Below are 144,179 nucleotides of genomic sequence, written 5' to 3' on the forward strand. Positions count from 1 at the left end.
GAAAGTGGACAAATTTTTGGTATAAGAAAGTTATAATATATAAACTTGCCACACTGCGAAAAGAAAAGAAATCCGCGTGCCTAAAGTCGACACATAATACTAACGGAGTTATTCCCGAGACAACTAGGTGGTCGAGCGATCAAGAAGTTATATTTTTCAAGTTTAGGGTGAGGTCTGACAAGAAAGATGAAACATATCTGGATGTCTTCTTGTCATGTTAGCTATGTGTTTTTGTGTTTCCTTATAAGGCAGAGAACTTCATTCGTCCCGAGACTTTTAAGATGGCAAGCATGATGGCAAGCGGGCGAAAGATTAACCTTGCAGTCCCAGTTTTTGCAAGTATTTATCATGGTTTGAATAAGATTTTATGTTCTTCCCAACTTGATCAGGTCAAAGCATGTTTTCCCATCTATTATGTTTATGGTTGACTTGATATTATCTCAAACCCATTACCCACTTGCTAAGGGTCCATTTGTCCTTTTGATGGTCGCATTCTCAGGAGAGGGCGACGCGAGGTACTTTGACAAGAAAGATGCGAGAAAACGCATCCACAATGGAGAGAATATAGTTTGGACACCCATAATGTTAACTAATTCTCGTCCTTACTATTATATAGATAACGAGGCCCCTCAAGAGTTGGAGTCAAATTACTTCGTGATCTTACGCTTTAATTACCTCCCTTTGAGGTATGATAACTCGTTCATTATCGAGCCATACCACATCAGTTTGGTCGTCAATTTGAATTTTACGAGAACATCCCCAGTTTTTTTGGAGAATGAAATCCGTTGCGCCTCTCTAGATGAAGGACTCAAATTTTGGAGGATATGCACATTGTATCGGTCTATACTACATGAGGCTTTTCCCCCAACTAGAGATCCTGTGGAGAAGCTTTTCTCCACCAATTATATGTCTTGGTAGGAAAAGGCGCATGAGAGGTTTCTTGAGGATAATTTACAAGCTCTGGTAGACAATATTGGGCAAAACTTTACTACTCCTTTAGGAGGTGAAGATCAAGGTGTTGGAAAGACGCTCTCAAAAGTCAAAGAACCACCTACTCCAATCCCAAAAGTAGCTACACAACATACGTAAATGAAGCTTAAATCCTCAAAGACAGTTTTGAAAGAGGTGGTGTACACTTCAACAGATATAGAGAAACACCCTCCAGTTCTTCCATTTAGCACGTGAGTTCCTCAAGATACAAGCCAAAGTACCAATGAAGATCAAAATTGGAAAAGAAAAAGGCCTAACCTAGTAGAGGTCGTAGAGGTTCCAAGTGTTGATAGTCCCTCAAGAACGCATATAGCTTGTAAAAAAGAGTTAGAATACAATAACCTCGCCTTTTTTCCCTTTTTTTGTTTTTTTGAACTAATAGCTTCACTAAAAATTACTTACTTTCTTTGCCTTTTCCTTATGCAGCTAGTCATCCGATGGCATCCTCACATGACAAGCCGCAAGTTAGTGATGAATCTATTGCAGGGCCTACGTCTAAAGCGAAGTCATCTTCAAAGGCATCATCGCCTCCTCATGACAAAGCTCTAAAAAGACAAACTCTAAGTGAGATAACTCACGTTCTACCAACGACAAATGCAGCAGTATCCATTTTTGACGGAAAGAGCATTGTGTTTAATCGCAAAAAATAATTCATCTTGAAACTTTGGGAGGATATTTGCAATAGACTCTCCAAAATTCGTGTAGAATTGCACTCATCTTATAGGGAGAAAATTACTGAGATTTTTGAGGATATGAAAAAGGCGAATGATTTGGATCTTTCTCCATTAGAGGATTTACTGGATTCTCTTTTCGAGCTTGTCGCTTCATATGACCAAGAGCGATCAGATTTGGCTAATAAGATGAGTGAAGATGAGAAGCTAGAGCTGATTTCCAAAGCTAAGGAGCGTCTCAAATCATTCAAACTTGAAGCAAGTGAGAAAGTCAAGAAAGTTTTCTCTAGTGAAAAGAAATTGAAGAGAGTTGTGAAGAAGTCGCAGACATTACAACAAGAATGAGAGAATCTTGAAGGTGTTATAGAAGCAACTCAAAAGGAGGTTGAAGAGATTCAAACAAAAGTTTCAGCTGCCAAGACTGAGGTCTCTTCATATGACAACGTAAATTTGTTGATTGTTGATGATTCGGCTAATCCGGAGGATAAGAAGAAGATCGTGGAGACTAGCTGTCAAGAATTGATCAACTACAAGTTCTGTTTAGATTAGACTATTAGCATGACCTAGTAGACATTTATTTCATCATAAATAATATTGCTTCTCCTTTGATTTACATTGTTCGACTTTTATCTTAGTTGCATTTACCATTATCAACTTTACGTGCTTGTAACAAAAGATTCATATCTTGTTGTGGGAGAGTCCAAATAACAAGCCGTTTGATTTTTTTTTTTTTTTTACTAGACCTCAATACCTAAAACATATCCAAAACTTAGAATCGAACACCTTTAGAATCGCCCATATAATATTTTGAAACCAACTTTAGATTCCACCACGTTGAAAATTCAGATTTGCACAGTCTCACCAAAAAAATCATATCTTGGTATAGAAAAGTCAAAATCACGAAGCGTTTGATTTGAAAACTAAACTTCCAAATCTATAACATATCCAAAATGAAAAATTTAATGCCTTAAGGATAGTTAATAATAATATTTCGAAATTAATATTAAATTCTGACACGGCGATGATTTCAGATTTGCGCGACTTCACCAAAACTTTTGTATCTTGATGTAGGAACGTCGAAATTATGGACCGTTTGATTTATTGGAAACTAAACTTCAAAATATAAAATACATCTCAAATATAAAATTTAATGCCTTAAGGATAGTTAATAATAATAATTCGAAATCAATATTAAATTCTGACATGGCGATGATTTCAGATTTGCGCGACTTCACCAAAACTTTTGTATCTTGATGTAGGAACGTCAAAATCATGGACCGTTTTTATTTATTGGAAACTGAACTTCAAAATATAAAATATATCTAAACTTCAACATCTGACGCACTGCCTCGACAGTGTCGGCAGTGAGTCTGGATCCTCAAACTGGCCAGCTGGTGCTGTTGGTGCTGTAGGATCTGGGCTTGGATGGTGAGGATCAATCAGCATGTTAAATGAAATATCTCTGACTGCAGCAAGGTTGGTAACCTATCTCCGAAGCTTGTCCACTGACTTCTTGGAGGCCTGGGATTTTCTCATCTTCTTTACTTCTTTTCCTAGCTCTTCGATCACTGACCTATGTTGTACCAGTGTAGACATATGGTGTACTTGTTCTCCAGGAGCTTCTTCAATGTTTCTTCCACTGATGGGGGCATTTGAGGTGCCGGAATAGAAGACTGTGCTGCAACAGTACTAGATAAGTCAAAAAACTTTGCAGTGGCTGTCTGCATCCAATTGTTGAAGCTCGCCAATATCTTGGAGGCTCGCAGCGCAGAAAGTGGAGCAGTAGGCATGGGCACCGGCTTCAAAGCCGAGGTAGAACCTATGACAGGAACTGTTGTAGGAACTGAGAATGGTGGTGGTGGCATGGCTACGGCACTAGATGAAGGCTCGACCGAAGTGGATGGAACATCAACTGCCTCTGCAACTACCACCGGTGGCTTATCAGACTGGTCTGCGGTGGTAGACGGATGACCCTTTCTCTTAGGTTGTGTGCATTCATCAATGAGTACCATGAGAAAGACTTCTTCACCTTCACCTTTATATCAAAGTCCCTCGACACTACCCTCGCATCCGTGAGATACTCTGTAATGGTGTTGGGATATGGGTAGGATGTGCCAGCTTACCTGGCGACCACAGAGATGTTGGCCGACATCACCCACATTGATAGGGTACCCAGCCATGATGGAAGCAACTAGAACTTCCCGAGGGATCGGAAGATATGTCTCATTCTGGAATGGGTCTAGTCTGTTGCATACAAAGGTTTGCCACCCCTTTGCCTCAAAGCTCATAGTGCTCCTGTAAATAGAAACCCCTGTTGTGATGCATGGTGGTGGTGGCCCAGGAGCTGCTAGAATCTTTGCTAGCCAAGGATGAGCTGCATCTCCAAGTGCACATTTCTCTAAGTACTTTGTGGGCTCGACATCATCAAATCCCAAGAAGGTGTTCAATGTGTGCTGATCAAATCGCACCTTGAGGTTTCTCACTTTTGTCGCATTTGTCAATTTCTTGATATGCGCCACATTGGCATAGAATTCCCGGACAAGGTACTCCTTAGCATCCACCACGCTCTAGGTAAACCACATCCACCCTTTGCGTTCTCTAAACTACCTCAACATTGCCGGGTTATACCTCTCAAGATCTTTCAACTAAAACTGCCGCTCAAGAGTGAGCGACCTTACTGGCCACCACTCACAAAAGCTGGTGAAGGCGGCCAAACTAACAAAATGGTCCTCCAATATATATTTTTTCTTCGACCTCTCGAGGACGGTAACAGTAGCATCTCCCCCTCTACCATCATCAGGGATGTCCTGCACTAATATCTCAGGTGTAGATGATGGCTCAGAAGCCTGACTAGCACTATCTGAGACCTCGAAAGTGCTATGAGATGTGGATGACTCGTGCCTGAGCTAATACCTCTCTGGCGGCCTTGACTAGACAATCGGCTGCTCATGTCCAGAGGCTGAGTTGCCCTCTGATGCTTCCCTAGATGGGGCATAAGAACTGGTCTCAGAAAGGTCTGCACCTCTCCTTCTGCCGACTGCTGTTTTCTTTCTGATCTTATGTTGTTGGGTACTAGGTAAGGTCTCTTCCCTCGTCCCCGAGAAATGCCACCTCTTTTTTTCGAAGTGTCGCCTCTGCCTCTAGATCACACCATTTTCTGTACCAAGCAAAGGTGATTGTTAGTTGTAGCTCAATTTCAAACATGCGTGGAATGTAAGGACAGTTCAGAAGATACAGTGAGGAACACAGTTGAAAATGCTTGCAGGGTAGGGATTTGCGGTCCGCACATTCTTGATTGCAGCCGCAGAAAGGGCCTTGTGGACCGCAAAATTCTCTTTTGTTGTCGCAGCTGAGGATTGCTGTATGCACATTTTGTCTTGCGGTCGCAAAGACAAAACCTAAATTATGCCAACTCTCTGATGACAGAGAATTGGCTGATGTGCGGTCGCGACAAGTTTTCTGTAGATCGCACATTTTGGTCTTGCGACCGCACATTGAAGTACTAATATGCACACTCTCTGAAGATAGTAAAATAGCTCTTTTGTGGCCCCAATGGAAATTCTGCGGTCCGCACAATTTTCCTTGCGGCCGCAAACTCATGTTTGACTACAGGTTCTCTAGACCCAACTTCTGCAGACCACACAATTTCTTGTGCGGACGCAGATTTCAGACAATTACGAACATGCAGGCATTTTTATTTAGGGCTTGCAATTTTTGTACATATTTGACATGGAAACAGCGTACAAGCATAAAAATCTAGTTACCCAATCCCCAATTAGCAAGTACTAGTTGACCCATTACAGATTTACCCCTACAAGTATGTACAATTAGATTCAATAGACAAGTGGCCTAAAATTAATTAAAAAGCTATGAATCAAACTAAAAATTGAAAAATCTAACAAGTAATTGAAGCATACTAGATATGAGTGAGTGCAAGAAATGAGTGATCAACACTTAGGCGTGTAGGCAGTTGATTTAAGAAGAGATTTCAAATTGGTGCAAGTTTTTGTGCTCAGAGAGGGAAAAGAGGAACAGTGGCCCTAGCCCCTCTATTTATACCTATCGATTTTGCCAAGGGAAAGAGAAGCGAGTGCGGCCGCAGAATTCCAATTGCGGGCCGTACTCTGTTACCTGGGGGCTTAAATGCCCTTTTGTTTTGCGGACCACAAATTTTGGTGTGCGACCGCAGATCATTTGTTGCAAACCGCATATTTTTTGTTGCGGACCGTAGTTTTTTTGTTGCGGCCGCAAATCGGCTATTTTTCTGACAGGCCAACTTCAGAGAGCTGTCAATTTCCACCTTCAATTTTTGCTGTCTGAAATGTAATTGTGCGGCCGCAGAGCACCTTCTGCTGCAACAACCAAAATTGTGCGGTCCGCACAATGCAATTGCGGTCCGCAATTCTTTCCACACTTAACCATATTTCTAGGCACGATTCCTGTAAAGCACGCTCATCCCTGCAATACACTTCAAATCAAGTTAGCACAAAAATGACTCCTAACTACAAAAGAAATAAAGAAAAGAAAAAAAACATGGGTTGCCTCCCAAGAAGCGCCTGATTTAACGTCACGCCACGACGTGGATTACTATCATTTGAAATGAATCACCGCCACAATGTGGCCATCACCAACTTTTCCCAAATAGTACTTCACCCCATGACCATTGACTTAGAATACCTCATTATTTTTGTTCTTCAAGTCCAATGCACCAAAAGGCGTCATACCCACAATTTCAAAGGGACCACTCCATTTAGATTTTAGCTTTCCGGGAAACATCCTCAACCGTGAGTTGAACAACAATACGAGATCGCCCACCTTGAGCTCTTTATTCCAAATATATTTGTCATGAAGATATTTCATCTTTTCTTTGTACAAGGATGAACTTGCATAAGCATGATACCAGAACTCATCCAATTCATTCAAATGTGCAACCCTCAAATTAGCGGCTATATCTCAATCAAGATTCAACTTCTTTAGAGCCCATATAGCTTTGTGATCAAGTTCCATCGGAAGATGACAAGCTTTTTCGAACACCAACTAGTATGGAGACATTCCGATAGGTGTTTTGTAAGCCGTCCGATAAGCCCATAATGCATCATCGAGCTTCTTTGACCAATCCGTCCGGTTAGCATTCACTGTTTTGGACAAAATACTCTTTATCTCCCGGTTGGAGACTTGCACTTGACCGCTAGCTTATGGATGATAAGGAGTCTTGACTTTATGAGTAACACCATACTTGCTAAGTAAAGTGTCAAAAGCCTTGTTGCAAAAATGCGACCCCACATCGCTTATGATAGCCCGCAGAGTACTAACCTTGTGAAAATATTCTTCTTCAAGAACGCCACCACACTGATCGCTTCATTGTTGGGTAGAGCAATGGCCTCAACCTATTTAGACACATAATCAACCGCGACCAAGATGTAGGTGTTTCCACAAGAACTCACAAAAGGACCCATGAAGTCAATACCCCACACATCAAATATATCAATCTCCAAAATGGTAGTGAGAAATATTTCATTCTTCTTCGAGATTCCACCGGCCCTTTGACATTCATCACATCTTTTCACTAAATCACTTGCATCATTGTAAAGAGTGGGCCAATAGAAACCTCAACTTAGCACTTTGGCCGCAGTTCTTGCTCCACCATGGTGACCACCATATGGCGAAGAATAACAAGATTAAGAATTTTACCTTGCTCTTATTCCGGTACACATCTTCTAATTACCCCATCAGTACAAATCCGAAAAAGGTATGGCTCATCCCAATAATAATCTTGACAATCCCGTTTGAGCTTCTTCCTTTGGTTTGAAGAGAACTCATCCGGGATGATTCCACACACAAGGAAATTTGCTAGATCTACGAACCATGGCATATCCTTCATTGAAATAGCCAAGAGTTTTTTATCGGGGAAGAAGTCATTGATTTCAAGGCCATCATGCGACCTCCCCTCCTCCTCCAAATGAGACAAGTGGTCTGCCATTTGATTTTCACTCCCTCTTCTATCATGGATGTAAATATCAAACTCTTGCAACAAAATCACCCATATCATCAATCTAGATTTGGAATATTTCTTGCTCATAAGATAGTGAAGTTCTACATGATCTGTGTGGACAATAACTTTTGCACCCATTAAGTACGGGCGAAACTTCTCAATTGCAATGGTATAGTTGACTTGGGCACCATTCATGGTCTTACTATCATAGTAGACCGGATGAAATTTTTTGTTGATGCGTTGCCCCCAAACAGCCACAACCGCTACGTCACTAGCATCACACATGAGCTCAAAAGGACCTCCAATTAGGAGCGGTGATAATGGGAGTGGTTGTCAATTTGAACTTTAACAATTCGAAGGCTCTCATGCAATCATCATTGAAGTGAAACTTAGCATATTTATCTAAAAGCTTGCACAACGGGTTCACCACTTTAGAGAAATCCTTAATGAAGCGTCGGTAAAACCCCACGTGACCTAAGAAACTCCACACGCCTTTCACCGAAGTTGGAGATGGAAGTTTAGAAATCACCTCAATCTTTGCCTTGTCGACTTCAATGCCATTCTTTGAGATCTTGTGGCCAAGGACAATGCCTTCCTCGACTATGAAATGACACTTCTCCCAATTTAGCACCAAATTCGTTTATTCACATCTTGTTAATAATTTATCCAAATTTGTCAAGCAATCGTCAAATGAATCTCCAACCACCGATAAGTCATCCATGAAAACTTCAAGGTAGTCCTCCACCATGTCCGTGAATATAGCCATCATACACCTTTAAAAAGTCACCGGTGCATTACATAACCCAAATGGCATCTGCTTGAAGGCGAAAGTACCATAGAGACATGTAACGGTTGTTTTCTCTTGATCCTCCAGAGCAATAAAGATTTGGTTGTAGCCTGAATATCTATCTAAAAAGCAATAGAAAGCACGTGCGGCCAACCTATCAAGCATTTGGTCAAGGAAGGGAAGTGGAAAATGATCCTTCCTTGTGACTCTGTTGAGCTTGCGATAGTCCATACACACTCTCCACCTGGTCACCGTGCTTGTGAGAATCACTTATTATTATCATTGGTGACCACGGTCATGCCCCTTTCTTTGGGACACATTGCACCGGAGAAGTCCACAAACTATCGAAAATGAGGTAGACAACCCCAGCATCCAACCACTTGATAATCTCCTTCTTGACCACTTCTTGCATAGCCTCATTGATTCTACTTTGATGTTCAATAGATGGTTTGCCGTACTCCTCCAAGTTGATCTTGTGCATGAAAAATGCGGGGCTTATTCCCCGAATATCCACCAATGTCCATCCAATATCCTTCTTCCTCTTATGTAGCACCGCCAATGTAGAGTCTACCTGCACGTTAGTCAAACAAGAGGAAAGAATAACTGGTAAAGTAGAACAAGGGCCAAGAAATTCATACCGAAGATGTGAAGGCAATGGCTTCAACTCTAAAGTATGAGGCTCTTCAATGGAAGCCTTTGTAAGAGGAGTTTTCCTATTTTCAAGATCCAAGGATAATTTCCGGGATGCATAGTTATACGATCCCATTCCTTGCAAAGAGTTCACACATTCCATGAAGCCATCCATCTTGTCATCATAAAAGTTGAGCAAGGCGGCCTCCAACATATCACCCACATTGATCGTGGCACTTGTATCATCAACAATCACACCGGTCACCAATTCCACAAAAGAACACACGTCGTTGCTATTTGGTTGTCGCATGGTTTTGCACATGTGGAATACCACTTTTTTATCACCCACTCGAAAAGTGAGTTCTCCAGCTTACACATCACAAAGAGCCTTCCTCGTAGCAAGGAAAGCTCTTCCAAGAATAATCGGCACCTCATAATCCACTTCACAATCAAGGTGACAAAATACGCCGGAAGAATAAAATTATCAACACGAACCAATACATCTTCAATCACTCCCAACAGTCTCTTCATTGTACGATCGACTATTTGCAATCTCATAGAGGTGGGTCTTGGTTTCCCAATTCCCAAGGTTTTAAAAACCGAATAAGGCATCAAATTGATACTTGCCCCAAGATCTCAAAGATCTTTAGCAAACTCGGCACTTCCAATGGTACAAGGGATTGTGAAGCACTGGGATCTTCCAACTTAGTAGACATTGAATGCATAATTGCACTCACTTGATGAGTGACTTTGATAGTTTCAAAATTCATCGACCGCTTCTTTGTCACCAAATCCTTCATAAACTTTGCATAACCGAGCATTTGTTCTAAGGCTTCAACTAATGGCACATTGATCGAGAGACTCCTCATCATTTCAATGAACTTTTGAATTGATTCTCGCCATTTTGCTCGGCGAGCCTTTGAGAGTATAGAGGTGGAGGCTTAGGTAATGGTGCCTTAGACTTTTGAACTACCAGTTCCGGTATATCAATAACGTGATCCCTAGACGGGTTCACTTCCTCTTGAGTCTCTTCCACATTATCATTAATATCAATCTGAACCTCATCATTTGTTTGCACCACATCGTTCGGGACCTCTTCTTGTTGTACCATTTGCTCATCATTCACAAGTTGCCTTTGACTTGATGTGGGTGCATTCCCACCTCTTTAACTTCTTGTAGTAACGGCCATAGCATGCCCCGTGTTGTTCCCACCCTTTTGATTCACCACCGTGTCACTTGGTAGTACCCCCTTAGGACGGGAATTTAAGCTTGAGAGATTTGCCCCATTTGAACTTTTAAGTTGCGGATCGATGTGTTGTATGAGGCAAGTTGGGCATCGAAATCGGCATTTTTTTTCTATAATTTGCTTGAACATGTTCTCAATATGCCCCATTTCACTGTTGGAAGAACTAGGACCATGAAAAAGATAAGGAGGTGGGTTGTTCGGTTATTGATACATCAGGGGCCTTTGAAAATCCGACCCCCGGTTGCCTTGAGTATTGTTCCATCCACCTTGATTGTTACCTCCCCAATTACCTTGATTATTGACATTCCAATTTCCTTGATTGTAGTTGTTATGCCAATTCCATAGATTGTTTCCACTACTCTAATTACCTTGGTTGTTAGAATTCTAATTGCCTTGATTGTTTTGAGGTCACCATTGTTGTTGATTTGGGCCATGGAAATTGTTTCGTTGCCCTTGGAAGTTGTTCACATATTGCACCTCCTCTTCTTGGTCATTGTAAGAATCACTCATTGTAAGATTCACCTCCACTCGTTGTTGCACTTGTGAACCCTTGGTTTTCAGTTTGTTCACCATCATGTTTACTCCCTCCATGGCATTGACTTGCCTAGGATTTTGCACTTGTTGAAGTTGAGCCTTTGCTAGTTGATTCATGGTGGTAGTTAATTCGGCTATGGCTTGCCCATGGTCAAGCAACTCTCTATAGAGGTGAATCACATTGGGACCACCTTGTGGAATATTAGCCCGGGATTGCCATGCCGATGATGTGTCCGCCATTTCATATAAAATCTCACACGCCTCTACATAAGGCGTAGTCATGAAGTTCCCACCGGCAAGTTGATTCACTACACATTGGTTAGTTATGTTGATCCCACGATAGAAAGTTTGTTGAATCATGTTCTCCATCATATCATTGTTGGGATAATCTTTAACCATTGTTCTATATCTCTCCCATATATCGTGTAGTGGTTCATTGGTCTCTTTCTTAAATGCTAGAAACGCATCCCTAAGTGTAGCATGTTCCCCGGGGAGAAGTACTTAGAAATGAATTTTTCTGTCAATTCATCCCAAGTGCAAATGGAATGGTTCGGCAAACGTTCCAACCAATCTAAAGCTTTCCCCCATAGAGAGAAGGGAAAAAGTCTTCACCTCAAAGCATCCTCGAAGACATTTATTTGTTTACTCCCCCAACACGTGTCCATAAACCCCTTCAAATGTTTGTATGCATTTTGACCTGGAGCACCGGTGAAGAAGCCTCGTTGCTATAGCAAAGTGAGCATCACATTGGTTATCTGAAAGTTGCCCACCCTAATACTAGGAGGGACTATTGCACTTGCATATCCTTCATTGGGTAACACCCGGTGTAGAGCCGCTCGTGGTGGAGGTGGGGGTGGAACGGTCACATTGTCATGAGGCACTCGGCCTCTTCTATTGGCTTGAGGTTCAAGAGGAACCTCATCCACTTGATCATCCTCAATGTCCACATCCCCCAAAGCAATATTTTTCGAGCTCATTGTTTGCCATGGTTGTACCTACGATTTCTCAAACACGTTAGTAACACGGAAGGAAAAGAAGATATTCCAAAAACACACTCAAATATATAGCTAACACCGTTTTTAACTCCCCGACAACGACGCTAAAAATTGATCGCGTCCAAATGCACACCTCTAAATAAGGTATGAAACTGTCTATTGCAATTATAGTAACCCAACGAAGAGTCAAGGTCAAATCTACAGGGAGCTAGATGGGAGTTAGGGGTATATATTCTAATGCATGAAATTGAATTATCTTAATTTGCACTTCCACAAAAAGGGTTTTGTTTCTATTTGTAATTTTACACTAAAGTTTGCAGAATAAAGAAATAAGACTAGGATAGTTAATTTTAATGTTTTTCAAATTGGTAAAAGCCTAGGGTTGTGACCATTATCTAGGTGTTTGCCTAATGGGATAAAGACCTTAATGCTTGTTTTGTTGATCGGAGTGTGTTATAGCTATCAACTCTCAATTACCAACTCAATACCTCTCGGTCAGAGAGTGGTTTTGCCTAATTTGGCTTTCTCAAGACCAAATGGGTATCACACAAAACAGTTGATAAAGGCTCAAGTCGGGTTATTACTATCTCTAGGTTGAACCCTTTAATTGGGTTAATCAATCTCTTGATTGACCCAATTCCTTGTTAGCCAAGTTTTCCTAGACTAAGTCTCTCTTTCTCAAGTAGAGACTAAGTCAAATAGGCATGAACCAATATTTGCAACCATTAATTCCAAAAATTAAAGCATGAACTAGGCTAAATAACAAATACCCAATCATAATCAAGCAGTAATTTAATTACCCATAAGGTTAACAAACTAGGGTTGGGTCATAACCCTAGTAAACATCTAGCTACTCATGCTTGGGTTTGAAGAAGAAGAAGAAGAAGAAGAAAAACTAATTAAACTCATAATGTAAGCTTAAAATAATAAAATCTATTGTAAAATACACTAAAATATAGTAAACTTCCAAAAGAGGCAAAGAAAAACGGCTACAGAACTTGTTGATGTCAAAACTTAACCTAATTTCGTGAAACTCTTCTATTTATACAAGTCTGAAAATCTCGGATAAAAATGCCCCTCGAGAGGTTCTGTGGCCACACAATTCCATGTGCGGTCCGTAGATGTCTTCATATTGCAGGAACTAGATTCTACGGCCGCCAATTCTGAACTGCGGCAGCGAAGCAATATTTCTGTGGTCCGCAGATTTAGCATTACGGCCGCAAGGCACTCTTTTGCGGTCCGCAATAGTATGATTGCGGTCGCAAGATAATCTTTTGTGGCCGCACAAATCTTGTGCGGACCGCAATTCGAGGAAACTATGGACTTAGATTTTTGTCAACTCTTTGATCTTAGATCCTAACCCAGCTTTTGCAGCCGCACAATTCATGTGCGGTCCGCAATTTGCTCAGAAGTCTGCTGAGTTTTTATTCCTTGATTGCGGCCGCAGATGGAATTCTGCAGACCGCACAATATAAGCTTTTGTGCCTTTTATTGCCTTGTGTTTAGACTACTCCTTTTTGAGTCGGATTTTACCTCGGGAGTCCAACATCGAGCATTCCTGTAATTTTGCACATTTCATTAGTTTCGGGAACACAATTTCAATGCTTTTAGATTAAAACAAAAGCTAAAAGGCGCTAATAAGTAGTCAAAATTCCCACTTATCACCAGCATGATAACAAAAGGCCTTGCCATTTTCTTGGGAAATCTTCATGTGAAACCAACTTGCCAAGAACTCCCCTAAGGTCACTGGATGTCCTGGCTTTTGAAGGTGGTGCACTTCCACTTTTTCCTTCTTCAAATGCTTAACTGGATTCCGTTTCCTTGGTCTTTTTACCATAATTTTTCTTGTTGATTGTTCTATTGATTCTTTTCGTAGCTCCTTTTGTGACGCCTACGATGAGTCACCAACGTCCAACCTTCATCTTTATCATCATCAGGTTGAACGACTTCAAATTTGTTGTTCTCTAGTAATTCGTCATCTTTACTTTCTTTAAAACTACATAATTCATCTGGACTGAATGAGACAGAGGTGATAGAAACTTGGTTTGCGCTTGCTTTCTCATCTTCAAGCACGATCTTTTTTTCATGAGTCAAGTCCATAACATTGTCCTTGAAGACAAAGCACTTCTCCAAAGGGTGGCTCACGAGTCGATGGTAATTGCAGTAATTTGGGTCATTCGTTTTACCAGCTTCATTTGGCCGTTTCATCTCCGGAAGCTCAAGGATATTTAACTCGAGGAGTTATTCAAAAATTGCTGGCACATCAGAATCCAGAAATGGGTACTCCTTCTCTTGCATTTATTTTAGAGTTAACTTTTCACTTGGTTTATCTTGAAAAGAAGTGGATTTCGTACTCTGTTTCTTACTCACCTTAGTTGTGAACTTCACAAGTGATATGTTGACATTCATAACTTCTTTGTTTTCAGACTTGGGTACAAACTTGCTCTATTTCCTAACTTCTTGCTTGTCGTTCCCTTTGCGAGGCTCATAGATAGGCAGCCTTTCGTTTCCAGCGGAGGCCATGCTTAACTCCATGTCATGGGCACGAGTCGCAAGTTCTTCAAATGTGCTAGGCTTGATACCTTGCAAGATATAGCGCAGTTCCTAATGCATGCCTTGGATGAACATCTCTATGCCAGAAGCTTCACTAAGCCTCTCTTTGCAGTTGAGGCTTGCATTCCTCCAACAATTGATAAAGTTAATAGCTGGTTCACCCTTTCGTTGACGAGTATTTGTAAGTTCTATCATACTCACAGTACGTCTCGTATTATAAAAGTGATTAAGGAACACTTGCTCTAGTTGATCCCAGCTATCAATAGATCCAGCCTCGAGGTCTATGCACCAGTCAAAAGCATTTCCTTTTAGCGAGCGGATAAACTGCTTGACGAGGTAATCTCCATAAGTTCCAACATTGTTGCACGTCTCAACGAAGTGCTCCACATGTTGCTTTGGATTACTTTTACCATCAAACTGTTGAAACTTTGGAGGTTGATAGCCAGTCGGTATCTTCAATATATCAACCCTTGTAGTGTATAACTTTGCGTATGTAAAGGAGGACTTGGAAGTAACTTCATACTTGTTATTAATAGTTCCTTCAATGAACTCCTTCAGTTAATCGATTGGAATCATCCCTTCAGATGAGACAGGGATAGCCTTAGCGGATGCTACTTGTCTTGGGGGGTGAATCACTTTCTAGAACTTCTGGGAGCTTGCCAAGTGCATGGGTGGATTCTTCTTCCATCAAGATTCCCACCCTATCTGTTAGCTTGTCGATTCTAGCATCTTGATTTTGCATGCACTTGGTCAATCCACTGATTGCTTCCGTCAAGTTTGTCAACTGCTCCTCCATAGATGAAGTGTTTGTCACCATGGCTTGTATGATTGTTGTGGATGATGGAGAGTAGCATGGATTGTCACACAGATTGATCCTCGATTGGCTCACGCTATGCGGTATAAGTGAAGAGGATCCATCACTTGAAGCATCATCATCTTCCTTCATAACATAGTTCTTGGATCTGGAGAGGTCAAGCAGAGCAAGAGTTTTTTAAATTTTTTCAGCAACATTGCTTCCTCCTTCGGGTGCGTTTGTGGAAGATCTTGCTCCTTTTGAGTATGAAGATCCGAAAATAGGGGTTGATGCGGATGGCACTTGGAGTGCTTGTTGTCCTAAAGATCTTGCATTGCTCCTTATAGTTGGTCCAAAGCTTCCAAAGGTAACATCGAGGATGCTTTCTACATCAGCGTAGAACCTGGAATTAGTAGCCTTAGTGAAAGTTGATCTAGGGTTGATTTTCTTTGAAGCCATTTTGATGTTCTTAAACTTTGGTGATTGAAAAGTTGAGATGAGAGGTAGAGATTGTCCCACTGGGCATGCCAGAATTTGTAGACATTAAATTTGCGTCGAGAAAATATTATCAAGACCGAAAATATTACAACAATCGTAGTCTCTGATTTTAAATAATATGAGTGTACAATCTCTATGATTTCTCTGATTCTTCTTTCCAACAGTAAATAAATTTAAGGGCCTTTGAGCTTGAGCTTGGATATATATTTGTTGCCACGAAAGACGATCTTGAATTTAACTAGCACGAACTTTGATTTGAACTCGTACTCCTTGAATGTTGACTTGTTATTCGTTCTTGAGCTTGAACTTGAACTTGATTGCTTGAAGCTTGAAACATGCGGAGAAATTTGCAGCGTTTGATCCACGAGCTCTTTCTTGCTTCTTGTTATAACTTTTCTGGGTTATGAAGACCCATATTTATAGTTGTGAGAGGGAAGAGTTATGATAATAACAAACTCTTTCCGACCAATCAAATTGAAGTGTGACGAGGCCGCATTTGATTGGCCAGAACATGTCACTTGCACACGTGGCGCGGTTTCATTTGCCTTTTAATTTGGCTTGGCATGCCTTGTTATTTTGACACGTGGCACGATCCTATTAGCTCTTTCGTTTGACTTGGTGTGGCACGTCATTTGACATGTGGCACCAACTGGGCCTCTAGAAAAATGACATTTTGGGCTTAATGAAGTGGACTCATCACTTTAGCCCAATTAAATGGGCTAGCCCAGTGAATTTGGACTTATTTTTTTAATCCATATGTATTAGACTTATATAATTAATTCAATTATATTAGCCCGTAATATTTATTTGGACTACTATATTTAAAATATAGTCCAAATTATTTTGAATGTTGTTCTGATAAAACCGATATGCCTACAATGTGTATCAAGTGGTGGAGCTTTGGACTCAATAACTTGTTCGTAGTTTGTTTGAGTCATACATCGGGCTATTGTATCCTGGGGTGATAAGTCAAGAAGATTATTGTTGGACGAGTGAAGATTTTGTTGTGGTGACATTTTAACTTTCATTTGTAATTGTATTCTCACCAATAATTTTAAGGAGATTCAACTTTGTTACAATTTAAAAAATTATGGACATTAAAGTAGGAGATCCAAACAGCCATTCCAGTTCAACGTCACTCCCTTTAAGAGATGGAAGGATAAAGTACTTTTCTATTTACTTAACTCAAGCGGAGGAAAGGTAAAAAAATAATTACTTTACATTTTTCATGAATATGTGATTCTATTGTTTATGATTATGAATTTTCGTAACTCTAGAAATAGTGGTGATATAAGAAATGTAAGAAAAATATTCTTGCATGCAAAATTTGAATATTCTTGCATGATTGAAAGTTGATTAAACCAAAAGAGCGTGTTTAGTGCATCTATTATAAGTCTTAAAATAATTCACATATTATTATTTGCCTTTATGTTGATGATTTATTAATTTTTGGCACTAACAAGAATACTATTAGAGATATTAAAAGCATGCTTAGTAGTCATTTTGACATGGAAGATTTGGTGAGAAAAATTTTATTCTAAAAAAATACAATTATATTGATTGCAAACATATTACAATACCTTCTGATTCAAGTGTTCACTTATTGTTTATGCAAAATAACAATAATATTATAAATCAAAGAAATATGCTATCTTAATGGGAACTGAATTTGGCCCTGTGATGTCAAGCGAAAAGAAAAGATGCAAAGCCTTAGGTACTGGCGGAGAAGATGGAGAAAAGGTAGTATTTAAAAGACAGCTATCACTACTAACCGTCGTAGAAGCTATCATTGCATGGAAAAACTGATAGAGAACCACCAAAACTAAGCACTATTTGCAATTAAAGACGTAGCTAAAATTTAAATTTTAGGACAGTGACATTATGTATTAATATATTAAGTTTTGAATTTAATTTGTACATATTAAGTAATTTGAACTAAAATTTCTAGATTCACCGAACTCGTATCTCACTTTCTAGATCTGCCCCTGCCATGATCTGATGCCAATTTTTAACGTGACCTAATTACAATGGACACGAGGATGGGTCGAAGCAGAGAGAAGACAGTCTTCTTCATAATTGTTTATTTATTTTTTTAATTACCGAATTTGTTTCTCTTGTCTTTTCTGTCTGTCAGTAAAAGTAAAGTGAGTGGGGTACTTTACTGAGCTATCACCCGATTAACAGGACAAGTATTCAACCGATAATTCTTCTAAACTCAAGTCACTAATTAAACTTTGAGTGGGTGTATCAAATCTGATTAGACATGACCAGACCTTTTGTATCTAACTTTGAGCTAGACCCTAATTGGACAGATACATGCCGTGAGAAGGGTCCAACGTTAACGTTTGTGATTATTTGATGAAGAATTAAGTTGCGCACATGTGTCACCATCAACCAAAAGATTATTGGAACTGTTTCATGTATCTTTCTACTGCAGCAACAAAAACAACAACAACATACCCATTATTATCCCACACCGTGAGATCTGAAAAGAGTAGTGTGTATGCAAAACGTATTCCTATCTTGTGAGGATAGAGATATTGTTTTCAATAGACTCTCGGTTTAGAAAAGCATAAGCATCACATTAATGAAAATATAGACAAAAAAGGATAGTACCAAAAAATCATATAAAAGCAGAATAAAAACAACAAGACAGTAAGGTAATCAATAATGAAAGAAAATAATAGTTAGTCATAAAAATCTACTACCAACATAAAGCGAGACTGCGTGCCAATACTACTGTTATGAACACTCTAGACTACCTACTCTACTACCCTAATCCTCGATCTTCATACCTTCCTATCAAGAGTCATGTCTTCGGTCAGCTGAAGTTGCGCCATGTCTTGCCTAATCACCTTTCCCCACCTCTTCTTTGGCCTACAACTACCTCTCCGTAGGCCCTCCAATGTCAAACTCTCACGCTTTCTAACTCTGGCGTCTGTGCTCCTCCTCGTAACATGACCAAACCACCTAAGCCGCGCTTCCCGCATCTTGTCTTCAATAGGGGTCACACTCACCTTGTCACGAATAACCTTATTTCTGATCATATATAATCTGGTGTGCCCGCACATCCATCTGAACATCCTCATCTCTGCTACCTTCATCTTCTGGACATGAACGATCTTAACTGGCCAACACTCAGCTTTATACAATATCGTTGGTTTGACCACCACTCTGTAGAACTTACCCTAAAGCTTCGGCAGCCACCATAATTTCTAGTGATTTCCCAAAAAGGAATAAAGAGATTCAAACAACAAACGTTACATTTGAAGAAATTACAAAAGGTAAAAACAGGTCCACATGTAATATGTTCAAAAGATAAAGTCATAAAGTAATGGCCAGTGGGTCCAATATTTAGACAACAATGAAGAAATCTTAAAATTATCATTTTATAAAAGCCAACTACATGTAACTGTCAATAGTAAGCATGGATTTAATACCTAAAAATAATTGCAAGTAACCTGCTAACGGCACTAATTTATATACATAACTTACTGTAATTCATAAAGTACTTGCATCATGAGAGTTAATAAGAAAAGTAATAGATTGACAATATCCGTAAATTAAAGAAGCTAAGGTTAACTTCATAAAGCAGTTAATATATCTTGAAAGTAACTAGAAATATAAAGACGGTCTTTTCCTCCTATGTGCATGAGTTTTTTGTGGGTTTGGCAGAAGAAATACAAGTAGCAATGAAGAGATACCTCAGTGGCCAGAAGGAAAAAGATTGTGCAAATGAACAAGAAAATTGATCTTCCATTTCAAAGCCATTTTGTCTGTCCTAGTCTCACATCACCAGATTTGAGTGAAAGGTCCTACTTAATCCAGTGCTTATCTTCACTTGATAACGTGAGGACATAGAGAAACGGGCGCACTTAGCAAACATATCCCCCCAAAACGAAATCCACTAAGGCAACTTCCAATTATCTCTTCACTAACAAGTTTTTTTATTTTCTTTGATGTTACTTGAAAGACAGCTTTGAAGCAATAGTATTGTTGTTTTCGTATGACAAAGGTCACGGGTTCGATCCTTAGAATTAGCCACTGACACTAGTATTAGAATAGGCTGCCTACATTACACCCGTAGAAACATTAATGTCAGAATAGGCTGCCTACATTAACATTCATAGGAGTGCGGCCCTTTCTCGAATCCTGATTGAACGTGAGATGCCTAGTGTATCGGGTTGCTTTCTTAATTATTCTTTGGTGCTACCTGTTGGGGTTGGTTTAAGACTATAAGTCTAAGCCAGACAGCACTTTTGCCCCTTTTTTGTGCTTTCATTGACTATCATGGATTTTTTGTGACATGAACTGTAAATATTCATGCATGTTGCCCTAATAAATCACTTTACGAGGTTAGAACTCTGTCACATCTCCCAACTTCTTCAAGTGTATAGTAATGAAGAAGACAACTGCAAAATCCATTTTGATGGAGTAACATGCTACACCCAGCTTTATAGAATCATCTCAGTTGTCAATAAGCTAAAGCCATGATTTGACTAACAGAAAAGGAGAACATAGTGATAAATAGAAATGTTTAAGGATTCGTTGCAGTCTACATCCTACTCCTAAAGGCATCACTAGAGATGAATGCAAAGAAAGCAAAAGCAACTCGCATCAACAAGATAAGAACACTTCCACAAACAATCTCAATCAACCTTTACAGGGGAAAATGAAAGGACGAAACCAGAGTATATTCTAACAAAACCAGCATTTTGATTTGAACTTATCCTAACTAAGTTAATAAGAGAAAAAGGCACACGTGGTAGAAGTGCCATTATAGCTAAAAGGCACATGTGCATGCATGCATACAGAGATGCATTTCTAGCATAGTACTATGATTATAATGTCTCTCAGTTTTAGTGTGTATGGCAGATCACAGTATCACTATCTTTTCTTTGAGTATTGAAGTACACTAAGAAACTCAGCAGTTTAACTGCTGAAAAATAAAAAGTATACATTTGTACAACAATCTATAAACTACAACTGATACTGGGATCAAAATCTCGAGTACATACATAATTTCCGTCCTCCCTTTAAAACACTGGTTGTGATATTGACCTACTGTAACCAATTGATGCAAAAAAGGCCATTTCCTTCAGCTAAAACCTGAGACAACTAACACGTCACTAGCTACTAGTTGTAAAGCCAAGCAATGGCAAACTAATTTACATTTTCCTGTATTACATGTAAGCAGCTAATTGAGAAGCAACAAAACTTGGTCTGAGGTTGATTAAAGGGCTCCTCCTCGAACCCATCGAGCTGAACCTCCCTTTGCTGCACTAGAAAGATAGTCACCAACGTTAGCTACAAATAGAGGATCCCTCTCCTCAAATGTTATTTCATCAACATTATTTCCAGACAAGTTTTTCTGATCTGTATGTTCCAGTTCTTTCGTCAAATCTTCCATTGTCTTCTTCAAAGTGGCTTTGCTCACCTTCCCAGCCTCACCCATTGAGACACCAACCATAGTAATCTTTGGAAGCAAAGGTGACGGATGTAGTTCTCTGTATTCCCTGTCAGTATTAACAATTAAAATTTTAGTTTCTTTTCCACAAAGCGAATTAATCTTAAGATGGCATGTTATTTTCATGAAACCAATAAACTGAATGGGACCTTTTATCTTGTATTATCTGCTGCTTCTGTCCTTTACTCCATGCAGGACTCAACCAACCCCCAAAAGGGAGCCGCAAATCCAGCCCTAGTTGTTTTTTATTAGAGACATTATCTGCTTCCTCGACTGCTGAACTGCTGATGCACTGTAGTTGGTTATCATTAGCCTCCAACTGAGAATTATTAACAAAACTGGAAATCCTGCATGCTCTCTGGAAAGAAGCTGCGCTCCTGCAAAATTAAAGAAAATCTTGGGATTGAGATATTGCATCAAATGTTTTTACCATCCAAATATTTGCTTACAGCTTGGAGAATTCTAAGATACCCAGCTCTAGCTGCTGACAATGCCACATAAAATAGAAGACATATCATCAGTGTTGAAAGATTTTAAGCCATGAACCATGTGAAAAGAACACTTCTCCCTCCAAAGAAACTCTTGAAAATGGATTGCTTACCTCTTTTCAAATGAGTCAACCATGTAAGGAAACTTAGGTTGAATTCCTGTTGCTTTTCGCAACCACCTGTTCCCTAGAAGAACTTTATCGACAGCATGTAGAAGCTGAATTTCAGCAGCTTTTGATATTACACTTAAAGGTATCGCTGGTTGACCCACTTCATCGAGCACATCCTGAACCTGTCAATCATTTAACCAATGGGTTAGTTATATTTTGTATTTTCCACGGCACAACTAAACAAACGAACTGCTAAAACCAATCAAAGATTAACAAGTGGGAAAAGAGAAGAAACCAAAATTGCTGGTGTACTTTGATCATGGGCAAAAGGTGAACTGGAGAGTCCGCAATTAGAATTTTTTTTTTAAAATTAAAAAAAGGGTGGATTGGACAGTCAAAAATTCCATCCACAAACTCTGCCATATACTTCAAAACTGCTTATCTTAAGAAAAAAATTGGTGATTGACAGCTTTCCCTATCCTCATATCCATATATAAAAAAATTCAAAACATTTTATTGTCCAACTCTCTCCGCCTCCAACCCAAAGGCAAACCACCTTAGAAAATTTATCACTATCCTTGTTTGTTAAGTAAAATCATCACTATCTGTTTTGCCCCTAACACATACTTTCGAGCCTGACCAGTTTAGTACCTCAGGAGGCTCCCACATACTATCTCCCATCTCTTCAATTACTTCGGAAGCCAAACTATCATCAAAAACATCCCTTCGGCGTTGCATGTGTCTTGTTTGAATCAGCGAATGGAAATGTTGGTCAACAGATTCTTCAAGAATGTTATCTAACATGTTTTTGTCAAAGAAGTAAGGAGTATACCTGATAAGAAGATGAAGATGAACAAATACATATAAGATAACAGGGAGAAAAAGAAAGAAAAGTAAAGACTGAAGCAGACACAAATAGATTTTCAGAATAGTCAGTTGATACGGCAGTATGGGCAAAAGGTGAACTGGAGAGTCCGCAATTAGAATTTAAATAAAAAAATTAAAAAAGGGTGGATTGGACAGTCGAAAATTCCATCCACAAACTCTGCCATATACTTCAAAACTGCTTATCTTAAAACTGTTTCATTCACATTTCAGTTAGTCTGAAAATCTACAGAAATAATTGATGAAAAAGATGGTTTAATTTTGATAACGAAAGAAGATGGTTTATCTAAGAGTTTTTACACCTAAGATCAGTCAATCACCTCATCCTTGAAAGTGCGTTGAATTGATACTCTGCCATTGTTTACAAACGACTAGATAAAAGCGGTTAAACCGGCCCTTATCTACTTCGAGTTAGTTTATGGAACATCATTATACTTAACACTAAATTGAATATCTTGTATTAGACTCTACAATCTTCCATATTGGTCAATTCTTTTGATAAGAGATCAGATATTCCTATATTCTTATGAGGATATAGTCCCGATTAAGTTAATCGTTCTAAGTTAATCTGGGTTATAACTCATGCTCCTCCGATTCTCAGCATTCATTCCTGCTGGATCACAAAAGGTTACAAATTCAGATCCCCTGTTTGACACCTGGACTTTCGTCTTTCATTTCCGGCCTTTCTTTACAAAAGGGCTAAGGAAAGCACCTACATTTATAGGAATTTCATGATATACAAATTACCAAATAAGAGAATGAGTTCTTAGATATCAATAGCTCCCCCAATAAATTAGAATCCTTCTCTTCTCCTTTCCTTTAGGAAATAAGAGAGATGATGTAAGCTTTTGCTGAATATGATCATATTAAATGGTTTCATGAGGAACATTCAACCAAAGCATCTAGTGATGCTGTTATCTGCAGAAGTAGGACTCCTGAAAAGGAGAATAATTCTAAAAAGTGAACACCATGCAAATATCGTGTTTAGTCATAAAGCTGGCCAATATTTAGGTTTCCTTTTAATGACGATTTCTTCTATCTCATATTAATAAATAATCTCTCATTTTTAGGTTTCTCCCAAAATAAACTCCACCATCCCCAAAGGAAAGCTTTAGAGAAAGTTTTGCACAATAAAGGGTAACATGTAGAATCCACCTTTTATCTGTTCATTTTTCTTCAAAAGTCAAAAAGACACCATATGACGCCACATCTTCCATAAAGGATATTGAATAATTCACACATTAAAAGATCAGTCCAATAATACTGCTTACCAGTAAATAGCACAATACTTCTTCATGAATTTCCGATATTTGAACATAGAATATCATAACAACGAATAGGAGTGAAACGGCGATAGCTCCTATACGAATTACCAGTGAGATTATACCACCTACCTTTACCCTCCATTCATTTTAATAACCATACATATTAAATTGAATATTCGAGGTAGAGGGAGGCCAAAGAAGTATTGGGGAGAGGTGATTAGGTAGAACATGAAGCTTCTTCAGCTTACTGAGGACATGACCTAAGATAGGAAGTTATGGAGATCGGGAATTAGGGTGGAAGGTTAGTAGGTGATAGAGCTTTCTATTCGTCCTTACTTGGTAGTTTTAGTATTACTCTTATCTAGTCTTATTCTTGGTTGTCTATATCTATCTGATGTGCTTCTGCTTCGCTTATGTTACTATCTCCGTTACTATCTTAATGTTGTTACTACTTTTTCCATGTCTTTTCATTACTTTATTTCCTTTGCTTTGTTGCTGCGACTATGTTGAGCCGGGGGTTTATTGGAAACAGTCTCTACAAGGTAGGGGTAAGATTTCGTACACACTACCCTCCCCAGACCCCACTTGTAGTATTCCACTGGGTTTGTTGTTGTTGTTGATTTGGGCCAGAAAGAGTATGTTATATTGAAGTTTTCACAAAGCAAAGATGGGGAGTATTGAGCTACTTCACTGATCAGAAACAAATGAAAATGCATAAAGCAGATAAATATACCATATTATACCATCTGTAGTTGCTATAGCAATATCTAAGTTCTGAGCACTGAAAACAGGAACACCGTCCACCTTTTTCCTTCCACCAGATTGTGGCATAGCCTTAAGCAACTTGTTGGCTTCCTTGACCTGAATGTGCACCAAATATTTATAGAGATTTTAAGCTGACTAATAAATAAATAACTTTACCAGCTGATTTCCAGAATCAAATCAATATCTCAAAACAGGATCAAACCTGTTTCTCATTGGGAACAAATTGGAACAAGTGTGGTTTTTCCTGCACAAAATTAATATGGTGTTAAAATTGTTTCTCAAGATGAAAACATCATGAAGTTTCTGGTAAGAAGTGACAACAGAACCCCAGAACCTGGTAAATGTACTATCAATAGTTTTCAGGTGGAAGGGAATCCTTAACTCTAAGAGGTATCACTTTCCTCAAAAGTCAAAACTGTCTTAACCAGTCACAACTTGCAAGTTCACATCTCTCTTTCTACACAACCCACAAACTACTCTGCCATGATGAAAACTTCACTAATCTGGATATTGTAGGAGATGGGTTGGTCCTGTTTCCTCATCCTAACTCGGCGGAAAAAAAAATCCTACATCTTTAGGAATCAAATTTGATCAAATAATGGGGTAAATCTGGAAAGCAGTCCATATATATATTTTGTTCCTAAAATATTGTTCCTTCATACATAGATGATATCTTTTTTTTGAAATGGACATAGTTGATATCTTATCGCTTAACATACATGTTTTTGACCTATAAGAAAAAAATTCAAATTCCTCATCTTTAACCACTTAAGCTTTTAAATGAGTTTTCACACAGTTCAACTTGGTATTAAAGCAGGCAGAAATCCAGCATTTGACTATCATTATTGCATATCAATAAAATACGTCTCCGTGCTTGGTTCAAAAAAGTATCACACGTGAGGGGCGTGTTGCAGACCTATAATATAGAAATAAAATGTTCCCTTTTTAATAGTTTAAGCTACAATTCAATAATACAAAAAAAAACATATTTAAGTTAAACCAAAATATATATAGAACTAAGAACTTATATATAACTTATTTGGGTTGTTTGGAGAGAAAGAAATAGGAGAGCTTTTGATGGGGACCATGGGGTAGGGTTGAAGTTTGTACAATTTAGGAGTAGCCTCTTATCCTTTGTTTCTTTTTGGTGCACCCATGAAGTTCCTTTATGTATAGAAGATTGATGCACTCATGAAGTTCCTTTATGTATGCGGGAGTTCTTTTTTGCCCACTCAACTAAATAAAGTTAATTATCTTATCAACAACAACAACAACAATCCAGTGTAATCCCACAAGTTGGATCTGGGGAGGGTAGGATGTACGCAGTCTTACCCCTACCCTGGAAGGGCAGAGAAACTGTTTCTTATCAAAAAGAATATTTATAAATACCAACGCATATAACACTATACTTAGTTTGATACCGTAATCCCTATATAATATGTCGTCATGCAAGTTCTAGAAGAAAAAAAACCGGACGAATGAATTTGCCAAGTAAGAGATGATAAATCCTAAACGATATTCAATTAGTTTGATTAAAAGCAAAGTAGGTTAACTAAATCTACATCATTCCCAAACTAGCCATAAAGCAGGACTAGATCCAATTTGTTCCTAATCTTAGATTTCCCAAACAAAATTGGGATGCTTCTCTCCAGCTCCTTGTTCAAGATTAGTATGTTTCTTCTACAAGTTCTCGTTGTTGACTCAACCTATTTTTCCTAACTATGAGCTCGTGATAAAGAGTCCATCTTCCTTAATTCCTACATATAACACCCACCCACCCCACCCCACCCCACAAAACCAAACCCCCCACACAAAACCAAAACTCCTTTCTCTTTGTTTTTTATCTTTATTTTCATTTAAATGCAGTTTGATGATAAATATCTGCTTTCTTTGTGGTTTGACATTTGCTGGCCTGTGCTGTAAAATTATCTCATCATCAGATATTGATTGAGATATGATCAGAAACATAAAAGTTGAAAAATATCCTATTAGAATTGGGCAGTCAAGTAAGCACCAACTATCCATTCAACCAGTCCGTGCACCTTTTAGTACAAACAGGGGGCAATTAAACTCTCTAAAGTTGTCGACTCCGATTTCAAAACAGAAGAAGACATCATATTCACAGTTTTCACCAAGAAAGTACCTTAAAATGCTCATATGCTAAATCAAGACGGCATGCACCCACCACTCCACTAGGAATATTCAGCTTTTTAACATAAGAAACTGGAACAACAAAAAATCCAGCATGTGAGAGATCTATAAAACCCTATCAAGCAAGATATAAGGGACTTCCCCATCAAGGAGTCATTCAGTTTGAGGGGAAAAATAAATGAAAGGACTCCAGTTACGTAAACTTATTCAGATCCCTTTTTCTATAAACAAAAGAAAGAGTTCTAGTTACAAGAATCAAGGTTTAAAATGATATTTTCCGTGTGAACATGAACCATTAGTGCATTGTCACTCAACAGTCCAACCAACAATAACAAAAGAAAAAAGGGAAGTGAGGGAGGGTGTAGGCTAAGGTCCCAAAATTCAAAGATCCCAATGTTAATAGTAATTGATCTCTTATTACTTTATTGGAAAAAACATAGTAATGGGTCTCTAATTCTCTATCCATTTCCTGGGAGAGTGATGGCATCATATAATTAACAGAAACAAATATCTAAGTGGTTCAAATAAGACCTGCATCACCGAGATCCATGAAGAATCGGAATACAGGACCATTTCTTTCGCTCTTAGTAACTGCTGCAAACATTTTCTTAAGCCATTCAGGTGTCCTGGATATCACAAAATTGATCTTATGAATGACACGGAATACTCAAAAACTTCTCGAACTACTGACTAGTATGAAAAGATATGATGAAGATAAGATAGTAATTTAAAAAATCACATACTTCATGTAAATATTATAAATATACTGGCTAGTGGCAAGCTAAGGAATTTGCTTGCCAATGACAACCATTCCATTAAAGCTTCAGCACACACCAAATAAGATATGTTTTCCAGCTGCACATTTGGGTCTTAGGATCAAAGAGCAAAAGTAGCTTACTCAACAGTCAAACCAGAACTGAAAGATCAAAATGAGCAAAAGTAGTTTACTCAACCTAAAACTGAAAGATCAAAAACAAAGATAAGACACCTCTTCCTTCATGTTTTTATATTTATCTTTCATGGAGCAGCATATTGGAGAGAAAACCCGTAATAGTTTCTAAGGCACAGCTGCAGATCAAAGGGGAATTGCCATACAGGATTATCAATGAAACATATGTGACAATACTAAAAACCCTATCAATCATTAGACTCCTAGTTTTATGCAAGATGCTTGCAAAAGCAAAAGAGAAACTATTTTACTTTTTATAAGGCTGTAATTTACACATAAAATAAAAAAATTTAAACATGTAACTTTGTACTTCCTGGTGAAATTTTTCCTAAGATATTTCACTGGTGTGTATTTAATTGCTATTTTTTCCACTAAACATGTTTTAAATTGAGATGGTAAACATTCTTCCTCTCTTGATGACGAACATAAACTGATACTAGGAACCTATTCGGAGAAAATCTAGTAAGGAGAGGCACGGACAAGCAACAATGGCTTTTCAGCCTTACTAGTTCTTACCCATAATCTTGGCGACCTCTATGAAATGCAATAGTTTTGTGGCCTTTCAGTGCTATGAGGGATGCTACTTTCATTCCTCTACACTCGATTATGCTATGAGTAATTTAAAGTTTACTGGGCAAGCAAAGTAGAGTTTGTGTATATAACTCCACTAGTTTTACTAATCCTTTTGAAGTTGTAGCTGCTTTACTGACTAGCAATGCCCCTATTATTCAGTCATTTCCTCAATAATAAATAGTAAAGGAAAAAAAAAATCTAGACTTATTTATGCAATCTTCCAGACCACTGAAGAATTCGGAACTCAACCTAGTGACTTCTTCTGAATAAGCTGATTATTGAGCTTCAACGAATGTACGCTCATACTAGAGCTTCTAAAGCTTTATTCTTATTTCACTACGCTCATACATCTGTTTCATTTTGTTTTCCGTGTCCTTTCTGATTGCTAGCATTCAATATGTCACACTTATGCTGTTTGCAGTATACAATTTTGCTTTAAAAACAGTAATTAGCTACCTCCTATCTGGCCATACTGGATTACATCACTAAAACTGTCCAAATTTAAACATGTTACATGCTTCAAGTATTTAGTACTCCCACAATTAATCATGCCACCTAATACTAAAACTTTCTCAGTTCCTACTTGTGCCAAAAGAGTGCAATAGCAGCAAATGAGTCAACAGAAGAAAAAAAACCACAATTTGTCTGTATCCATATCAATTTTAATAGCTAAACATAACCTGACATGCTAAGTAGAAGGAGAGCTCCATTGAAATAGGAAAAGAGAATATAAAAGATTACCTTTTAGAGAGAAAGGGTATGTCAAAGTGAGTAGAAACAGCCATTAGACCGGTCCCAGAAAGGTCACACATACTGAAAACCTGACCAACAAACGCTGGCCCGCCCTTTCCGGTGGAGTTGAGGCCAGAGATTCTCACCGTTGAGGGAAAACCCGACCCGGAATCCGAACGCATGTTGTTGACAGCCGAAGACTCTATGTTTGTTCCCCTTAATACGATGACGAATTCGACAAAAGGAGAGAAGGGAGAAGATTAGATGAAGCGATGAGGTTCGTTACTAGCGCAGATGGATGTAGGGGGAGGACATTTTGTGAAATTTGGGTGTGCGCTAAATACCAGAAATCCAGATAATTTCATTTGGATATTAAAATATGCATATCATATTCCATATTTAAAAAATAAGTATCGAAATATCAATATTGTATGGAAATTCTTAATTACATATTGTTATATAAATAATAATTTTAATTAATTTGATATAAGTTAATAAAAAGACTTGGAATACTAAATTTAATGATTAAATTATATAAAAGACTTAGAATATAATTATAGATTTTATTATTAAAAGTTGAGATTTCTTTTTTGGTTAGTTACATGAATAGCTTGTTGATACAATTGAAAAGGTTGCCTGTCGTAGTTTGAAATATGCCCTTTATGTGATAAGCAACTAACGAAGAAGGAATTACTTTTGATTTCTTTGGATATTTTTGTATGTGTATGTAAGGTGTTAATTTGATATAATGGACATTTTTTTAAAGTGCGTTTAATTCAAATATGTGAATTTAGATAGTTGGTAACCATTGCCATCTTAAGTAGTAGTTGTTTATGATATTGTGAAATAAAGTTTTTAAGTTTTTTAATATTTAACTCTTTTATTTAGCATTTCTTTGCGACATAAATCTCTATGGCATGGACCAAAAAAACATAGTTATCGATATCGTACCGCATTATCAAAACCAAACTTAAAAATATGGAACCAAATAAAATTAATTAGGAATGACAGTAGTACAATATTATTAAAAAGTAAAAATCGAAACTATTGAATCAAAACTTTTAAATCGTATTGTATCATACTATGAACACCTCTATTTCTAATTGCGCTGGATGGTCAAGGACAAATTAGTCTTTTAACTCAATAAAGAGGCAGTTCACCACAGGGAGGAAATATGAAAGGAGATGCGGAAAAATTGAGGTCCCTTTGGGGGCACCCAATAGAAAAAAGAGATAATAGCACTTCTGGTCCTTAAGTTATTGGTAAAATCTGATTGTAATTCTTCAGGATATTAATTGAGCACATTTCATTTAATTAATTGAAATGTGCACTTTTGATCCTTTTGTTTGTGAATATTCACAAATTCATCTTAGTTATTAAATATTTCACCACTTACTTATTCATGTGTTATGTCAAGTTTGTATTGTTACTTTATATTCTACAATAATATAGTTCCAAGAATTCCCAATGTAACATATTTCTCATATAAAAGGACCAAAAATATATATTGTATTTATTCATCACTCTTGAATAGGATACATGTTACAAGACCAAACTGATATTTGTTTCCATGTTTCCTTTGCACTTAAAAGGTCTTTCTTTTGGGGGAGAATCCAACTTTCTTCGTAACAATATTTATGCACGGTAATATATTATTTTACTCGTTAATTTAAATCTCACCCATCAACTATATTATTTTGTTCATTATGAATGCGACTTGATCGATCTTGCAATATCGTATCAAGCTGGTAAAATGCATGTTCCCTAAATAACCATAATTAGATATGTTCATATAAGTACATGGAAGGACGTATTAGTTCTACTTAATTACTACATTTCATAGGGTTTCTATGAAAAAAGCATTATCTCAAGAGATTAGTTGTCGTATGTGAGAGAGCTAGCAAAACGAAAATGAATGTATAACATGTTTTTTTTTTTACATATATGACTCTCATTTAAGCATACTTTGAGGGCCTTAAGCAAGCAAAAGTTGATCATTGCTATAAAGTCAGACCTCTATAATAATTGTTTACCCGTAAAATGGTACAGTTGAATTTATACGTGATTTCTAGACAAGTAAATTAATTCGATCCTGAAATAACAAGATAATTGACGAAATGACAGAAATAAAGACTCTAGTAGTGAAGCCTCCGGGCGCAACAGTAATAAGAACAAGAACAGAAAATAAGAAGGTAAAATTGATTAGAGCTTTGAGTAGATTGTAATATTAGTTTGCCAGAAAATTCGTGTCCTTACAATGATAACATAGCTCACTATTTATAACTGCATCTAGGAAAGGAGGTCCTAGGATCGTGCCCTTCTTTAATGTCAATTATGAGGGCCATTGATGAAGATGTGACGGTGAGCATAAATGCCAAACTCCTTGTAACGGGCAACGTACTTAATGTTGTGGAATATTCTCCATTAAATGCTACTTGGCGAAGAGTATTTATTGCATCCTTATGAGCGTTATTCTTTCCTATGACAGATGGGACTGTTACCTTCGATTTTGGCTATCCCCGGTCTTAGGTTTTACGTGTCCCTCTTTTGGGCGACCACGTAGCATAACATACTTTACCCTATACATATAGTCCATCTGCTTTCTAGTGACATAATTTTGTGTCACCGAAAAGTTGGTAGAAATACTCTTTTGGCGGGAATTACTATGATCCCCTCTGAAGGCTTCTGACGGTTGATTAGACGCACGTCTCTCCGCATTTAATGCCCCGAACATGCGTCATCTCACGATTCAGCATAACTTTTACCGATTATCGAGGTAGTGATGGTCATGAATTTAGCCGCTAAAACTTTTACTTATACACATCAACCTTCTCCCCTTATATATCATAATTTTCCAAGTTTTCTAAAAGATTTCTTATTGTTAATAAACCTTTATTTAACTCCCTTCAAACAAAAAAACTTTCCTTTCATCCAAATGGCTTCTTCTTAAAAGAACGTTAGCTTTTCAAAGGGCAAGAACAAAGCCGAGGATGCTGCTCCTCCAACGGTGGATTCCATCATTCCTAGAAGTCTTGTTACAACAAAAGACTTCGAAGAGAAATTCCCTTTGGCTCTCCCTCGCACATGGGTTGTTGGCAGATATCCTTCTTCCATCCGTTCTTCCAGTATTCCTGTTGTGAAGGAAGACTGCCATTTCCATGATTTGGATATTGTTGCTCCTGAACTATCGAATCGAGTGACCCTTCCCAATGAGGGTTTTACATATTTTTACATGTATCCATTTACTTTAGGTGTGTTCTCTTTGAGTGGAGAGCTTGACTCCGTTATTGCAGAGTTCTGCATCCGCTATCAGGTATGTTTAGCACAAGTAAGTCCTTCTGTGTGGAGGACAATTGACTATCTTCGACGCTTGTGCCAAGAGACGTGAGAGGAGCTATCTTAAGCTCATGTGATGAATCTTTATTCCCCCAAAATCTTCCGCGAGGGAATGATAAATTTCAGCAAACGTGGCCACCATGCTCTGTTATCTAGCATGGATGATGATAACGACCGTGGGTAGATGGAACATTTTGTTGTAGTTGCCACCAACAACATCATTCCGACAACGACTTCATCCTTTTCGAAAGCATGGAACCGCACTCGTAAGCTCCTTGTTTAATATTTCTTTTATTAGGTATTCTTCTATACCCGTATTGATCCTCCATCTTTCGCATGTTTCAACAACTCGATGGGTCCCACCGAAGGTTGAAGGCTTGGACCAGTGGGTCCAGAAGATCTTCGATGCCACTACGCCTGAAACCCGCACGTGGAAAGAACTGGCCCTTAAATACGAGTGGAAGGCCAAAAACCATGGTAACTCAGACTCACCTTGTATCAATATTTTATGTGAAGAAATTGATTGACCCCTTCTATCTTTTCTCTGAAATCAGGTCTACCCATGGGCTCTATGATGGTAGGATATAATCTCGTATTGTAGTCGCTTATTGCACTCTAATTTGTTGCATTTTAATTGAGCTTGAGCTTTAATCGCTAGTGTCCTGCACTAATTATGTATTTTATGCCTTGTAGGAGAATTTCGAACAATCTAAATGTTATGGAGCTAATTTGAGCTATTTGGAGCTTTGAAATCTGAGTAAAAGCCCAAGGGATTAAGTCGGGATTGCGTTCAGGGGTCGAATACCACGTCTGGATGTCAAAATCAAAGTAAAAAGCCGGACTCTGAGAAAAGTGTACACCCGCGGCGTGTGGGGCAGCGCGTGGGGCGGCGCGCCGCGCCTGTACATTATCCGGCTTCCCGATAGATTTTAACTCTCTAAACCTTCCCACTAACGTCCTGCGTGGCGCGTCGCCCCATGCGGCGCGCCTATGTAATTTTTACAAAGTACTTTCCTATTTCGCGCAAGATAAGGTATTTTCATCTGTGGCCGACCCTACTTGGTATATAAGACCTAAGGAGGCTAGAGAAAAGGTGGAGAAGCGAAAGAACAAGGGATTCATCATTTAATCCTCACTCAAGATAAAAGTTTGGATCGTTTTATATTTTTCTTTATATTTGTGATGAATTATTCTATATCTATGGAGTAGTTCTCTTTAGGGATTGATGAATTTGGTGTATTGATATTTGTTTATGGATATTGACTTTAGTTTTTATGCATTGAATCGTTTTGGGTGTTTTAATTATTGCATATATATTCATATGTTCATGTAATCGAGAGAGGCATAACTTGTGATATCTTTGCATTATCTTGTGGGTTAAGTTCATTAATTCTTCTTAGTAATCAAAAGAGGCTAGTTGAATTATTGATTAAACCTAGTTAGGATGATAATCAGAAGAGGTTCTCCTAAAGACCAATCCACTACGAATTCTTGCATATCTTCACCGAGCTTAAATTGGTTCATATTGTGAGGTTGAGACTTAATCGAGAGAGGAGTTTTTACAAAACGTTTGAACTAATAATTGAGTGAATTCGAGAGAATCACTTGACATTAGAAGTGAATTAACTAGAGTTAAATTCCAGACATTTATCCTGCACCTATCCAATCAACCCCTATTTTCTCTCATTGATATCTTCTTTGCTTACGTTTGTTGCAATTGTCATAGTCAATTAGCTCTAGATTCTTAGTTAGTTTTAGTTTTAATCACATAATTCTCAATTATTGATCATCTTGGATAGAAACCAAGCTATAAACTATGAAAATATTGTTTAACTCCAATCCATGTAGATACGATATTATATTATACTATATTCGACTAGCGAGCATATTTAACTCCAAGCTATATTATTTTATTTTCCCTTTTTTACATTTGGTGTTCTTTGATTGTGCGCAGGCTACAGGTTAGATTGGTGCATAACTTGATCGTCTGGGAAGGAAGTGCTACCATACGAACCAGAAATCGAGAAACAACTACGACAGTTGAGGAAGGAAAGAAATCTCTCGGGGGATATAGAGAAGGTTGGGAAATCCTCAACCAAAGAAATTATGGCTAGAGATGATGATAATGTTTATTTGGCTGCAAGAGAGGCAGTCCAACAACGATAAAAAGTTGCACGAGATGCGGAGGAAGATGCTCTTTGAAATGCACAACTTGTCTATGAAGAGGAGAGGGCTCGGAGAATTGCTCAGAATCGACCCTTGGTTGCAGAACAATTTGGAAATATACCTCCCGAGGCGGGGAGACCACTTGGTGATTATGCTAGACTGGTCTACAACTAAGGATTGTCAAGTATTAGACCACCTCCAGTTGCAGTGAACAATTTCGAATAGAAGTAAGGGTTGCTCCAAACTTTTCAAAATTGTTGGGTCTTCATAGGGAAGCCAAACGAAGATCCAAATACACATCTGATGGACTTCGAGGAGATTATGAACACCTTCTAATACAATGGTGTTTCACAAGATGCAGCTTACTTAAGGGCATTCCCATTTACACTCAAAGATGATGCAAAGCAGTGGCTTAGAAGCTTGCCCCAGGGATCAGTTAGAACATGGGAGGAGATGACCAGAAAATTCCTTGATAAATATTTCTCCTCAGCAAAGATGGGCAAATTTAGAAGAGAAATTCATAACTTCTGCCAGAAAGACTGAAATTGTGTTTGAAGCATGGGAGAGGTTCAAGGAATTAGTTCGAAAGTGTCAACATAGCGGAATTGAACTCTGGATGTAACTCCAGGATTTTTGGGATGGTTTGACACCAGCCACACGTAGAACATTGAGTAATGCAGCTGGAGGCCCTTTGATGAAAAAGACACCATAGGAGATAGTCACTATTCTCGATGAATTGTCTGAAGATGCAAATTAGTGGCCCTCTGAAAGTGCTGAAAGAAGAAGGGCGAATGGTGTTCACCAGGTTGATTCTAACACATCTGTGCAGGTACAGCTTGATGCCATGGCGAAAGAGATAAGGAAGTTGACCTTAGCTTCAATACAAAGTGAGAATAACACAGTTGTGATATATGTGGAAGAGGGCACCCTACTCATGAGTGTCAGGCCTCAACTGAGGAAGTAAATGTTGTGGGGAATTATAACTTCAATGCAATGGGTCTGAAGTACCCCGGGTTTTCATGGAGTTCACCTGGGGGTACTGCAAATGCATAGAAAAAAATAACTCTATATTCCAGGGACAAGGAGCTCCAGGCTTCCAAAATCAATAAAGGCATCAGTTTCAACCTCAACAATCCAATCAACCTGGGATAGAAGATCTGATGAAGTCCTTTATTGTCAAGACAGATGAGAGGTTAGATGCTCATGGTACAACTATCAAAGAACTTGGCACAGGGCTGCGAAACTTGAAGAAGCAAGTGGGACAAATTGCCACCATATTGTCTGAAAGGATCCTAGGTACTTTGCCAACCGATACTGAAAGAAACCACAAGAAAACGGTAAATATTATAACTCTAAGAAGTGGACAAGTAGTGAAAGAGCCCACCCCTATCCAAAGAGAGGTGGTACCTGAAAAATAAAGTGGGGAGCAGCTAAAAACTAAAGTTGATAAGAAGAATAAAGGCAAGAAGGGAACTGAGAAAAAGAAGAAGGAGGAGAATTAAAGAGGGATGAATCTTAAGAGAGCAAGCACATGCCTGCTTTACCTTTTCCCCAAAAGATTTATAGAGAGAAGTTGGACAAGCAATTTGAGAGATTTCTAAATATGCTGAGACGGGTTAATGTAAACTTGCCATTCACAGAAGTACTTTCACAAATGACAGCTTATGCTAAGTTTTTGAAGGAAATCCTGACAAAGAAGAGAAAAATCGAGGAGACATCAGTAGCCAAGCTCATAGAGCATTGTAGTGCTATCTTGCAAAACAAACTCCCACAAAAGTGTGGAGATCTAAGGAGTTTTATTATACCTTGCTCTTTAGGCACTATTAGTTTTGATAAGTCTTTATGTGATTTTGGTGCCTCAGTTAATTTAATGCCTTTGTCTATTTATAGGAAGCTAGAGAATGAGATTGGAGAGATAAGGTCTGCACCAATATATTTGCAGTTGGAAGACCAAACAACTATAATACCCTAGGGGATAGTGGACGATGTCTTAGTTCGGGTAGATAATTCGTATTTTCAGTAGACTTTATAGTGGTGAAGATGGAGGAGAACAAGGAGATACCCCTAATCTTAGGAAGACCATTCTTAGCAACAGATAGAGCAATTTAAGATATACATGATAGAAAGCTCATGCTTAATGTGGGTGAAGAGACGGTGACTTTCAAGATGAATGTAGAAACGGGGGTGAGAAAAGAGAAGACAGCTACAAGTGTTGAGTGGAAGGTGAAGGGTTCAAAAGAGAAGTCTGCAGTGAAAGAAAAGTGTGGGGTGTACCCCTAGAAGGCCGAGAAGAAGTTGTCTGCATGGATGTGTGCATTGGTTCGGGATATGCCACAACTTAAAGTGTGGGGTAGTGAAAATTATATGTTGTATGTATCTGTGTTAGTAATTTAGTTTTGTTGTTTTAGTAGTAAGAGATAGAAAAATGAGAAAAAAAACATAAAACTTTAAAATTTTCGACTTTTCCAGGCGATGGGTATCATTCGACGGGTTTTTTGAGGGATTAAAGTCGAAAGAAAAGGACAAAAAAGATTTCCTTTTGTTAGGTAGTGTAATAATTCCCCCTTGATTTTTCTTTGTGCCACGGTTCTTTTTCAAGGGTTTTGTTTGAACCGAGAGTAGTTAGTTTTTGATTTTTTAGAATAGTAGGAAACCTTGTGTATGATTTAAATTGGAAGCAATGTCTCTTGAATTTATTATGCCTTGAAAATAGTGAGTGTTTTAGTTGTGACGCTTAGGCTCAATTTTTTACTCTTGTATAAGTACCTTAAATTATATGATCTTAACTTTGCTTAACTGCTTTGACTAGAGTGTCTTGATGAGTTCGATCATGAGTGAATCATGTGTATGTGAGGTTTTGGTGTGTTTTATGCATTGCATTTGCTGTCTAGAACTTGCCATGTATGTTTGCAACGCGAAATAGTAGTTTTGTTCAGTTTGGGAAGTGATATAGGCATTTCTTTGTTAAGCCAGTTATATGCTTTTACCCACCTAATTGTTATGTATCGTATTTAACCCCTTTGAGCATGTAATCTTGTTTCTTTGGCAACCACATTACAAGCCTTACCCATTTATTTTGAATTGGCCATCTATTTGAACCTTTAACCTCTCGTGAGCACTTAAATTTATTATGAACTTTGTAAAAGTTGAAGTGTGGGGTGGTTGATTTGGCTTTTGAGTGGAACTAATGAAATAAGGATAAAGGTGCATTGTATTGAAAAAGTAAGAGCCACTTGAATTAAAAAAGAAAAAAATAAGTATTTGATTGTGAAAAATATTCCATGATAGTGGTAAATCTTGATGTAATTGTGCTTAAAGAAGTTGGGAGCTAATGTATATTGATGTAAAGGCGGAGTTATGGTTTGAAATAAGTGTGGGGTTTTGAACAATAAAATGTATGTACTAAAGTGCTTAAGGAGGTGGAGTCACTCTTATATCTAAATGTATCATACCCATCCCGCAACCTACATTATAATCTATTAAAGTCCTACTTGATCCTTGACTGAATGAACTCAATTAGTAGAGTAGTACACTATGAGCAAGCCTCTGGTTCATCATTTGTGGCATATGAATGTTGTTTCTGAGAGTGAGTGAATTCCTTCTATCTTGAGTTCCTAATTGTTCTTAGTTTCTATGGTGTGTGGAACAACTTTCTACTGTGGTGAGGGCACTTGCTTCATGAAGGAAAGGTAATATCGTTGACCTCTGTATTAGAGTAAGTGAGCGGGTTATAAATAATGCGTGGTTCTTTTGAGTCAAATTTTGAGGCTATGATGTTACGTCATTGTGCTTAATCTATTTTAAATATTCTTAGTTTGATGAGTTATGAGAGTTGTTTAAAAAGGTCGTGTCTATATGAAGTGTATTTTGATTGCTCGAGGACGAGCAATGGTTTAAGTGTAGGGTGTTGATGGTAGGATATAATCTCGCATTTTAGTCGCTTATTGCACACTAATTTATTGCACTTTAATTGAGTTTGAGCTTTAATCGCTAGTGTTCTGCACTAATTGTGTATTTTATGCCTTGTAGGAGAATTCCGAGCTATGTAAATGTATGGAGCTAATTTGAGCTATTTGGAGCTTTAAAGTTTGAGTAAAATCCTAAGAGATTAAGCCGGGATCGCGTTCGGGGATCGAATACAACATCTGGATGTCAAAATCAAAGCAAAAAGCCGGACTCTGAGAAAAGTGTACACCCGCGGCGCGTGGGGCACCGCGCATGTACATTATCCGGCTGCCCGACAGATTTCAACTCTCTTAACTTTCCCACTAATGCCCCACGTGGCGCGTCGCCCCATGCGGCGCGCCTGTGCAATTATTACAGAGTATTTTCCTATTTCGCGCAGGAGAAGGTATTTTCATCTGGGCCTGATCCTACTTGGTATATATACATGGAAAAACATTATTTTTGGGAATTCTGACACATCTAAAACCAAAGGAGGCTAGAGAAAATGTAGATAAGTGAAAGCATAAGGGATTCATTATTCAATCCTCACTCAAGACAAGAGTTTGGATCGTTTTATGTTTTTCTTTATATTTGTGATGAATTACTCCATATCTATGGAGTAGTTCTCTTTAGGGATTGATGAATTTGGTGTATTGATATTTGTTTATGGATATTAACTCTAGTTTTTATGCATTGAATCGTTTTGGGTTTTTTAATTGTTGCATCTTATTCACATAATCATGTAATCGAGCGAGGCATAACTTGTGATTTCTTTGCATTATCTTGTGGGTTGAGTTCATTAATTCTTCTTAGTAATCAAAAGAGGCTAGTTGAATTATTAATTAAACCTAGTTAGGAGGATAATCGGAAGAGATTCTCCTAAAGATCAATCCACTACGAATTCTTGCATATCTTCACCGAGCTTAAATTAGTTCATATTGTGAGGTTGAGACTTAATCAAGAGAGGAGTTTCTACTAAACGTTTGAACTAATAATTGAGTGAATTCGAGAGACTCACTTGAACATTATAAGTGAATTAACTAGATTCAAATCTGAGACATTTATCTTGCACCTATCCAATCAACCCCTATTTTCTCATATTGATATCTTCCTTGCTTACTTTTGTTGCGATTGTCATAGTCAATTAGCTCTAGATTCTTAGTTAATTTTAGTTTTAATCACATAATTCTCAACTGTTGATCATCTTGGATAGAAACCAAGCTATAGACTACGAAAATACTGTTTAACTTCAATCCCTATGGATACGATATTATATTATACTATATTCGACTAGGAGCATATTTAAGTGTGTGTTTTGCGCTCGTCACTCTGTTGTTGTCTGTAAGGATGACATTTTGGCTAATCTTGTTGATGCGGCGAGGCTGCTTCAGGAGGCGCTTACTCGAACAGGTATCTCCGGGCCTGCTTCGGGCACAATATTTCTTTACGAAGTCCCCGGCCGGAGGACAAACAACCAAAAAGAAGACGCTCCTCCGCGACCGGGGAAAATAATAAGAGGGCGAAGACTGTTGCCCCCCGAGTCGTCTCTGATAGTTGTGGTGACTAGCCCTCCTCCCGGGCCAATCATAGATATTGTGATGATCAACAGCGATGGAGAAGCTAGTGATGGGGGAGCTTCTCTACATAGAAAGTGATGATCCTTATCAACTCAACAGAATGCTCAACCTGTCGAGTTAGTTACACCATCTGAGGACGATGTCTTAGCGATCTGGGGGAATATGATATGGTGAAAAATGCCAACTCTCGCTTCCGTGTCCCAGTCGCCTCACCCGATATTTTGGGGCTGAGTATCGGGTCCCTTCCGTCTTCGGCTGATGAGCAACCAACAACTAGTACTGCGTTTGCTGCAATTGCTTCTCACTCTTCAAATCCATCTTCACCAACACCAGTAACTGCTACATCATTTCCACCTTCATCCATTCTTCCACCAACAACTGCTACATCATTATCACCGGTTGCACCTAACCACGAAGAAAGTGTTCCTCTTTTCCAGTCCCCAGTTCATTGGAATTTGGGGTAAAATTATGCTGCCCCTTCTGAAGATCCACAAAGGAGGAGAAATGTTACTCTTTCGGTCTCTACCGGATGCAACTTACTATCCCGGCCGGTGGGGCTTGTGAATTATCTGAAGCCTTTGGCTTCAGAGAAAGATTGGGAAGATATTGAGGAACTCTCGGGAGAGTGTTTGTTGAACAACGCCATGCACAACATTGTAGCGGTACATTCCTTTCTTTATTTATTATTTCTTCTATTTTTGCCTGAACATATCCTGAGTTTTGCCTTTCTTGCTTTGTAGGACAATTGTTTTGCTTCCGAGAGCCTTCAGAGGTTGATTCGTGAGAAGGAAGAAATTACCTCCGTACGGGATCAGTTTTTGGAAGCACGGGAGCAAAGTGTCGCTCGTCTCTCAGAACTAGAAGCCAAAGCCACTGAGGTCGTTGTATTGGAGGCTTGTTTGCAGCAAAGTGAGTAAGAAGTGGAAACCCTTAGCCAAGAGATTGCCCTACTGAGGGTTCAATTTGAAGAGGCTAAGGCCAAATGGATTGAAGTTCATAACGTCGTTCTTGCTGCATCCGATCATGAGGCTGCCTCCGCTGAAAGATTGACTAACTTAGAAGTAGCCTTGAACTCCAAAACTAAAGAACTTGCTGTTATGGGGGCGAAACATACCCAGCTGGAGGAGAAGTATATGAAAACTATCGAGTATAATAGGCTCTTTGGTTCAACTGTCCGCGGCCTTGATGTTATCCTCAGATCCATTAGATCCGTCCGGGAAAGCCTTTTTGCCAAGGTAACCCAACTCAAAGAAGAACTTAAGCGCCGAGCGGCTTCCCTCGTCGTTGAGAAAACTTATGCTATGTACAGCATAAGGATAAAAACCTTGGAAGAGGCCAAAGCTGGTATCATTGACTTTGATATTGAAATTGCTAAGGCCCGTGAGCTTAAGTTGGCTGCTAGAAATGGTCTCCCGGTAGAGCCTGCTCGGTATGCCCATAAAACTCCAGGTAATTCCTTAGGCCAATTACCTTTAGCCGCTTCTAACCTTTTCTTGAGGTTTTGTATAATCACTTTGTTCATTGACTCCGCTTGACCATTTGCGCTCGGATGGTAGGGTGAAGATATGATCCTCTTTATTTTTAAATCTTTGAGGAACTTTATGACTTTTGCACCGATAAATTATGGTCCATTATCGTATGCTATCTCTTTTGGTATTCCGAACCTACAAATTATATTTTCCCACAAGAAATCCACCATTTCGCGCTCATCGCTCTTCTAATAAGGACCTGCTTCCACCCACTTAGAAAAATAGTCAGTCAAAATCAAAATAAATCTTACCTTTTCAGGGACCATCGTCAATGGCCTGACGATGTCCATCCCCCATTTCATGAACGGCCATGGGGACAAAACAGAATGCAACGGTTCTGCCAGTTGATGTACCAGTGGTGCGTAGCGTTGGCACTTATCACACTTTCGTACAAAGTCTTTGGCATATTGTTCCATGCGGGGCCAATAATATCCTGCCCTTACCAATTTCAGCACTAAGGAATCTGCCCGAATGATTTCCGCATATCCTTTCATGGACTTATCGCATAACATAGTTAGCTTCGGATGCCCCCCAAGTATCGGGCCAGCAGGCCTTGGAAAGATTTTCTATATAGTTGGCCTATCTTGAAGCTATATCAAACTACTTTGGCGCGCAACGCCCGGGACGCTTTGGAGTCTTCGGGCAACTTCCTGTGCTCGAGATAATCGATGATTTTATTCCTTCATTCCTAGACCAAATTAGTTGCATTTACCTCATAGTAGCTATCTGTATCCAGGACCGAGATCATCAGTTGTACTACCTTTTCGGACTCTGATCCCTTTATTTCTGTCAATGATCCAAGGTTATCCAATGTGTCCGCTTCTACTTTATCTTCCCTTGGGATATGAGTAATTTACCACTCTCGAAATCGCGCCAACAAAGCCTGGATCTTTACCACATATGGTTGCATGCGCTTCTCTTTGGTTTCGAAAATCCCGTAAACCTGATTTACCACAACTGTGAGTCGCATTTGATTTCGATGACTCAGAATCAAGTCCCAGAGACAGTTCGACCCCCTGCAATCAAAGCCTCATACTCTACTTTATTGTTAGTTAAAGGGACCATTATAATGGCTTACCTTAGGGTTTCCCCCAAAGGCGTGATTAATACTATACCAAGCCCGGACCCTTTTACGTTAGAAGCTCCATCCATAAATAAGGTCCAAACCCCCAATATCGATTCTGACACCATTACTGCCTCTTTGGTTGCCAGAGACAGTAATCCCAGGCTAAAATCAGCCAAGACTTGTGACTTAATTGCAGTCCTTGGTTTATATTCTATGTCTAACTCACTCATTTCGACGGCCCATTTGGCCAATCTACCCAAGATCTAGGGTTTGTGAAGGATGTTCCGCAAGGGAAAAGTGGTCACCACGGTTATCGGGTGACATTGGAAGTAGGGCCTCAACTTCCGAGACGTGACTACGAGAGCTAAGGTCAGTTTCTCCAAATGGGGGTAGCGAGTTTTTGCTCCCATTAAATTTTTACTAAAGTAATAAATAGGAGATTGCGTACCTTCAACCTCACGGACTAAAACTGCACTTACTGCGACTTTCGAGACCGCGAGGTAGACTAACAGTGTTTCACCTTCTTTTGGTTTCGAAAGCAACGGAGGGCTTGGCAAGTACTTTTTAAAATCTCTCAACGCCTACTGGCACTCCGGGGTCCATTCGAAATTATTTTTCTTTTTGTGTAGTGCAAAGAAATAGTGACATTTTTCTAATGACCGGGAAATGAACCTGCTCAAAGCTGCCAATCTCCTCGTGAGCCTTTGGAATTCCTTCACGCTTGATAGTTGGTCCGGAATATCTTCGATGGCCTTGATCTTATCGGGGTTTACCTCAATTCCCCTTTGCGATACCAGAAATCCCATAAACTTACCAGAGCTTACCCCGATCGTGCATTTCTCGGGGTTAAGTTTCATAGTATGCTTCCTTAGGATGTCAAAAGTTTCTTGCAGATGTTTAAGGTGATCACCCGTATTTAAAGACTTAACGAGCATATCGTCTAGATAAACTTCAAAAGTTTTTCCTATTTGTTTTTCAAACATCTTATTCAAGAGCCGTTAACAAGTGGCTCTGGCATTTTTCAACCCAAAGGGCATCACATTATAGCAATATGTTTCGAAATTCGTTATAAACGAAGTCTTTTCCTGATCCTCCGGGTTCATCTTTATTTGATGGTATCCGGAATAAGCATCGAGAAAACTCATTAACTCGTGCCCGGCCGTAGCATCAATCATTTGATCTATGTTTGGCAGTGGGAACGAGTCTTTCGGGCATGCCTTATTCAAATCTTCATAATCTACACACATGTGAAATTTATTGTTCTTCTCAGGAACTACTACTACATTAGCTAGCCAGTCTAGATACTTTGCCTCTATGATCGAACCGATATTAAGTAAGCGAGTTACCTCTTCCTTGACGAATTTATTCCTGGATTCGGCAATATGGCATTTTTTTTGTCTTACAGGAGGTACGTTGGGATCCAAACTTAACTTGTGTATGGCTACCTCCATCGGGATACCTATCATATCTACATGCGATCATGCAAAATAATCGGCATCAGATTTAAGAAATTTTATAAAGCCATACCTGAGCTCGGGATGTAGTCCTGTCCCCAAGTGGAATTTCTTTTTCTAAGAACTTTTCGAACAACACAACTTGCTCAAGCTCTTCCGCTATGGATTTCATTGCATCCGTCTCGTCTAAAATCTGGAAATACCTCGGCACCTGATAAAATTCTAACGTTTCTGCCTCCGGGCTAACTTTATCTAATTCGGGAGCCGGCGTCGGTTCCTGTAATTGCTATGTTGCATGTTCCTTTCCTTTGCCACTGGAGATCGAAATTCCATTCATCTCCCTTGTCACCGGTTGGTCACCCGTTATCTGTTTAACTCTTTCAGGTGTTGGAAACTTGATGATATGTTTATGGTACAACTTTCATTTTGTGCAACCACGGCCTTCCTAGAATAATGTTATATCCTATATCGCCATCTACCACTTCGAAAAGAGTTATTTTTATTACTCTTTCGACGTTTGTGGGTAACAAAATCTCTCCTCGGGTTGACCCGCTCGTGAGGTTGAATCCAACGAGGAGTTTTGTGGTCAGAATGATGCTTCCGGTGAGTTTATCTTGCTTTAATACTCTCCATTGTATGATATTGGCCGAACTTCCTGGATCTACTAAAACACGTTTAATCTTAAAATCTATCACATTTAAAGAAATTACTAGTGCGTTTGTGTGGCAGTAGCAATCCGTCTACGTCATCCTCCGTTAAAGTAATATCGTCTTCAGCGACTTCCTGGAGCCTTTTGCTATGGGTTATTAGTACCATTGTCTTTTTTGCTGCCGAAAAGGTGACCCCGTTGATTTCGTTCCCCCAGAAGATTATGTTGATCATTTGGCGTGGGGGATCTTCTACTGCTTTTGAGGGAACCGCGTTGTTCCGGTTATGACCATAATTGGTCTTAGCTCGGTCACTCAAGAATTCTCTGAGATGACCATTCTTCAACAGTGTTGCCACTTCTTTTCGGAGGTGTCGACAGTCCCTTGTCCCCTGTCCGGTGGCCATTCGTCTCGTGGTATTCACACCACAAATTGGGATCCCAATGGCTGGGATCAAATCTCATTGGTTTCGGGAACCGTGCTTCTTTGATGTTTCTTATGGCTGACACCAACTAAACTACACTGACGTTGAAATTGTATTCTGACAGCTTGGGGCAGGAAGGATCCCACGCCCCTGACGCTTATTTATCTTACAATGATCTATTATTCTGACCGCGATCAGTCCTTCTGTCGACGGCGAACCTGTTCACTAACCGGAAGCCTCTGCCATGACCTTTGATCCGTTCTAGGGCAAAAACCGGACCCTCGAAGACCGTATGTTCGTGTCAAAATCATCTTTTGCATTTTCTCTGTTCTTCTCCCGTCCTTTTGTTGACGATGGAAAGACAACCTGATCATCTTCGATCCTTATCTTTGATTTGTATCGGTTATGGACATTCGTCCAAGTCGTTGCTTGAAACTCAAGCAGGCTTTCCTTCAATTTCTGGGAAGCGTCTGAACTTCTCGAATTTAGTCCCTTGGTGAATGCTTTAGCCTCCCATTCATTCGGGATAACCGGGAGCAATATTTTCTCCTTCTGGAATCGGGTTACGAACTCTCGTAGCAACTCGGACTCTCCTTGCGCAATCCTGAATATGTCGGCCTTTCGACTTTTCTGGCCCCGGCATGAGCCTTGATGAAAGAGTCCGCGAGCATCTCAAAGGAGTCTATGGAATGCTCGGGTAACAGTGAATACCATGTCAAGGCTCCCCTCGTGAGAGTCTCTCAAAATATCTTCAGAAAAACAGATTCAATTTCATGAGGAGCTAAATCATTTCCCTTCAACACCATTGTATAGGTGGTAATATGCTCCCGAGGGTCTGAAGTTCCGTCATACTTTGGCACATCAGGCATTTTAAATCGCTTCAGGATTAATTCTAGTGCCGCACTTGGCTTGTATGGAAATTGAGTATACTTCTTTGAGTCTGAACCTTTTAGCACCGGTGGTGCGCCCGAGATTTGGACCGAGCGAGCATTCACTTCCCTTATAAACCGTAATAGTTCATTCATAGAGGGCTCATTTTCATTATTGGACTCGGATCCTATCCCCATAGCCTCATCGGAGCCAACTTCGTCCCTCGGGGTGTTGTTGTCGACCCTCTGTGTTGTTTGATTAGCATCGGGAGGAACCAGATCTCATATATCCGCATTATTCAAACCCCCCGACAGTGCCTGCTTCAACTCCGTCATAACCTTATCATGTTGTGTGAGGTGGCCTAGAAGGATCGCCTGTTGTTCTTGTAGGAACCTTACCGCATCAACGACATGTTCCTCCTCAACATCATCGGGAGTTGTCTCCCGAACATGTCGAGGATATTGCCTGTCATGCACCGGTGTTGTAACGACCCGATTGGTTATTTTGAGATCTAGCAAGTCCTTCAGCGGTTTGAGGTCTTGTGTAGATTCACTATAGGTATTATGACTTGTACGTGTGGTCGAAATTGAATTTCGGGAAGTTCGGAGTTGATTTGCAAAGAAAATTCTAATTTCAGAAGCTTTAAGTTGGAAGAATTGACTAAGGTTTGACTTTTGAGTAAACAACCTCGGAATTAGTATTTGAAGGTTCCAATAGGTTATTATGATAATTTCGGACTTGGGCGTATGTTCGAGTTGAGTATCGGATCACCCGGGAGCATTTCAGTGCTTATTATGAAAAGTTAACATTTTAAAAGTTTAAGAATTTCTTAAGTTTGATTTGAAGTGGAATTTGGTGTTATCGATGTCCGTTTGGGGTTACAAGCCTTATAATAGGTTTGTATCGTGATTTGTTACTTGTACGCAAAGTTTGGCATAATTCCAGAATGTTTTGATATGGTTCAAACGCGTTCATCGAATTTTAAAAGTTTGAAAGTTTAAAGAAAGGTTTTGGTCGTCGATTCATAATTTGATGTTGTTTTGTGTGATTTGAGGGCTCGAGAAGGTCCGCGTTGTGTTATGGAACTGTTTGGTACGTTTGGGTAGGGTCCCGGGGGCCTCGGTTTTGAAATAGATTGAAATTGGATTGAAATTTGGATTTAAGGAAATGCTGGAAGCTGTTGAAATCTGGTGTCATCACACATGCGGTGGTTTGGTCGCAGGTGCAGACACATAGGCACGGTGGAGTTTGTCGCATAAGCGGAGAAAGCCGGCCAAGGGAAGGGCCGTAGGTGCAGAGCTTTGGCCGCATCTACGCAAGCACAGAAGCGAAATGCAAGGCACAGAAGTGGGTGAAGGTGCAGGAGCGGAAGAAGCTCGCACCTGCGATGCCGCAGAAGCGGGGAATGTTTCTGCAAGTGCGAGGCTTCATGTTGGGTGATTTTCCACAGAAGCAGAGGAGTTGTCGCAAAAGCGACGCAGCATGTGCGAGATTTCGGCTGGGCAGAAGGGTTCTTTAAAATCGAGACTTAGCTCTCATTTCTCTTATTTTCCTCTTGGATGGCCGAATTTGGGGAGCTATTTTGAGGAGGTTTTCATCATGCAACACAAGGTAAGAAATTTCCTACTTGTTGTAAGTTAATTCCATGGATTCTATATGGATTTAAACATGAAACATTGTAGTAATTGTGAGATTTTTGAAGAAACCTAGAAATTTAGAATTTTTGGATTTTGACCACGATGTTGGAAATGGAATTGGGAATAAATTATATATTTGAGTTCATAATATTATGTGTAATGATTATCTTCGAAAATTTTTGGAATCCGGGCACGTGAGCCTAAGGGTTGACTTTATTGACTTTTCGAGCGGAGTTGGAAATTGTTATAAATTGATTAATTATGTGTAATAGAGTATATATTTATGAATTTGCACATTGTTTGACTAGTTTTGGAGAGACATGCATCGGTTTGAGGTGTTTGAGTGGCGTTGGAGCAGAGTGAGTTATGTGCGTTTGAGTGGCGTTTGAGGTAAGTCTCTTGTCTAACTCTGTAAAGGGGGAAACTACCCCTAGGTTATGTATTTGTTATGTGCTACTTGTTGCGGGGGCTACATACGCACGAGGTGATGAGGGTCCGTACATAGCTAGATTCATATTATGTCCGGGTAGACTTAGGTTCCCGTCATGCTATAACTGTGCTATTTGGGTTGTCAGTTGCCTATTAAATTCCTTTATTTTACGTTACAACTTGAGACTAGACCTGCATAGAGTGATAGACTTGCTATTGTAGAGAATTGATGAGCTTCATGATTAGTCGCAGATTAATTGTACTCCTCTTGCGAATTTCTCCTACATTATGCGTTTTCATCGAAATGTTTTCCTTAAAATTTATAACTCACACGTCTATTCGTGAGTGGGGTCAATGACCCGTTAAACCTTCTTATTCTAATGGGAATGGGCCGTTCGCCCCAACAGTGTAATAAATATATCTATGGTTCGTGTCCTTCGACCCTCGGCAGTGCGCACATTATGATGGGATCAGACCGTTCGCCTCGGCAGGATTATGTATCACACTCTCATGGGAGCGGGCTGTTAGACTAGGCAATATAATAGATGTATCTATGGTTCATGTCGTTCGACCCTCGGCAGTGCACACCGTATGATGGGATCTAGCCTTACGCCTCGACATTTCTCTAAAATGCTCTTATGAAATCGTGCGTAATATTTGACAAGAAGCCAGTGTATCTGTGAGTTTTCCTGATTTGAACTATGACGACCTATCTAGTAAGGTCCATTATATATATACTCCGATTGAGGATGTAACTACTAGCTGAGAGCTTGAGTTTATTGTTGAGAGGAGGATTGTACCACGTATTTATACTTGTTATTTCATTTATTTATTCTGCCTCACATCTGTTTACTTCTTACTGTACATGATTTATTGGACCACTAGTAAGTATCGATGTCGACCCCTCATCACTACCTCTCCGGGGTTAGGCTAGATACTTACTGGGTACGCATTGATTTACGTACTTATGCTGCACTTGCTGCACTTATTGTGCAAGTACATATATGTCTGGGGGTCTTTTGGGTGCAAAGGCGTGGCTATTGCGAGGACTTTACCATACGTTGTATTTCATGATACGATCCGCAGCCTGCAGAGTCTCCATCAGAGTATTTATATTCTCCTATATAATTTGTATTCCACACAAATGTTGTATTTTATTATATTTCCTAGTTGATGCCTATGCACTTGTGACACCGAGTTTTGGGGGCTCCTACTGGTTATTCATTATTGTAGTTCATGTAAATATTATCATTTTTTCCTATAAATTCTATTTTATACTATTTAATTAATGGAAATTATGATTTCAAAGTAATAAAATGAGTAAACTAGTTGATCAATCACTGTTGGCTTGCCTAACGGCAGTGTTAGGCGCCATCACGGCCTTTAGTGGATTTCGGGTCGTGACAGCTTGGTATTAGAGTGTTAGGTTCACTTGGGTCTCACGAGTCATGAGCAAGTCTAGTAGAGTCTTGCGGATCGGTACAGAGACGTCTGTACTTATCTTCGAGAGGCTATAGGGTTGTTAGGAGCACTTCCCTTCTTGATTCCTCATCATGCGATTTGATTCTTTTAAGGCTTATGCTTTTATTTCCTTCCTACTTAATCTTATGTGACGTGAAGCTCTTGTTATCCCTTGGGCATCGAGGAATTGTAGTGGTACTACAGATGTGGTATCAGATGTTTTTCCCTGCGTATTCGGGCAGGCTATTATCGTCTCCTTGTAGAAGGATGTTCTGTCGTTTCAGCTCAGTATCTATATTTTCGATGGTTTTGAGGCTATGCACAGATTGTTATGATGCTCATGCATTGTTATTGCACGATGTTGGTGTAATGATAGGGTGCTTGTTTATGTGTCGAGGCAGTGAATGACTTGAAAGGAGGATTTATCAGTGTATGATTTAGAGGTTTAATATTTAATTCCAGCAGAGGAAAGGCAATCAGACTATGGATGTTCAGGCTTTGGTTGATGGAGTAACGAGACCTGAGATTTTCGAGCGAGGTGGAATTTTCATTGTGATGCGGTGTCGTCGTCCTTATTTGAACGCATTAAGGTTCGCCAGTGTTATGGTCTTCTTTGATTTGCCTTAGGGGTAGGGTGTGGTGAAATAGTGTCTAAGAAGCGGTTGTCAGAGATGGCGGTGTGTAGTGGTTTCAGAATCAAATTGGTGTTTCGAATGCTGATGGCTTGAGAGAGATGATCTTAGAGGAGGCTTAGAGTTAGTAGCAATTTATTAGTCCAGGTGCTACAGAGATTGATTTTGATTTGATGCAACCTTTGGGTAGCGAAGGATGAGGAAGGACATGGTGGGAGGTATCTCGCGGTGGTTGAATTGCTAGCATGACAAGTATGAAAAGCAGAGGTCGGGGAGTTTCTTAAAGGAGATGGTTTATCCGAAGTGGGAGTGACAGAGTAGCATATGGATTCTATGGTAGGATAGCCATATGTCTTGAGAAAAGTTTAGAGCAATTTGGGAATCGTGGTGGGAAGCGACTAGGTCTATGGATTTTATTTGAGATGGGAGCTACTGCACTGAGGAAGATTGAGTATGGAAAAGAGGAGTTGGCTTGAAATGAAGAGGGGTATGAGAACTTGATTACCATTTTTGGATGCAACGTGACTTCGAGTTTGGAATGTGTTGTTAGACTTTCAGTTGATGTCAACGGGGAATGAATGGACTTGTACAGCCGGTGGACGGGCGTGGGCTCAGGAGGGTTTACCGATTCCGTAGTAGTTGTACCCAGTGCAGCGCCGTTGGAAGATGTCGGCATGGGATTCCATAGGTGGGTTATCTCCTGTGAGCAGTTTGGGGTTGTGAGATGTTGATGAAGCTTCTACGAAGAATTCTACTTGCTACCCGGTAAGAGGTCAGATATGCGATTGTGACTGATGATTCAAAATGTTCATGAGAAGCTTAACAAAAGATTTCGAGAAATTTGGCAGGTTAAAGGTGCGAGATCATGGTAATTGAGAAGGAGGAATCTTTGTGGGTTCTAGGTTGATGTAATTGTAGCTTAAAGCTAAGTGGGGAAAGCCCACCATCTATGATTGGAGCGCATGATTGTCTGCTTGTGAGGTTTCTATTTATCGGTGCATTGGTGGGTTTTTATGACTAAGAAAAAGAAAACATCAGGGGTAATTCTAGCAAAGAACTTGTCAAATATGTGTTATATTTCGCCTTATCGGTTCATGTCCAGGTTTTGGAAAGACTTAGAGTTTATGCTTCTTGTGGATGTGATGTACAAGAAAAATAATTCAACCGGTTACTTCTTTGAGGGGGTGTTCATGTGCTAGGAGAGCGTTGGAGTTTGATTATATTCGGGACCAGGTCATAGTGAGTGACTTAACTTGTCACAATCCAAAATCCAACTAGTTGTGATGGCACCTGACCCAACCCGTCAGGTAAGCCAATTAACAACTATCAAATTTAATGAGATTTATTAAGAAAAGAAATGATAACACAACTACTTTTATACAAGATTTTCCCAAGGACTGGTAGTACAAATCATGAGCTTCTACGATATAGAGTTTACAAAGCCGGTTTAAAATAAAATACACCATCTAGCTGAAATATACATGAAGGGATCTGAAATAATAAAGCTACCAAGATCAAGAGGCAGCTATGACTGGAACGCAGGTACATCTTTAGATCCAGCTCCCGCCGTACGCAGCTACATCAGCATCTAACATCTGCACGCAAGGTGCAGAAGTGTAGTATGAGTACAACCGACCCCATGCACTCAATAAGTAACAAACCTAACATTAGTTTGAAAGTAGTGACGAGCTGGGACAAGGGTCAAAGTCCAACACCAATAGCCAACAACAGCTCATAACAATATAATAAAAGTGATACAAGAAATAACTCAAAGATATAATATTCAACTTGTTCACAGTTTCAAAAAATAGGCATGCTTTGCAAGTATAACAGTGAAAGCCCAAATCTCTTACCGAAAGCACAAAAATATGAGTAAGTTTGTAAAATCGTGATTTTCTTTCCAAAACTTTTCAACAGGTAAATATTTCATTATCAGATGGCATGAGGAAAAGTACATATCTATGCCTATATGTCAATATGTATGAGAAGTCATGAATGACGTGATACCGTACAACATGAGAAAAAATACATCTCTATGCATGTATGTCAAGTGTGCATGTCGAATGCAGTACAACATAGTGAATAACCATATGCATACTCTCTGAGTATCAATCCACTCGGTCCTCCCAGTCACTTAGTCCTCCCAATCACTCGGCACTCGCACTCGCACTCAATAGGTACATGCGCTCATTGTGCATGGGCAGACTCCGTAGGGTTCCTTCAGCCCAAGCGCTATAATGAGCCAATCATGGCATGAATCTGCACGAACAATTTATGTGCTGCACGAACAACTCACGTGCCATAGTATCAATATCTGGATCTGCACGGATAACTCACTTGCTGCATGGACAACTCACGTGTCATAGTATCAATATCTGGATTCGCACGGACAACTCACTTGCTGCATGGACAACTCACGTGTCATAGTATCAATATCTGGATTCGCACGGATAACTCACGTGTTGCACGGGCAACTCACGTACTATAGTATGAATAACCTCACAATCAGGCCCTCGGCCTCACTAAGTCATCAATCTCTCCAGTCTCTCGGGCTCACAATGTCATGAAACTAGCCCAAAATGATGATATAATGTATCAAAAAATAACAGGAGAGACTGAGATATGATATGCAATGAATGTATATGACAAAGTACGAAATTACAATTTAAACATATAGTTCGACAACAGAAATGACCTCAGTGGGTCCCAATAATACCAACATTTGCCTAAGCATGATTTCTAACAAGAGTCACAACTCAGTTTCTCTAACACATAAAAATACATGAAAAAATACAAGTTAATTGACTATACAGCTCTACGGAATTGAATGTCTCAATTTCTACGGTGCACGCCAACACGCCCGTCACCTAGCATATGCGTCACCTCCAAACAAATCACATAACATGTATAATTAAGATCCATACCCTCAGCTCTAAGTTTAGAAGTGTTACTTACCTCAAACAAGTCAAATCCAATACTGAGCAATCCAAACGATACTCCAAAAATGTCATCTTGCGCGTACCGTCCTCCGAACGGCTCTAAACTAGCCACAAGTAACTCAAATACATCAAATAATACCAAAGGAACAAACACAATCGATAAAGGTCAAATCTTTAATCAAAAGCCCAAAATCAACCCAAAAGTCAACCCATTCAATTACGAGTCCAACCATACTAGTTTCATCCAAAATCCGACTCTGCATCGATGTTCAAAACTCGAAAATTCACTCTATGAAACTTTAGACAAAATCCCCTAATTTCTCTCTTGGAATCCTCAATCAAATGCCAAAAATGAAGATAGATTCATAAAATATAATAAAAAAATAAGTGGATAACACTTACCCCAATCCATATGGTGAAAATCGCTTCAAAATTCATCTAAATCCGAGCTCCATAGCTTCAAGCCTTCAAATATACAAATATGTCTGAAACCTTCGAAATAGAGTACTTTATACACTGTTTCAGGGATATCCTTAGCGATCGCGGTCACAAACCTCGCGATCTCGATTACAAACTTTTGCAGGACAATTTTTACCTTATGCGATCGCGGTCATTTCCTCGCGATCGCGATGAATAAACTTCCATTTAACCCTTCCCAACGCTTCTCAGATAGCATGTAGTGTATTATCCATAACTTTATGTACAAAACTCCAAATGACAAATGGTTTAATTTCTAAAAATTAGACACAAAAGGCTACAACTTTTATTTTTAGATTATCTCCAAATTTCTTATAGATTGCAAAGAATCTATAAGAAAATACTTACTGAGCTAAAATGCTCATTATTACAAAATATCCGAATATCGGACACAAGCATGCTCAGTGCATAATATCATCCCTGGAAGGACCGACAGCGCCATACGCTACAAAACTCAAGTACAACTAAGGTGTGATATATGATATGAATCTCGAGAGCCATCCTGCTCACATAACACCATCGCTACGCGGAATCTCATCACATAAGAAAATTATCAAGCCATTTCGCAACTCACACGGCACAATATAGTATTACATGAAATAACCGACAACAAAACGACATCCAACGTCCGAATACTCTACCATAGAGAGCTTTTATGCTGAAATGAACACATTCGGCCTGGTATAGAGCCCGTATTCATATTTAAATCTATCCACATACCTCAAGCCGATTCTGATCTCACTGTACTAGGCTAATAACCTTTCAAGGATCCATAATAACCCTTTTTCCCATAACACACAAGAATAGCCATCATAATTAGAACAACTTCCACAGTCCACAACCAAATGAACAGAGCGCCCTCCAGGCATAAATTCTCGTTATAAGCTTCCACAGTTGGGTCAGTGCAGCAGAGATTTTCTTCTATGCGATCATGTGAAGGCTTCCGCGATCGCGATTCACAACTCCATTTTTCCTATTTTTCTCTTCGCTATCGCAACTAAATTCACGTTATCACGATGTACACCCCTGTAGCCAAAAATCAGCAACTAAAAATGGCCTAGAAATGGTCCGAAACCACCCCGAAACTCATCCGAGCCCCTCGGAACTCCGTCTAAACATACCAACAAGTCCCATAACATAACATGGACCTACCCGAGGCCTCAAATCACACATAACAAGATCGCACCTCAAATTGAACTTAATAAACTTTGAACTTTTTAACTTTCAAAACTTGTGCCAAAACATATCAAATCAACTCGGAATAAACTCAAATATTGCACACAAGTCCCGAATAACATAATGAAGCTATTCCATTCCCTTTATTCACAATTCGAATCTGATATCATTAAAGTCAACTCTCTGTCAAACTTATAAACTTTCCAAACTTTCAAATCTCCAACTTTCGCCAATTAGTGTCGAATCCTTCTAGAAGTATTCAAATGTAAACCCGGGCATACGCCCAAGTCTAAAATCACCATCCGAACCTAACAGGGCCCTTAGAACTTTATTCCGGGATCATATTCACAAAAGTCAAACTTAGTCAACTCTTCCAACTTAAAACTTCCTAGTTGAGTGTCATTCTTCTAAACTAATTCTGAATCAACCGAAAATCGAAACCGACGATATACACAAGTCATAATACATCATACAGAGCTACTTATGTCCTCAAACTACCGAGCAGAGTGCAAATGCTCAAAACGACCGATCGGATTATTACAATAAGTATGCCTTAAGCTTATATATCTTGATTTTCCATTATATATTTTATTGTGAGCTACACACATAGTAGTCTCACTATCACAAAATATTGAAATGGCTGGCATAGGTTGTGGCCACAACTTTATATCTAGTAACATATTTCTTAGTCATTCCGCTTCTTTTCCAGCAACTGCTAATACAATAAATTCGGATTCCATAGTAGAATGAGAAATGCAAGTTTGTTTCTTGGATGCCCAACTAATGTCACCACTCCCCAAGGTAAATATCCAACCTGAAGTAGCCTTATTATCATGTATATTTGTAACCCAACTCACATCAGAATATCCTTCTAATACGGTAGAAAAACCATTATAACAAATGCCCAATTGTTTTGTTCTCTTTAAATATCCAAGTATTCTAATTATAGCTTTCCGGTGAGTATTACTTGGATTGATTGTAAACTTTGAAAGTTTACAAACGAAAAATGCTATATCAGGCCTAGTGCAGTGCATAACATACATCAAACTGCTAATTGCACTTGCATACTCTAATTGAGCCACTGTTTTTCCAGTATTTTCAGTTAGTTTGATACTTGAATCATATGGAGTTTTATACTCCACTATGCCCAGATGACTGAACTTGGTAAGAATCTTATCAATGTAATGAGTTTGTGATAAAGTCACTCTCTTATCACTTTTTTTGAACCTTGATACTTAAGATAGTATCTACTTCATTGAAATCTTTCATTCTAAAGACTGAAATTAGATACTTCTTAGTTTCAGAAATTCCAAGCATGTTCGTACCAAAAATTAACATTTCGTCGACATAAAGACAAATAACAACTCCATAATCTACTGTAAACTTAGAGTAAATACATTTGCCTGCCTGATTATGTACAAAACCATTTGATAATATTATGCTATCAAACTTTTTATGCCACTGCTTTGGTGCTTGTTTCAAGCCATAGAGAGACTTTATAAGCTTACAAACTTTATGTTCATTACTAGGAAGAACAAATCCTTCAGGTTGTTTCATATATATTTCTTCACTTAAATTTTTATTTAAGAAAGCAGTTTTAACATCCATTTTATATACATATAGATCATATATAAATGCCAATGACAAAAGTACTATATTAGATGTTATTCTTGCAACTGGAGTATATGCTTCAAAGTAGTCAACGCCTTCTTTTTGCGTGAAGCCTTTTGCAACTAGTCTTGCTTTGAAGGTTTGTATAGAACCGTCTGCATTATATTTTCTCCTGAATACCCATTTACAACCTATAGGTTTAGATCCAGCAAGCAAATCAACTAAAATCCAAGTGTTGTTGGACATTATTGAGTCCATTTCATCATTGATCGCCTCTTTCCAACAAAAAAAAACCAACATCTCTTAAAGACATGGCTTCTTTGTATATTCTAGGATCTTCTTCTATACTAAACAAAATAGGTATCTAATTACAAACTTTAGTTCTATCTCCCTCCACTAGAAAAACTATAGATTCCGAAGATATAAAATCCGGATCAAGAGTTTTTTCTCTTCTAACTCTTTGGCTTCTTCTAGGCTTTAATTGAATATTATCACTTTTCCTTTTATTTAAAAATATTTCAGAATGTGACATCTTTTGTGTATCATGACTACTTTGATATTGTGCAATTAAATGCTCATCAACAATATCATTAATGAATCTATTTTCTAAAAATTCAACATGAATAGATTCTACAACAACATTAGATTCTAGATCAAGCAATCTATATGCTTTCGAATTTTGTGCATGTCCAATAAAAATACTTTTTATTCCTCTAGGTCCCAATTTTGTTCTTTTGTGATCATGAACTCTATAAAATGATATACACCCCCACACTTTAAAATAATATATGTTAGGTTTTCTACCATTCCAAAGTTTATAAGATGAAACATGAATACTTTTTGAAGGCACTTTATTTAATATATGACAAGCAGCAAGTAGTGCTTCACCCCACAGATTGTTCGGTAAATGTGCATTTAATAACATAGAATTAACCATGTCTACTAAAGTCCTACTTTTTCTTTCCGCCAATCCATGTTGTTGTGGTGTATAAGGTGCACTCATTTGATGTATTATTCCATGCTCTTCACAAAAATTACTAAATTCAGTAGGAAAGTATTCTCCTCTTCTATCACTTCGAATAATTTTTATTTTCCTACTCTTTTGATTTTCCACAACTGACTTATATTCCTTAAACTTTTGAAATGCTTCATCTTTTGTTCTAAGTAGATAAACATGTGTGAATCTAGAGAAATCATCTGTAAAAGTGATGAAGTATCTTTTACCTCCTCTAGTTAATTCTCCATTTAATTCACATAAGTCAGAATGCACTAAGTGTAATAATTCTGTAAATCTTTCAACTTTACGAAATGGTTTCTTATTCATTTTCGCTTGTAAACATATTTCACACTTTCTTCCATGTTCAGTTTTGCAAGTGATATAACCATTTTTGGATATATAATTTAAAGAACTAAAATTTAAATGGCCTAATCTAGCATGCCATAAATTAGAATCAGACAAAACGGTATAAGCAGAAGCATAATTTATTGCATTAACATGCCATCACAATGGTACCCTTTTCCTAAAAACAGACCACTCTTAGACACAATTACATGATCAGACTCAATTATAATTTTGAAACCTCTCTTAGAAAGTAAACTAGCAGAAATCAAGTTCTTCATAATTTCAGGAACATGGAACACGTTCAGAAGAGTCAACTTCTGTCCAGATGTAAAGTTGATTTCAACTGTTCCTTTTCCTGCAACTTCAGCTGTAACATGGTTGCCCATCATCACCTTTTCAGAATATTTAACTTCTGAATAAGTCTTGAACATATTCTTGTCGTGATAGACATGAATTGTTGCACCGGAATCCAACCACCAGTCTTGATTCTTTGTGGTTGTTGCAGCCATGTTTAACTCTTTAACCATCCCAGTTGGTATAGCAGAAATCATAGCCACCAGCCCTTGTGAAGAACTTTCTACTGTGTTTACCTTCTCTGAATTTCTTGAATTTCCAGATTTTTCAACATCTCTTGAATGAAAATTTATTCCTGCTTTCTTAAACATGCAGTCTCGAATCTTATGGCCTTTCTTTCCACAATGATAACAATTCATATTGTTTCTCTTTTTATTAAGAGACTTCTTTGAAACTTTCAGATTTTTATTTTCGTTTCCCAACTTATTCTGACTAACAGTATTAACTGTAAAACTAGAGGCATGAACAATTTCATCACGAGCACGAGTCTCACTTTCAATTTGAAGATGAGTTCGAAATTGTTCTATAGTTAATTTATCAGTAGAATGCAGAATTTTCTTTCTGCAGTTATTCCAGGAAGAAGGCAATTTCGAGAGAATCGCACCTATTTGAAGTGCATCGGGAATTTTGACTTCAAGATCACTTAGTTTTAAAACTAAGATTTGTAACTCGTGTATCTAATCCATTATAGGCTTTGTATCTACCATCTTAAATTCAAAATACTACAAAGATAAGAATGTATCGATATATCGTTTCTCGTTTTCACATGCAATCTACAACGTCGTCCAGATTTCCCTTTAGATTTTAGATTGGAGTACAAATCATACAATCGATCAGTCAAAGTATTCAGAATATGATCTCGGCAAAGCAGTTCATCTTCTTCTCGTTTCTTCCTCTCTGCTTTGATCGCATCAGTATCCTCCGGGGTAGGTTCTGGCAGTGCAGCCAACAATGGATCAATGACATAAAAGATTTTCAGCGCAGTGAGTAAGAAGATCATCTTGTCCTTCCAACGAGTGAAGTTTGATCCATCAAAGCGATCCAATTTGATTAAGTCTTTCGGATTCTCAACAGTAGCCAATAATTTCTCCATAGCAAAAATAACTCTTGAAAATTGTTAGAAAAAATAGGTAAATAACAGAGAATTAAAGACTTTGAGGCGTGAAAGATCAGTATCTTTCAAGAGTTATTGCATGTATATACTTTAGAGATTACAAGCAATTCTCTATCAGGATACAACAAAGCCTGAAACATACGTGCAGATTTAATTCGCTATTTCTGGACGTCTTCCGTATTTATAGATAAGAAAAAGAGATTTTTCTGAAGAGTTGCCCCTTTTCACGAATAGCCGCAACTTTTCTGTTGATTCAAAATTTAAATTTTAAATAACAAAAAGTTGTTCCAAAATAAAATACGAAAATAAGATCAAAGCCAACTAAATAGCTTGTGGTCATCGACGTGGGACTCCCACATATTTACAAAGCCATCGACGTGGGACTTCCACATATTTACAAACTACCCTAACAGCATAATCTAAAGTAAACAAAGAATCCGACTAGCTATTCTTGTAAAAATTCCAAAATAATGTAGCAGTAACAGTAGCCAGTGAACACGACATGAGTCATGGTGTCTTTTTGCTAAAATGAGTTACCTTTTAATTTGTATTCAAATGAGAGCTGATATTTGTGGCAAACGTTAAATCATGTAAAGATCGTATTAAAATTTTCACCTAGGAGTTAGTTCTTTACTTCTAATTTTCTGAGCTTTTCTGAGTCAAGTTTCGATGATTTTAAAGTAACGATCGACGACTTTCTCGACTTATTTATATCAGCTCTCCATCATTTCTTGCTTCACTTATAAGAAATATTGGAATATCTGCTTATCATGTAAAATCGTGTAATTTCTTCTTGTGCAGAACTGACAAGGAAAAGCACAGAATATAAATGCACTTCCTGTGAAAATCGAAGTGAAATCACATGGCTCACTCCTAGCAGGGTCGGATCCAAAACTTAAATGATTTGAGTTCAACATTTAAAGTCATTTGCATTAAACACGTTATATTTTTAAAATTATGGGTTCAGACCTATAATTTGTTGCAATTTTAATACAATTTTACACATACATCTATGTTACGCGGTGAAAAACCGGTGACGGAAATGTACATCCGCCTCAAACTCTTGGAGAGACTTACTATGAATTCTTCAGAAGATGCTTTAAAAAATTACTGTAACATCATTTTGTGATTCTTGCATTTTGAATTGGGCATAAATCAACGGTCACCCTGAGGTGTTGAATGGCTATAACTAGTTTTAGTAGATTCGTATCATTAATGTTACTGAAAGTCTGAATCTGCTGACAACCTACAATTCACTTTACTTTTCTATTTTCTTTCATGAGCCATTTCCCTCTATTTTTTCCCTACTTTTTTTTCACATAGTTATTGGAATTGATCTTGAGAGACAATTCGAAATGTGTGAGTTTTAACCACTAAGCTATCTTATTGTACCAACATTCTTCCCCGCCATTTCTGTTTCTGATTCTATTCTTGGCCGACATTGCAAAAATAGGACAACATAAAGTGTGGTCTTAAACTTTTGGCCCAACTAAACAAAACCTTCAAAAGTTAATCTATGTTACCAATAGGGCATAAGTTCTACGGTCAAACTTCTCTATAACACCCATCATCTATAACAGCACTTCACTATAATGATAAGTTTTCTTTGGAATCAATTTCTCATGTTATGTCAAAGATATATTCTTTATAACAGCACTTTGCCGTAGCAATCAAAAAAAAATCCGAAACAAACGAGGCTGTTATAGAGATATTTGATTGTAGTTGTAGTGTGTGTAGAAGTTAGTTTTGCCTTTGAGGCAGGATACTGGGACATTTCAAGAAGTTACAGACCACTTGAGCGGAGTAAAAATTCATCACCCTTTATCAGGGCTATTCTTGCAAATAATCCTATCTATACCATTGGTTGAACACCAAAGTCCAAACTAAAGAACTTCCATGGAAGAAGCCCAGTCCATGAAAACATGAGCTGTTGGACCATACATTTTAAAATGGGGTAATTTTAATTTTGGAATGTCACTAGAACTTCTGTAATTCGAGTATATGGTGGATATACCCATTCTTTTGCAAAGAAACTATATTAGACAATAGCAAAAAGAGTAGCAACTTATGCCATTTTGGTCGTTCCTACTGAAAACGTAAAAGAGAATCATGAAATTGGAAGTTATTTGGAAAAGGGTTAAGAAATATACACTTTAATAGTACAATTAAGCTCTTTTACGCCAAATGTTTGATCATCAATATGCCCTGCAGAAATGCAAATTATGAACCAAATGGTAGATGAAAGCATACATCTGGTCGTCAAAAGTATATTCTTAGATTTTGACGTTGTGCTCCAGCAGGCTTTTCCTGGTTCAAAAGTTTAAAAGTTTAACCACACAATCTTAGTTGGTGTAAACACCGGTTGCGAGTAAGTTTTCATATCAATTCAGATATGCCATTACAACTGAAAAGCAGCGCATCTCTTTAATTGGTTTTTGTGGACCTTAACTTCATTTGTTTGTTATTGCTTTCTTATGTATTGTTCCTGTTCTAGATGGTCGTTTTTTCTTAAATCAAACTAATCTATTATCTATATTGCTCTAATATAAGAGCATGTCAAAACAAACAGCCACCAAATATGACCAGAAATACAACTAGCAGAAACACCTGGAAGAAAAGGCTAATTAATTGGTTTCTTTCAAAGATCAATTTGCACATACAAACATTTAAGAGCACTGTCCATGATTTTCCTTTCCTCTTAAGACATGGACTCCATCTACCCATGTTACAACTCAAAGAACAGATTAACTGATTAGTACATTCAATGTAAATAGTAAAGCACCTGAAAGTAAAATGCCCTTGACCCCATGATACAAAGGTACGTTTAGCCCATGGCATACTTCTGAGTCCAGCTCCTTGCAGTAGTCTCATACTTATTCCTGTCTGTCTTGTACATGTGTGCAATCTCCGGGACCAAAGGATCATCAGGATTAGCGTCCGTCAAAAGAGAACATATTGAAAGCAACACCTAAAATTTGAAACAAACAGTAAATAAGTGGTGAGGCACATAACAGACATAATTCATGATCGAATACTCTTTTTTATATTGCCCTTGAGATATTTAAAGCTTCAGTAGTGCAAGACATCCTGGTGAAGCAAATGTATCGGCTGATCTTCCTAAAAGAAATTTTTAAGGTATCTGATAAACATTCAATATGTTTTGAAGGTCCTCTTCCCTTTTTGTAGATGCACCAATAGTGGGAAAGGCAGAACTAGGAGGAGGATTCTCAACAGTTGACACAACTTTGTTGTGTTGAATCAATGAAAAGCCTTTTTATCTAAAGATAGAAGGCAAAGGAATTAAGTAAAGCATATGAGTAAGATGTTTGAATTGGTATTCAAATAGCAAGTTTAAAGGGCAAAGCCAGGCCAATGATTCCAAGAACCTAAAGATCTCTAGTCGATTATATGACTCCAATTCCAATGTGGACCTTGAAAAGAAATGCCATAGATTGGTATCGAGAAACTTTCCCATAAATTAGTTGCAGCAGTATGCATTTCCCATGGCATTAAATGGAACTGTAAAATAACTTTTAACTACTGTAATGTTGAGATTTGAAAAATATAGCCAATCTCATGGGTTTGGCTACTAACAATAATCAAGTGTTTGTTTATTCAAAGGAATCCTTTCTAGTGGCATTACACAAGGCTGCAAAAAAAAGTTACTTTATGGCAAAAATCTGTTTTTCTTCAACAAACATATTACTACCTCAATCTTTATATTTCTTTCAAAATAAAAGGAAAATAAAGATACAAGATTGCCCCATAGAAGTTCAGAACAATCTATTGAAGTACAAGGGTAATATGAGCGTGTGGAAACAAAAGCACCAAAACACTGATAATTTTTTTTATAAGTAGTACTTCAGATATAAACAACTTAGATGTAATAAGAAATGAACCTTGGAAATTGTTAGGGCAGGGCTCCACTGCTCCTTTAAAATGTCAAGGCATATGCTCCCGTTGCTATTTATGTTTGGGTGGAAAACTTTTGTCCTGAAAGCCACCTGCCAGATTCATCAATGGTGAGTGTATTTCAACCATGTTCATCGCCAATGACCAAAGTATTAGAAAGAAAGGAATACGGAATGTCACCAAATCAAGCACAACAGCTAGGGGGAAGATGATATTTATGACTACAACTTGATTTAATGGGGAGTCCTTGATTTTTCTGCCTTAGTTATTCTATTTGACATGTTTTATGATACGAAGACACATTTGACCTGTTCTGTCAGGTTTTTTAAAACCGGATTTAATATATATTGACGTCTGTTTAACTCAAAGACTTAGATGATCACCAAAACTCAATGTTTTATACGTGGTGGCCATTATTTATTCACTTAATACGAATTGCAGAACGCAACTAAAATTGGCTTTTCTCACTTGGTAGACTTGCAACGTTTTTGTGCTAGTAAATTTGGTATATCTTTCACTTGCTAAACGATTCTTAATGAAGCACTCCCTTTCTATAATATTCTCTAGCATCACATGCTTTTTATCTCCTTCAGGCCGCTAAGATTACTCTAAGCATCGGAATACACTAAAAAAGAAAGTAAAATAAAATGATCGAAATGCACAAGGAGGAAGAAGTTTATTTCATCTATAAAACCAAACACTAGTTTCCAAACAAGAGATCACTGTATAAAGAAAATAAAAGATACAAATAAAAAACTCTTTCATGTGAAGTACCAACCCATCAAGCAAGAACTGTTGGAAACTTCAGAAGATATATACCGCAAAAACAACATAAGCATGCTAGCTCCAAAAGAAATATGAGCTGAACTTGGTCCTCTCTTCAACTAACTCATGTATTTAAGATTAAGGAACTGTGCCTATCATTCCCGCAATTTGACATAAAGGAGCAAGCTTAATCGATCAGGTTAAAGTTACAGATCTACTAAAATGAAACAATGTATCCTAGCATCGATAACAATAGCAAACCAGATTCACTTAGTTGCTAAATGGTCCCCGCAACTCAATGTCAAACCCACTCTTGCAACTACTTTATGGCCAATTTTGAAACTTCATTGAATTAAATGAAAATTGGGCCTAACAATCACCTACACAAATACAAGTTTCGGGATCAAGCAAAATAGCTCAACATAAGTTAGGAGGTAAGCCAATCATATCAATTACAGATAAACTTATTCGATGGACAGAATCTCTTTGAACCAAAATTTCTAGGTTGTTAAGGAGCATAATTTATCGATGAAGTCGTGCGTATCAACAGTTATTACCAATCTGTTATTTAAGGAACAGCAAGAGCTCAAAATGCACCTTAGGTGGCTTGAATGGATAATCTGGAGGAAAATGAATCGTCACCAGAAAAACACCACCAGAAAAAGGACTGTCTGGAGGACCCATGATCGTTGCTTGCCAATGAAACATGTCCTCAGCAACAGGTCCTGAGAAATCCGGTGTTATCAGAAAAACATACAAACAACAAACCCAACAAAAATATCCCCTAGAGAGGTGTTAAAGTTATTAGTCAACGGGGTGGGGCCTGGTATGGATGCAGGATCAGATTATGGCTTTGATATTATATAGAATCCAATCATTGACAAAAGAAGGAAAGAATTGGACTTCTGGTTTTTGCTTTTTGAAGAAAGTAGAAGAAATAAGCATATTTTGATGTCGAGAACAAAACAATTGTTACAGCAACTTTATTAAAAAAAGGATCTGATGTTAAGCATAAAGAGTTTATGCCAAAGGGCAAAATTTCTTCTTAGTACTAGCCCAATCAAATTTGAATACTTATTTCATAGGAATTATTCAAGAGAATAAGAAACCGCTAAATGAACCGGCAGGTGAAGAATGCAAGGCTCTTTTATAGACTAGCACATCCAAAGGCAACCATAAACCATCTACATAACATAAGAGCAGCAACACAAATCAAAGTCCCTGCACTATCAGTGCCAAACAAATACTCCAGTCGTAATCCACAATGCACATTTGATGCATCAGTGCACGCAGAAGTAGAAATACATGCTGAATAAACTACTGCACAAGATCGGACATCAGTAGAAGAAAAAAAACAAGATTTCATTTTCAAAATTTTGCCAGCAGAGAGCGCATTCTTACACCATATCTCTTTTCTGTAAAACTTACCTATTTCCTCGCTATCCTATTCAATTATGTCACTGCCAAGCCACTATTAAGCACTTGCAGTCATACATATGACGCACAAAAACCAGAACACAAAAGTAATATCTTCCATTCGAGTGACAGAAATGCAGCCATCACGTGTTTAGGGTCCATAACGCAAGCTATTAAACTGGCATAAAGCCAAAAACAAATCTCAGATGCAAAAAAAAAAAAAAAAAAAAGATAAGAACTTCGTGGCAGCCAAATCACACTGACATCACATGACATAATCTTGATTAAGGTACAAGCAAAGGGAAAGCGAACGTGATAGCTATGTTAGGTTAGTGTGAAATTTCTTACATTGTAGACCAATGGCTAATGATTTGGCAACGAAACTAAAAGGTCCTACTGTAAAATCCCCGCAATGATTTCTCCAATGATCCAACCATATGTCGAATAATTCAAATGACAGATTTCATTTAGCAAACAGAACTCAAACAAAAGCAAATGGAAATGCACGTATGTATAAAATGCACAAAAACCATAGCAAGAGAAATGGGATATTTACCAGCACTACAAGAAGTAGGAGGATCCTTTTGAAGATCTTTGAGCTCCTTCAAGATCCGCTTTGAAGCCATAGCGTCTCCTGCAAATTCAACCACAGATTCTCCTAATAAGATCCATCTCAATATATAACATCCATATAAAAACATATATTGATGTAATTTTGCTTAGAAAAAAAAAAACAACAGCAAAGAATTGATGAAATTGAGGAAAAAATGAGACCTGAAAGAGATTAGGATCCTCCTGTGAATAAACAGTAATAAAGCAAACGACGGAAGAAGAGAAGATAAAAATGCAGATTCCATCAGGAAAAAGGTCATTTATATAGGCCCCGCATTTATTTATATATTTTAAAGATTTCCATTTTCCGCCGACCCATCATTGTTTATTAATTTATTAAATGAATTCTGATAATCATTCCCACTGAATTATTGACTCAAAACCTTTGTGCGACATCAATTGGAGGTTTCATGCACATTAATTCATGTATGATAATTTAAGTTCATAATAAATTAGTCACTATAAATTCTTCATTTTCATGATTTGAACTTATAAATCTCAAATTAAAAGATAAAAAAAGTCTAATCATATTTCTTGTTGCTTATTGAATTATATCTACTTCTTTCCTTGTGTACTAATGACGTCCTTACATAGTGTAATTATATATTTGTGACGTTGAGTCCTATTATTCACACGTGAGTGAGTGAACTTTTCAGTGTTAATAAGTTCATTTACCGAAATATAATATTCTTAGAACCGCATATATCTAAGGAATAAGGAGAATATAGTAATTGGTAAGTTCTAAATTAGGGAAATACTTATGTCGAATTCGCTCCACAACGAACAATACTTGTATGATAATATAAAGTTGAATTTTACATTAAGTCATTATAATAATTGCAGCCTGAAAGGATAGATCTTGTACTTGTCGATAAGGTTAATCAAAAGAAATATCCCATTTATCATTGTTCAAAAGTAAAACAAACATAAAATAAAGAGCTCCTCAACTACCAGGAAAAAATTTAACGGAAAAAAAAAATAAAGAAAAGGAAAAGTACCGGACAATACTACTTTAACAGTTACTCAACTTAACAAACACAAAATTATATTCCCAACAACAACAACTCAGTAAAATTCTACTAATGGGGTTTGGAGAAGGTAATGTGTACGCAGACCTTACTCCTAACCCGAAGGAGTAAAGATACTGTTTTCGAAAGACCTTCGGCTCAAAAAAACAAAAGGACAAAAGGACAAACGAGACAATATTAGTATCACTACAACAATCTTATGAAAAATAAGAACACCATGAAATCCAGAAGAAAGATGCAAAGCAGCAAAAGCGATAGCTAATAAATAGGTCTTTCACTGAAAATCGAAATAGTAAAACACAACATTATCACTAGTTATCTTAGACAAAAACAATATCTGACTAGTTCTACAATTGTACGAAGTAAGGCAAGATTCAACTACCTCCTAACCTACAACTCTAATACTCGACTTCCACGTCATCCTGTAAAAATTATATTCCCAATGTAAAATAAAAGGTTGAACGGTTTAACTATACATAAAAATAAAAAACAGTTTTCGATTATTTAAAGCTAGAATAAAATAGAGTTCAGAGTTGGAATGTTGGATACATTGGAGGGAACGTAAGAGTTGAAAGCAAGGAATGAAGGTGTGAGCTGGATACAGTGGATGGGCAACTGGCCAACTCGGCTCGTGGCTTTCACCGTTTTCTACTTAGTTTAATGACCAGTGCATTGCAAATGTAGACATCTCTCAAAGGAGAAATAACAAAGTTATGGGTAGTTTATTTTAAAAACAATACTTTTCTCAAAAGTTTTTTTTTTTTGTTGAGAAGCCTTTTTTATTTAACTTATCAATTGACTAGCCATTAATGTTTGACTAAATTTTTATAAGAATATTTTTCTCAAAAATTCTTTTTAGAAAATTACTTTTTTTTTATTTCTCAAAAAATACTTCTGTTTCTACACAAAATAACTTTTTTTCTTCTAAAAGCTTAGTCAATATCTTAACTTTTTAAAAAAAACTATTGTGGAAAAAAAAAGAAGCACTTTTGCCAAAAAGAAGTACCGTCAAACAAGTTATTACGTAGATTCTGCGAATCGGAGTTGAATTAGAAGTAAACTAAAGCTGCTTCTTTGGTAATAAACCGTCCGAGTTTATTTGACCATTGACTATTGACAGATCAATAATTTAGCAACTTAGCGCAAACGCAATGGTATAAGCTGCATCTATTCAAGAATGGGTCTAATGGTGAATTAGTCCTAAAAGAACTGGCCGTCCCTCTCCCTCATGCACAACAATTCTTGCCCACTGGCCTAGTGATGTCGAGCTTTATGCTATGTTGATGCTTATTATTGTTCTTCTTCAACCTTTTTAAATGTTTTTATTATAAGTTCAAAGAAATATATTTGTTTGGAAATAGATTCAAATTTGTTCATGAACTTTGTGAAATAGTCCAAATTTATTTTCCGTTAGTTAATAGTTGAAGAATAATAATAATAAATTCTTCAACTTACATTTAGGTTGATTTGAGATTTGAGCGTGATGCAATTGATTATTGTTTGAGTTTTACTTGGGCTAATTTGAGGCTTAAGGGTGGCGCAATATTAACTATTGTTTGAGTTGTATTTGCATGAATTTGAGGCTTCAGTGTCATGAATTTAAGGACCGTTTCGCCATAGATTTTGGTGGCTTATTTTGAAAATACGAAAATCAAAACAATGTTTGTTCATAGAATATGTATAGTTTTTGAAAAGAGTTTTGAAAATTTTAAGTTCCAAAAAATATGTTTAATTTTTTCTTTCACTCACAAAATTTTAACTTTTTTTTTTCAAATAAAATGTATGTCCAAACACAACTTCAATTTATAAATATTATTTACTCACTTTTTAAGTTGCAACCAAATTTATGTCCGAACGTTGGCTAAGCTTGTGGGATAGAGACTTAATTGTCAGAGGATCTTAGTTCTAAAGCAGCTGGTGGGATCGCGGCTAGAAGAGGGACAATGTTATTCAATGTTTAAGGGCAAATTTAGATCATTTTGCATAGTTTAGGCCTTAAGGACAAATTCCTTTGGCAAAAATTGTTCGAAAACTTCTTTTGTTAGTTATGTATAGGTCAAAATCTGCCCTAAGGATATTTAGCGTAATACGACATTAAGGAAAGAGTCGATCGAGGTCGACTAGGAAGCAGCAAGATTCATGGTCGAGATGTCAACCATGACCGAGGTCGAGCATTGTGTAAAGAATAGTAACAGCTAGTTTTCAAAATAGAATATTAGAGAGACTGCACTTGTACTCTTAGGTTTTTTTAGGGATATGTATCAAATATATAAGGAAAAAAGAAAAGGAAGAGGGGGATGTAATATTCATTTGATAAGAACATTTTTCAGAAGAAGATTCTATCTCTCTTGTAAAAATATAAAGATTACCTTTTTACCAAGATTCTTGCTCATATTATTCCACACATTTTCACCAGATCCGAGGATTGATCAAGAAAATCTTGGATTTTTCTGCCATTCATCATTGTTAGGAGAAACATTCGTTCAATCCATCCATTATTGGGTGAATCATTCCTCTTATTTATTTAAATATCATTTATTGCTAGTTACACCTCGCAATAAATAACAATAAATGGTATTTAAGTAAATAGGAGGAATGATTCACCCAATAATGAATGGGTTGGATGAATGTTTCTCCTAACAATGATGAATGACAGATAGATCAAACTGGGTTTTTTGTTGTTGTTGTTGTTGCTAGTTACATCTCCGGTATTGCTCATACTTTAAGAATATTTTGTACTTATTGTTACAAACTCTTTACAGGATCTGTCCCCTTCTCCCACACATTTTCAAGATTTGCATCTAGAGTTATTATCTTTAATTGGATTTAACCCATTATTACTTAAATTTAATAGTTTAGCCAAAAATTACACTTTTTGGTCAAATAATTTGGCGCCACCCGTGAGGATTTTCTCTCTGCATGCATAGGTCTAATATGGCAGGTAACAGAGAAGAAAGAACAAGAATAATGAGTGATATCCCAACCAACCTCATGAACATCATCCACTAAAGCTCTGAAACAGTGGACGAGGACACGACGCCCAATACCTCTCCTAGGCGAGGTGGATCACCCCTTCCCCATTGCAGCATCACAAAATCTCTTGGTAAGATAGCCTTCACATCCGTGGAAGAGGAGGAACCATCAGCGATAAAGAAGCTCCTTGAGGCATGGCTAACTGATACACTGACCAGCGTCCTCCATAGGCCTATTCGATACGCGGCCGCAGAAAACGTGAGATCCTGTGTTACGCCACCAGTGGACGAGCAACATGATCAATCTCCTCCTCCCACAACGACAGGTAATACTCACGATGATATTAACAATGTAGGTGACAACTCTCTCACGGCCATTCTGAAAAGGATGGAGGAAATAGAAAATGAGAACAACATACTTCGGGACCAAATGAGAGAACACCAAGAAAGGGTCGATAAAATACCGGGCGCTCCTTGCTGAAGAGAGACGTCGGTCGGTTCGTCGAGCAGTCGTACAATGATAGTGCTGCCCCACATGCTATACCGAAGACCTTTAAAATGTCGCCTTATCTAAAAATATACGATGGCACAACCGACCCCGAGGATCATGTGACCCACTACGTCACCGCCGTGAAAGGCAATGACCTCGCCAAGGAACAAGTATCCTCCATTCGGCTAAAGAATTTTGGCGAAACCCTCATGGGAGGCACATTAACCTGGTATTCGCAACTGACTACACGTTCCATCGAATCCTTTGAGGAAATAGACGATAAGTTCGTAATGGCCCATGTCAGGGCCAAGAAAATCGAGGCAAGAGTAAATGACATCTTTGCTATCAAACAGTCTCCGGGAGAGGGGCTGAGGGACTTCCTCGCCCGTTTTAACCGAGTAAAAATGACCTTGCCCAATGTATCGGAAGGAATGGCGGTAGCAGCTTTTCAAAACGGGCTAAGCAGAAATGGTTCAAGGGCGACAAGAAAATTATTAAGTCGACTTATGAAATATCCTCCAACAACTTGGGACGAAATACATAACGCATATTATGCCGAAGTCCGAGCAGATGAAGACGACCTCAATGGGCCGACCCATCAGCTGATCTCGGTGTAAGCAGAATCCAAAAAAGATCGAAGAAATGATATCAGAAGAGACCTTGTGGCCTCACGACCAAATCAGGAATGACATCTCCCATACATATGATCATCGGCAGCGGGGACGACGCTTCCATCAACTGTGTGAAGTTCACCACAACCCACAAGCTCAAACGGTTGATCACCCACGAACAGTATGATAAACTCGAAGAAAGTATCATATTCGATAAGTCAGATACCGACGGTTTGGCTTTCCCTCACCATGATGCTCTCGTTATCACTTTATGAATTTTAGATACTAACGTAAGATAGATTATGGTAGGCGATGGAAGCGGCTCGTGTATTATCCATCCTCGAGTACTCGCACAAATAAAACTCAAGGACAAGATAGTGCCACGCTGCATCACACTAACATGCTTTAACAATATAGTTAGGCGAACATCCGGCGAGATTTGTAATGACCCGACCGGTTATTTTGAGAGTATTAGCCCCAAACCCCTCTTTATTATTCCCTCTATTTCGTTTTTGGGTTTTGTGATTTGCCGGAAGGATTTATTTTTGGTTTTGGAGTGTTATGGGACACACAGTCCCTAAAATGGAAGTTTAAGTCGTAGGAATTGACTGTAGGTTGAATTGTGTGAAGACAACTCTGGAATGAAGTTTTGATGGTTCCAATAGCTTCGTAGAGTGATTTTGGTCTTAGGAGCATGTTCGGATGTTGAATTGGAGATCCGTAGGTCATTTTAACGTCTACTGGCGAAAGCTAGAAAATTGGATGATTTTTGTGAAGTTTGACCGGGAGTGGACTTTTTGATATCGGGATTGGATTTCGAATCCGGAAGTTGGAGTAGGTCCTTAATGCCATTTATGACTGGTGTGCAAAATTTGAGGTCAATCGGACTTGATTTGATAGGTTTCGACATCAGATGTAGAAGTTAAAGTTTTAAAGTTCATTAGGCTTAAATCGATGTGCAATTCATGTTTTTGGCATTGTTTGATATGATTTAAAGGCTCGACTAAGTTCGTATGATATTTTAGGACTGGCTGGTATATTTGGTCGACGTCCCGGGGGCCTCGGGTAGTTTTCGGATGGTTAACAGATTAATTTGGACTTGTGAGAATGGCTCAAGTGCACCAGTTATGGTGTAATCGCACCTGCGCAAGATTGATCGCAGGTGCGAGCTCGCAGAAACGAGCATTTGGGCGCAGATGCGGGGCTAGAGGAATTGGCATGTTGTCACAGGTGCGGTGTGAAGGCCGCGGAAGCAGAATCGCTTCTGCGAAAGAGTGATCGTAGAAGTGGACGGGTGCTTGGGAGGTATGTCCACAGAAGTAGACGAGTTTGCCCAGATGCGCACCCGCAGAAGCGGGCTTTGAACCGTAGAAGCGAAATTTGGCAAGGAAGCTAGGACCGCAGAAGTGGCTGGGAGGCCCGTAGAAGCGAGTCCGCAGGAGCGGATAAATAGACGTTAGGAGCGAGGGAAACCGCAGAAGCGGGTATGTTGTCGCTTCTGCGACGCTGCAGATGTGGCTAAGTTTTCGCTGGAGCGGAAGTGCTGGAAGAACGCTTAAATGCAAGGGTTCGCAATTTTTCTTCATTTTAAACATTTTGAGCTCGGGTCTTGAAACTTTTTGAGAGCATTTTCGAGGAATTTCCTGGGGTAAGTCTCTTGTTCTCATTTTTATCAATAATCTTGTTTACCCATTAATTTTTCTACATAGTTTGTGTGTATTTAAGGGGGAATTTGGGAGTTTGAGGCTAGAGATTTGGGGAGTTTAATTTGGGATTTGAGTGGCGACTTGGTGTTGGATTTTGATAAAATTGATATGGTTGGACTCGTGATTGAATGGGTGTTCGTATTTTGTGACTTTTACCCGATTCTGAGACGTGGGCCCGGGTTGACTTTTTGGGCCGAGTTTTCAATTCTTTGCTAAAGTTGTAGTTTCATTATTTAAACTACTTTCTTGTCGTTATATTTATAGTATGTAATTATTTTAGCTAGATTCCAGCTGATCGGAGTCGGAAAGTCGAGGGAAAGGCATTCTTATCGATTGATTGAGCGAGATTTGAGGTAAGTGACTTGTCTAACCTTGTGTGGGAAAAATGCCCTTAGGATTTGGTACTGTTGTAACAATTTGTGATATGTGAGTATCGTGTATGCGAGGTGACGAGTGCGTACACGGGCTAATTGTGGAAATTCTGGTTCTTGCTGAGTAGATTTCTTTTAAATTTCTTAACTAAGTTGCCTTAGCATGTGTAACTGTCATGTTAGCCTAGTATCGCATGTCTACGTGTCTTAACCTTTACTCAAAATTCGTGCAACATGCTTAGTTGAATTTTCTGTTTCCTTGATTATTAAATTCGGTCTTTAACTATAGGATTCCTTACTTTAAATTCGTTGCTCCATAATTTATGAGTTGCATATTTACTTTTGGGACTATGGGGCAGTACCTCGGGAGATCCCTCTGTCGTGCATATTTACTTTTGGGACTACGAGGCGGTACCTCGGGAGATCCCCCTATCGTGCATATTTACTTTTGGGACTACGAGGTGGTACCTTGGGAGATCCCCTTGTTACATATTTACTCTTGAGATTACGAGGCGGTACCTCGGGAGATCCCCCCTGTTGTGCATTTACACTTGGAGTTACGAGGCGATTCCTCGGGAGTGCCCCTGTTGTTTTTCTCTATTTGTTGTGTTGTTACTTTTCTGTACTTTCTCGTTGTTCATTTCTCAGCCACTTCATTGTATTATTATATTTTCTGCCTCGTTTCCTTTTATTCCAGTATAGCCCTGACCTGACCTCGTCACTACTCTACTGAAGTTATGCTTGACACTTACTGGGTACCGTTGTGGTGTACTCATACTACACTTCTGCACATCTTTTGGTGCAGATCCAGGTTCTTCCTACCAGACCAGATACCAGTGAGTTGGACTGTATGTGGAGACTTCAAGGTATATCTGCCAGCGTCCGCTGACCTCGGAGTCCCCCTCTATCCTTATTATAGTGTTTTCCTGATTCTCTTTAGACTCTAATGTATAGAGACACTTAATATTTCTCTTAGAAGCTTGTGACTTATTTCTACCGGGTTTTGGGAGTTGTAACTATTTAAATCACAATTTCTATTTATATATCATATGTTGAGATTTGAGTTCCGTTTATTATTCAGTTATTCCGCAAATTGTTAGGTTTACCTAGTCTGAAAGACTAGATGCTATCACGACATTCTATGAAGGGAAATTGGGGTCGTGACAAGATCACACTCCCCGTCTTAGCGGGTGGCGTCACTCTGGAAACCACATTCCACATCATGGACCAGGACATGACATACAACGCAATAATAGGGCGACCATGGATACACACCATGAGAGCCATCCCCCCCAGCTTGTACCAAGTCATCAAATTCCCAACTCCATGGGGAATATTTAGTATACGAGGGGAGCAACGCATAACCCCGGAATGCTACCGCATCGCCCTAGACTGAACGACCACCCCACAAACAAAGGATAAAGAAAAAGAGGCATATCAATCAACAGGGTCGAGGTCGGTATGCTATGACAGCGATGACATCATCAGAGACCCTGATATGGTCGATGCCGCAGGATCGACCATAGAGGACCTCAACCCCATTCAATTAGACAGCAACGACTGATAAGTGGGGATTTTGACTACTTATTAGCGCATTTTAGCTTTTATTTTAGTCCAAAAGCGTTTAATTGTGTTCCCGAAAACTAATAAAATGTGCTTAATTGAAGGAATATTGGAAGATGAACTTCCGAGATGAAATCCAACACAAGAAGGAGTAATCTGAATTTAAAGACATAAAAGGCACAGAAACTCAGAAGTGCGGACCACAGAATTCCATCTACGGTCGCAGGTTATAAAAGAAATTCCATAAGAGATTGGTGCAAAGTGCGGTCCGCACATGAATTGTGCGGCCGCAAAAGCTAAGCCAGAAGCAAAGTTCAGAGGAGATGCATTCCAAGTCTCCCAGAAGTGTGGACCACACAAAAATTGTACGGTTGCAAATACAATTGTGCGAGTCACAAAAGAGCAAGATGCATCCACAGTTACAATTCTGTGGACCGCCGAAGGAGTGCATTGCGTCCGCAGTTCAGAATTATGCGGCCGCAGATTTCCAATCCTGTCAAGCTGAAGAAAAGTGCGGACCGCACATGGAATTGTGCGGCCGTAGAACCTCCGAAAGGTCATTTTTGTCTGAAATTTCTAGCCCTGTATAAATAGATAAGTTTCACATTTTTAGGTTAACTTTTGACATCAACTGCTACAGTAGCCGTTTTCTTTTACTCTTTTTAGTAGTTTTTCATATTTTGAGCTATTTGAACATAGATTTTATCATTTTAATTAGCAACATGAGTTTAATTATCATTTCTTCTTCTATTTCTTCCATTCCAAGCATGAGTAGCTAGATGTTTACTAGGGTTGTGACCCAACCCTAGTGTGTAAAATTAATAGGTGTTTAATTTAATATTTATTTATGGTTGGGTATTTATTATTTAGCCTTGTTCTTGCTTTTATTTGTGAAATTAATGGTTGTAAATATTAGTTCATGCCTATTTGACTTGGTCTCTACTTGAGAAAGGGAGACTTGGTCTAGGAAAACTTGGCTAATAAAAAAATATGTCAATCGAGAGATTGATAAGCCCAATTAAAGGGTTGAACCTAGAGATTGTAACAATCCGACTTGAGCTTTTATCAATCCTTTTGTCCAATACCCATTTGGAGTTGAGAAAGTGAAATTGGGCAAAATCACTCTCTGACCGAGAGGTATTGAGTGGATAATTGAGTGTTGATAGCTATAATACACCCCCCGACTAATAAAACAAGTTTTAAAGTTTATATCCCATTAGGCAATCAACTAGGAAAAGGTCATAGCCCTAGGCTTTTACAACATTTGAAAAACAACAAAAATAATTTCCTAGTTTTATTTCTCAACTTGCAATCGTAGTTCAAATTAAGTTTCAAAACAACCAAATTTTGCGGAAGAGTAAATTTAGATATTCAAATTCACACGCTACTATATATACTACTAACTCCCATCTATAGCTCCATGCGGAATTCGACCCCGACTCTTATTGGGTACTATTATTGCATCGATCGTTTTCATAACCTCGAATTGAGGTGTGAACTTGGACGAGATCAATTTTTGGCGCCGTTGCCGGGGAGGAAAAAGCGGTGTTAACTATATATTTAGGTGTATTTTTAAAATATATTCTTTTTCTTCATTGTTACTAACGTGTTGAGAAATTGTAGGTGCAATATCATGGCAAACAAAGATCTCGGGAACATAGCTTTGGGGGATGTGGACATTGAGGATGATCAAATGGATGAGATTCCTCTTGAACCTCAAGCAAATAGACGAGGCCGAGTGGCTCAAGACAACGTACCTGCTCCACCCCTACCTCCACTACGAGCGGCTCCACACCAGGTGTTTTTAAAAAAAGGGTATGCAAGTGCTATAATCCCTCCCCGTATTAGGGCGGGCAACTACCAAATAACCAATGTGATTATCACTTTGCTCGTGCAACGAGGGTTCTTCACCGGTACACCAGGTCAAAATGCATATAAACACTTGAAGAGGTTCGTAGATACGTGTTTGGGGAGTAAACAAACTAATGTCTCCGAGGATGCTTTGAGACTAAGGCTTTTTCCCTTCTCTCTACGGGGGAAAACTTTAGATTGGTTGGAACGTTTGCCAAATCATTCCATTCATACTTGGGATGAACTAGCAGAGAAATTTATTTCTAAGTACTTCTCTCCCGGGCACATGGCTATTCTTCGGGATAAAATTCTAGCATTCAAGCAAGAGCCCAATGAACCACTACAAGAGATATGGGAAAAGTATAGAACAATTGTGAAAGAGTTCCCTAACAACGATATGACGGAGAACATGATGCAACAAACTTTAAATAGGGGGATCAATACCACCAACCATTGTGTAGTGAATTAACTTACCGGTGGAAACTTCATAACTACACCTTATGCGAAGGCGTGTGATATCTTAGATAAGATGGCAGATACTTCTTCGACGTGGGAACAATATGGGGCATGCCATGGCCGTTACTACAAGAAGTGGAAGAGGTGTGAATGCACCCACCTCAAGTCAAAGGCAACTTGTGGATGATGAGCAAGTTGTAGAAGAAGAGGAGATCTCATCCAATGTAGTGCAAGCAAATAATGAAGTGTAGATTGATATTGATGACACGGTGGAAGAGAATCAAGAGGAAGTGAACCCGTCTAGGGAGCATGTGATTGACATACCGGAACCGATAGTGCAAAAGGCTAAGGCACCATTGCCTAATCCACCTATTCCGTATCCTCAAAGGCTTGCCATGCAAAATGGCGAGAATCAATTCAAAAAGTTCATTGATATTATGAAGAGTCTCTCGATAAATGTGCCATTAGTTGAAGCCTTGGAGCAAATGCCCGGATACGCAAAGTTCATGAAGGACTTGGTGACAAAGAAGCGGTCGATGAATTTTGAAACTATTAAAGTCACTCACCAAGTGAGTGCAATTGTGCATTCGATGGCTCCTAAGTTGAAAGATCCCGGTACTTTCACGATCCCTTGCACAATTGGAAGTGCCGAGTTTGCCAAAGATCTTTGTGATCTTGGGGCGAGTATCAATTTGATGCCCTATTCGTTTTTCAATACCTTAGGAATTGGGCAACCAAGACCCACATCTATGAGATTGCAAATGGCCAATCGTACAATGAAGAGACTGTTAGGGGTGATTGAAGATGTATTGGTTCGTGTCGATAAGTTCATTCTCCCAGCGAATTTTGTTATTCTTGATTGTGAAGTGGACTATGAGGTGTCGATTATTCTTGGAAGACCTTTCCTTGCTACGGGGAAGGCACTTGTTGATGTGGAAGCCGGACAACTCACTTTCCAGTTGGGTGATGAAAATGTAGTGTTCCATATGTGCAAATCTATGAGGCAACCGAATAGCAATGAAGTGTGTTCATTCGTGGACATTGTGAGGACTTTGTGACCGATGTGATTATTGATGATACAAGTGTCGCGGTTAATGTGGGTGATATGTTGGAGGCCGTCTTGCTCAATTTTGATGATGACAAGATGGATGGCTTCATGGAATGTGTTAATTCTTTGCAAGGAATTAGGTCGTACAACTATGCACCCCTATGGCTGTCCAATGGGACGGGACGTCCCGTACCGTCCCACTTAATTTTAAACGGGATGGCCCCATGTTAAACGGGACACGGGATGGGACGAGATGGCCATTTCGTCCCGTTTATCCCGTCCCATTTCGTCCCGTTTCGTCCCGTCCCGTCCCGCCCATCCCGTCTGTCCCGTCACGTCCGTCCCGTCCCGTCCCGCGTCCCTTTTTTTTATAATTATAGTCGTTGGGCAACAGCTATAATTGCAAAAATAGCCGTTCCCAACGGCCAAAAACGGCCATATTTGGCCCCCCACTCCCACCAAAACACCCCCTACCCCCAAACTTTTAATATAATCCCTAAGTTTATTAAATTACATTTTGGCCCTATTTTCTACTATAAATACCCCAATCCTTCTTCATTTCTTCCCACAAAAATAAATTATTCTCTCTCAAATCCCTTTCATTCTATCTATATTATTCTCTCAATTTTCTTGCAATCAAGTGATAAGTTTCAAGTATTTGGACAAATATTTGGAGTAACTTTCAAGCTTCAAATTAATTTATCAAGTATTTGGAGCAATAGTTTGGGCAATTTCTTCAAGTTTCAATATTTAATCACGGTGCACTCATTCCATCTCCTAATTTTAATATATATTTTTTGCGCATTATTTTAGTGCTTAATTTTTGTTTTTACTTTACGTGTTCTATTTTCGTATTTCATTTGTGTTTTTAATTTTTGTGTTAACTTTTTAAATTTAATTTCGTATTTAAATTATGGCTCCTAAAAATGTATTTGGCGTATTTAAAAAAACTAGTAAAAAACGTATTAAAGGTGAAAGTAGTAGTAATCCTAATCCTAGTCCTAATCCTAGCCCTTCTCCTATAATTAGAAAATATATAGATGAAATGACTCATGTTGATGAAACTTTATTTTCCCAACCCCCCGCATGTTATAATATTAATTTCGGAGAACAACTAGATCATGAAACTTTACAAAGACAATTCGGCAAGGATATTTTTATTGAGGACAAAGAAAATGAGGATGAAGAAAATGAGGAAGAAGAATTAGATGAAACACCCACTAGTCCCGCAACACAAGCTCCAACTCAGAGTCAATCTCGATCTGGAGCTTTACCCCCTGTACCTCCTGTAAGGGGTAAGCCTAAGGGTGAACGTCCCAAAACATCACTTGTATGGAAATTTTTTAAACATGATAAAGTCAATCAACGTGCTACATGTGAAATATGTAAGCAACGATTTGTGCACACCAAAAGTGGTGGGACGAGGGGGGTTATCTAGGCATTTAGGTAGGGACCACAAAGCTTTATGGATGCAAGCTAAAATAGAAGCCGGGCAAATACCGGATCCTAGCACTGGTACTAGCACTCCTAGTATATCTGGCGGGGGTTCTAATTTTTTACAACAACAGCTTGACCCTGCTTCTAGTACGATTTTATGCCCATATAACAAAGATAGAGATCGTGAGAACTTAGCAAAAATGGTAGCTGTATGTGGCTTACCTTTTTCTTTTCCTTCTCACCCTGCTTTTGTTCATTATATACAAGAAACTTATAATCCTTCTTTTCAAGGTTTTCTTAAGACTACAGTTAGAAATGATGTTTTTAAATTTCAAATCGAATATCTTCAGTATATTCGTTGTATATTTTTTCACTTAGATTGTAAAGTGTCTATCACATCTGATATAGGTCGTAGTCCTAATGGTTGTGATTATTTAACTGTTACATGTCATTGGGTTGATCATCACTTGAACATGCAAAAATGTATTATTGGTTATAAATTTGTTGATTCAAAACACACTGGAGCATATATTGCAACTACTGTTCTACAAATACTTAATTTTTATGGACTCATTGATAAAGTTTTAACTATCACCTTAGATAATGCTTCTGCTAACACAACTGCAGCAACTAGCTTAAGAACTAGATTTTGTCCAATTAATCCGGTAATTTTTCATGTTAGATGTGCATGCCATATTTTTAACTTGGTTGTAAAAGATGGTATTAATTTATTTTCTGATGCTTGTAGTAAAGTACAACATGCTTGCGGCTATATTTTTCGGGCTAATAAAGCTAGTAGAATTCGTGAATTTGCTCAACAATGTGCTAGTGCTAACCATCCATATAGAAAAGTTCCAAAAGATGTTTGTACTAGGTGGAATTCTACTTATGAAACGCTTAAAGTTGCTTATGATTATCGGGTGCCTATACAAAAGGTATTTAATATGCATAATGGTATCCCCGCTGATCAAATTATTGATTCTGATTGGGATCAGATCAAAGAGCTTACTAAATTTTTATAAAATTTTTATTATGCTACAAAATAATTTTCTGGTATATATTATCCAACTATTACACAAATATTATGGTATATTTGTGGAATTTCTGTTGTATTTGGTAAGTATAAAATAAATCCAACTTATGCACCGGTGTCACGACCCCAAATTCCCTCCGTAGGATGTCGTGATGGCACCTAGTCTCTAAGACTAGGTAAGCCTATCAATGCGGAATAATAAAAATATCTGAAATAAATAAACTACAATTCAAACAATTTCAACTCCCAAAACCCGGTAGAAATAAGTCACAAGCTTCTAAGAATTTATTCTTAATGTCTCTATATGTCAAGGTCTAGATAAAATATAAGGAAGCAACATAAAATGATAGAAGGGGACTCCGGAGTCTACGGACGCTGGCAGATATACCTCGAAGTCTCCGTGCGCAGGTAACTCAATGACGTCTAGGCTGGTAAAATGTACCTGGATCTGCACAAAAAGATGTGCAGAAGCGTAGTATGAGTACACCACAACGGTACCCAGTAAGTACCAAGCCTAACCTCGGTAGAGTAGTGACGAGGTCAGGTGAGGCCCTACTGGAATATAATAATGGCATGGTAAAATGTTTATCAATGTAGTAAAATAAAATGACATTGAAAATGAATCAAATAATATGTCACATTTACTGACACCAAATAATTGCAAATAATATCTCGTAGAAATCAAAACAGAATTTCCTTCAACTTTATGAAAATTACAATAATAATCAAAGGCAACTACGGCCATAAATCAATATCAACAAGGGCACTCCCGAGGTACCGCCTCGTAGTCCCAAATCATAAATAAATTCACAATATCTCATTTTCTTATATCACAGCGGGAGCCTTCACAATTTATTTAAAGAAAATATTTTTTTCGAAATAGCATCCCGCGTTTTAGCCACCCTTATCACACCGCATGACTTCTAGTAGTTCCCCTACTAGCCACGCGTATCAAGCCACCCTTATCTCACCGCATGCGTTTCAACACCCAGACCTTATACCACCGCATGCGTATCAATATCACAATATATCACAATTTGCACCTCAAGTGCTCAAATAATTTAACTTGCCAAAATAATTCAACAACAATATTTTTCCACAATAAAGAGCTCACGGCTCATGCCAAAATAAATCATCAATAATAGTTTGCCACAATAAAGAGCTCACGACTCATGCCAAAATAAATCATCAATAATAGTTTGCCACAATAAAGAGCTCACAGCTCATGTCAAAATAATTCATCAATAATATTCTTCCACAATAAAGAGCTCACGGCTCCCTCACAATGAGTATAAAAATATTCAGGAGTAAATAATTTAGGAAAATAATATTTTAAAATCTTTACTACGTTGCTTCAATATCAAGTTTAAAAATGTCAAATACTTCATATTAATAATATTTAATTTAAAGAAAATCAACCTTCAAATAATGCACAGAATAAAAGAAACCAAGTTTCAACTAAACAGGTAAAACAATTAGTAAGAAAAGATCAAACAAATTTGAAGTATATATCTCACATCAATGATGAAGAATATAACAAGATAAAATAATTTAATAAATGCGCAACAGTGATCTACACAATTTAAAAATATAATCTTTCGCAATTTAACCCGTGTACACACTCGTCACCTCGTGCACACGACTTTCAACACATTTCAATAATCACATCAATACCAATCCTAGGGAAAATTTTCCCCACACAAGGTTAGACAAGTCACTTACCTCGACTTGCTCCAATTTAACCAAGTATTATGCTTTTTCCTCGATTTTTCGACTCCGATCGACTCGTATCTAGTCATAATTAATTCGATACAGTCAACAAAAATTATAGTAATCACTTTCATAAGAAAATATTGCATTTTCACTAAAATTCGAAATTAGCTCAAAATTTGCCCGTGGGGCCCACATATCGGAATCCGGCGAAACTTATAAAATCCGACAACCCATTCAATTACGAGTCCACCCATACCAATTTTACCAAAATCCGATAACAACTCGACCTCCAAATCTTAAATTTTCGTTTTTGGAAGATTTTGCAAAAATCTTGATTTTTCTTCCATAAATTCACGGATTCATGATGTAATTGAGTATGGAATCATGAAATATAATCAATATAGGATAAGGAACACTTACCCCAATGTTTTCCCTTGAAAATCGACCAAAAATCGCCCAAGAACCGTGCTCCAAAAATCCAAAACGAAATGAATGAAATGACCATTTTTGGTCCTTAAGTTTCTGCCAATCCGTCACTAAAAGTCCATTTTTCGTCACTAAAAGTCCACTAGAAACAGCTCTACCAGTCTTACTTCAATCGATCATAACTTTATGTCCAAATGTCCAAATGATAAATGGTTTAACTTTCTGGAAACTAGAATCCACCGACTAAAACTTTCATGTTTTGCAATTATTCCGATTCCTTATGAATTGCGAGATATAAGCTCCCAAAGTCGGCTGCATGCATCAGACTTTCTGGCGAAATTTCCGGCGAAACTGCTCTACCAGCCTTCATTCAATCCATCATAACTTTCTGTACAAATGTCCAAATAATGCATAGTTTAACTTTCTGGAACCTATAATCCAATGACTACAACTTTCATGTTTTGCGCATTTTCTGATTCCTTATGTATTGAGAGATATAAGCTTCCAAACTTGGCTCCACGCACGGAATTTCTGCAACAGAAATTTCTGCAAACAGAAATTTCCAGCACTTTGTCCGAAATCCAATCCGTTTACCTTCCGAAATCCACCCGAGACCCTCGGGACCTTAACCAATTATTCCAACATGTCCCAAAATACCATACGAACTTAGTCGAGCCTTCAAACTACATCAAACAACATCAAAACGACGAATCGCACCTCAAATCAAAATCAATGAACTTTGAACTTTCAAATTCTATATCTTGTGTCGAAATATATCAAATCAATTCGGAATGACTTCAAATTTTGCACACAAGTCATAAATGATATAATTGAGCTATGAAAATTTTCAGAATCAGATTTCGACCCCGATATCAAAAAGTCAACCCCTCGGTCAAACTTCCCAAAAATTCAACTTTCGGCATTTCAAGCCTAATTCTACTACGGACTTCCAAATAAAATTCCAATCACGCTCCTAAGTCCAAAATCACCATACAGAGCTGTTGGAATCATCAAAATTCTATTCCGGGGTCGTTTGCATATAATTTAACATCCGGTCACTATTTGAACTTAAACTTTTAATTTTTTATCAAAATTCCATATCTCTGGCTAGGGACCTCGGAATTTGATTCCGGGCATACGCCTAAGTCCCAAATCACGATACAAACCTACCAAAATTGTCAAAACACTGATCCGAGTCTGTATGCTCAAACTGTTGACCAAAGTCAACTCAATTGACTTTTAAAGCTCTAATTCACATTTAAATTCATTTTTCACCTGAAAACTTTCCGGAAACTTTTTACGGACTGCACACGCAAGTCGAGTAATGATAAATAGTGCTTTTTGAGGTCTTAAAATACAGAATTAATTATTAAATTTAAAGATGACATTTTGGGTCATCACATTCTCCACCTCTAAAACAAACGTTCGTCCTCGAACGGAGTTAGAAAAAGTACCTGAGCTAGTGAATAAGTGTGGATAACAGCTGCATATATCAAGCTTGGCCTCCCAAGTCGCCTCCTCGACCGGATGACCCCTCCACTGAACCTTTACATAAGCAATGTTCTTTGACCTCAGCTTTCGAACCTGCCTATCTAAAATAGACACTGGTTCCTCAACATAAGATAGATCCTTGTCCAACTATACGAACTGAAGTCTAACACATGAGACGGATCGCCGTGATATTTCCAAAGCATAGAAACATGGAATATCGGATGAACCGCAGAAAGACTAGGTGGTAGTGCAAGTCTGTAAGCCACCTCTCCAACTCTCTCAAGAATCTCAGAAGGCCCAATATACCTAGGGCTCAACTTGCCCTTCTTCCCGAACCTCATCACACCCTTCATAGGCGAAACCCGGAGCAATACCCGCTCACCAACCATGAATGCAACATCACGAACCTTCCGATCCGCATAACTCTTCTGTCTAGATTGGGCTGTACGAAGTTGATCCTGAATCAACTTAACCTTTTCCAAGGCATCCTGAACCAAGTCTGTACCTAAAAGTCTAGCCTCGCCTGGTTCGAGCCAACCCACTGGAGACCGATACCGCCTACCATACAAGGCCTCATACGGAGCCATCTGGATGCTTGACTGGTAACTGTTGTTGAAGCAAACTCTGTAAGTGGTAAGAACTGATCCCAAGCACCCCCAAAATCTATCACACACGCACGAAGCATATCCTCCAGTATTTGAATAGTGCGTTCGGACTTTCCGTCCATCTGAGGGTGAAATGCTGTACTCAACTCTACCCGGGTACCCAACTCACGCTGTACTGCCCTCCAAAACCGTGAGGTAAACTGTGTACCCCGATCAGAGATGATAGATACTGGTACACCATGAAGTCTGACAATCTCGCGAATATATACCTGAGCCAGCTGCTCTGAAGAGTAAGTAGTAATCACAGGAATGAAATGAGCTGATTTGGTCAGCCTATCCACAATCACCCAAACCGCGTCCAACTTCCGCTGAGTCCGTGGGAGCCTAACAACGAAATCCATAGTGATCCTCTCCCATTTCCATTCTGGAATCACTAACTTCTGAAGCAATCCACTAGGTCGTTGATGCTCATATTTCACTTGTTGACAATTTAGACACCGAGCTACATACTCCACTATGTCTTTTTTCATCTTCCTCCACCAATAATATTGCCTCAAGTCCTGCTACATCTTCGCAGCACCCGGATGTATGGAGTACCGCGAATTATCAGCCTCCTGGAGAATCAATTCACGAAAACCATCTACATTAGGCACACATAGCCTACCCTGCATCCGTAATACATCTTCATCTCCAATAGTGACTTCCTTGGTATCGCCGTGCTGAACTGTGTCCTTAAGGACAAGCAGATGGGGGTCATCATACTGACGTTCCCTGATACGATCATAAAGTGAAGACTGGAAAAACCACGCAAGCCAAAATCCGACTCGGCTCGGAAACATCCAATCTAACAAATTGGTTGGCCAAGGCCTGAACATCCATGGCTAAAGGCCTCTCTACTACCGGTAAATATGCTAAGCTACCCAAACTCTCCGCCTTACGAATCAAGGCATCGGCCACCACATTGGCCTTCCCCGGATGATAGAGAATGGTGATATCATAATCCTTAAGCAACTCTAACCATCTCCGCTGCCGCAAATTAAGATCCTTCTATTTAAACAGATGTTGTAGACTCCGATGATCAGTGTAGATTTCACAATGGACACTGTACAAATAATGCCGCCAAAAATTTAAGGCATGAACAATAGCTGCTAACTCCTGGTCATGTACAGGATAATTCTTTTTATGCACCGTTAACTGTCTAGACGCGTAAGCAATTACCCTACCGTCTTGCATCAACATTGCGCCGAGACCAATACGTGACGCATCACAATACACAGTATAAGATCCTGTACCTATAGGTAATACCAATACTGGGGCTGTAGTCAAAGCTGTCTTGAGCTTTTGGAAGCTTTCCTCACATTCCTCGGTCCATCTGAATGGAGCACCCTTCTGGGTCAATCTGGTCTTAATAGTTGTTCATAATCAATTACTGAATCATCAATTAACTTCATGTTAACAAAAATCTCGTTGCAAACCTTCACAATACTGATAACTAGATGCGAGGCATGAAGACCTCATAATTAGTTATCCGAATTAACGAGTCACATTTAACGCCACCTAGGCGGGCACCTACCTCGTAGGTTAAAAATTAATAATTACAATAAGAATTTGACAACTATGCACAGAGAATTTCATATAAGAATTTTCAAATAAGCCTAACAGGCATGACTCCCTATTAGTACTATAGTATAAATTTAATTTCACAAGGGAGAACTTAAACACAAGAATTTTTCTCACAAGGATCTCGTCCTTATATAACTTCCACCACAACTCGTAGCCTGGTTTAAACATATCAATTTATATAAAAATGTGAGGATCTCGTCCTCAGTTCTGAATCGCAAGTAATATGCACATCATGCCAATTGAAAATTTCTATTTTCTCCTTTTAAATAATTTCTGTTACACCAAATCACAACACATAATGAACCTCACACCGATAGGGTATATAATTCATAATTTGCAATTAATTATTCAGAATTTACATCAAAATTTACCAAAATGAGTAACAGAAAGCCACATTTAGCCTCGCAGCTCTTATTAGTGACCAACACGAAATGATAGGCGTAGTCATCTCCATAAAATCTCCCAACAGGGGTAAACACATAAGTAAATTATAGAATTATGAAGCTCACTCAAAAGTGGAGCACAATAGGAAGACTCGTTTCGATATTGAGAACTGAATCAACTTAAGGAAATTATTCCTTTATATTAAATCGAGGTCGTACCTATAACGACACCATCTGATGTAGCGACCTCCGCCATACCTCAAAATAAATATATCAACGGCTGGGTCTCCACCTCTAGGACGCCTTTTACCCGTCTGTCCTCCACCCCTAACTGGTCGTGTGGGTGGTGTAGTAACTGCAATTGAACAAGTAGCCTGAGTGCTTTGATGAAATAAGTCTTTCCCAAGTTTTTGACAATTTTTCTCATGATGAGCCTAGTATCACCGTATTCATAACAACCCTTTTTCCATTGTAGGAACTCATGTCGGTGGTACATTAAAAGAACTTACTGGAGCACCCCGAGTAATCCGATGTGCGGACTGGGCTGGCCGACTGCCCGAGCCCCCTCCATAATGATTTATACTTGCACAGTAGAATCCACTGAATCCCCCAGAACCTTGAGACGTCTTGGTCTCCTTAGTTGTTGTTTTTTCCACCCCGAACACATTCTAATATCTTGGCAATTTGTACAACTAGCATAAATGAAGTATCAGCTTGTAGCTCCCGAGTCGTACAAAATTTTACGATCATAATTAAGTCCTTTAATGAGTCTGTGGACTCGCCCTCTGGTTGTAGGAAGCAAAGTAGGAGTATGACGGGCTAACTTATTGAACTTGATGGCATATTTTGACATCGTCAATGGTGACATGACGCAACCGTTCAAACCCTATGCGCCACGCATTACGGAGAGTCAAAAAAACAAACTCTTTCAAAAGCATTTCTGAAAACTGAGCCAAGTGGGCGGTGTTGCATTGGCTGGTCTGCTCTCTTCATAGGCTTGCCACGAACACCGGTGGAGAATTATATCTCCCAAGGCAAATTTCTTCTTTTGCTATGCTGACTCAATACTGTTGAGCTGACCAATTGCTTAACATACTCTTCGACTCTTCTTTGGGGTAATCCTTACCCTTATTTATACACAACGATCACAAAAGTAGAGCTCCATACAGACAAATCTTGTCACGAACCACATAGTCCAGACTCTCGTCACCAAGTGTACTTACTCCGAAGCACCCCAAAATCTACAACAGTGACGTCCACGCTGAGTATACCTTCTATAAATTTAGAGTTCTTTCTATAATGGTATTGAAGTATAGGATTATTAAGGAGGCGGACATACCGCAAGTCCCAACCTTATCCTCTACAAAATCTCAGGTTTTAAACATATGTAAATTTTAGGGAACCTTTCAGTACCACATATATATATATTTCAGGCCAAAACTGATATAATACATGACCCCGCAATCCACCCATTGGTAGTGGACGGCATGAAGTCATAGGCCACAACGTCCGATGATCCACAATAATAACCTTTACAACTCGTATAAATCAACCAGACGCCAATGTCCATTGCACCCCGCACATGATTCACTAGGTGATCTCTCAATACGCCCACATCTTCAGTCGGAACCATACGTTAAGGCAATGTTTGAGCATCTCTGGCTCCCTCGTAGTCCATCTGCGGCATCACGAACCGTCGACACACAACTGATATTGAGTGCGCAATGTCATACACGGGTGGATACAAAGGAATATAAGATATATGTTTCAAGCTAAATCAATGCCGCACGATAAGGAGTCAAAGAAGTGAATATTTTCTAACAGTTCCATAGCCTCTCGAAGATAAGTACAGACGTCTCCATACCGATCCAGACTCTACTAAACCTGCTTGTGACTCATAACACCTATGAACCTAGTGCTATGATACCAACTTGTCACGACCCCAAATTCCCTCCGTAGGATGTCATGATGGCACCTAGTCTCTAAGACTAGGTAAGCCTATCAATGCGGAATAATAAAAATATCTGAAATAAATAAACTACAATTCAAACAATTTCAACTCCCAAAACCCGGTAGAAATAAGTCACAAGCTTCTAAGAATTTATTCTTAATGTCTCTATATGTCAAGGTCTAGATAAAATATAAGGAAGCAACATAAAATGATAGAAGGGGACTCCGGAGTCTGCGGACGCTGGCAGATATACTTCGAAGTCTCCGTGCGCAGGTAACTCAATGACGTCTAGGCTGGTAAAATGTACCTGGATCTGCACAAAAAGATGTGCAGAAGCGTAGTATGAGTACACCACAACGGTACCCAGTAAGTACCAAGCCTAACCTCGGTAGAGTAGTGACGAGGTCAGGTGAGGCCCTACTGGAATATAATAATGGCATGGTAAAATGTTTATCAATGTAGTAAAATAAAATGACATTGAAAATGAATCAAATAGTATGTCACATTTAATGACACCAAATAATTGCAAATAATATCTCGTGGAAATCAAAACAGAATTTCCTTCAACTTTATGAAAATCACAATAATAATCAAAGGCAACTATGGCCATAAATCAATATCAATAAGGGCACTCCCGAGGTACCGCATCGTAGTCCCAAATCATAAATAAATTCACAATATCTCATTTCTTTATATCACCGCGGGAGCCTTCACAATTTATTTAAAGAAAATATTTTTTTCGAAATAGCATCCCGCGTTTTAGCCACCCTTATCACATCGCATGACTTCTAGTAGTTCCCCTACTAGCCACGCGTATCAAGCCACCCTTATCTCACCGCATGCGTTTCAACACCCAGACCTTATACTACCGCATGCGTATCAATATCACAATATATCACAATTTGCACCTCAAGTGCTCAAATAATTTAACTTGCCAAGATAATTCAACAACAATATTTTTTCACAATAAAGAGCTCACGGCTCATGCCAAAATAAATCATCAATAATAGTTTGCCACAATAAAGAGCTCACGACTCATGCCAAAATAAATCATCAATAATAGTTTGCCACAATAAAGAGCTCACAGCTCATGTCAAAATAATTCATCAATAATATTCTTCCACAATAAAGAGCTCACGGCTCCCTCACAATGAGTATAAAAATATTCAGGAGTAAATAATTTAGGAAAATAATATTTTAAAATCTTTACTACGTTGCTTCAATATCAAGTTTAAAAATGTCAAATACTTCATATTAATAATATTTAATTTAAAGAAAATCAACCTTCAAATAATGCACAGAATAAAAGAAACCAAGTTTCAACTAAACAGGTAAAACAATTAGTAAGAAAAGATCAAACAAATTTGAAGTATATATCTCACATCAATGATGAAGAATATAACAAGATAAAATAATTTAATAAATGCGCAACAGTGATCTACACAATTTAAAAATATAATCTTTCGCAATTTAACCCGTGTACACACTCGTCACCTCGTGCACACGACTTTCAACACATTTCAATAATCATATCAATACCAATCCTAGGGGAAATTTTCCCCACACAAGGTTAGACAAGTCACTTACCTCGACTTGCTCCAATTTAACCAAGTATTATGCTTTTTCCTCGATTTTTCGACTCCGATCGACTCGTATCTAGTCATAATTAATTCGATACAGTCAACAAAAATTATAGTAATCACTTTCATAAGAAAATATTGCATTTTCACTAAAATCCGAAATTAGCTCAAAATTTGCCCGTGGGGCCCACATATCGGAATCCGGCGAAACTTATAAAATCCGACAACCCATTCAATTACGAGTCCACCCATACTAATTTTACCAAAATCCGATAACAACTCAACCTCCAAATCTTAAATTTTCGTTTTTGGAAGATTTTGCAAAAATCTTGATTTTTCTTCCATAAATTCACGGATTCATGATGTAATTGAGTATGGAATCATGAAATATAATCAATATAGGATAAGGAACACTTACCCCAATGTTTTCCCTTGAAAATCGACCAAAAATCGCCCAAGAACCGTGCTCCAAAAATCCAAAACGAAATGAATGAAATGACCATTTTTGGTCCTTAAGTTTCTGCCAATCCGTCACTAAAAGTCCATTTTTCGTCACTAAAAGTCCACTAGAAACAGCTCTACCAGTCTTACTTCAATCGATCATAACTTTATGTCCAAATGTCCAAATGATAAATGGTTTAACTTTCTGGAAACTAGAATCCACCGACTAAAACTTTCATGTTTTGCAATTATTCCGATTCCTTATGAATTGCGAGATATAAGCTCCCAAAGTCGGCTGCATGCAACAGACTTTCTGGCGAAATTTCTGGCGAAACTGCTCTACCAGCCTTCATTCAATCCATCATAACTTTCTGTACAAATGTCCAAATAATTCATAGTTTAACTTTCTGGAACCTATAATCCAATGACTACAACTTTCATGTTTTGCGCATTTTCTGATTCCTTATGTATTGAGAGATATAAGCTTCCAAACTTGGCTCCACGCACGGAATTTCTGCAACAGAAATTTCTGCAAACAGAAATTTCCAGCACTTTGTCCGAAATCCAATCCGTTTACCTTCCGAAATCCACCCGAGACCCTCGGGACCTTAACCAATTATTCCAACATGTCCCAAAATACCATACGAACTTAGTCGAGCCTTCAAACTACATCAAACAACATCAAAACGACGAATCGCACCTCAAATCAAAATCAATGAACTTTGAACTTTTAAATTCTATATCTTGTGTCGAAATACATCAAATCAATTCGGAATGACTTCAAATTTTGCACACAAGTCATAAATGATATAACTGAGCTATGAAAATTTTCAGAATCGGATTTCGACCCCGATATCAAAAAGTCAACCCCTCGGTCAAACTTCCCAAAAATTCAACTTTCGGCATTTCAAGCCTAATTCTACTACGGACTTCCAAATAAAATTTCAATCACGCTCCTAAGTCCAAAATCACCATACGGAGCTGTTGGAATCATCAAAATTCTATTCCGGGGTCGTTTGCACATAATTGACATCCGGTCACTATTTGAACTTAAACTTTTAATTTTTCATCAAAATTCCATATCTCTGGCTAGGGACCTCGGAATTTGATTCCGGGCATACGCCTAAGTCCCAAATCACGATACAGACCTACTAAAATTGTCAAAATACTGATCCGAGTCTGTATGCTCAAACTGTTGACCAAAGTCAACTCAATTGACTTTTAAAGCTCTAATTCACATTTAAATTCATTTTTCACCTGAAAACTTTCCGGAAACTTTTTACGGACTGCACACGCAAGTCGAGTAATGATAAATAGTGCTTTTCGAGGTCTTAAAATACAAAATTAATTATTAAATTTAAAGATGATATTTTGGGTCATCACAACCGGTCATTAATGAAATGATTACAAAATTTAAAAAGTATTTTTCCCTATTCCCCATGTTTATTTAATTTCTACTATACTTAACCCATCTTTAAAATTAAGAGGTGCAATGGGACTTGTTCGTAAAATTTATGAGAATTTAGCAATTCAAGAAAATGAACATCCATCTATCGAAGAATGCCAAACAAACATATATTCTTATGTTAGATCAATGTTTGATAAATATAAATCTATGGAAACAACAGGTGGTGAAACTGCTCCTTCTACTTCTAAGTCTAGAGTAGAAGTTCTATGGGAAGATATGGATGATATAACAGGTTTTGATTCCTCTATTGATGATGAACTTGATTCTTATCTTAATCAAGGATTGGAAAGTATTAAAGACGAAGAAGGCAACGAACAACTTTTGGCATGGTGGAGGGAGCGTGGCAAGGCTTTTCCAACACTTTCCATAATGACCCGAGATATCCTTGCTATTCAAGCATCATCAGTAGCATCAGAGAGTGCTTTTAGCGCGGCAAGATTTCAAATCGGAGATCATAGACATTCATTAGCGGAGGACAGCCTAGAGATTTCCGTATTATTCAGAGATTGAATTAATTCAGAAAGAAGAAATCTTGGTTTTGAAAAATTAACCACTAGGGAAGAAGAAGAATACAATGAGATACTTAGCACTGGGAGCGATGACGGCATGGAACTCATGGAACATCAATCAACATTGCCAATTCCAGAACAATGTCCGAGAGAAATTATAGATAAGTTACAACGAAGTTATATAGGAGCTTACAAATATTAGTATGATAATTTTTTATTGTCTAGTAAGAGGCCTAGTTCAAAGTTCAAACAGAACCCTTCTTAGAAAGTGGCTGCATAGATTAGGTGCTCTTCAAAAAAATTATATTTGTATGTGAGATTTGAAAGTTCTATTAATAAAATAAAAGGCTCTAAGCGTTGAATTTATTTTATGAATTCTCTTACACTCTTACTTAGTTACTTAATGGATTGAAATTATATTAAATAAATTATAACTCTATTATATATTTATAATTGCTAGAATATTTTATTACAAGTCTTTTATTTTAATATTTTATAATTCTTTACTTAGTTTCCTAATTTTTATTTAATTTTTAAATTTATTGAATAAGTCAAAAAACTAGATGTTGCAAACTTTAAAAACTTAGTCATTGCCAAAAGAATATCCGTTGTCAAACTCAATGCTTAAATAATTTTTTTTAAAATGGCACTTAAGGCCCGCGAACCCGTCCCGTCCCGTCCCATCTCGTTTGTAAGCGGGACGGGATGGGCCTACCGTCCGTCCCGTTTGTTAGCGGGACGGGATGGGCCTACCGTTTCGTCCCGTTTGTCCCGTCCCATTTCATCCCGTTTGTCCCGTCCCATTTCGTCCAGTCCCGCCACCGTCCTGGCTAAATGTTGTCCCGTCCCATCCCGTCCCGTTAATTTTGTCCCGTCCCGTCCCGTTGGACAGCCATATGCACCCCAAAAACTTTCCTTGGATCTTGAGAATAGGAAAACTCTTCCTACAAAGCCTTCAATTGAAGAGCCTCCGATCTTGGAGTTGAAGCCATTGCCTCCACATCTCAGGTATGAATTCATTGGCCCTTGTTCTACTTTACCGATTATTCTTTCCTCTTGCTTAACTAATGTGCAGGTTGACTCTACATTGGCGGTGCTCCACAAGAGGAAGAAAGTTATTGGGTGGACTTTGGCAAATATTCGGGGAATAAGCCCCGCATTTTGCATGCACAAGATTAACTTGGAGGAAGATGCAAAACCCTCCATTGAACATCAAAGGAGACTCAATGAAGCCATGCAAGACGTGGTCAAAAAGGAGATTATCAAATGGTTGGATGTCGGGGTGGTCTACCCTATTTTTGACAGTTCGTGGACTTCTCCGGTGCAATGTGTCCCAAATAAATGGGGCATAACAGCGGTCACCAATGACAAGAACGATTTGATTCCCACAAGAATGGTGACCGGGTGGAGAGTGTGTATGGACTATCGGAAGCTAAACAAAGTTACAAGGAAAGACCATTTTCCACTCCCCTTCCTTAACCAAATGCTTGATGGGTTGGCTGGCCGTGCTTTCTATTGCTTTCTAGATGGATATTCGGGCTACAACCAAATCCTTATTGCCCCGGAAGATCAAGGGAAAACAACTTTCACTTGTCCCTATGGCACTTTCGCTTTCAAGCGGATGCCATTTGGCTTATGCAATGCACCGACGATTTTTCAACGGTGTATGATGGCAATCTTTACGGATATTATAGAAGACTACCTTGAAGTTTTCATGGATGATTTCTTGCTAGTCGGGGATTCCTTTGATGAATTCCTGGCAAATTTGGATAAAGTATTGGCAAGGTGTGATGAAACGAACTTGGTGCTAAATTGGGAAAAATGCCATTTCATGTTCGAGGAAGGCATTGTCCTTGGCCACAAAATTTCAAAGAATGGCATAGAGGTCGACAAGGCGAAGATAAAGGTGATTTCTAAACTTCCACCTCCAACTTCAGTTAAAGGCGTGAGAAGTTTCTTGGGTCACGCGGGGTTCTACCTGTGCTTCATAAAGGATTTTTCTAAAGTAGTGAACCCATTGTGCAAGCTCTTAGAGAAAGATGCTAAATTTCACTTCAATGATGATTGCATGAGAGCCTTTGAATTGCTAAAGTTCAAGTTGACAACTACTCCCATTATCACCGCTCCAAATTGGAGTATTCCTTTTGAGCTCATGTACGATGCTAGTAATGTAGCGGTTGGAGCAGTTTTGGCGCAATGTATCAACAAGATTTTTCATCCGGTCTACTATGCTAGTAAGACCATGAATGATGCGCAAGTTAATTACACCGTTACTAAAAAAGAGCTCCTTGCCATTGTGTTTACAATTGAGATATTTCGCCCATACTTCATGGGTGCAAAGATTATTGTTCATATGGATCATGCGGCACTTTGCTATCTTATAATCAAGAAAGATTCAAAAGCTAGGTTGATGAGATGGGTGCTATTGTTTCAAGAGTTTGATATTGACATCCAATATCGAAAAGGGAGTGAAAATCAAGTGGCGGACCACTTGTCTCGTTTGGAGGAGGAGGGGAGGCCGCATGATGGTCTTGAAATCAATGACTCTTTCCCCGATGAGCAACTCTTGGCTATTTCAATGAAGTAGGTGTCATGGTTCGCGGATATAACAAACTTCCTTGTGTGTGGAATCATCTCGGATGAGCTCTCTTCAAATCAAAGGAAGAGGCTCAAACGGTATTGTCAAGATTATTATTGGGACGAGCCATACCTTTTCGGATTCGCACTGATGGGGTAATTAGAAGATGTGTACTGGATGAAGAGCAAGATGTTATTCTTGAGTCTTGCCATTCTTCGCCTTATGGTGGTCACCATGGCAGAGCAAGAACGACGGCTAAAGTGCTAAGTTGTGGTTTCTATTGGCCCACTCTCTACAAAGATGCAAGTGATATGGTGAAACGAAGTGATGAATGCCAACGGCTCGGTGGAATCTAGAAGAAAAATGAAATGCCTCTCACTACTATTTTGGAGATTGATATTTTTGATGTGTGGGGTATTAACTTCATGGGTCATTTTGTGAGTTCTTGTGGAAACACCTACATCTTGGTCACGGTTGATTATGTGTCTAAATGGGTGGAGGTCGTTGCTCTACCCAACAATGAAGCGAGAAGTGTGGTGGCATTCTTGAAGAATAATATTTTCATAAGAGTTGGTACTCCGCGGGCTATCATAGCGATGGGGGTCGCATTTTTGTAACAAGGTTTTTGACACTTTGCTTTTGTCACTCATAAAGTTACGACTCCTTATATTTACAAGCTAGCGATCAAGTGGAAGTCTCCAACCGAGAGATAAAGAGCATCTTGTCCAAAACAGTGAATGCTAACGGGATAGATTGGTCAAAGAAGCTTGATGATGCACTATGGGCTTATCGAACTGCTTTCAAAACTTCTATCGGGATGTCTCCATACCGGTTGGTGTTTGTCAAAGCTTGTCATCTTCCGATAGAACTTGAGCACAAATCCATGTGGGCTTTAAAGAAGTTGAATCTTGATTGGGATGCAGCCGCTAACTTGCGGGTTGCACATTTGAATGAGTTGGATGAGTTCTGATACCATGCCTATGCAAGTTCGTCCTTATACAAAGAGAAGATGAAATACCTTCATGACAAGTACATCCAAAACAAGGAGTTCAAGGTGGGAGATCTTGTGTTTTTGTTCAACTCACGATTGAAGATGTTTCCCGGAAAGCTAAAATCTAAATGGAGTGGCCCCTTTGAAATTGTGGGCGTGACACCTTTTGGTGCATTGGACTTGAAGAACAAAAATGATGAGGTATTCCGAGTCAATGGTTACCGGGTGAAGCTTTTATTGAATCAAGCTGATGATGGCCACGTGGTGACAGTTATTCATTTGAAGTGATGGTAATCTACGTCGTGTCGCGACGTTAAATCAGGAGCTTCTTGGGAGGCAACCCATGCTTTCTTTTTCTTTTTCTTTTCTTCTTTGTAGATAGGTGTTATTTTGTGCTAACTGGATTTGAAGTGTGTTGCAGGAATGGGTGTGCTTTACAGGAATTGTTCTCAGAAAATTGGCTAAGTGTGGAAAAAGTATGGATCGCACAATTGTGAGTGCTACAGCAGAAGGCAACTGCAGCCGCACAATTTTAGTACGGACCGCATAACTTGGAAATGGAAAATGCAAACTCTTTGAAGTTTGATCTGTTATAGAAATGGCAAATTTGCGGTCGCATATCAAATTCTGTGGTCCGCAACCAAAATCTACGGTCGCACCCCAAATTGTGCAGACTGCAGATCATCAAGGGCATTTGAGCCCTAGGTAACAGAGTGCGGACCTCAAAAGGAATTCCGCGGCCGTACTCCTCCTTTGTTCCTCAAGCCAGACCGTCAGTATAAATAGTAGCCTTAGGGCTACTGTACATTTTTTTCCCTCTCTGAGCACTCTAAACTCTAACACTTTGAAATCATTTGTTCAATCATCTGCCACACTCCATCCACATCTATGATCACTTAGTTGCACTCCTTTATATTTGGTATGCTTCAATTACCCATCGACTTTCTCAATTTTTTAGTTTAATTTACAATTTATTTTAGGTAGTTTAGGCCATTTGTTAATAGATTTAAATTTTACTACCATGTGGGGTTTAATCTGTAATGGGTCAATTGCTAATTGCTTTATGGGGACTGGGTAAATTAATTTGCATGCTTACTTGTTAATACTATATTGAATTTGTGCAAAAATTGAAAACCCTAGGAAGTCTAATCGATTTAGGTATGAAATCTGCGGTCGTGCAAGAAATTGTGTGGCCCGCAGAGGTTGAGATTTAGGGTATTTGGACAAGTAAATTTTGCTGCCACACTTGAAATTATGCGGACCGCAAAAATCCCACCGCGGCTATAGAAAAGTGTGTGCGACCGCAAAACAGCCTATTCTTTGTGTTCAGAGAGTTGACATTTTGGGATGTCCAATGTGTGGCCGCAATGATAATTGTGCGGACTGCATTTCAAATATACGGTCGCACTCATAATTGTTCGGACCGCAGATTCAAAGTTGCGGTCACAAGTTCAAATTGTGCGGTCCACACAGTCTAGCCTGCGGCCGCACTTGGAATTGTGCGTACCGCACTTCCCCACCCTGCAAATATGTTTTACACTGTGTGTTCACTGTCTGTTGCACTTGACTTATAACTCACTCCTGTTGTTGCTTGTTATAGAAAATGGTGAGATCTCGAGGCCGTGGAGATACGTCAAAGGGGAGGGGTGAACCTTCCAAAGGCCGAGGCAAAAGTACTTTACCCCTCGCTATCCAAAAGATAATCGCAAAGAAGGCTACAATCAGCCGAGGAAGAAAACGAGAGCCCTCCGAATCTAGTTCATATGCCCTATCTCAAGAAGCATCGGATGGTGACCCAGTGCAAGAGCAGCCTGTTTTCCAATCACAGCCACAGGGAAGGTCTCAACTCCGGGACGATCCTTCCTCCTCACACAGCACCTCCGAGGGTCCGGAGAGTGACAGTCAGGCTTTAGAGCCCTCTTCTACACCTGTCCCTGAGGCACCAGCGGCTACTGTTGACGATATTTCGGATGATGGCCAAGGGGGTGATACGACAGTTGCCGGCCTTGAGAGGTCAAAAAATAAAGAGGTCTGGAAGGACCGTTTTGTAAGTCTAGCTACCTTCATCAGCTTCCGTGGGTGGTGGCCTATGAGATCGCTCACTCTTGAGTGACAATTCCAACTCAAAGATCTTGACAAGTATAATACAGTAGTATTAAGACAGTTCCGAGAGTGGAAGGGGTGGATGTGGTTCACCCAGACAGTTGTGGACTCCAAGGAATATCCGGTCCGTGAGTTCTACGCCAATGTGGCGCACATAAAGAAAGGGACCAAAGTGACAAAAGTGAGGAATCTAAAGGTGAGATTTGACCAGCACACACGGAACACCTATTTGGGGTTTGAGGATGTGGAGCCTGCACTATACTTGGAAAAACTGGCGATGGGTGATGTAGCTCGCCCATGGCTAGCTGAGCTTCTTACAGCCCAGGGGCTACCACCACCATAAATCACTGTAGGGGTTCCTATTCAAGGAAACACCCAAAACTTCAAGGCAGAGGGATGGCAGACCGTCGTATAAAACAGACTAGACCAGTGCCGGAATGAAACTAACCTACCTATTCCACGGGCAGTTCTAGTCACTTCTATTATGGCTGGGTACCCGATCAATATAGGTGCTGTGATATCGGCCAACATGTCAGTGGTCGCCAAGCGAGCTGAAACCTCCTACCTGTATCCCAACACCATCACTGAGTACCTTACGGATGCACGGGTAGTGTCGAGAGATTTTGACACGAAGGTTCGGGCTAAGAAGCCCTTCTCATGGTATTATCTGATGGATGCACACAACCCGAAGAGAAAGGGTCAGTCGACCACCACTATAGGCAAGTCTGACGAGCCATCGATGGTAGCTGTAGAGAAAGCCGATATGCCATCCACTTCAGTAGAGCCTTCAGCCAATGCAACTACCATGCCTCCACCTTCAGCCTCAGTGCCTTCAATTTCTGCTCCACTCTCTGTGCTGCGAGTCTCTCAAACATTGGTGAGCCTCAACAACTGGATGTAGACAGCTACTGCAAAGCAATCTGACATATCCGGTCATGTTGCAACACAGTCATCTATTCCGGCACTCCAGATTTCCCCCACAGTTGAAGAAAGCTTGAAGAAGATTCTGCAAAATCATAACACTATTATGGCCATCTCTAGTACAGCATAGGGCAGTGATCGAAGAGTTGTGTAAAGAGGTAAAGAAGATGAGAAATTTGCAAGCCTCTAAGAAGTCAGTGGACGAGCTTCAGAGCCATGTTACCAAGCTTGCAGCAGCCGGAGACATTCCATTTGATATGCTGATAGACCCGCACCACCCAGGCCCAGATCCTACAGCACCAGCTAGCCAGTCTGAGGAGCCAGACACTACTGAGGCAGTCCGTCAGATGTTCACTAACCCATTCACTCCCGGCCTTGAGGATGATGAGATCCAATTGGATGAGGATGAGGTTGGTGCCAGTGCTGGGGACACAGAGAGATGGCCACAGAGCCATATAGAGTTTTCTTCACTCTCACCCTTCTTTTACCCTTATTTTGTTAAGCATTGGGGATAATGCTTATTTTTATTTTGGGGGGGGGGGGGAGTTTCTTTAACACATCTTGATGAGTATGTATTTTGATAACTATGAGACATTTAGCCTGTAATTAACTTGTTATTATTTTCTTCTTCTTTCTCATTATGTATATATTCTATCTTATCTCTCATTATGTATATTCATTACGCTTTCAATAGTTTGCTTTATAGCTTCTTTATCTTTATGTTTGTCTTCTTTCTTTTTTTGAATTAGTAGATTTTTTTTATTTAATAACTTCTTTTTATGTTTTAGTGGATAATAAGCCTTTGGTTTTCTTAATAACACGGTTCTTTCCAAAGGTGATTTTTGTGTGAACCGGGTGACTCTTCCCAACGACGGATGGCGTGACAACCTTCTTAAGGGATTGAGTCTGTTTCCAAAGGTAGTAGTAGTAGATTTTTTTGGATTTAATAACTTCTTTTTATGTTTTAGTGGATAATAAGCCTTTGATTTTCTTAATGACACGGTTATTTCCAAAGATAATTTTTGTGTGAACCGGGTAACTCTTCCTAACGATGGATGGTGTGATAACATTCTTAAGGGATTGAGTCCATTTCCAAAGGTAGTGGTAGTAGTAGGGGTGGCAGCAGTGGTAGTAGGGGTGGTAGCAGTGGTGGCAGCAGTGGTAGTAGATGTGGTAGCAGTAGTGGTAGCAGTAGTGGTAGCAGTGGTGGTAGCAGTAGTGGTAGCAGTAGTGGCAGCAGTAGTAGTCATGCTCGAAGAGTTAAACATGCTTCACTTGGTACCAACACACTTAACTGCATGCTTATGGTTAAAAATAAGATTTTTGGAAAGAAATAGCTCTAGTTAGTGACTTTGTGACTCTTGTGTTGACTTAGGCTATCATCGAGTGGTTTAACCGAACCATAGTAATTTTCAATCTTAAATATGGTTATTGTAGGCCCTCAACTCTATATTTTTAACAATCCAGTTGCGTGAGAGGTGAGATGTTATTGTTGCAAGTCCAAGTACCCGTACGAATGGTCTAGAACTTGCCCCGAATGTGTTTCTAGGCAAAATTTTAAGTTTTGCTTGGATTGAGAAGTGATTGTAGGCTTTCATTAACCCGCTTGAAGTTTTCCATGGCCCACCAATGTTGTTATCCCTATTCAACACATTTGAACCTAAAATCTTTCTCATTTGATAACCATGTTACAAGCCTTTACCCGTTTTGTCGTGACCCTCTCTTGGCACCGAGCATTTCTTAATATAAGTTTGGGGGACAGACGAGGAACTTGAAAGAGGTATCAAGGCACAAAAAGAAAAAAGAAATGATGAGAAGAAAAGGCAAGAAAAAGGAAGAACAAAAAGAAAAATGCAAAAAGAAAGTGAATAAGGTGAAGAGTTGAAGGGATTCAAAGAAATGTAATGAGGAAAAGCATGGAGAAATTAAAGAAGGAGAAAATGAATATCATGATCAAGAAAGATTGATGTTAAGTCTCCCTAGTTCCCCTAAAGAAAAGAAAATGCCTTAAAGAATTGGCAAAGCATGAGCCAAGAAAAGAAAATGGAGTGCTTAAGGAAAGATGAACCCGTTCTATCATAGCATATCCAACCTTAGTCCAAAAGCCTTCATTGCATTTCGAAAAATCCCTACGTGAATTCAAGCCGAGTGAGCGTACATTAGTGGTGATCTACATGAGGGGCAAGCCTATGGTACTTAAATCTGTACTTGTGACATTCTTTTGAGAGAGATGAGTGAACCTTTGAGTGCTAAATTCTTAAGTGAGTTAGGCAAAGGAGAGTAGAGGAGGGGGAGTTTGGGATCCACAATGACCTACATAAAAGAGCGAGCTTCCTTGATGAATAAAGTCAACTCTTGATGCTCAAGTGTCACAATAAAACTATTTGTGCTTAAAAGTTTAACATGTTGCCTTGTTAATAATTCATAAGTGGTGTGGGTAATTGTTGGTCCCAATTGATGTGTGAGTGACTCACTTTGAATTGCTAAAATGGCTCTTAACTTGTGGAGGTGGGAACCACTTTATTTGCTTGAGGACAAGCAAAAGCTTAAGTCTGGGGGAGTTGATAAGTGGGGATTTTGACTACTTATTAGCGCTTTTTAGCTTTCGTTTTAGTCCAAAAGCGTTTAATTGTTTTTCCAAAAACTAATAAAATGTGCTTAATTGCAGGAATATTGGAAGATGAACTCCCGAGATGAAATCCAACTCAATAAGGAGTAATTTGAACTTAAATACATAAAGGCACAGAAACTCATAAGTGCAGACAACAGAATTCCATCTGCGGCCGCAGGTTATAAAGGAAATTCCATCAGAGATTGGTGCAAAGTGCGGTCTGCACATGAATTGTGCGGCCGCAAAAGCAGATCCAAAAGCAAAGTTCAGAGAAGATGCATTCCAAGTCTCCAAGAAGTGCGGACCGCACAACAATTGTGCGGCCGCAGAAGAAGAGCTATGTGGCCGCAAATACAATTGTGCGGGCCGTAGAAGAGCAAGGTGCGACCGCATTTACAATTCTGCGGACCACAGAAGGAGTGCATTGCGGCCGCGGTTCAGAATTATGCGGCCGCAGATTTCCAATCCTGTCAAGCTGAAAAAAGTGCGGATCGCACATAGAATTGTGCGACCTCAAAAACTTCGAAAGGGCATTTTTGTCCGAAATTTCTAGCCCTGTATAAATAGACAAGTTTCACATTTTTAGGTTAACCTTTGACATCAGCTGCTACAGCAGCCGTTTCCTTTTACTCGTTTTAGTAGTTTTTCATATTTTGAGCTATTTGAACAAATATGAGTTTAATTATCTTTTCTTCTATTTCTTCCATTCCAAGCATGAGTAGCCAGATTTTTACTAGGGCTGTGACCCAATCCTAGTGTGTAAACTTAATGGTTATTTAATTTAATGCTTGTTTATGGTTGGGTGTTTATTATTTGGCCTTGTTCTTGCTTTTATTTGTGGAATTAATGATTACAAATATTAGTTCATGCCTATTTGACTTGGTTTCTACTTGAGAAAGAGAGACTTAGTCTAGAAAAACTTGGCTAACAAGAAATTGGATCAATCAAGAGATTGACAGGCCCAATTAAATGGTTGAACCTAGAGATAGTAACAACCCGACTTGAGCTTTTATCAACTGTTTTGTTCAATACCCATTTGGACTTGAGAAAGCCAAATTGAGCAAAATCACTCTCTGACCGAGAGGTATTGAGTGGGTAATTGAGTGTTGATAGCTATAATACACCCCGACCAATAAAAAAAGCTTTAAAGTTTATATCCCATTAGGCAATCATCTAGGTGAAGGTCATAGCCCTAGGCTTTTTACAATATTTGAAAAACAACAAAAACAATTTCCTAGTTTTATTTCTCAACTTCCAATCGTAGTTCAAATTAGATTTCAAAACAACCAAATTTTGCGGAAGAGTAAATTTAGATATTCAAATTCACACGCTATGATATATACTACTAACTCCCATCTATAGCTCCATGCGGAATTCGACTCCGACTCTTGTTGGGTACTATTATTGCATCGACTATTTTCATAACCTCAAATTGAGGTGTGAACTTGGACGAGATCAACGACCACAGCAAGAAAGCTTACATCGGATGCAAACTTCAGGAACCGGGTAAGATTCATGAATTTTTAATTGCTAACGCAGCCTTATTTACTTTTAGCCATGCAGATATGCCAGGTATCCCAAAGAAAATCGCCACGCACAAATTGAACGTTGATCCACTCTACCCCCCAGTGAGGCGATTAGGCGTAAGTTCAACTCCGCAATTAATGATGCAGTACGCGAAGAAGTGGAAATATTATTGGAAAATGTCTCTGTCAGGGAGTCAAAGTACCCCCAATGGGTCACCAATGTAGTCTTGGCGAAAAAGAAGAACGACAAGTGGCGGATGTGCGTAGATTTCACTGACCTGAACAAAGTTTGCCCCAAGGATTCATTTCCATTACCTCATATCGACCAACTCATCGACGCAACAGCCTGGCACGATCTACTAAGTTTCTTGGATGCCTACTCGGGCTATGATTAGATCCTCATGGAGGAAGAGGACCAAGAAAAGACCACCTTCATCACCTACTAGGGGACGTACTACTACAGGGTCATGCCTTTCAGACTGAAAAATATGGGGCAACTTACCAAAGGTTGGTGACAAAGATGTTCAAAGACCAAATCGGTAAAACGATAGAAGTCTACATCGACGACATGCTGGTCAAATCCAAAAGGAAAGAAGATCACATCGACCACTTGTGAGAAACCTTCGGCATACTCAGGCAATACAACATGAAACTGAACCCCCAAAAATATGCATTCTGCGTGGCCTCAGGAAAATTGTTGGGTTTCCTAATGTCACAGCGAGGTATCGAGGTCAATCCTGACCAAATCAAGGCCATCAAAGCTATACGAAAGTACTTGACCACCAAAAGATAGGTCCAGAGGTTGACTGGACATATCGCCGCCCTTTCGAGGTTCATTTCATTATCCTCCGATAGGTGCCATGAGTTCTTTGGCGTATTCAAAAAGGAGAACGGCCTCCAATGGACCTTTAATTGTGTCCAAGCCTTGGAGGAGTTAAAGGTGTACCTGTCATCGCCACCGTTGCTTTCAAAACCAGAACCGGGACATCCCTTCCTCATCTATCTCTCAGTGTCCGAAGTAGCTGTGAGCGTAGTCCTGGTCCAAGAAAATAAAGGTACGCAATCTCCCATCTATTACATTAGCAAAACACTAGTCGATACAGAGACAAGATACCCCCATCTTGAAAAACTGGCGCTGGCCTTAGTCGTAGCTTCACGAAAGCTTAAACCATATTTTCAATGCCACCCCATCTCGGTCATCAAGACTTTCCCCTTAAGAAGCATTTTACATAAACCTGAGCTATCGGGCAGGTTGGCCAAATAGGCCATCGAACTCAGCGAGCACAATATTACATATCGTCGGCGAACGGCGATAAAGTCACAGGTCCTCGCAGACTTCGTCACCGACTTCAGTGCAAAAATAATACCCGAAGTCGAAAAAGAAGTCGTCTGCGCTTCTACCCTAACATAAGACCTCTGGGTCCTGTACACCAATGGCGCGTCTAACGCGTAGGGAACTGGGCTGGGACTCGTACTCGAAGTCCCAACAAGTGAAGTGATTCGCCAGTCCATAAGATGATCGGACATGACTGACAACGAGGCCGAGTATGAGGCCATAATTGTAGGACTAAGACTAGCACTCAAATACGGGGCGAAGTGGCTCAGATTGCACTGCGATTCTCAACTCGTCGTCAACCAAGTCACATGGACTTTCCAAATCAAGAAGAAAAGGTGACAAAAGTACCAGACCGAAATCTGTAAGCTACTACCTGAGTTCGACGAATGTCAACTCGACTAGATCCCTCGAGCATAGAACACCGAGGCAAATGGCCTTGCCAAATTAGCCGCAGCTACCAAAAACATTACAACTGGAGAAAGGAATGTGGTCCACCTCCTCAACTCGTTAATAGATCAAATCGAGGTAAGAACCATAAACCTGACTTGGGACTGGAGCAACCATATTATTACATATTTACAGTATGGCGTACTCCCCAACGATAAAAAAGAAACCAAGAAGCTGCGAAGGGAAGCATACAGATACATTATCATTCACAACGACCTGGAAAAAGGGACATATGGCGGCCTCCTAGTGAAATGCTTAGGCCCAAATCAGACGCGTCGTGTCCTTGAAGAAGTACACGAAGGCCACTGTGCAGCTCACTCCGGCAATCGAGCTTTAGTCAGATACCTCATACGGGCAGGGTATTATCGGCCCACCATGAAAAAGGAGGCCGCAGATTTCGTGGAAAAAAAGTGAGCAATGCCAGAAGAACGCCCCAATGATCCATTAAGCAGGCGAACACCTACACTCATTAACTTCCCATTGGTCGTTCATCAAATGGGGAATGGACATCGTGGGCCCCCTCCCGGCAGGACGAGGCAACGTACGATTTCTCTTGGTTTTAACTGATTATTTCTCTAAGTGGGTGGAAGCAGGAGCATTCGCCCAAATACGCTAACAGGAAAGAAGGTCACCGACTTTTTTGAAACATGGCACATCAAAAGAATACTCTCAATGCCTTACCACCCCGCGGGCAACTGGTAAGCAGAATCCTCCAACAGGTCAATACGGAACATCATGAAGAAGAAACTCGAAGATGCCAAGGGACTGTGGCTGGAAATATTACCAGAAGTACTCTGGGCCTATCGAACAATGCCAAAGACGAGCACAGGAGAAACACCATACTTGTTAGTCTGTGTGACTGATGCAGTAATACCGGTCGAGGTCGAGGAGCCTAGCCTAAGATACTCCCGTGAAAGCGGACCCCAGAACGATTACAGTAGAATGTAGGAACTCGACGAAGAGATATGGCCTACGTGAGAATGGTCGCCCAAAAGCAACAAGAAAAACACTATTATAACAAAAAGGCAAAAATCAAGCCACTCAAAGTCGAGGACTACATGCTTAAAGCTAAAACAAGCAAAGACCCGCGAGAAGGCAAACTAGGAACAAACTGGGATGGACCCTACAAAATCACTGCAATAGCAAACAAAGGTTCATTCACACTAGAAACAATGGAAGGAAAGCGAATACCAAACAACTGGAATATTACACACCTCAAGTACTTTAACTTTTAAAGGATAGTGTCCCCAAAGTCGTACTCTTTTTCCCTCACTCGAGTTTTGTCCCAATTGAGTTTTGTTGAGGACGTTTTTAACGAGGCGATGACGGGGATACTTCAGGATTGAAGTGCACACAGACAAAGGCACTGGACGACTAGTTTATTGCTCGACCTCTCAATACTTATCCAGTTCGACCAATGAAGGGACTAGATAGACTGGGACTAGGACTAAAATGCCAGCCAGCGCCCGAAAAATATTTAAATCTCTCCAAGTATATGAACAAAGCACAAATACATGAAGTTTATTTTTGTTCTCCTCGAGCATAGGTTACATTCGACCTCGTTCAAATTAATACCTATATCGGCCCTCAGCCAAAACTAAGTGCAGGTTACATTCGACCTCGCTCGAATTAACGCTTGTGTCGGCCCTCGGTCATAACTAAGCGCATGTTACATTCGACCTCATTTGAATTAACGCCTATATCGGCCCTCAATCATAACTAAATATAGGTTATATTCGACCTCATTCGAATCAACACCTATTTGGCCCTCGGACATAATAAAGCACAGGTTACATTCGACATCGTTTGAATTAACGCCTATATCGGCCCTCAGTCATAACTAAGCGCAGGTTACATTCGACCTCGTTTGAATTAACGCCTATATTGGCCCTCGACCATAACTAAATATAGGTTATATTCGACCACGTTCGAATCAACACTTATTTGGCCCTCGGCCATAACTAAATATAGGTTATATTCGACCTCGTTCGAATCAACACCTAATCGGCCCTCGACTATAAATAAACATGCGATGTGTTCGACCTCGTTCGAATCAACACCTACTGGCCCTTGGCCACAATCAAACCTAGGTTTTGTTTCAACCTCGTTCTTTTTTTTTCTTTTTCTTTTTTTATTCCCTCCCTCTAAGAGCTCTCCAGCTTGCTCTTGGGGTGACGCGAACTCACAACCTATTGGTTGGAAGTGAATGGTGCTCACCACTTGAGCAACCCACTCTTGTCAACCTCGTTCAACCTACTTGAATAAAGTGATTATGACTAAGGCAACCAAGAAACAAATTCAAAAAAACATACAAACCCGAACAGAAGAAAAAGAATCAGGTACGAGTAACAGAACTAGCATTTCATACTTAAGAATATTTTTACAAAGGCTCGAAAACACGCCCACAAAAAATACACAAGTCTGCGGCTAAACAAAAAAGAAGGAAAGGAAAAACAGCTAATCGCCGCCTAGCCCAGCAACGTCATCAGCTTGATCGCCTAGGTCATTTCTATCTTCCCCTTCGTCATAGCCATCACCAACGGGATACTCATCCTTATACCAGTTGTCCTGTTCAATCTGATCCACGCCCGCATCCTCTTCGGCATCACCGGCCTCTAATGTAGCGGGATCATAACCATAAGCAACCGAAGCTCTACGTGTCTTAACATGAGCATCCTCGAAGTTGGATTCTAAAACAGTTCCCGCCCCCATCAGATCTCTAAATATATCCACCTAGGCCTCGGGGTGAATCATTCCTCGTGGAAATCCGACGAAACATTGGGAAAAGCAGAAGTACGGGAAGAAAATGGCCGAGCCAATAACTGTGCCTTCTCGTCCTTGAGAGCAGCAACTCGATCACAAAGGCCTGAAGCCTCTTTTTTTAGCTCCCCTATCCGTTCATGAAGTCGCTCCTATCTGAGCCTGGCCGTCTCTAGAGCACTCTCCCGCTCAGAACGAAGAATGTGGATCACGATCTCCAAAGCATCTGATTTCCTCGCAGCCCCCAACCGGGCCAACTCTGCCTTCTCTAAATCCGTTGCATTCTCAGTGACCTCGCCACTTAGAGCGTCCGCTTTGAGTTGACACTCCTCGAGTTTGGAACGCAATGAGACCACTTGGGCTTGAAGATAGGCACATTGGGCCCCGACCCCCTTGCTCACCTCAAGCTCTTCTTCTTTATCCCTTGATGCCCCCTCGAGAACACCGCATTTTCTGATGACTCTTACCAACTCGTAATCTTTCTCCTTCAATTCATCTCGGAGAGCTTGGAAATTGCCGCTCTCATCGAACCGTCTGCAGATCTCGCGGTGCTTATTACGGTATTCACGATATTTTCGCTCTATCTTCTAAAAAATAGCCTTACGCCTCTCCTCTCGTCGGGCGCTCTCAATCTCCAAAATCACACTGAAATAAAGAGAAATAAAAAATAAAGAGTAAGAACGAAACTTTGAACTCGACATACAAAAATGAAAAGGGATCGAAAAACTTACCCTAAGAGCGAGGCCGATATGTTCCTGGATAAAATGGCATCCTTCAGTTTTTCAACGGTTTTACCCTCCACATCAAAACAGAGGGGACCAAAATAAGGGACCATATCCTCCGTGTCAACCAGCAAATCCCGATCCATGGGGATCGCAATAGTCCGCGTGGTCCCCTCCAACCTCACCACGAGTCAGGAAAGTCCCTACCTCATCATCCTCACCTCCCCGGCTACGCATTTTCCTTTTATGTCGGCACTCGAAGAAGGATTCTCGGCCGGTCGCGAGGCCGATGGCTCATCTTGCTATAAGTCATCGGGGACTCTCGCTGGTGGCCCTTCAAATTCCATCACAGTCTCAAGAATAGACGTACCCTCTTCGGCTTCAGATGATGGCAGAATCACGGGCAGTAATTCGGCATTATCCTTAAGTTCTATGGTTGTCGTTTCTCGGACGACGAAATCCCCCATCACCGAATTCACAGACCGGATAGCTCATTCGCCAGCATCCACTGATCTCCTCTTGCGGGGAAGCAAATACCACCACTCGACGACGATTCCTCTTCATCGCCCTCGTCTACTAGACGATGCAAATAGGAAGTCGGAAGTTCTACTATTGATGTAGTCGATGGCCGAGCAGACCTATCCGCGGCATAAAAAGGAAAAGAAGTAGACAACCAGGCAGGCCCAGTCACGGTCATAACAGGAACAGATTCCGAAGAAGAAGTAGCCTTCCTCTTACGAAATGCAGTAGGACGAGCCCTCGGTCTCCTCGAAGATCCTCGTACTGAAAAAGGAAGATTAAAGGAATGTCACTTCCTATACAAAACTATAACGAGCAAGCGACCATGAGGATATATATATATATATATATATATATATATATATATATATATATAGATGAACTCACTGGTCGCGGAAGATGCAGGCCCGAACTTCTTGAGAAAGGCCGGCCATTCATGAATCCCCATTGTGTGAGGCAGAACCTGGCTGACCCAGTCATGAATGTCCGACCAAAGGAGGGGGCGTAGTCTCAACTGCATGAAGAAGGGACGGAATGTCAGACTATGACTAAAACATGCAAAACAAATGCTTGACAAAAAAGAGATACTTACGGGCGTAATTCCAAGTCTGAGGGAATCTGCTCGCGTTGGCCACCACATCCTCGGTTTTGATGCAAAAGTAGTTGAGCCAGAACTGACGATTTTCCTTGTCGTCCATCTTCACCACCAGATATTAACTTCCTCGATGGCGAAGGTGCAACATCGTCCCCCTATAAAAACTAGGGGCGAAGCGATGCATCAGGTGGCAGAGTGTGACCCCGACCCCGTCCAACTCCGCATATTTCGTAAACATGCGGATAAGCTTGTAGATGTATGGAGAGATTTGGGGCAGGCAAATGCCATAATAGTGGCAAAATTCCTCCGCTAACGGGAGAAGAGGAAAGGAATAACCGACGTAGAAAAGATACATATAGAACGCGCAATACCCAAGGTGATGTATTTGTACCACATCGCGCTCCGCTGGGATCAGATCAATATGGGTGGGAATTTTGAACTTTGCCCTAAGCTTAGCGAGATTGACCTCTCTCATCGCTAATTCCGAGATCTCAGGGTCGTTCTCAGGCGTCTTCGAAAAGTCGGACGCAATTTTTTCACTACGAGAGATTATATCCTCCACTGTAGGAAAATTCTCATCTTCAATGGCAACAAAAACACTATCATCATGAGGAGGCATACACACTGCCAAAGGGATAGGGTCGGTTGCCATGTCATAACCAGAGGGTACATTAACCATATTTTTGAGAGAAGATGTTTTAAGTACAGAAGGGTTGGAAGCAACTGGAATCACCAGAATCAAGGGAGTGGATACACAATAACGAAGTAAAAAGAAGACAAGGATTCGATATGAAGAATAGAGAAGAAGACACAGGGATTCGATGTTAAGAATATGCAAAACACAAATGAGTGGTCTCATGTCCTTATTTATAAGAGTTCAAGCGTCATGACCAAGAAATCAGGCCATCATTACCCAGTACAGGTATCGAAATGGCATAGGCATGAGAAACAACGCAAAGCAACGGAAAAATACGCCATAATGACGCATGATGTCATGACGTCATTCTGAAACGATACGACCCCAAAGGTTGCGGCTCACGAAAGGTCATGTTGTCACCTCATCCGAAACACCACTGCTCGACTTGCTCGCCCCATTTTGCCAACCACGATAAACAGAGTCCGCTCATTAAGGCCGTCTGGGGTCGGCCTTAATAAGCGGAGAAACTAACTTATAGGCTAAAATCTGCCCTAAGGATATTTAGCGTAATACGACATTAAGGAAAGAGTCAGTCGAAGTCGACCAGGAAGCAGCAAGATTCATGGTCGAGATGTCAACCATGATCGAGGTCGAGCATTGTGTAAAGAATAGTAACGACTAGTTTTCAAAATAGAATATTAGAGAGAATATTCTGTTGAATATTCTATGCACTTATACTATTAGGGTTTGCTAGGGATATGTGTCAAATATACAAGGGAAAAAGAAAAAGGAAGAGTGAGATGTAATATTCATTTGATAAGAACACTTTTTAGAAGAAGATTCTCTCTCCCTTATAAAAATACAAAGATTACCTTTTTAACAAGATTTTGGATAATATTATTCCATAACTTTCCACCATATCCGAGGATTAATCAAGCAAATCTTGGATCTATCTGTCATTCATCATTGTCAGGAGAAACATTCGTCAAATCCATCAATTATTGGGTGAATCATTCCTCTTATTTACTTAAATATCATTTATTATTATTTATTTCTAGTTACACCTCCATTATAAGAACACTTTTCAGAAGAAGCCCTCTCTCTTGTAAAAATATAAAGATTACATTTTTAACAAGATTCTTGCTCATATTATTCCACAACTTTCCACCATATCCGATGATTGATCAAGCAAATCTTGGATCTATCTGTCATTCATCATTGTCAGAAAAAACATTCATCAAATCCATCTATTATTGGGTGAATCATTCCTCTTATTTACTTAAATATCATTTATTGTTATTTATTGCTAGTTACACATCCATTATTGCTCACACTTTAAGAATATTTTGTACTTATTGTTACCAACCCTTTACGGGATCTGTCTCCTTGTCCCACACGTTTTCAAGATTTGCATCTAGAGTTATTATCTTTAACTGGATTTAACTCATTATTACTTAAATTTAATAGTTTGACCGAAAATTACACTTTTTGATCAAACAAGTTACTGAAGGCATATTTAGCATATTTTGGTAACAACATGGGTAGATTTAATTATCCCAACTATTAACATATGACAATTTTTAAATCATATCGCTAAAGTTTTAAGAAGAAATTTGATCAGTTTCCCTATTTATATTCTTACAGTAAGTCTTCCTTTATAGATAGAGTCAATTGAACTTTTGGCAACAACATGGTATGATAGGGTGGATGATTTCCTCCCCTTTTAATTTGAAAAGTTGAAGTAGAGGAAATCACTTGAGAATATAGTTCAATTCATTTCGTTATTTTGAGACGGTATTGTTGAAGGAAGCAGAGTTTCTTCGTTCTCCTTTAGGTCAAATTAGTTCTTACTCGTTTTAAAAAAAAAACTAGTTTCTATTGCACGTGTATCTTTTGTTAAAGTATAAAGCTAAAAAATAAATATTGTAATACATAAAAAATAGAATAAAAAGAGAAACATGTAACTTTGCGGACCACTGAATCAACCTTGTTAAAATTGTAGCAATCCTTGTTTTCTTGTTATGGGTAATTTTGTTTCATAAAAGAGGACATAAATATTACCAATCGTGTTTGGTTGCCATTTTTGAGTTCCATATAGGAAACTTGTCAAATTTTTCTGATCGAAGGGTGATCATATAAGAGTAAATGTGCAATGAACAATACAAAAGAACCCAATATACACAATCCTCAACTCGCCTCCCTGACCCTATCTTATCCAGTTTCTTGCATTTTATATTGTTCTTTTTACTCATACAAGAACAGTACTACAATTTTGAAAGATCAAAGGAAATGTAGGAGAGTTCTTGACATTTATTCTAATTAGCAAATATAATATACATACAAATTGTACCTGATTTTTCTCCTCCACCACATTTTATCCTTGCATCAATGTAATCTTGACTTTTCGAGCAATCACGCAAGAATCTAAATTACTTCTAACATTTTAGCCCCGAACATGACTGATTTGTTTCACCTTTTCTTGATAAAAACAAATGTTCTTGCATCAATATATATAGTGGTTTGGGCAAATTAAAGCCGAAACAAAAAGATAAACCTAGTATATGTATGGACAGTTTCTAATTTGCATTTAATAAATGCATTGGTCTTGTATTGAATTAGTCGAATGAATTTAGGCTCTAACAATAACACCTACAATAACTATAGGTAGATGGAACAATTTTCTCATATTACATTCACTTTTTTTAATTTAAAAGTAATCATTTAATGAAGGGTTTTTCTTATTCAAGGACAAAAAGGATCGACTAACTTTTGAGGGATATTTTAGTAATTTAATTTTTAACTTGGGGTTTCATACTTATAATAATATATATATATATATATATATATATATATATATATATATATATATATGATATGATATATGATGATATATTTATTCCTCGAACGTAAAAAAGGAATACTACTAACAAATAAGTGAAAAATGGCAAAAGGGCCAAATATACCCCTCTACTTTCATCTATTGTCTATATTTAACCTTCATTATACTATCGGGCCAAATTTACCCGTACCGTTATACTATCAGGCCAAATTTACCCCTACAATCAGCAAACTTGTAAAAATACCCTTTGATCTGTTAAGTAATCCAAAATCTCCCAAATTTTTTTTATTTAAATCACTTGTTGTTCTTCTTGATCAACTATTTCTAAAATAATTAGTATTTACCTGCTTTCTAAATTAGAGAAAAAAATATTAATAATACAATCGAATAAACAAAGTATAGTAAATTAAAAAATCCTAATTAGGTAATTTTTCTAAATTATAAAAGTATTTACAACATCCCAATTTTAATGAATTCGTTACACCAAATGTATGGAGACTTTGCAAGTATTAGTGATTGAATATGAAGTTCCTCGGAGACTTTACATTGTCTAATTCAACTTTGATTTAATTAAATTCCCACACATTGTGCACTCTTAAGTTAGTCGATCGAACTTTATACTAACGAGACAATGACAAAATATATTTGAATATACATGTACATACATAATGATCAGCTGCATATAATACACAATAAATAGATCCACTAAATTCTACGGTGTGTATATGATTGAAAAATAAATAAAATTCTAAACCAATTTTATTTATTACAAGAAGAGAAATGGGTGCATTGGTAATTAAAAAAAATTATGAATAATTTGTATAGTTTAGTAACTTTAGCATTCACATCAATAGTAATTTTTGAAAATAATAAAGCAAGAAGAACAACAAGTGATTTAAATAAAAAGAATTTGGGCGGATTACTTAACAGATCAAGGAGTATTTTTAAAAGTTTAGTGATTGTAGAGGTAAATTTGGCCCGATAATATAATGATAGAGGTAAATTTGGTCCGATAATATAATTGAGGTTAAATGTAGATAATATATGAAATTAGTACCGATAATATAAAAATTTGGGACATAAGAAAAATGGGCCCCAGCTGGCACGCCAGGTGATGTAACAATGGACGACAGCTGTGCACGCTTTCTTCCCGCACCGGCAAATCAACAAAATCAAACAAACTTTTTAAGACATCGGCACTTCCGCCCACCATTTCTTCTCCGGCATTTTCACATCTCTTTTCACTAACCGTTTCATCGCCGACGATGTCACGTTTTCTATCAAATAGGGGAGAAACTCAACCACAAAAGGTTCGTTTCGATGACGACACGATTCCCGACGACGGCGAAGTGGGTGGAACTTTGAAGTTGAGGATCTCCGATAGCAACGTCACGGAAGATCAAGAGCCTTTTATGGGAGTCAAAGTCCGTAGAAAAGCATCCATTCTTAGAGATTATGTGGGTGATTATCTTGACGTGCCTTCTCGACCTTATCTCATGAAAATTCTCGAGAAGCAAGGTATTCTAAGATTCTCTTGATTTTATTTTTGGTTATTGTTTCGATTGAATACAAAGCTGTGTTAATTTTGGGGGTTTTAATTTAATCTCAATGCGTTAAGTTTGAGCTTTTATCTTTGACTTGATGTGACCTGTGCTTATGTACTGAATATCAGCCGCATGTTTCTTGCTAAGACCTGTTCTTTGTTAACCTTGTACTGAATATGTGCCTGATACAGCTCGTTTACAGAGTTTAAGGAGCTGAGAAAATCCAAAAATCTGATTTACATCATCCACAAAGTTTAAGGAGCTGCATAGGTTGAGACTTTTTTTCTCACATTGTCCTGTGTAATATAGGCCTCCTGTTAAAGTATCAAACTGAAGCATGCTATGTTCTCTGCATATTTGATTTTTCTGAGTAAATTCTATTGCCAATCTTCAGTTATGCTGTTCCTATTTATAAGGAGTCTTAACATTTTAAACACAGTATCTTCTAGTTCTTGCAACCTCTATTGCCTGCCTTCACATCACACTATTTATGTTCATCAAGTTCGAATACCTGATTTGCTTAGAAGGCTGTCAAAAACTATCTTGGTGGAAGTTATCTTCACTCTCAAGACAACAGGTTCTAAAGGAGATGAATATTCAAGGCTCTTGTATATGATAACTTGGATATGTCTATGTTATTATGTGGAATTTCTTCGGAGTTGGATGATATATCTGTTGGAAACTCAACAAAAACATTATGTCCAATCTATGGTTAACATTTGAACGAAACATAACACAAACTTTTTCATACAGGCCACCAAAACCCCATGTTTGTCCCTGTGTCAAAGAGTAGGTGAAAACTTTAATTCTAGGCCATTCTTTAGCAAGTTATGCATGAGAGTAGTCGATAGTACCCACAGTATTATGAAATCAGCTTAGCTTCTTGTGTGATGAGCTTAGCTCCTAGATAGGTAACCAATTAGACTCAGAGTGCAGCTTCAGCTGCAAAAATTAGCCAACCTGTGTAATTTAATGTGAGAGAATACTGCTTCTTGTGCCCCTTATCAGATTTAACTTGGTGGAATTGATTCTTGTGGATCCTCCATTTTACATATTAAAAATTCTCATTTAGGTTGATCTGTTTGCCTATTGCAGGTGACAAAAAGGTTCTATTTGCAGACAAAGTTCTGAAGTTTACAGGCTCAGGGAAGATGAAGCAGCGGATTCTCCTTATAACTGATTTCGCCGTCTACATTGTAGACCCAGATTGTGGTGCACTTAAAAGGCGGATTGCCCTGGCAGCTGTTGAGAAGCTCTGTCTGAGTGAATTAAGTGATAATTTCTTTGCAATTATTATCCCGACTGAGTATGATCTGCTCATGGCCAGTACACGGAAGACAGAAGTAGTAACAACCTTAGTAGAAGCTACCAAGAGTCAATCTGACTATGAACTTGATGTTCTCTTCTCTAATAGGTAACTTCAATGGTGCAGTGTCATTTTCTAATTCATATTTGAAGTCTAAATTATTCTTTTAGTTGTATCTCCTAATTAGACAAACTTTGGAGTTGCAATGTGGACAGACATCTCCAGATATTGTTATAGATTCTTAGGGCAGTGTTGTTGAAGAAGTGTGGATGATGGGGTCAAGGTTTCTATAGTATGAGATAAAGATTGAAGACTTAGAATGTCTGCCTCAATTTTAGGACCTGCTCATATCCCAGCAAATAACTGTCCACCCTACTATGAATGCTCTCAATAGTTTCTGGTATATCGCTTCTAGACCACTAATATGTCAAACTATCATGATTGTAGATGCTGACCTTCCAATTTGCTTTCTCTAATCAAGCACTTTCAGTTGTGACCATCTAAGAAACAATGTACGATGTAGACCCTTTTTTAACGTTTTAGATAAAATATATTGAGTTTCTCGAGGATGATACATGGGAAAACTGAATCATATGATGAATCTTAAATCAAAGGAGCACCTTTGTAGGTGATGGAAAGGTTGAAATTGCTTGTTCTGGACACAGAAAAAGGAAAAGGGTGTGGGGTCGGACGGGGTTGGAACTATGTTATCACATGATTAGAGGTAGATTAGCATTCTATTGTCTCTAGGCATCCGGTGGGAACTTGTATATCTTTACTTGACACTGAGATGCTTTCTTGTTTGAAATTTTGGTGCTAAAAATAGTGATATTATACACATTTGAATTAACACAGATTTCATATGACATGATCAGTCTAGCAGGACTGCTATGTAATGTTTGTTGCTCGTGATTATTTATTTTGTCTTGAGCACACATGGTGCTTCTTTTCCTCCACCTCTACCTTGGATCTTTTTTGTCATTTCCATCCCCTTAGGTTTTCTTCCTTCAATTACTTAATACTTATATTGTTTCTTATCTTAATCTTGTAGGTTTGAGTACAATGCATCTTCTGTACTCATTAAAGAAGTTCAATTTGAGGAAGTTGAAGGTTGGTTATGGTTTTACAACATTTTTTGTATTCTTTCTGTGTTACTAGCTTTTTCTGCAAATTGTGGTTGGGCTTAATTTGGCAATTGAACTAGTATTTCTCTTGCTGAGTGTATTTTTCCTTCTCAATTTCAGGGGGTGTGAAAACAAGAATTTTGCGGAAATGAGCAACCCTTAGCGTGTAATGGTGTGAGAACATTAACTGCTCACTAGCATGCCTGCAAATGTGTCTTGCTATTTGACGAAGGAGGAGCCGGTTGTATCATTCAATGTGGAAAGGTGATCGATTTTTACTTATCAGAGAACAGAAAAGTAAAAGGGACAAAATGTATTATTTTTATCATATGAGCTAGTTTCATTGCCCTAGCTATGCATGCCCGTCCATTTATATAGCTTGTTGCCGTGTTGTAAAGCTGTAGAAGTTTTCTCCTTTTCGTTTATTTTCTTTTTATACTCTCCAACTTTAGTTTGTAATATTGTAAATTTTCCAATATATAAGATGAGACTGTTTGGTGGCTATAATAGTTGGAAAGCACTAAGTTATTCAGAAGTTTCTGCACCTAAGGGTAAGATTGACTTAAACCGTATAAAACATCGAAGGAGGAAACGACCAATGTGGATTTCTCATATTACAGTAACAAGACAGCCCATGTATTTATAATAAATAATGCTGGCAAGTTGATATTTTAAAAGACAAAAGGTGGAGTGCTCTGGACATAGAAGCCTTCTTTACGGCACAGCAATGACTAATGTGGAATTTAATGACTACATTTTTATACGTTTTAGTATTCTGAAGTCTGCGCAACCATGTGCAAATAAATTCCATCACAAAAATTGTGCCTATTTGACTTGTATTCTCAAAATTATTTTCTGGTTATTTAAATATGTGATTATTCGCTAATTTATCTTAAAAAAGCAACTCTGCTGAAATAATACGGTCATAATGTCTACCATCTCTATTTACTAATACTAAATAGGATTCGTTTGGTTTAAAGAGCAACCTCACAAGTAACAACCCCATACAGTTTGGTATCTGCGTTATTTCACCAATAATTTTTACTTGTCAAAGGACAAAATGACGAGGAGCATGGTTTTGTTGCTCTAGTTTTTCCTGCATATACATTAATCTGGCTGTTGTTGCTTTGTTGTAAATCTTTTTAAGTCTTCACCAATTTTTGCACTCCAACTATTCTTTGTAATATTGCGATTTGCCCGATCATAGGAGATTCTTTGGTTGCTGATATTCTAAAATCTTGAATACGTAATATATACTCAAGGCACATGTTATATACGGACAGAAATTGTATAAACATCGAAGATGAAATGACCGTTATGGCTTTAATATAATGCAGTAACTAGGAAGCCTATTCGTAGTAAATAGTGTACGATCAACCTTTATCATCTATTGCAACTGGGGATTTCAGTACTGCAAAAATGGCCCTGCTCCAAATGTAGAACGGACCACATGCAAGTTGATGTTTAAAGAGAAAAGTAATGACCACTACAGAGATAGAGCAGAGCAGGATTTTCTCTAAGGAAATCAAAATATAAAGAAGTAAATATACGAAGAAGCCAAGGAGATTTAATAAATAGTATATATACATTTAAAACAAATTTGAACTATGTAAATAGTGTGATTTTTCGGCCAAGAGGTGTCAATCAACTCCCTTGGACAAGGGTAGCTCCGCCCCTGAGTAGAAGACTATTTTTGCGACCCAGCAATTACTACTATGGAACTGTAATACAATGTAGCATCAACCAGTTCACATATTATGAAGTCTCCCCTACCATGTGCAAATTCATTCCATTACAGCTCAAAGGTACCTGGTGGAGTATATTTTCCTGTTTGGTTAGTATTATCAAAATTATGACTGATTGATTAAGTAATGATTGATTGATAATTGATTAAAATAATCAATGCTTTTCAAGTACAAACACTTTGGTATTAGCATAAAAATTAGTACTAATTTTCTTGTATTAACTAGACCTAATTAAGTGATTGAATCAGTTATCTTGAAATAATCCAAATCAAACAGAACTGTATACTTTCTGGAAACAAGCTTACTAGGAGAAGATCAAGTAGAGAGAAATTAACTATTTAGCATCACAATTCAATTTGGTAGCTGAAACAATATTTGGCAGAAGCTCAAGAAAGGAAATCTAAGATGGAAAAAAAACTCAAAGAATTACCAGCCATGTCTTTAAACTCGTAACAAAGAAACAATGGACGATAGACAACAGTAACTAATCTCTAAATAACAAGAAATATCAGTGTATAACCGAAGACGACCTTATTTCAGTCATCGGTGGAGTCAGGTTGGGAGTAGAACCTTCAGAGGATGGCCGAGTCCCTGTATTCACTCTTCTAACACCCTCTACCATCTTTACTACTTGTGGCATTTTTGGTCTCTGGTCTGGCATTCTGGCTACACAGGACAAACCTATTTGTAACATCTCTACCATTTCTTCTTCTATATTAGGATACTTCAAAAGCTCCACGTCGAATACCTCTGCAGTCCACTCCTCACGAACGACAGAATGTACCCATCTGACTAAGTGGACAACCTCATTCGTACCTGTGGCGTGTATAGGCGACTTTCCAGTGAGAAGTTCAAGCAATAGGACTCCAAAGCTGTAGACATCGGAGGCTTGGGACACTTTTCTTGAGTCTGTAACTTCTGGGGGTTGATAACCTGCAGCCCGCATGACTGGTGGAACAAGTGGACTCATTATAGTTGCCAAGCCAAGATCAGAAATACAACCGAACCCATGGGAGTTGAGGAATATGTTTGAGGATTTTATGTTCCCGTGGACAAGCTTTCCACTAGACTGTCCGTGTATATGAGCAATGCCTCTAGCTGCACCAATGGCAATTCGTAGTCGGCTATCCCAGTCTAGAGGAATCCGATCAGCAGACCTCTTTGCTGCAATTGAAAAGTGCATTAGATATATACTGATAGGAATACTTGAAGGAACCAAATCTTATTGGCGATTATTTATGATAAAAATGAAATTATGAAATCTCATTTGTCTTCTTTATACTCTTCTTCAAATCTACATACTATGTGGTGCAAGGGATTCCCAACATCTCGTAGAGAAAGAGTATGTAATGTAGAATTCGAATAAGAGTATATGACTTTCACCTAAGACACCATCCACCTAACAAAGATGAGTATGCCAAAGCAAAGTTCTCCCCAGGGCATTATTTCACTGATATAAGCCAATAGCGAAAACCTCTCGACGAACATGATATTCTTGAATTTTGACGAGTTAAAACCAAAGTTGCACTTAAACTGGACCTAAAAATGGCAATTAATATTATGACATTAGGACGCTTATGCTGTCCTATAAGCTATTGACAATAAAAACTATCAATGAGGACTATGACAGCAGATACTCCATCCTAATGGATTCAGTGCTAATTGGTATTACAGCTAGAATTAGCCAGCAAGCAGGGCAAAATGCTGAAAAATTGCAATGCTGCACAAGACACATCATGCCTAGAAATGATATGAATTATCTTTTTGGTCCTGATAATCAATTCTCTAGGGATTGGTTCAAGAACCCAAAAAAAAAAAAAAAAATAGTAGTAGAAGGTGCGTGATTAGCATACCATGCAGCATTAAAGATGCACTCCCTTGGCTGTAAAAATCATAGACCATGAGCTTCTCTTCCTTGGAATAGTAGTATGCCCTCAGTGGAGCCACATTCTCGTGCCTGATATTGCCAACAACCTCCATCTGCTGCTCAAAATCTTTTCTTCCGACACTCTCCTTCAATCTCTTCACCACAACTGTTGTAGAATCCTCCAAAGCTGCCTTATATGCAGTGCCAAATGTTCCCTTTCCAAGCACCTCCGCTGAAGCTCTCAACAGATCTTCAAGGTCAAATGCAAGATTACAACCCTCAAAGAATACAAGATTCCGTTCTCCATGTTGACTGCTGGAAGCTCCTTTCCAGACCGACGCTTCTTTCTTGACTGATTTCTCTATGGTCCCATTTTTACCCTCTTTCTTCGAATATTGCATAATCAGCACTGCAGCTATTACCAAGAAACCTAAAACACATCCTCCAATTACGATCCCAAGTATTGCAGGTTCACGGAGTTTTAAAGATTTCTTTTTTGGCTGGACAGTTGGAGGAGGAACTGGAGGAAGTGAAGGTGATGGATTTGAAGGAGAAAGCCGGTTACCAGCAAAAGCCGAACCAGGAAACCTTTGAAGAGAATTGGGGACATTTCCAGTGAAGTCATTGTTGGATAGATCTAATAGTTGTAAACTAGGAAGATTGAGATCAGGAATATTGCCAGAGAGTGAATTATTAGCAAGAACCAAAGCAGTCAAATGAGTCAAGTTTGAAACTGAAGAAGGTATACTCCCACTAAAATCATTATATGACAAATCCAAAACCGAAAGGCTTTTCCAAGCAGAAAAATCAGCAGGCAATGAACCACTAATATTATTGGACTGAAGATACAGAGAAGTCAAATTTCCAAGTTTTGCAAACTCAGAAGGGAAAGGTCCACTAAGACTATTAGACCTCAAACTCAAGATCTGAAGAGCAGATAAGCGGCTTAGAGTGTTTACAGGAATCGAGCCGCGGAATCCAACTCCAGGTAATCTAACTGCTATAATTCTTGAATTATCATGATTGCAAGTGACTCCGGTCCAAGAATTGCAAGCAGAAGTTTGCACATCCCAATTCAGATAGCGAGAGTGGTTAATATTATCAAGGAAATCAAGAAGCGCTTCTTTGTCTTCAAATGGTTCACTGCTCGCTAACCAGAATAGAGTTGAGCAGAATAAAACTGACAAGAAATGGAACTTTGTGCCCATCTTTTCCTCCTCTAAACTAAATTACAAAAGCATCAACTACTAGTAACGGCCCCCCTTCATTTCTCTATCTGAAGATATAGAAGAAACGGAATCAGAGTTAGAAACGGCATAATGTTCATTATTCAGTATAAATAATTACCATTAAAAATCAGAGAACCGTTTTTTAGCCATAAATGCATGTTTATAAGGTAACTAATGTTACGTAGACACTTAAAAGACTAGTTTTTTGGTCAACCAAAGCAAATTAATAGAGAATATAGCTAGAGAAAAGCAAGAGTTTGGTACAATTTCTGCCCACATTTACTGACTAATAACTCTTCTTCAACTTTTTTTCCCGAGTCTTCTATTTGAGCTGCTAGAAAAAGAAAAAAGGAACTAACAGGCATTTTGTGTTCTTCACCTATGTCCAAGCATAGACACATAAAAAAGATACTAGAATTTTCAATGTTTCTTGATCTTAAAGCAAAGAATGCAGAATTTGAAATGTCGGTAATAACAAAAGAACATTGGAATGAACCTGAATATCAATACCCATGTTGCCAAATAGCATCACACGGCGAGTAATTCCTTCTCAGATAGATTCCCCACAAAATTCAGCCAAGATCAGAACTTGAATAGCAGTTATCAAATTTAGCTTTATTGGGGAAAAAAATCAAACAGCTGGAAGAGTAAACGGAAAGGAAGGAGTAGATGAAGGGTACAGTAGAGGAAAATGATGGAAGTAAATGGTGCAATTAGTAGCTTTGGGCAGAGGAGGAGAAAATGATTAAATGAGAACTGAGGAGGGGGGGAGTGGGTGAAAGGAGACAGAACAATAAATGATTGAGAGCAGTTTGAAGAAGAAAGCAAAAAAGCAAGCAACCAACAAATAAAGAATTTGGTTTTGCAAAGAAGCGAAAAGAGTGGGAAATGCACGTGCAGACAAAAGCGGAACTACTATATGAACAAGTTATTAACACACAAGTAACTACTCACATTTCTTGAATTTACTACTATACAGTATACAATACTGATAGTCTAGAAAAAAGGAAGAAAAGGGATTAAGGGGGCTAAAGAAGAGGGAAGTTGGGGGGGGGGGGGGGGGGAGTGCACGTGGTTCCAGTGGGGCAGGGAACACCAGAACAGCATTATCCACCATTTCCGCCATTTTTAAGCTGCTCGCTCAATAAAGAAACACACCTTACAAATGAGAAAATTAAAGGAAACTTACCAATCTTTAATCACGTCCCCCATGTTAGTAAAATCCAATTGGGTGAAGCTTTATTAGGTGAAGAGAGTGGAATACTGCACTTTCACATGACTCATAACTTACTCTTAGGTGATTTCTTGGTTCTCATAAGACATTTCATTTTCTTTGTGACAAACATATCTTATGTAAAAAAAATATTACTACTACTTAATTGGCAAATGGTTTAGTGGCCCTGTTTAATTTATAAAAGAATAAAAATACAAGTGTAAAAGTTTTTCTATTTCAGACAATCAAACAACCCCAGAAAAATTAGACTCATACTGTAACGTTAGTAAACATTTAGAGAAAGGTATATTTTTAGCCACCGTAAAAAATAATAGCCAATATAATATATATATATATATATATATTATACATTTTTTGGCTAGCAAATGCTATTAATTTAATTTGATTGATCAATTTTATATTTTCCCAAAACTTTACGTATCATCTTTACTATATTGATATGTAGGAGGGCAGCTGGTCAAGTACAATCCATATGCCCCCCCCCCCCCCCCACCCCCCCCCACAAAAAAAAATAGTGCTACTACATCCTGTTAAATGTATTAACAAACAGTTCATACATTAGTTGAAATGCATGGTTCGAACACTACTACTATATTAGAACAGTAGAACCTTTTTTGTTAATTTTCTACTACTTAATACAACAATTTAAGTGCATTTTTAGTTCTTCCCTAAATTAGTTTAAAGTGCACTAAGCAGGCACTAAACAAATATGTTAACGCGACACCTCATTTTCTGCATATTCGTTGGCCTACCTTTGACAATCGGGCATGTCCCACAAACAATATGTGACATGTATATAGGATGGTGAAGAATAAGAAAATAGAAACAATTGACTTTTAGTTTTTAATTCCCACGCTTCCTTTCCCTTTGTCGTTTATATATAGGTAACACTGACTGATGGAAATAAAGCTTTAAGGATACATTTTTCAGTTTATTTTAATTTTACGGTTTTCTGCTGGTTGCCACTTACTAAAAGAAGGGTTTCATGACATAATTTTGATAATTAGTTCCCATACAAAAACAAATATTTGTCAATTATTAATGTCTGAAAACGAAATACTAGTACTGTACAAAGGCAAGAATCCTAAAGCAAAGTGAAAACAGGTTGAATAGGCCAATCGGCTGTAGAAAGCAAATAATTAAGATTTTATGTTTATAAGTTTGTTTACCCTTAAAAATGGATAACAATTAAATTTATACGCGGTTTTAAGGATACGTGCACTAATTCAATACAAGTGATTAATGACGTTAGATAAAACAAATAAAAGATATAGTAATTAGCCAAACCAGCGATGATAGTGAGTCCGAGCTCGGTTAAAGGCTTAACAAAGAACATGCCTTCGGTTCCGAGCTTGCATTTATGAAGAACTTATGAAGGAAAACAAGAACTTTGAATAACTTTTAGAAAGAGAGAGAACATAAGTATATTGCCTTGGTATGTGTGTTACAGTGTCCCTAATGAATAATTAGATTCCCCTTTATATAGTAGGGAGTTTTACCCTAGGTACAATTCTAAGAAAGGCAAAAATCTTTCTTTTCGCTAGTCACTGATTTTCTGCCGATACGGGTCGAGATTCGCGCCGTGATATCCGGTTTGGGCACGAATATCACTGCCATTTACTAATCGTGTGCGGTCGTTTGGTAATGCTCTCCGAGGTCGTGGGACTCGAACCGGACCAGGGGCACGTGGTCTCCAAAGCTCCGAGGCCAGGTGCTTTGCTCGGGCCCTGATACGAGAGGCTCGGGGCTTTGATTCTGATTTCTTATAGTCACGTCCTTACTCTGTTTGCCTCACCGGGAAATCGGGGTGCTCATTAGACTTGGTTTTACCCGTATACAGATAGTCCCCTCATTTCTTAAAAAGTAAATTTGTCGAAACGATGGGAAACGATAAATGTTCTCCGGCTCCTTTCTCCGTACGTTACGATGAAGGAGCCGAAACATCCCATCAGTCGCGTCGTTCTGACTTCGGATACGTGTCGCTCATCGACTGGTTGCCCCCGAATGCAAAGCGTCACATGTTTCCCTATAAAAGCTTCCATCCTTTGCTCTTATCCTACTTTTCGACCAAGCTTTTACCTTCGAGCTTTCCAGCTATCACCAAACTTCTTCCAAATCTTCATATCTTCATCCTTTTCTTCAACTTTCATAGTGATTTTTCAGGTTTTTACCTAGATTTCCCTCAAATCTTCATACTCTGTTCTTAATCCTTCAAATTCGTCTTCTTTTTTAAAATTATCAAATTTCCCAGATAACTATGGCTAAAACATCCAAATTTGTTCCTCAACAAGTCGCCTCTTCATCTTTCCAACTGATCGCTGGTATTGAGGCGGCTACTCCTGAAGTAGTTGCCCTAGAAACGGCTTCTCCCGATGTGGTTGCCGACGAACCGACCCCCGAGCCTCCCTTGAAAGTGTTTATTCCCGGGGAGCTGCTCAATTGCAGGCGACTTTAAGGTCGAGAAACCCTCATGCAAATAGGACCAGGGTGAAGAAGCATCAAGGTACATATGCTCCGCAACCGAAGACGTTCTTCCCATGGTCCGAAAGGACTGCAATTGGAAAGGCAAGGATGTGGTAGTCCCCGGGCCCGAGGACGCCATTACTACCCATATGGAGGGGTATTTAAGTGTTTACACTTACCCCTTCATATTGGGCCCCGGTGGACCCGATTGTTCTGAATTTTTGCAAGAGGTACGAGGTGTGTCTCAGGCAAATCCACCCATCTCTATGAGGATCGTGATCCTCCTTAGCTACTTTGTGAACAAGAACGAGTCTCGTCGGTTCACGATCGATCATTTACTTCGTCTATATAGTCCCCGAATATTTTGAGGGGGACTAATCAAGTTTACTCGCCGGGCCAGCAAGGCTCCCTTTTCGAGCATTGACGAAAACCGAGACCGGGGCTGGCAGGGATGCTTCGTTCGGGTGAAGACCGAAGACTTGATTCCCCCTGAGTTCATGTCTTTCTCTGAAAAGTGAAACGAATCTCATAAGTGCTGTCTAGGTTCCAAATGCAGTCCCCCGGCTAAAGGAATGGATCGAGGGCATCTGTACACATATGACATACTCTGAACGCGCATGGCGCAGTCTTTCGAAAGGCCGATGGGAGGCCCGTTCTCATGGTAAGGCCTCTCTCTGAATAGTTAATACTATGCTTCTAACTTTCACCATACTGATTTTCTTTCCCCTTTGTTGTTATAGGTTTTCCTAAGACCACCAAACTTAGGCCTTTGGAAGGGGGAGAGGAAACATTCGGGCTCCCCGGGCCCTGAGGCGAAGAAACCAAATAAGAGGGTGGCTCGCAAGCCCATGAAGAGCTCTAGCTCCCGGGTGCCAGACTCTAATTCTCTTCTCCGGCTCAGGGACGAGCCGGAGTAAGATCTCATTTTTGTCACCCACGGGACGACCCTTCCATTGGGTAACAGGCATCCGATGGGGAGACTCGTGAGGCTGACCTCCCTCAGACTCGAGAGGTCGATATGGAGACCCGGGGTGGGACTCTTCAAGATACCGGCTCTACTCCGAAGGAAGCGCCCGGTATAATAGAGATTTCGGGGACGCCCTCCTACACCGAGTCCATGCTCGAGGAGGCCCAAGTGAGAAAGGAGAAGTCCAATGAAGGGGTCCACGGTGCGGACGATCCCTTTATTTCTTTTTTGACGGTGTGGACTCGTCCGTTTTGGAAGATTTCTCCGGGATGAGCGACCTGGAAGTTCCGAAGAAGGACACATCCACGGAAGCTGGCGGATCGAGTTCGATCCCGAAATTGATCAACCAGTTCCCTGCTCCGAGTGTGGAACCCGGTCGTAAGAGATCGGTTGTTCTGATAGTCCAGGAGGATGCCCGGGTCCTGTATGCTCCCGTGGGATAGCTAGCTACCTCCGATGCCTAGTGACCGAGGAGGACCAGGAAAAAATGAATGAGGTGAACGTGTCGTGCCTTTTCAATGAGGCGCAGCAAGCACTGAACCGGGTAAGGCATCATTACGTTCCTTTGAACTTTACTTAGGTTTTGATATTTCTCACATTTTTCATATTTTTACAAGCCTCGATACTTCATCATGAGAGCTTTCTTCGGTACCGGGTCGAGGTCAATCAGCTCGAGCTCAAGGTCATGGAGCTTGCCCAGAAAAGGGAGATGTACAAGCTTCTCAGCGAGCAACAAGAAGGGGTCATTAAGAACCTTCAGGCCAAGCTGGATGCGGCTTAGAAAGAAGCATCGGTCATAAGGCGGGAGCACGCCGACTTGGTTGAAAAGGTAAAGGTATTTGAAGTTAGAAACAAAAAACCGGTCGTAGTGGCTAACGACAATACCCCGCAGGTTCAGCAGAAGATCAACCAGATTGACCAACTCCGAAAGGAGATGGAGAAAATCCAAGTGGTGGCCGAGAGGTGGAAAAACAAGATGGATATGCTGGCCTCGGAGAAGGAAACTGCCAAGGCGAAACTTTCTTCGGTAGAGGTTCAACTTCGGGTGGCGAAGAAGAAAGGTGATAAATGGGCTCAACTAAATGAGGATCTCCGAATACAGTTGGGCTCGGCCATCGCTGTATGGGATGTCCTTGGTAAGGAGCTCGAAGCAATGAGGTTCTAGTTGGAGACAACCTCGGCGAACGCTGACGAGATGGTGGCTCAATACAAGGCTGATGTCTAAGTAGCCGAGGCCCGCCTGAAGACTACTGCTGAGTACATAAGGCGGCTATCTCAAATAGAGACCCTCGAGGAAATCCATGCCCGAGGCTTTGACCTGTCTGCCGAGATCGAGGAGGCAAAAAGTCTTGAGGCCGAGGTGAAGAAGGTAGTTGAACCTGAAGGTGAGGAGGTCTTTGAGGGATTCGAAGAATTCGAAGGCCCCGATGGTTCTGGTGACGAATCGGGCTCCGGTGAAGATCAGGCGTGAATGCCTTAGGATTTTTAAATTTTTGTGTTTTGTACATATTTTTTGTTTATTTCGAGGCCATTTTTGTTGGGCCTTTGTAAAGATATTCCGGAATATATAAAAAAAATCCTATTTTGGCAATTTCAACCTTTTTAGCATCTTTTCACAATTTCCATTTTTGCAAATATTTTTGATGCCTTAACATATAATCAAATGTAGTAATAGGTCGTCTATTTTTCAGAGGTCCAAATAGAACCCGACCTTGACACAAACTTTTGTCTGCTCGAAGCTTTGAAAACTTGGAGTGACCAGAAGTTTTCCAAAAATACTTAAGTGTTCTTAGACGATGCTTTTGCCAAGGGTAACCTTTTGGCAGGTTTTGAATATTTATTGAAGGCTTTACATTTTGATTACGGGCTTCGGACGTCTCTGAGTCGATTTTTAGGGCGGCCGTAGCCTTTTAGGTTTAGGCACTACCTAATAGGTTTTGTGCCTCCAGGTTTTGATAACCCGAGCTGCCCAAACTTATTTCGGACGACAGTCCCCGAGTGGGGGTAGCCCTTGGGCACGGATAGGGGTAGCCCTTGGGCTTGATATTCCCCGGGTAGGGATAGCCCTTATGATCGATGCTTTAAGAGGAAAAAATATATACTAACAAAGTAGAAACTTTCTTTTATTTCTGTGTGTAAAGTACAAGATTGAAAAACATGTAAAAACTTGTATTATGGCTAAGGTGACCTACGAGGGCACGATTTATTTGACCGTTTGGCCCTTACAATAAATCCTAACCACCAAGCCTAGGCTGTTAAGCATAGAGTTTCCTTCTTTCCTTGCTAAGAAGCTTGACCCGAGGGTGATGGCCCCTAGTATTCGAGGTCGATTTTGATAGGGCTCAGATAATGTTAATGAGACCATTGACTCCGATTTAAAATCGGTCTTCGATTCTAAGTTAGCACAATTTATTGTTTTCTCGTTAAAAACCTTGCCGGAAAACCCATTTGGGACAAAACCAGTTTAAGGGGAAAAGAGTGCAACACGTGCTTTCATATCTAATAGTCACATTCTCCTTTGGTTATTTCCTGCAAGTGTTTGTCCGATTCGCAATATTATAAAAAGGCGAATAAGATTGTACCTTAGCAGTAGTACCGCTTTAAGTGGGTCACGTTCCAGTTGTTCGGTAGCTATACACCATTTCCTGCTTCGAGTTTGTATGAGCCTTTACCGGTAATACCGATAACTCGATATGGTCCTTCCCAATTCGGCCCTAGCTTCCCTTCATTCGGGTTCCGGGTGTGCAGTGTTACTTTTCTTAACACCAAGTCTCCGATATTGAAGTGTCAAAGGTTTTCTCTTTGGTTGTAATACCTTTCTATCCGCTGTTTCTGGCCGGCCGACCGGACTAGGGAGGCCTCGCACCGTTCATCCAGTAGGCCTCACCATTTGATTCTTCGGTCGCATATCGGAACCTGAGGCTTGGTTCTCCTACTTCGACCGGTATTAGTGCTCTAGTGCCGTAGACCAATGAAAATGGAGTGGCCCCGGTACTAGATTTAGAGGTTGTACGATATGCCCACAAGACTTCTGGCATAATTTTCTTCCATTTCCCTTTGGCATCAGTCAAACTTTTCTTTAGGTTTTGAAGTATGGTCTTGTTTGTTGATTCTGCCTGTCCGTTCCCACTAGGGTGATAGGGTGTTGACAAGATCTTTTTGATCTTATGGTATTCAATTTTTTTTACCTTGCGCCGATGAACTGCTTCCCGTTATCACACACTATTTCGACTGGTATTCTGAACCGGCATATTATGTGGTCCCAAATGAAGTCGAAGACTTCTTTTTCCCGGACCTTCTTGAACGCTTGAGCATGGACTCACTTAGAAAAATAATCGATCATAAACAGTATGAATTGAGCCGTATCGGGTGCCCACGGCAGGGGACCGACAATGTTTATTCCCCTCTTCATGAACGACCAAGGTGACAATACTGAATGTAGTAGTTCTCCGGGCTGATGGATCATCGGTGCATGCCTCTGACAGTCGTCGCATTTTCGTACAAAGTTTTGCATCTTTCTCCATGTCGATCCAGTAATAGGCGGCTTTGAGTATCTTACGAACCAAAGATTCTGCCCCCGAATGGTTTCCCTAGGTGCCTTCGTGAACTTCCCTCAAAACATATTCAGCGTCTCCCGGCCCCAAGCATATGGTGAGCGGGCCATCGAACGTTCTTCTGAACAGAGTACCCTCGGGCAGGCTGAACCTGGCCGCCTTCGTGCATAGAGCTCTCGATTCTTTAGGATCCCAGGGCAACTTCCTAGTCTTCAAGTAGTCTATATACTTATTTTTCCAATCCCAAGTTAAAATTGTTGAGTTTATTTCGGCGTGCCCTTCTTCTACTACCGATTTTATGAGTTGTACGATTGTTCCTGAGTTGAATTCATCGTAATTAACCGATGACCCAAAGTTAGCTAGAGCATCGTCCTTGCTATTTTGATCTCGGGGTACATGTTGTAGGGTCCATTCCTTGAATTGATACAGCGTTACCTGTAATTTGTCTAAATACCTTCGCATTTATTCATCTTTTACTTTGAACGTCCCATTGACTTGATTTACCACAAGGAGGGAGTTGTACTTAGCTTCGACCAACTCGCCCCTCAGGCTTTTCGCTAATTTGAGACATGCAATCACTGCCTCATACTCGGCCTCATTGTTAGTCAATTTCACAGTTCTAATAGATTGCCTAACTATATTACCCGTAGGCGGCTTCAACACGATGCCGAGTTCGGACCCCTTTGCATTCGAGGCACCATCCGTAAAGAGGGTCCAGATTCCCGAGGGAGTCCCCGAGGTTAACAACAATTCCTTTTTGACTTCGGGTATTAAGGCTGGTGTAAAGTCAGCCACAAAGTCTACCAAAATTTGTGATTTGATGGCAGTTTGGGGTTGATATTCGATATTGTACCGCTAATTTCTACGCCCCATTTGGCCAACCGGCCCAAGAGCTCGATTTTGTGCATTATGTTCCTTAGTGGGTAAAAAGTTACGACTCATATGAGGTGGTATTGAAAATACGACTTTAACTTTCTGGAGGCGCTTAGCAAAGCAAACACCAATTTTTCTAGGTGAGAATACCTTGTTTCGACCTTGCCTAGAGTTATACTAACATAATAGATAGAAAATTGCATACCTTCCTCTTCCTGTACTAGGACTCCACTTACCGCTACATTGGATACCGCTAAGTACAAATACAACTGCTCGTCCACCTTCGTAGTATAGAGCAAGGGTGGACTCGAAAGGTACCGTTTGAGTTCTTCCAAGGCTTGTTGGAATTCCCGGGTCCAAGAAAAGTTATTCTTCTTCTTATTCAATAATGAGAAGAACCGACGGCTCTTATCGGAAGACCTCGATATGAACCGGCCTAGGGCGGCTAAGCGCCCGGTTAGCCTCTGAACGACCTTGGCACTGTCCACCACGGTGATGTCTTCTATAGCTTTGATTTTATTGGGATTGATATCAATCCCTTAGTTGGACACCATAAATCCAAGGAACTTCCCGGATCCGACCCCGACTGCGCATTTCTCTGGGTTCAACTTCATATTATATTTCTTCAGTATGTTGAAGGTTTCCTGCAAAATTTTCAAATGGCCCTCTGCTCGCAGGGACTTAACTAACATGTTGTCAATATAAACTTTCATTGATTTTCCTATTCGTTCTTCGAACATTCGGTTTACTAGGCGTTGATAAGTGACACCGTCATTTTTAGTCCGAACGACACTACGTTATTAACAATAGGTGCCGAATTTAGTGATAAAGGAAGTTTTTTCGCCCGGGTCCATCCGGATTTGGTTGTACTCGGAATAGGCATCGAGAAAGTTGAGTATCTCGTGACCGGCTACCGCATCGATCATGCGATAGATGTTAGGCAAAGGAAATGAGTCCTTGGGGCACGCCTTGTTCAAATCTTTGTAATCTACGCACATTCTTAATTTATTTTCCTATTTAGGCACTACCATTACGTTAGCCAACCAATCCGGGTACTTAACTTCCCGAATGGATCATATTTTAAGGTTTTTGGATACCTTGTCTTTGATGATTACATGCTTGACTTCGGACTGAGGCCTCCTCTTCTATTTAATCGGGTGGAACTTCAGATCCAAGATTAACTTATGCGTGGTTATTTCTGGCGGGATCCCTGTCATATCAAGGTGGGACCAAGCGAAACAATTTATGTTAGCTCTAAGGAATTTAATGAGTTTTTCCCTGAGCTCGGGAGTTAACCATGTGCCCAAGTATACCTTTCGATCGGGCAAGTGTTCGATCAATATGACTTGCTCCAGCTCCTCGATCGTTGATTTGGTGGCATCGGAATCGTCAGGGGGTGATGAACGACCTAGGAACTCCGTAATCATCATTCTCGTCTTCTTATTGCTTCTCCGGTTCGGTCGAGGCCGATGTCGGTGATTGCTATTTAGTTTTTCCTTCCTAACCGGCTCCGAGTTCTTTGATGTCGAGAGTGTGGACATCGGGATCACCTCATCGACCGTGAATATTTCTTTTGCGGCCCGCTGCTATCCTTAAACCGTCTTGATCCTTCCCGGTATAGGGAACTTCAGTGCGTGGTATAGTGTCGAGGGTATTACCATCATGTTGTGAATCCATGGCATTCCTAATAGAGCATTATATCTCATATCCCCTTCAATCACATAGAACTTCATTTCCTGAATGGTCCAGGCGGTGTTCACCGGCAGGGTTATCTCCCCTTTAGTAGTTTCGCATGCCATGTTGAATCCGTTTAAAACCCGCACTGCAGGCACTATTTGGTCTTGTAGACCCAGCTGCTCTACGACCCCCGATATGATGATATTGGCCGAGCTACCTGGATCAATTAACACACGCTTAACTCGAGATTTATTTATGATTACAGATATTACCAGTGCATCATTATGCGGTTGCACGATGCTTTCAGCATCCTCATCGTTGAAAAAGATGGTTCCCTCCGGTATATAATCTCAAATTTGTTTTTCCCTTGTAATGGACACCTTAGTGCGCTTTAGTATTGGCCCTTGGGGGACGTCGACTCCATTAATGATCATGTTAATGACGTGTTGAGGTTCCTCTTATTTGGTCTGTTTGTTGGAGTCCCTATTACTGAAGTGAATTTTGGCTCGATCACTCAGAAATTCCCGGAGGTGCCCGTTATTAAATAATCGGGCCACTTATTTTCTTAGTTGTCGGCAGTCCTCGGTCCTGTGACCGTAAATGCCATGATACTTACACATCAGGTTATGGTCTCTTTGGGCATGGTCGGACTGCAATGGCCGAGGCCACTTGATATCTTTGATGCGCCCAATGACAGATACGATGTTGGCAGTATCGACACTGAAGTTATATTCCAATATTCTTGATGCCTCCCTGGCCCTGAGTAGCCTGTAGAACCCGTTTTTACTCATGAGTCCCCGGCTATTGTGGACCCGATCGCTCCTTTTTTCATTCCTCGCAGTGTTACACCCGGATCTGCTACACATTCGATCTCCGCTATACGGTTGATACCGATCTCTGTTCGGTGTTGGTTCATGATCGACGACTCTTTTAGACCTGTCATTAGTTCTGATGGGATAAATGGACCCGGAGGGGGCCCCTAGCTGACCATCCCCAACTCTAATTTTCAATTGGTACCTGCTATGGACATCATCCCAAGTTACCGCTGGGTACTTTATCAAATTTTGTTTTAGCTGTTGTAAAGCCAATGAGCTTTGGGGGATGAGTCCTTGAGTGAACACTTGAACTGCCCAATCGTCGGCAATAGGAGGCAGGTCCATTCGTTCCATTTGAAACCTCGACATGAATTCCCTGAGCATTTCTGTATCTTTTTGTTTACTTTGAAAAGGTCTGATTTTCTGGTCTCTACCTTGATGGCCCCGGCATAAGCTTTTACGAAGGCATCTGTAAGCATAGAAAACTAATTAATGAAATTAGGGGGTAAGTTGGGATACCATATCATTGCTTCTTTCGACAGGGTTTCTCCGAACTTTTTCAACAAAACCGACTCGATTTCGTCATCTTCTAAGTCGTTTCCCTTGATGGAACACGTGTAGGAGGCCACGTGTTCATTTGGATCCGTGGTTCCATTATACTTTGGAATTTCGGGCATAGGGAACTTCTTCGAGATTGGTTTTGTTGTCGCGCTCAGAGGGAAAGGTTTCTGGACAAATTTCTTGAAATCCAGGCCTTTCAATATCGGGAGTGCTCCTCAGATTTGATCAACTCTGGAGTTATAGGTCTCCACTTTTTGGTCGATGGCTTTAATATTTTTTTCCCCTGATTCCACTCGCTTTGTTAGTTCCACAAGCATCTTCATTATTTCGGGGTTTGTCCCGTGTTCAACTTCACCCGGCCTTTCCGTGGTTTGTTCATTCCTTCGGGCGTTTTCCGGGATGGTTTGGGCTCAACTCTACTCAGGGCGCGAGTTTGGTTCTGCAGCTGGGTTATCGCCGCCTGTTGAGCTTGTAACATTTCGAAGATCACCCGCAAATTGATCCCATCGCCTTTACCGTCATGTGTACTCCTGGCTATTGATTGGACTCCTCCGCGAGCGCTGTTCTTGGGGTCGATCGGCAGGTTTGCATCGATTGTCACATGTGAGTTGACATCGATTGGGTCCGCAACCGGGACTCTGTTGGGGTCAACAGGGGCACCTCGTTGTTAGGCACTATATTGTTGTTTTCACCAAGGTGGCCAGGCTCAGCATTAACGTTCAAGTGAGTATATTGAGAGTTTGACATTCTTAAGTTGACCTGAAATTAAAATCTCAAAGAACAAGCGTAAAACAGAGTGCGTTATGGAAATTTGTACCAAATTACCACTATTATCCTTAGTCCCATGGTGGGCGCCAAACTGTTTACCCTTAAAAATGGATAACAATTGAATTTATACGCGATTTTAAGGATATGTGGACTAATTCAATACAAGTGATTAATGATGTTAGATAAAACAAACAAAAGATATAGTAAATAGCCAAACTAATGATGATAGTGAGTCCGAGCTCGGTTAAAGGCTTAACAAAGAACCTGCTTTCGGTTCCGAGCTTGCACTTATGAAGAACTTATCAACGAAAACAAGAACTTTGAATAACTTTTAGAAACAGAGAGAACATAAGTATATTGCCTTGGTATGCGTGTTACAGTGTCCCTAATGAATAATTCGCTTTCCCTCTATATAGTAGGGGAGTTTTACCCTAGGTACAATTCTAAGAAAGGTAAAAATCTTCCTTTTCGCTAGTCACTGATTTTCTGCCGGTACGGGCCGAGATTTGCGTCGTGATATCCGGTTGGGCACGGATATCACTGCCCTTTGTTAATCGTGTGCGGTCATTTGGTAATGCTCTCCGAGGTCGTGGGACTCGAACCGGACCCGGGGCACGTGGTCTCCATGGCTCCGAGGGCAGGTGTTTTGCTCGGGCCCTGATACGAGAGGCTCATGGCTTTGATTCCGATTCCTTACACTCACGTCCTCGCTCTGTTTGCCTCATCGGAAAATCTGGGTGCTCATTAGACTCGGTTTTATCCATATACAAAGTTAAACATTATTTTTTCCGAGGACACATATTCAAGTGTAATAACAATTAACACTTGCATGTTACGTTGTTGGCTTATAATAATCTCACTGAGTCAATTGTCAAAAGACTGAGAGAGTACTATGCACAGAGATTATTTTATGTTGCGTGTTGTTCCAAAAATAGGTGAAAAGAAATTCCGAAAACGTTTTTCAAACATCAGGACGAAGAGTTTTTCTGCATAAAATTAATGTAAATGTGTGTTAATTTCAGCTTTTACAAAAATTGAAAAACTTTTCTCTAATAATATTTGCTTAAAATTTTTCCAATATTGAATGTTTTTTCGAGGAAAAAAATTCAAATACTTCTAGAGGCAAATATCATTGTTAACGTAGCCCTTGTTACCTACTAAAGTATATATGCCGACCATGACGACTGGAAACGACAGATAATTACTACAAATGATTAAGCTGAAGAAACCCTAAAAAAACAAGAGACGAGGATATATATATATATTTATATATATATAAAACTTAAATTCGTGACCTCTTCAGTTGCTTCGGTACATTATATATTGAATTCATATTTACTGTTAGGAAAAGTAATAATACATATTCCATATAGCTAGTACTTTGCTCCTTAGAGAGAGGAGAACTTGCATGCATAAGTACTCTCATAAAATCCCACTGGCTGCCTATTGTTTAATTTAATCAACCATGTCAGAACATATCATTTTCGTTTGTCATCTTAGGCTTTTTCTATGGTTAATAATCATAACTGATGACATTAGTGCTATACTGCTATATATTATTTAATAATTCATTTTATAATATGGTGGTCAGACATCAAATGCATGTTACAGCTAATTGACGAAGGACAATATTTAGTTTATTGTTCTTCACATTCATTGCCTTAATTAACTATCTGTGCTTCTTGATTGATTGTGGTTCCAGCTACGCCAGTCTCTTCAATTATTAAGGGTTTGTTTTAATACTCAATATACATGACGGTCAAATAAAAAAAAAAGGTACTTCTTCTAAGATGGATAAATATATTTAAGATAATAGTTATAATGCCTTGTGTTAAAAGAACCGAGCTTAAACAGACACAGAGTCAGGATTTGAAAATTATGAGTTTAGTATTCTAATTATTTTAAGTTATTTGGTTCTAAATTAATAATTTGTTCATAATTCAATAATTTTTTAAGACAAATACAAGATTTAAACAAAAGTTACAGGGTTCAACCGAACCCGTATTTGAAGGACTAGCTTCGACTCTAAGCTTAAACTAAAATACGTATCCAATTAGTATTATTTTTCTCTCGAATTTAGTCATATATCTGCAGCCATTTTTCATAATCTACTTCTAAAGCTAAACCTCTCATTCTTTGGAAATAAAGAGAAGAAGCCTTTCTATTACTTTAGATGAGAATACAAAAAGAAAAAGAGTACGGTGAACCGATTAATCAACAATATAAAAACATTGCTTCTTCTTTCCATCAAATCAGAGTGGCGCAGCGGAAGCGTGGTGGGCCCATAACCCACAGGTCTCAGGATCGAAACCGGGCTCTGATATGAGTTGGCTTCAACTGTATCTTTTCTTTCCTGAAATTCTCTGTCTTTACGACGTCACTTCGCTCTGGCCGAAAATTTGAGACATATACGAAAAAAGAGAAGGAGATTACTACTCCATAATTATATTGTTTTCCAGCAAAAAAAAATTCTTATGAAAATAGATGAGATAATTGAACGAGAAGGAGAAGATAAATAAAAAAATAGTGAAAACTCAGGAAGTCCAAGAAATCGATACGAACTAAATCCTAGACTCATAACAGGCCATTAGACCACAAAATATCGCGATAAATCAAACAGATCCCTCTTCTCTGCAACTGTACGTTATCTCCTCCATTGATAATTCGTCTCTTCACTTCTCCATGTGAGTTTTTTTCTTTATTTCTCGTCTACTTTTTCTTCATATCTATTCCCTCCCTTTCGATTTCTGTTTCGTTATTCAAAAATGGTGAAAATCAACACTGTAGACTGTCGACGAATTTCATTTCCGTGGAACTTTCAGCTGGTTACTAAAATTATCGAGTTCAATCTTGTCAATTCATTTTCTATGGCAACTGCAACTAATAATTTCATCTTTTACCTGGAAATTGAACTATCGGATGAAGTTCTAATGGTGATTATTTAGCAATTACTTTACTGATTTATGCTGTATCCGTTCTTCTTAATTTAACTGAATTGCTATTGCTTGTTTAGGTTTGTATAGCCCCGCTCTACTGTGAAGCGCCTCCATAACTAGTAAGTCACTGGAACTATGGGTTTCATTCATGCCTTTGTTATTTCAATTTATGTTAATCTATGAAATGTTAATTTAGTTAATTCAGACCTTACCATCGGGTTATTTTAGAGAGAGCTTGGAGTAAACTACTCCAGATAACTCGTCTTCCCTAAATAAAAGTAAAATAAAAATAAAAATTATCCGCAGTGTTGTCAAAGGCTCATTTGAACGCGCTTAAGCCCTGAAGCTCAAAAAAGCTCACGGCATGCGCTTCGCCTCACTTAGGTTGCACTCTGTGTAGGCAAGGCACTAAGGCATGCGCCTCATTGCCCATAAATTCCATCTTGAGTAAAGTGGTACAAAACAATAAATATATTTGGCAAAAAGGTATCTTAATTGTTATGGAAATCATTATGAATGAAATCCTTAATTATTTCTTGCATTACACATATATTTTTATTTTTTTGTCGTCGCGCCTTTTTTAACTAAAGCTCACACTTCAATCGCGCTTTGCGCTTAAAGCTCTGATAGACCTGGAGCGCTTTTTAACACTTTTCGCAAATAATCCGTTGTTTAAGGCACAATTACCTTGCTTCGTTCACTAATTGCAGAATTCAAGTGGCTTTTTTGCTTCTTGAAAGTAATGCAGTAGTACAGAATTTAACCATCGGAAGTTATCTTTTTTGTTACAATGTTGTACCTGATATAAAGTAGAATAAAAAGGGTTTAGAGCTCTAGAAGAAGAAAAGAAGAAACTAAAGCTTTATATAGCTCTTACGTCTTTTTTGGCCTGACTTGGAAAGGGAATGAAACATGATTATGAACGGCAGATAAACTCGTTAATAAGAATAATTAGTAGTATGATGAAATTGGAAAAAAAAGGGGAGTATGTAGTCTTAAAAAGATTAGGGTTGATTTCGTTGTTGGTTTAATTTGTCACTAGGTGGAAACAAACCATCTACTCTAGATTGCTTTTTGAATATTTGTGTTGCTTGCGTTAAGCTTACAGTTCTATAAAGCATAGGTGAACTAGTCTTTTTGAAAGCTTAGTAGTTGTGCGGCCTATCACGTTTCCACTTGATCGTGCAAGTCTATACAATAATCTTTAATGGTAGTTTTATGTTAAGCCTAAATTTCTTTAACTTAAGAAATATTTGTCATTTATTAAAAAGAAATCGTGAAAAATTGTTTTCCTTTTTTAATTAGAGTTTCTTAAATTTAATGTATGATAAATATTGTACATGTTAGTCACTCTGAAGCATCTAAAATTGCAAAAAATGTTTTAGTTATGAGTAATCATATTGTGGTAGGTAAGTTTACTGGATGTCAATTGCAGTTTCCCACTACAATGTCGCAGATCTAGTAAATGTTGGAAGTACTGCAAATGAGATGTTGACAATCAAGGACATCTCAAAAATTCTACATCACAAATGTTGTCCTTTTGAGCTTGTTATTGAGGAATGCAAATGGTATACATATATCCAACCCCAAAGATACTAAAAATGAAAAAGAGAGAAAGAAAAAGGAGTATAAAAAGCTTATTGTCATTCACCACTGTTGGTGTTATATATACCACTTAAAAGTAATATAGTGCCAAATTGAAAGGGAACAAAAGTTTAAATAAAAGGGATAACTACAACTCTTGACCAAGAGACAACAAACTGATGTTTTTTTTTGGTTGGTACACCATATTATTAGAAGGAATTTAGTTGATCAGTTTAACAAAATAGAAACCTAGCTTTAATTTGGGGATTTTGAGTGGAACCACTTTAGTTTCCTTCTTTTTGTCTTTTTACAGAGATTGAAATTCGATAATAGCGCTTTCACATAATTGATCAGTGGTAAAACCACCGTGTGATTCTCTTGTGCTGCTTTTCCAACTTAAATACTGGCACTTTTTAACAGAATGGCGATTGTAAATAGTTGAGTTTTTTTTATAAAGTTGAGGTTTTTAAAAAGTATATTGGTATATGATTGAAGCCTATGCAAACGCATCACGCTTTGCTAGCGAATTAAGATACATCCTTGTTGCATGAGTTGAAGATGATTGACATATAGTAGGTAGCATTTGTTTGAGCTTATCGTTATTACCTAACAAGATATATATCTACCTTAATAGCAGATTAACACTTGACTTTATCATTGCATTCATTTCAAATTGTTAAAGAGATTTCCTAAATGACAATTTTGTTTCATTATTGTGCACCATATACAGTCTTTCTTTATCCCCACTTGTGGGATCACATTGGGTATGTTGTTGTTGTTATTGACTACAATCTTTCTTTATGTTAAGAGGGGAAAAGATAATAGAATGAATAAGAAAAACCATCTAGGATGAGTCATAAAATTATCTAACCGATATTTTTTTCTGGCAGTGGTTCGAGAAAAAGATGTCTGTTGGGAATATGCGGAGAAGTTAGACGGAAATAAAGTGAGATGTAAATTCTGTCTTAGAATTCTCAACGGTGGCATTAGTAGGTTAAAGCACCACTTATCCAGACTTCCCAGTAAAGGTGTGAATCCATGTACTAAGGTGAGAGATGATGTTACTGACAGGGTAAGGGCAATAGTAGCATCAAAGGATGAGGCAAAGGAAACTCCTAGTACTAAAAAGCATAAGCTCATTGAGGCTAAATCTCTTGTAAATATTTCTCCAGAAAAACCCCTTTTGTCTGTGGAACCAATAACTCCAATTGCAAGAACTTTTCCACCAATTGGGCAGGCTATCTCTTCACCTGGAAATAACCAAGAAAATGCGGAGAGAAGTATTGCATTGTTCTTTTTTGAGAACAAAATTGACTTCGGTGTTGCAAGATCTTCCTCTTACCATCAAATGATTGAGGCAGTAGGGAAGTGTGGCAGTGGGTTTTTAGGTCCTTCTCCTGAAACTCTGAAAGCAACATGGTTGGAGAGGATCAAGTCTGAAGTAAGCTTACAGTCAAAAGATGTTGAGAAAGAGTGGGCAATGACAGGTTGCACTTTAATTGCAGAAACATGGACAGATAACAAAATGAAAGCTTTGATCAACTTCTTGGTTTCATCACCCTCCAGGACTATTTTCTACAAATCTGTAGATGCATCTTCATATTTTAAGAATCTAAAATGCCTCTCTGAGTTGTTTGATTCAATCATTCAGGAATTTGGCCCAGAGAATATTGTGCAAGTAATTGTGGATAATACACTTTACTGCACTGGTATAGTGAACCATATTTTGCAGAACTATGGGAGTGTTTTTGTGTCCCCTTGTGCTTCACAGTGTATAAACACAATCTTAGACGAGTTTTCGAAATTAGATTGGGTATATAGATGCATTTTACAGGCGCAATCAATCTCGAAGTTTATATACAATAATTCCTCATTGCTTGTTCTCATGAAAAAGTTCACTCTAGGACAAGAGATCATCAAGACTGGTATCACAAAGTCCGTTTCACACTTTCTCTCCTTACAATGTCTACTGAAGCATAGGTCAAGATTGAAACTTATGTTTAACAGTCCAGAGTTTGCTGCCAATTCTGCTTATACAAATAAACCGCAAAGCATTAATTGTATTGGAATTCTCGATGACAATGACTTTTGGAGGACAGCTGAAGAGTGTGTTGCTATTTCTGAGCCCTTTCTCAAAGTAATGAGGGAAGTATCTGGAGGAAAGCCAGCTGTGGGCTCTATATATGAACTATTGACCAGAGCAAAGGAGTCAATACGGACATACTATATTATGGATGAAACAAAGTGCACGACATTTTTGGATATAGTAGATAAGAAATGGCAGAATAACCTCCACTCTCCTCTGCATTCAGCAGCTGCCTTTTTGAATCCTAGCATCCAATACAACACAGAAGTCAAGTTTCTTGGGTCAATAAAAGAAGATTTTTTCAGAGTGCTGGAGAAGCTATTACCGACTCCCGAATTGAGGCGAGATATCACCACTCAAATCCTTTCATTTACAAGGGCATCAGGAATGTTTGGTTGTAATCTGGCAAAGGAGGCAATTGATACTGTTCCTCCAGGTATGACTGAAGCTTTAGATTCAAACGTTTTGTGCATCCCCAGTACATATACTTAAATTGAAGAGATCCTAAGAAAATTCTTGTCCGTTCATTCTTCTTTCTTCTCCTTGAGATAGTAGGAAAGCTGGCTAGCACCTTCTTCTAAATTGACATGTCATAGGTCACGTAGTGATATCCTGCATTGGCAGAAAAATAATTCCTATTAGACTAATGGGTTCCTTTGGTGTTCCCTGGAGATCTCTCTCCCTTTATTTTTGTGGACTTAGGTGGAATGGGTATAACCTATTTGAGACCCTTTGGGTTTGCCCAGTTGGTTTGGAGGGCGGTCATCCACACGGATGACCTGGGATCGAATCCCCCTCAATGCCTTCTGGGTTGAGCCTGTCGCACATGGCTTGCCTAGTGCGGATTATCTCCCCTGTGTCTGTGTGGTTTGCAGGCTATTACACAGGGGGAAGTTTACCCAGTGCGCACCAAGTGTAGCGGCTGCGGGTTTCCCTCTTAACAAAAAATAAAAAATAAAATAAAATATGGGTATAGCCTATTTGCTTATGTTACTTTTTACTGGCATAGAGATCTTTATTTCCAAAAGGTATAAATGCTTTTTAAATTCCTCTTGGAAAGGTGAAAAACTCGAAATTTTGTTGCATTATTCTGACCAACTATAGAAAAAGTAAAAGAAGAGAAATGAAAGATGTGTGATATTTCTTTTGTATCTTTCATGTGGTATCCACTCAGGCACTCACAACTAGAGAGAACCTTATCAGAACTCAGAAGGAGATCATAAATCCTATTTCTCTTGGCCTTGCAGAATAGGTTTTCTTTTTCAAAAGTTTCACTTGTATTTCCTTCATTTTACTTACACCTGGAAGTTTCATTAGTTGCCTATATGATTTTCAAGAAAAAAAATGATATTTCCAACGAAAGCTTTTCTTTTAAGCTTCGTGCAACTGCAACTCGTAGACTCCATTTTGGATATAGACCTGAAAAGATTATAGAATATAGTGTTCTAAATGCTCTTCTCCTATAAAATGAACTCTCTTTTTCTTCCCTTTAGCATGGAGAAAATGATGGTTGCAACACATGGTCAAAATGCGGAAACCCAGTAATATCTGGTCATTAGAACTTGCAAGTGTTCTGGGATTCAATTTCTAATTAGTGTTTTTATAGTGTTGTGAAGGTTCGAGACTAGATTTTAAGTTTTTCTTTTCCTGAAAGTTCTAGGCTTCAGAGTTAAGAGTACTAAAATTAGTTCCAGACTCTAGTTTGAGCCTTAAGTTATATCTGGATAAAGCAGTAGTGTTGCAAGCTGATCTTTTGAGTTATCTATAAACTAGTTTGAGTTTGGTTTTTTGTCTGAATACTTTGCGATCTAGTTAGATCTACTACCTTACAAGAAAATAAGAAAGAGAGGCACCAGCTTTAAGAATCAGTCATGAAGGTCATTTAACGTTTCATGTTTAATTTAAGCAAAATCCAATGTGAGATTTAAAATTGTTAGAAACAACTAAGCTATTGTTGCCTGTGCTTGTTGTGCTTGCTACCTCCTAAGTTAAGTAAAACCATGAGCTAATAAAAGGAGATGTACTTGGGTTTTTATTTCTCATTTATCAAAAGAAATAAAAAAGAGATGTACTTGAACGGCAATTCTGCCTCGAAATACATACCTATCACTTCCTGCAAGACTAAACATTCAGGAAGCAATGAAGTCAGTGGAACTTTTGAACCTAAAAGTTGTAAAAAAACATTAATGACTCGGTAGATATTAACTGGTAGTAAGACTTCCATAAGACTGGCTTAAAATACTGACTAAGCTGAAATTATGTCTAGTTGATCGCTAACCTTGAGTCAAGTCTCCTCTGAATGCATCAATTGTATGTACTTTCTCCAGCATGTCGTAAATGACTTGAACTGTTCTGTTATAATTTTCTATCATCTTGCTTGCATCTCAATTCATAGATTCATGCTGTCAGAAAAATGACTGCTGCCGACACTTCATGCTTTTTATACAAGCTTTCGTCATTGCCTAACTAACTCTCAATGGACTGATACGAAGGAAATGCATTGTAGGTATTTGGTGGGAACAGTACGGTGATGCTGCTCC

General features: G+C 39.0%; 6 protein-coding genes and 1 non-coding gene across 9 annotated transcripts in view; 3 read left to right on the forward strand and 4 right to left on the reverse strand.

Annotated features, from left to right (window-relative positions):
- Window positions 1-20,558: 20,558 nt before the first annotated feature.
- LOC104120357 (uncharacterized) lies at window positions 20,559-29,410 on the reverse strand. The gene is made up of 9 exons (XM_009632108.4): window positions 29,084-29,410; window positions 27,352-27,446; window positions 26,813-26,892; window positions 24,872-24,913; window positions 24,638-24,765; window positions 22,406-22,586; window positions 21,758-21,936; window positions 21,306-21,533; window positions 20,559-21,205 (listed from the first exon to the last, which is right to left on the reverse strand). The coding sequence occupies exons 1-9, from the start codon at window positions 29,254-29,256 to the stop codon at window positions 20,923-20,925; spliced, it is 1,389 nt and encodes a 462-aa protein (XP_009630403.1). The 5' UTR covers window positions 29,257-29,410; the 3' UTR covers window positions 20,559-20,922.
- A 5,667-nt stretch (window positions 29,411-35,077) lies between these two features.
- Window positions 35,078-35,182, reverse strand: LOC117273433 (small nucleolar RNA R71). The gene has a single exon (XR_004503436.1). It is a non-coding gene; the product is annotated as a small nucleolar RNA R71 (small nucleolar RNA).
- A 26,686-nt stretch (window positions 35,183-61,868) lies between these two features.
- On the reverse strand, window positions 61,869-66,267 carry LOC104120356 (SUMO-conjugating enzyme UBC9). Its single transcript, XM_009632107.4, has 5 exons — window positions 66,128-66,267; window positions 65,910-65,987; window positions 64,535-64,662; window positions 63,160-63,264; window positions 61,869-62,228 (listed from the first exon to the last, which is right to left on the reverse strand). The coding sequence occupies exons 2-5, from the start codon at window positions 65,977-65,979 to the stop codon at window positions 62,085-62,087; spliced, it is 447 nt and encodes a 148-aa protein (XP_009630402.1). The 5' UTR covers window positions 65,980-65,987; window positions 66,128-66,267; the 3' UTR covers window positions 61,869-62,084.
- An 11,336-nt stretch (window positions 66,268-77,603) lies between these two features.
- LOC138908137 (uncharacterized) lies at window positions 77,604-78,071 on the forward strand. The gene has a single exon (XM_070198778.1). It carries the CDS (start codon window positions 77,604-77,606, stop codon window positions 78,069-78,071), a length of 468 nt encoding a protein of 155 aa, XP_070054879.1.
- Window positions 78,072-114,446: 36,375 nt separating this feature from the next.
- LOC104119160 (uncharacterized) lies at window positions 114,447-117,787 on the forward strand. The gene is made up of 4 exons (XM_009630588.4): window positions 114,447-114,824; window positions 115,946-116,264; window positions 117,208-117,266; window positions 117,401-117,787. The coding sequence occupies exons 1-4, from the start codon at window positions 114,572-114,574 to the stop codon at window positions 117,430-117,432; spliced, it is 663 nt and encodes a 220-aa protein (XP_009628883.1). The 5' UTR covers window positions 114,447-114,571; the 3' UTR covers window positions 117,433-117,787.
- Window positions 117,788-119,345: 1,558 nt separating this feature from the next.
- LOC104119161 (probable inactive receptor kinase At4g23740) lies at window positions 119,346-123,451 on the reverse strand. 2 transcript variants are annotated; one of them, XM_009630591.4, is made up of 3 exons: window positions 123,311-123,451; window positions 120,879-122,168; window positions 119,346-120,189 (listed from the first exon to the last, which is right to left on the reverse strand). In XM_009630591.4, exons 2-3 carry the CDS (start codon window positions 122,098-122,100, stop codon window positions 119,534-119,536), a joined length of 1,878 nt encoding a protein of 625 aa, XP_009628886.1. In that variant the 5' UTR covers window positions 122,101-122,168; window positions 123,311-123,451; the 3' UTR covers window positions 119,346-119,533. The 2 variants fall into 2 exon arrangements, with proteins under 2 accessions (XP_009628886.1, XP_009628885.1); XM_009630590.4 differs by lacking the exon at window positions 123,311-123,451 and adding an exon at window positions 122,618-123,087.
- A 14,020-nt stretch (window positions 123,452-137,471) lies between these two features.
- Window positions 137,472-144,179, forward strand: part of LOC104119162 (uncharacterized) — a 7,340-nt gene continuing 632 nt past the window's right edge. The window contains exons 1-4 of one of the 2 annotated variants that reach the window (XM_009630592.4): window positions 137,472-137,717; window positions 138,047-138,088; window positions 140,444-142,075; window positions 144,146-144,179. The exon at window positions 144,146-144,179 is cut by the window's right edge and continues 632 nt beyond it. In XM_009630592.4, coding sequence (XP_009628887.1) covers window position 138,088; window positions 140,444-142,075; window positions 144,146-144,179 — 1,667 coding nt within the window. In that variant the 5' untranslated portion in view covers window positions 137,472-137,717; window positions 138,047-138,087. The other variant, XM_009630593.4, reaches the window with a different exon arrangement.

The sequence above is a fragment of the Nicotiana tomentosiformis genome, chromosome 3 (genome assembly GCF_000390325.3).
Source record: "Nicotiana tomentosiformis chromosome 3, ASM39032v3, whole genome shotgun sequence".
NCBI lineage: Eukaryota > Viridiplantae > Streptophyta > Magnoliopsida > Solanales > Solanaceae > Nicotiana > Nicotiana tomentosiformis.

Excerpts from the sequence above, each read along its gene's own strand:
- LOC138908137 (XM_070198778.1), top strand. The coding sequence starts at position 77,604 with ATGGCTCCTAAGTTGAAAGATCCCGGTACTTTCACGATCCCTTGCACA.
- LOC104119161 (XM_009630591.4), bottom strand. The coding sequence starts at position 122,100 with ATGGGCACAAAGTTCCATTTCTTGTCAGTTTTATTCTGCTCAACTCTA. Across the intron at positions 120,190-120,878 it reads TGCATCTTTAATGCTGCATG|CAAAGAGGTCTGCTGATCGG; the intron begins GTATGCTAATCA and ends TTTCAATTGCAG.
- LOC104120357 (XM_009632108.4), bottom strand. The coding sequence starts at position 29,256 with ATGCGTTCGGATTCCGGGTCGGGTTTTCCCTCAACGGTGAGAATCTCT. Across the intron at positions 21,534-21,757 it reads GTTGACTCATTTGAAAAGAG|GAGCGCAGCTTCTTTCCAGA; the intron begins GTAAGCAATCCA and ends TTAATTTTGCAG. Across the intron at positions 21,206-21,305 it reads CAGATAATACAAGATAAAAG|GGAATACAGAGAACTACATC; the intron begins GTCCCATTCAGT and ends TAATACTGACAG.
- LOC104119160 (XM_009630588.4), top strand. The coding sequence starts at position 114,572 with ATGTCACGTTTTCTATCAAATAGGGGAGAAACTCAACCACAAAAGGTT. Across the intron at positions 114,825-115,945 it reads GAAAATTCTCGAGAAGCAAG|GTGACAAAAAGGTTCTATTT; the intron begins GTATTCTAAGAT and ends TGCCTATTGCAG. Across the intron at positions 116,265-117,207 it reads GATGTTCTCTTCTCTAATAG|GTTTGAGTACAATGCATCTT; the intron begins GTAACTTCAATG and ends TTAATCTTGTAG.
- LOC104120356 (XM_009632107.4), bottom strand. The coding sequence starts at position 65,979 with ATGGCTTCAAAGCGGATCTTGAAGGAGCTCAAAGATCTTCAAAAGGAT. Across the intron at positions 64,663-65,909 it reads TCCTACTTCTTGTAGTGCTG|GACCTGTTGCTGAGGACATG; the intron begins GTAAATATCCCA and ends CGGATTTCTCAG. Across the intron at positions 62,229-63,159 it reads CTGCCCTAACAATTTCCAAG|GTGTTGCTTTCAATATGTTC; the intron begins GTTCATTTCTTA and ends TTCAAATTTTAG.